Source organism: Cyprinodon tularosa, unplaced genomic scaffold (assembly GCF_016077235.1).
Source record: "Cyprinodon tularosa strain WSP-4 unplaced genomic scaffold, ASM1607723v1 ctg282, whole genome shotgun sequence".
Taxonomy (NCBI): Eukaryota; Metazoa; Chordata; class Actinopteri; order Cyprinodontiformes; family Cyprinodontidae; genus Cyprinodon; species Cyprinodon tularosa.
The window spans coordinates 10,137-154,315 of NW_024038988.1; the positions used below are offsets into that span (position 1 = coordinate 10,137).

The 144,179-nt window shown below is 40.0% G+C and overlaps 3 protein-coding genes across 5 annotated transcripts; 2 read left to right on the forward strand and 1 right to left on the reverse strand.

Annotated features, from left to right (window-relative positions):
• The first annotated feature begins 13,967 nt into the window (after positions 1-13,967).
• pik3cb (phosphatidylinositol-4,5-bisphosphate 3-kinase, catalytic subunit beta) lies at positions 13,968-74,137 on the forward strand. 3 transcript variants are annotated; one of them, XM_038290496.1, is made up of 23 exons: positions 13,968-13,988; positions 18,225-18,420; positions 23,575-23,803; positions 24,520-24,749; positions 31,087-31,269; positions 35,221-35,388; positions 42,989-43,078; positions 45,319-45,573; positions 45,659-45,755; positions 45,834-45,964; positions 48,714-48,764; positions 50,177-50,365; positions 50,782-50,903; positions 53,033-53,176; positions 53,262-53,361; positions 53,806-54,002; positions 54,087-54,196; positions 57,416-57,494; positions 57,998-58,165; positions 58,247-58,370; positions 61,352-61,497; positions 65,899-66,031; positions 72,689-72,826. In XM_038290496.1, the coding sequence occupies exons 2-23, from the start codon at positions 18,250-18,252 to the stop codon at positions 72,824-72,826; spliced, it is 3,255 nt and encodes a 1,084-aa protein (XP_038146424.1). In that variant the 5' UTR covers positions 13,968-13,988; positions 18,225-18,249. The 3 variants fall into 3 exon arrangements, with proteins under 3 accessions (XP_038146424.1, XP_038146425.1, XP_038146426.1); XM_038290497.1 differs by lacking the exon at positions 13,968-13,988 and adding an exon at positions 14,416-14,559 and having other exon boundaries at positions 72,689-74,137; XM_038290498.1 differs by lacking the exon at positions 13,968-13,988 and adding an exon at positions 14,417-14,559 and having other exon boundaries at positions 42,992-43,078; positions 72,689-74,137.
• Positions 74,138-90,427: 16,290 nt separating this feature from the next.
• LOC119786917 (period circadian protein homolog 2-like) lies at positions 90,428-116,283 on the forward strand. The gene is made up of 22 exons (XM_038290495.1): positions 90,428-90,549; positions 96,633-97,176; positions 99,649-99,741; positions 99,901-100,055; positions 100,151-100,272; positions 102,458-102,659; positions 102,982-103,033; positions 103,286-103,428; positions 104,299-104,377; positions 104,467-104,573; positions 106,992-107,145; positions 107,228-107,336; positions 107,418-107,685; positions 110,741-110,888; positions 110,981-111,117; positions 111,196-111,402; positions 111,517-111,762; positions 113,386-114,464; positions 114,559-114,769; positions 115,134-115,365; positions 115,447-115,597; positions 115,679-116,283. Exons 2-22 carry the CDS (start codon positions 96,740-96,742, stop codon positions 115,838-115,840), a joined length of 4,494 nt encoding a protein of 1,497 aa, XP_038146423.1. The 5' UTR covers positions 90,428-90,549; positions 96,633-96,739; the 3' UTR covers positions 115,841-116,283.
• A 16,825-nt stretch (positions 116,284-133,108) lies between these two features.
• LOC119786922 (transcription cofactor HES-6-like) lies at positions 133,109-138,838 on the reverse strand. The gene is made up of 4 exons (XM_038290511.1): positions 138,531-138,838; positions 138,311-138,397; positions 138,162-138,243; positions 133,109-134,362 (listed from the first exon to the last, which is right to left on the reverse strand). Exons 1-4 carry the CDS (start codon positions 138,615-138,617, stop codon positions 133,953-133,955), a joined length of 666 nt encoding a protein of 221 aa, XP_038146439.1. The 5' UTR covers positions 138,618-138,838; the 3' UTR covers positions 133,109-133,952.
• Between the last annotated feature and the right edge of the window lie 5,341 nt (positions 138,839-144,179).

Below are 144,179 nucleotides of genomic sequence, written 5' to 3' on the forward strand. Positions count from 1 at the left end.
AGACCATTTAAAGGCTTTTGCAGGTGGTTTGAGTTAATTAGCTGATTAGAGTGTGGCACCAGGGGCCATCAATTTTGAACCTTTTCACAATATTCTAATTTTCTGATATGATGAATTTGAGATTTTCATTTGTTGTCATTTGTAATCATCAAAATTAAACAAAATAAACATCTGAAATATATGAGTTTGTATGTAATGTATGAATATAATATACAAGTTTCACTTTTTAAATGGTATTACTGAAATCAATCAACTTTTTCATGATATTCTAATTTTATGACCAGCACCTGTATATCTGGTTGTGCAGATAAGCTGATGGTACGGATCGTGCTTCTGGGATGAATCGGGTGGCAACAAACAGCACTGTCTCAAGAGGCAGGACTTTCTGAGAAGTAGCCAATCACAGGCAGTTTACTTCTATTGGGGTATGGTATTGAATCTGCATTATAAAACATTAAAATGCGCTGGAAAGAAGTTTACATGTATGAGTATTAATTAATTGATTGATTGTAGTATTTATGAGAATTATAAGAATTATAATATTTTTTAATAGCGTTTCATGTAGCTCTGCTATAAACTGCTTGGGTGCTGCCTTAGCTCTCTACACTCCTTTACCCATTGTGTTTTCTTTTGATTCCTTTTTTTTCCAAATAAATTGAGCGTACACACCAAAGCCACTGTTAGACGTAGACTCGACTTTAGATTAGGGCTGCAACAACGAATCGATAAAATCGATAAAAATCGACTTTTAAAAGCGTTGGCAACAAATTTCATCATCGATTAGTTGTGTCGCGCGATTAATGCGTCATCCGCCGCCGTCGTCATTGCCGTGGGGCGCCTCCCCCATCCCAACCCCGCTCCCGCAGGAGTCCCTCTCAGCGCGGCAGTCAGAGGATGTTTAGCCTCAGCGTCCAGACTGCAAATGAAGCGCGCATGCGCCGGGATTGACGGCGCAAATTGATCACAATAATTAAAATAGCCTGCGCTTTGTAAAGCGAAAAAAGTCGTAACATGCAACTTTTGTAAAAACAAATGAACATGGCACGGAAGCACCGCTGTTATGATGCAGCACCTGAAAAGGAAACACGCTGGAACCTTCGATGGCAGGGAAGAGAGCTGATCAGCAGGGTGAGCGGCCATGTTTGTTTGGTTTTAAAGTGGGGAAACGTAACGTTAGTTTCTCAGGTAGCTCATCTGATGCTTTCCTTACCTTGTTAGTAGGTTACAGACAGTGATAAGGTTGGCTACTTATTTTACTTTTAATTTCATTTGAATTAGCTTAAGCAGCGTTTATATTTAATTTATAAAGAAATTAACTTGCAAATTATGAGGGCAAGGCTTTTAAAGTTTAAATCTTCTGGCAAAGATAAAGTAAAGAAGATCCTGCAATTTATGGAAGTAAAGCAGAATAAAATCCAGCAAGATCAGTAATATGTCAATTAATTATCTGCCACATTCCCATGTAAATATCTAAAAATATGTCTTTGGAGGATGTGTTTTTTAGCACCCCTAGTTCTCTCATTTTTATTCCAAATACAATTTATAATTTGAATCACAGGGCTATTTTTATCTCTATGGTTCAGTATTTTCTCAAGTAGCAACTTTAACTGCTTTACTTTCCTGTCTTAAAAGGCAGAACTCTTCTAGTCTAAAAAAAAACTCATTTGTTGAAATGGGGGGGCCTATTGTTTGAACCCCTTAGGGGCTTTTAAAAACAAAAATGTCTTTATGAAACAAAGTAGCCTATATTTTGTGGATGTACAGCTACATTTCTCAAGTAAGTTTGTGTAGTTTTAACACAAACATTTATTTTTCATATTGCACCAGTACAGTTAATGAGCAACCTGTACATGTGTGCTTGTTTGTTCTGTCTAAAATGTTTATTTTGGAATAAAGAGGTTAATATAAAAAATATTTTTTGTCCGATTCATCGATTAATCGAAAAAATAATCGGCCGATTCATCGATTTTTAAAATAATCGTTAGTTGCAGCCCTACTTGAGATTACTCCTTCAGGGAAATTCAGATTCCAGTAGCTTATGTACAGTACAAGAGTTAAAGCAAGATGCCGTTAAATATAAAAATAAGACAGACGATATAAAAAGAGTGTATATAGTACAAAAAAAAGCATGAAAAAAAAGTTGTAATTTCCTGAAACATGTTTTGCTTAGATATAAAAATACTGCACAGTAGAGAGGTAAGGGAAGGCTACATAGCAATTGACTTGGATTATTGCAATTGTACTGCAGAGATGTACTGAGCTTATAAATAAATAAAAAATTACACAGGCTGCTCGGTAGTTGGTATGAGTTATTGCACAGTGAGAGAGAAGAATATTGCACGAGTGACTAGGGATGTAAATCACATCCATCATGGCGATTCAATTCAGTGTCGATTTCCTGACCCAACGATTCGATTATTTTCAATACGCAAGAATACACCACGATTCGATTAATTGGTTCTTCTTTTTTTTTTTACACCTTACAGGCTAGACAATGTTTCAAATTTGAAATAAATCAATGAAAGCTGCAATATCTTGCATTTTTTTGAGAAACAACAGCAAATAACAGAAGTAGAAAAGTTGCATCAAAAAATACTGCACTAAATCAGTGCAATAAGTGCAATGCAATACCTCGGCTCCAGACGTCCCGCCCCCTCCACAGACGCTCCGCTGCTCCTCTCCCAAATTGTAGCTGACGGCAGACAGGAGGCCGGCTTGTTTTGTTTTTATGACTGGAATTGTGGAAAACAACTCGTGAAGTTTGACCCGCTAGAAGAGCGAGGTGCGCGAGAACGCTGGGACCTTTTTTCCACCTGGATCTCCGCTCTTTTTGGCCCTCATGTCCCTCCGTCTTTGGACTAAACTCGCCCCCACTTCCTCGCCGCCTCGGCTGTATCTAGACCCACACATATTGAGCATAAATCAAAAATGTCTGTGTCAAGCTCACTGCAACACACTGCTGTAAGAGTATAACCAGAAGGCAAGGTAGGAGGGCAAAATGGGTTTAGCGCCACCGCAGCACGGGAGGGAGAATTACGTCCGGGAGCAAATCGATAAAAATAGACTGGAGGAAAAAAAAAAATTTTTATCTATACAATTGCGGACGTATCAATGCATCAGATCGTCGGCTGTTGAATCGATGCATCGATACAAACCGATTATTATTTACACCCCTATGAGTGACAATAGGTAATGTTTTGCATAAGATTGTCCCTCTTTCTATCACCTCCTCCTTCCCCCAAGTGAGGAGTTGTACAGCTTAATGGATTTAGGAACAAAGGAGTTCAGCAAACTGTTGGTCGATGGGGTTTGAACTTCTCTGCACGTCCGTTTCACCCACTGAACTATCGTTACTAATCTATGACCCCTTCAAGGCACGCATAGCAGTGGTGTTAAAAGTTCACACATTTGTTACTTAAGGAGAAGTATAGATACTGCAGTTTAAAAGCACTCTGGTAAAAGTTGAAGTACCTCTTTACTCAAGTAAAAGTGAAAAAGTATGTTCTCCAAAAACTACTTAAAGAATAAAAGTATAAAGTAACCTTTAAAAAAGCAGCCAGATGCCACTATATAAATTAAAAGCTCAATTTTTTCAACTATTTCAAAAAGTTCTCTGAGATAGGGCCAAGGATGAGGGAGGTGTTGTTGGTCTCTGTCGCCCGATACGCTCTCGCCTGTCTCCGACCTTTCAGACATTTCAACATCTTTTTCTGAATCCCACATTGTAGCATGGCATAGACAATTCACGTTAGCAGTTTGAAGAACACCTGCTTGCTTCTGATGATTTCCTTTAGCTAACCAATGAGTGTTTGCTTTCTATGACTCATCCAATCACACTAGTTTTCTCTAGATGTGGGTGGAGCCAATGATCTGCATTGGATGGAGCACATGACGGGAAATAAATATTTAGAAACATTAAACCGAAGCCAAGAGTAACGAGTAACATTTGTATTAAAAATGAATGATGTATTTATTGTGATGATTGGAGGTAAGATGGAATAAATGATTAGAGGGGAAAGGAAAACGGAAAAGAAAAGCCTTTGATTTTTAGCAAGTTTTTTTATTTATGAATGACCAGTTAGGAAATATTCCCTGGTGACTATTTGTCACTCACTTCCTGATGTGGTGTCACCGTCTGCTGCGTGGGAGTTTTTCACTGCGCCACTGTAAATGATTTAGCTCAGCGCTAACAGAAACGCAGGCAGATCCCTCCACTCTTTGACTACATTCATGTTTCTCAGACTCAACCTGTGAAATGCTGGACTTGGTTTCTGTGTAGTTCTTCTTTTTTGCGTCTGTGACGCATCATTTCTCAGAAGTGCGGTGGAAGTTTGCTCTTAAAATAAACAGCTTGTATTTTTGTTTTTTTGTTTTTAAGGAAGGCTGCATTTAGATGAATAAATGGTTTCATAATGAGAAAAAATAAGCAGTAACTTGACTGTAACAGCAAATAAATGAAAGGTTTGGATTTCACACATGAACGCTTGTGACATGTCAAGGACTCCGGACTAGTCGCTGGTCATAAAATGACCGTTGAGACGGTATGTTTACCTATTGCTGCGACCTGAATACAGTGAGCAATCGCCCTCCATGACAGGTGACTCACATTCACACACTCCAGCCTCAGCTTTTTCATTCGCCACATCAAAACACGCAGGTTTTAACAGATTACTGTGCTTTCAGACTCTTATGTGCACACTGGCTTCATGTAGGTATGTACGCTGCTTTTTGTTTTATTGGTTGTTTTTATTAGATCATTTATTTGACTGGATGTCATTTTGTTTTCCTTCATAGATAAAAAAACAATTTATGGAATGTTTTTGAAGTTAGGCATTATCTGGAGGGAGAGGGTTTCCTTCATACCGCAGTGGTCGGTGGCTGAATGTGAAACCAGATTGTTGGTGGTGGGACGGGGGGCACAAACATGCCAAAAGCCTGAAATTACAATTGTAGGTTTTTATTATTTTTTTTTTTTGTCTATTTGTTTTTTGTTATTTTTATTTTTCGAATTATTCCTTCAGAATCAAACAGGTATTTACCTTATTATTCGGTAGGGATGGACGATATTGGGATTTTGGCCGATATCCGATATGCCGATATTTTAAAACTCATGTAGCCGATAACCGATATCGATACCGATGTTAAAGCTGGACAAAAATAAGTAGTCATTGAAAATAGAAGTTTTGTTATCCATTTCTGACACTTTGAAAAATAATATACTCAAATATATTTTCATGCTGATATCAAATTGATTTTTAAAAATGCGGTATCGATCTATTTTACTTTCAAAATCTCGTGAAATTTCATCGTTCTGTTACAAACTCTCGTGATATTTTGCAAATTCTTGTGAGATTTTGTTAGTAAAATAGATCGATACCGCGTCAATATATCAACATATAAAAATATGGCAAAATTTCGTGAATTTTCGGGGGATTTCGTAGCATAACGATGACATATAGCAATATTTCATTAGTAAAAGAGATTGATATGGTGTTTTTAAATGGCAATATATCAGCATATGAAGATATTGTAATATTTTAATGTATCAATATTTTTCCCTCGTCTTTAGAAGTTTTTAAGTCTGTAAAAAAGAAGTTTTTGAGGAGGAAGAAGTAGAATTTTTTTTTTTTTTAGACTTTAGAAACTCAGAAGCTGATCAAATATCGGGTTAAATATCGGTGGGGTGGCCGATGTCCGATATTCAGTTTTAAGGCCGATACAGATAGGGGGCCGATTATATTGTGCATCCCTATTATTCGGACTATATGTCGCTCCGTATTTAAAGTCGCATCGGCCAAAAAATTCATTATGAAGACAAAAAATATATATATATACGTTACACCAGACTAAAACTTGCACCTTTTATATATTTACATATATATTCAGGGGTTGACGTTAAGGATTTTTATCCTTGTGAAAGGGTAAAATCACGCGAGAATGTGTACAAAACAACAAAAATGGCGCAGGCAACGCTTGTGGGTCGTTTTCAACGAATGTCTGTAAATTTAAAGTAATTTTGAGTGATAAATATTTTTTTTTTTTTTATATATACAGCAGCCCAACAAAGCCTTGTTTTTATTTAGAAAACATGCAAATAGAAACGGACGAACGGGTCCACCCCTTTTGAATGGGAGTCGTTTGGCTTCTTTGTTAGCCTGCAATGCCTCATACCCGTCTATGTCTCTGAAAGGGAGGTCGTTAGAGGGAATAGTTGGTCTGGCTGAATATACAAGGTGTTCTGTTCCCTTGTAAGGGGCTGGTGGTTGCGATGATAGCGGAAAGGGATCAACTCAATTGCTGCATTGTAGGTTTTTGAAAGCTGAAACCTGAGTCCATCCCCTCTGTTTAAGGTAGATTTTTCTTTCTTAACATAGGTTTCCTTCACACCTCTCTCAAACCACCTGTCTTCTCTGTCCAAAATGTGAACTTTCTGTTCCTCAAAAGAATGTCCTTTGTCCAGAAGATGTAGATCTATCTTCGATGTACACCTCATGGACAAAGGACATTATTTTGAGGACCATAATGTTCACATTTTGGACAAAGAAGATCGGTGGTAACGCTCATTCTGATATTTCGAATTGAAAAAGCTTCCTGGAAGCGCAGCGTCTTCAAACTTCGTCTTCAAACACAATTCCAGTGAACTGTTTTTTTTTTACTTTTTTGGCATGACTCTGACTGAGAAGCTTCACCAGCATTTTAATGAACTGGTTTTAGCTCTGACCTTTAACTTAAAGTTGGTCAAAGATTCTTAAAAGTTCAAATTAGTAATCCTTGACTTTTACTTTTTTACCTCTCAGACTTCAGTATGAAATAACTTGAAGCTCTTATTTCGTGTATCCACTGATAACTGTTCTGAATGAGGAAACATTTTTATCTCATCGTTAAAAAAATACAAAGAAGATGGAAAAAGAAGGGAAACGAGAAAACTTCAACTCCTGCTGTTTATAATCTGCCGCATAGGGCTGAACCTCAATCTGATGCCACATAGAACTTTTGCTGTCCTACCTTCACAAACGTAAAAGTCGGATCTTTACTTGATTATTTCAAGACTTTAAAGGAAAAGTACACCCAAAACATGATTAGCCTCCATTTTCTACTCACCCCCATGCTGAACAACACTCTGGAGTACTTTTTTGATATCTCAAATGCATCTGGAGATCTGGGAGGCTTCTTGCTGTCTGCTGACATTCAAATAATGGAGGTCTATGGCGCCCGAGGCAGAAAGGTCCATAAAAGTCCACAAAAAACGTGTCAATATTCCTCCATACTGCTCGTCCAATGTATTCCAAGTGTCCTGAGTGGGTAGCATCCAGAATTTACTCGAAACGAAGTCATTTAGAATGTTTTTAGAGCATAAACAGTAGTGTATAGAATTTCCTAAAAGCGCGCACCTGCGCGTTCACGACGCTACGGAAACCGGCAGACCAAACCAGATGAAAGTGCGCATTCAGCTCGGCAAAGAACTCATGCTCTTCCTCAACACTGAAGTCCTCAGACATTTTTCTTTCGTTGTTTCTTTCTTTGCACAGGTAAACAGCACATTTCTTCTTCTACGCTTGAATTATCGGCAGAGCAGACGCTGAATGCGCACTTTCATCTGGTTTGGTCTACCGGCTTCCGCAGCGTCGTGAACGCGCAGGTGCGCGCTTTTAGGAAATTCTATACACTACTGTTTATGCTCTAAAAACATTCTAAATGACTTCGTTTCGAGTAAATTCTGGACGCTACCCACTCAGGACACTTGGAATACATTGGACGAGCAGTATGGAGGAATATTGACACGTTTTTTGTGGACTTTTATGGACCTTTCTGCCTCGGGCGCCATAGACCTCCATTATTTGAATGTCAGCAGACAGCAAGAAGCCTCCCAGATCTCCAGATGCATTTGAGATATCAAAAAAGTACTCCAGAGTGTTGTTCAGCATGGGGGTGAGTAGAAAATTAAGGCTAATCATATATTATCATAGTATTCCTTTAATGGAACTTGTTTGCAAAAGCCCTGTAATTCTCACCCCCTGAATGTAACTGTTTAAATCTTTGGAAATACACACTCCTCCTCACTGAACACATTCACACCCACACCCCCCAATGTTTCCTAGAAGTGGAAACGCTGACTCAGGTGTTGTTTTTCTATACAGTCACTTACAGGCGTACAGTGGCTGTAACAGAGAGGTGAAGAGGTCTCAGATCCTCTTTGTCTGCCTTATTTTTAGCTGGAAATGTCATAGGACCCTTAATCAGCAACCGCAACCCTTTACACACACCATTTGTTTAATCCCCCCCTCCTTCCTTCCTTGTCTCTTTCTTTTTCAGTCACTCACACATGAAGGACACACTCACTCCATTGTGAACGTCACAGGACTTTTACTGTGGCGCACAGAGAGAGCTTTGGGGAGAGAGAGTGCTGTGTAACGCCACTGTTTACTGTTAAATGCATCTGTGCATGAAAGCCATCAAAACATGCCTCCTAGTTCATAGGAAGCAAAGAGTGGCTCTGTCTCTCTGGGCTGTGTTATCGCTGAAGCATGGACTGCATGCGTGTCATTATATGGGTTGGAAACCTCCGTTTATTAAACGCACTTAACCCTTTATAGGGCAAGTTAACATCTTTAATCACTTGCATACGCCTTACAAATGGAGTCCACCCCCTTTTGTTCCAACCATCCATCCATTTTCTTACTCGGTTATCCCAAGTGGGGTAGCGATAACCTGACTCCGCCAGATGGATTTGCTCCACATATCCATCTGGAAACCTTCTGTTGAGGTAATTTTGGGAAGGGGCGAAAATACTGGTTAGCTGATTGGCCTATGTTGGTGATAGACGGGCCAAATAAACCAATCAGATCAACGAAGCATATGACTTACTAACAGAGCGACAACGAAGAGGAGCCAATTGATAGATCAAACTCTTGCCGAAACCAGTCGGGAGAAGAGCAACAACATCTTTTCCTCTGAGAAAAGCCTCCAGAGCAGTGTTTTGCTCTTCTTTCAGTGAAGAAATACTCTGTAATTCCGATAAAACTTGCTCGATAGCCACGCTAATGCTAGTTTCATCGGCTGAAGCCGCCATGTTCTTTAGACTGAACTGTCACGCTTCTCGTTGCGTCACTCCTCAACCCGCCTCAAAGTCAACGCTGATTGGCTCCAAATATTCTTTAAGGGAAAGTAACCAGACTGATCTGCGAGTGAAACCTTGAAAGCACGTGAGATCAGGATGGTCTCACGAGGCTAAGGTAGCGAGGAGTACTGGTGTCTATCTCCAGCTGTCTACGTGCGAGAGGCGGGGTACACCCAGCGCAACACAGAGATAAACAAGACAAACAACCATTCACACACACTATCACACCTAAGGGGACTTTAGAGAAGCCAATTAACCTAACAGTCATGTTTTTGGACTGTGGGAGGAAGCCGGAGTACCCAGAGAGAACCCACACATGCTCAGGGAGAATATGCAAACTCCATGCAGAATAGAGAAGTGGATTTTCACTCCTGTCCCGTCCCACTCCCACAGAAAAAAATTGTGTCCCGTCCCGATCCCGGGCCAGAGTAGAAATCTAAATCCTGTCCCGTCCCACTCCTGGTGAAATTACTCCCACTCCCATTCAGAATGACTCCCGCTCCTGCACCACTCCCATTCTTGTTGTCTTCAATAAGATTTCTGCCAATATATTGAATCTGAATTTCTATGAAGGGTCAGTTAAGTTTCTAACTGTAGTAACTGTTGGTCCCTCCATTGTTGTTGTTTTTGAGCGCGGGTGAAAAACTCAGAGCGGAAGCACTGTTGGTTTTTGTGTCGTGTAGTTTTTTTGACTCGCATTATAGTGTAGGCTTCAAGGAAAAAAAACTGCAAAATGGCGGCACCAGTACTGGATTTTTTTTCTTTCCATTTTATTTTATTTTTTGGCATCGATCCTAGTTTTTTTTTAGTTCCCGTCTTTTCCCGTTAATGTTTAATCCTGTACCGTCCCAATCACGTGATCGTTACTAATACTGACTCCCATCCCACGGGAATGCCGCGGGAATCCCGTGACCCGTGGGATTCCCGAAAAAATGTCAGTCTCTAATGCAGAAAGAATGGGAATCGAACCCAGAACCTTCTTGCTGCAAGGCAGCAGTGCTACCCACTGCTCCACTGAGCATTTCCCCCTTTTGTTTTTTTTCTTAATAAATTCGGACAAGTTGGCGTTTCTTATGATGTTGACAGTGATTTTTTCCATCAAAATATCAGTATTTTTTAACATTACAAGGGTAATAAGGTCTTGTCCTGGATTCCAATAACACTATTGGCTTGAAATTTTGATTTTCAAAGTATTTCGCTGAGTGCCCTAAAAAGGGTTAAAGCCGTCCTCTTGTTTATTTGTTGTCTGGCTTCTCTATTTACCAGACGACAAATCAGAGATAAACTTTTTCCTTCATCTGTGCAAAAGAAACTTTTATGTTTGTCTCAGGTTTTATACTTAGAGCAGAAATGTCATCTGTCCTTTGAATTAGAGTCGACTTGAAGTTGTTTACTCATCTCCTATTCCTTGGATGTTTGCACAGAGGAAGCGCACAAGTGGAATCATATTTCTGGATCCTTAACCTCGGACTGGAGGAGCCTGTATGTTCTGACTCAGGGTCGGCTGACTGCATCCCTTCTCTCTTCTGTTTGTTACCATATGAAACACTCTCTCCTTCCTGATCCGCCAACAAAGACTTGTTCTTTTCTAATCCTCCCCGCTGAAACCCGACCTAGACAGTAGACCTCTGGCCGTCTGCCATCGCACCCTCGGTAACCCTGCTCACCTGTGCACATTCAGGCAGACAGAGGGAAGCTGCATGAGCCGCAGTAGAGGAACTCTCTCTTTATCTCTCACAGTTGGCCAAACTTTTTCCCAAAGCAAACATGATTTCTTCAGGGTTTTAAAGTAAAGTGAGGCAAACTTGTGCCTTAAAGCCAGAACACAGAATGAGATTTTGCATCCAATGCAACAGAAAATCGTATCGAACGAGGTTGTGGCGTTTAGTGCTCATTGAAAGTCAATGAGGATGATCACGCCTGACATGATTTTACGTAAGGGGGCTGCGTAGATCCAACTGAGATAGAGCCCAGGTCTATTTTAGTTGGACTACGCGTTCCAAAAAAGTTAATAAACAAATCACTGGACTTTGTTTCCAAGTTTGATGCTGTTTGCTTCCCATCCAGGGAGATTTTTCAATTCAAAATGTCAGAAATAGCGTCAAAGGCTTGTTTTGGCTCAGAAAACATGCAAATTGAAACGGACGAACGGGTCCCCCCCTTTGGAACGGGGTTCGTTTGGCTAATTTTGTTAGCCTGCAATTCCCCATACTGGTCTATGTCTCTGAGAGGGCTGACTACGCAGCAATTCAGCAGCAATTTCAGGGTCTGACAGGAAGAGAGACGCGTTTACAAAGTGAAACGCATCCGCTTTGGGGGAAAATACAAAATAAAATCTGTTAATCGCACAGAGAGTCAGTTTGGAGTCAAATGTATATACTGAGTGAGACAAACTCCTGCAAAAACAATAAATGAAAAAAATTCGCCTACAATAGGAGTTCAGGAGAACAGAAAGCGGATAAAATGGTGATCCTCTTTAAGCCACAAAAAAAAAACAAGGGACAGAAATCGCAGTTTATCAAGCATAAAAAGCTTCAAGAGGAGAAAAAACGGTTTAAAAAAATAGTGATCCTTTGAGGCTCACAAAAATCTAAATAACGAGCGGCAGACAGAGCAGGTAAGCGCAGCGGATGTGGAAAAAAAAGAAAAATTTGGATAAACTTCTCAGATCTCTCTCTTTGAATCCCCTCTCTTCGTCAGTCAGCATAGAAACCGTTTATTGCAGAGTTTTTCTGTACTTTAGACGTAGATCTCATTATTTTTTTATATATGAACTAGAGGTGGAACGCTTCACAAAGTCCACGGTTCGGTTCACGGTTTCGTGCTCACGGTTTTCGGTTCAGTTCGGTATATGTTGATTGTTAGCCTGACATGTTGGTCGTGTTGCTGTTAGCATAAACAACACGTGTTGCACAATGTTTGCACACTTTTGCATTTTTATCCAACACTTTCTTTCCACCGTCAGCGTAGGTCACTCTAAATGCAAAGTGGTCCCATACAGCAGACCTATAAAGTGCTGCTGGCGCGTCTTCCAACTCCTGTTCTTTCCCACTCGCCATACCCACACAATTCTCCGAAGCACCTGATTTTTTTCTGCTACACCCGGCTAAGCTGCTTCGCTTCTTCTTCTTCTTGTTTACTACTGGTGGTTGGCTTTGGTCGCAGTACCGCCACCTTCTGCTCTGGAGTGTAATCGCTTCCCCTATGAGAAAATGGAGCAGTGCATGAACCGAACGTGACACACGCGAACCGAACCGAGGCATTTTTCATAAACCGTTCCATCCCTAATATGAACATTGTATGTGTCCTGGTTTGAGATGTTGCACAAACTCGTTAAATGGAGCTTTGCTTTATAGCTGCGCCTGTGTTTTTTTTTATTATCTTATTTTATTTTTTTAATAACTTTTCGTGATCTACCCAAGTCAAATGTGGGAAATTGATTTAATTTTGCATAGCACAATGACTGAAGTTAAAAAAAAGCCTCTATACGCAGTCAGTGTGACATGGATTAAAAAGTCGTAAGCAGCCGATGTGTTCTACGGAAGAGGATTAGGGCCAGTGGAAAAAAAAAAAAAAGGTTAACTGATTTTTATATTTTTTTTCAGTTTTGTATGGGAAAAAAGTCAGAATTCTGAGATTGAAGTCTCAGAATTCTGACTTTTTTTCTGATTTTTTTCTTTAATCTCAGAATTCTGACTTTAATCTCAGAATTCTGACTTTAATCTCAGAATTCTGACTTTAATCTCAGAATTCTGACTTTTTTCTCAGAATTCTGACTTTAATCTCAGAATTCTGACTTTTTTATTGTAAGAATTCAGTCAGATTTCTGAGATTAAAGTCAGAATTCTGAGAAAAAAGTCAGAATTCTGACTTTTTTCCCATGTTAAACTGAAATAAAATTTAAAAATCAGTTAACTTTTTTTATTTATTTTTTTTCAGTGGCCCTAATCCTCTTCCGTAGTGTTCAGGCCTTAAGCAGTTTGACCTGTCTTTGGTTTAATTAATCATTTATATTTAAATAAAGTCCCTTTCCACTGCTTTGCAGTTATTTTCTAGTTTGTGCTGATCTATGTTATTAAATTCCAGTAAAACCCAGAGTAAGATGAGACTGTAAGGTGACTAAATATGATGCAGCTGAAGGATATGGCTGCTTCTGCAGGGCGTTTGGTCGGCTGTCATTTTTGAGAAGAGCTCACCTGTGCAGACATGTCGGCGCATGTTTCGGCTCATCCTTCCCTGACAAACACACGGCTGTCAAAGTCTCACACAGACCTGTAGTCAAGTTACCTCTCCGGTTTGTAACAGGGCACCTTTGTGTTCAAAGTTTGGCTGCAGATTTGAATGGCTGATTGTGTTGTGTACGTCCAGTTGAATCTGTATAAGACTTGTAGCTGCAGAAGCATGAAGCTCCTCTGTTGAAAGTATTATTTTTCTTTTCTTTTAAAGGTTACGTCTGTGTCCTCTCATATTACATGCTTAAATTGCAAAGCCCCTTTTAAGTGGGATGTTCTGACAACAATCCGCTGTTTGAACAGCACACAGACTCACTCGCAGCGTTGTTTCCATTTGCATGTTTGATGACGGTAAGTGCCCCAGATAGCCGCTGCAAATGCACCACAGACGTGGCAGCATTCTGCAGCTCATCGGCCGCTTGCTTGTGCACTTAGCTCGCTGGGAGAAAGACCCATTAGAGGCAATCAGGGCTATCGTTTCCTAGCGTGCAGATGGAAGGCAGCCTGAGAATACTGCAGGTGGAAGTGGTGTGGTGGTGTACATGTTGTCTGGACTCAGTTTGAAACCAGCTGCAAGGAAAGTTGCTTGCTGTGTCATCTCCTCCACCCCCCCCCCGCCTCCCTCCATGCTCTCACAGGTGAGCATTGTTGTCTTGAATTGCTAATTTTTTGCTGTTATTTTGTTCAAATTGTGGCACTAAGAAAGGATAATTTATGACGCTTTGTCACTGGATGACAGATTTTGGTCGTCTGTTTTCACTTTGAAGCTCTGCGTTCACGTACTCACCTCTTCCCCTGATAATTACCTCAGCAGCAGCCCATATGGAGGCGTGTGTTGTAAGAAACAGACCGCCCTTGTTACGTGTGCCGTGCCCTTCTAATAACTTGGACTCTTTCCACCGTGTAGGTTTTCTGTGGGGAGGGTGCTGAAGTGTTAGTTCTGTTTGCTTAGTGGGCATTCCACGGAGCGCTGGACCCGATCCAGGTGAAATCCGACCGCTTCCCGCCGCCCTCGGTGCTGCTGTGTCCCTGTGAGGGCAGCATTGCTCCGTGTGTTCCTTCAGCTTCTTGTTTAATGAAGGTGTGACGTCCGAAGCGTCAGACTTTTTTTTCCCTGTGGATTTATCACTCAGTGTAGCGCCGTGCTCAGAGGGACGGGATGGACGACGTCCGCAGCCAGGTTTCCATTAACCATCAAATTGTAAATAGGTGAAAACACATTTGCTTCATAGAAATGCTAAAATTTGGATAAAACTCACTTTTTTACGATCAGTCGGCCCAAGACAGAAGCGAACTAAGCGTCTGCTTGTCTGTTCTTTTCTTTTTGAATCTATAATGATTTCTTTATCCTTGTTGTAACAAACACACAGGTAACGTTTTATTTCCATATTTTAATGTTAACATTGTTTAATATCTGCTTTTCAACATTTTGATTTATTATTTTACCTTAAAAAGCCATTATTTTGTTTTATCAAGAGTTATTTCTGCACATTGATTTTGCTGTTGCAACACTTTAACCTTAAATAAACAGCATTAATGTTAATGTTTCCTTTAATAACATTAGATGATGCAAATTATTTGGTTCTTACTAACATAAAAAACATATTTAGAAGTGTTAATAATTGATCCTGTTTGAAGATTTCAAATTTTAAGTAAAAAGTAAAAAATAAAATGTAAAAGAGAAATAATGAAGAAATCTTGTCAAGTAAAATGATTTTGCTATATGAACAGATTATTTCAATTGGTTTGTTTATCAGTTATTTTATTTATTTTTTTTTTTTGTATTTTACGCTCTTCAAGAATAGGAGACTGTTGACAGAGCTGCAATGAGTTTATGGTGGATTTCAGCTATACAGGTGCTGGTCATAAAATTAGAATATCATGAAAAAGTAGATTGATTTCAGTAATTCCATTTAAAAAGTGAAACTTGTATATTATATTCATACATTACATACAAACTCATATATTTCAGATGTTTATTTTGTTTAATTTTGATGATTACAAATGACAACAAATGAAAATCTCAAATTCATCATATCAGAAAATTAGAATATTACTGAAGACCAATAAAAACAAAGGATTTATAGAAATGTTGGCCAACTGAAAAGTATGAACATGAAAAGTATGAGCATGTACAGCACTCAGTATTTAGTTGGGCCTCCTTTGGCCTGTATTACTGCAGCAATGCGGCGTGGCATGGAGTCGATCAGTCTGTGGCACTGCTCAGGTGTTATGATAGCCCAGGTTGCTCTAATAGTGGCTTTTAGCTCTTCTGAATTGTTAGGTCTGGTGTATTGCATCTTCTTCTTCACAATACCCCATAGATTTTCTATGGGGTTAAGGTCAGGAGAGTTTGCTGGCCAATTAAGAACAGGGATACCATGGTCCTTCAACCAGGTACTGGTAGCTTTGGCACTGTGTGCAGGTGCCAAGTCCTGTTAGAAAATGAAATCTGCATCTCCAAAAAGTTGGTCAGCTGCAGGAAGCATGAAGTGCTCTAAAACTTCCTGGTATGTGGCTGCGTTGACCCTGGACCTCAGAAAACACAATGGACCAACACCAGCAGATGACATGGCACCCCAAACCATCACTGACTGTGGAAACTTTACACTGGACTTCAAGCAACGTGGATGAAGTGCCTCTCTTCTTTTCCTCCAGACTCTGGGACCTTGATTTCCAAAGGAAATGCAAAATTTACTTTCATCAGAGAACATGACTTTGGACCACTCACCAGCAGTCCAGTCCTGTTTCTCTTTAGCCCAGGCAAGACGCTTCTGACGCTGTCTGTGGTTCAAGAGTGGCTTGACACAAGGAATGCGACAGCAGAAACCCATGTCTTTCATACGTCTGTGTGTGGTGGTTCTTGAAGCACTCACTCCAGCTGCAGTCCACTCTTTGTGAATCTCCCCCACATTTTTGAATGGGTTTTGTTTCACAATCCTCTCCAGGGTGCGCTTATCTCTCTTGCTTGTACACTTTTTTCGACCACATCTTTTCCTTCCCTTCGCCTCTCTATTAATGTGCTTGGACACTGAGCTCTGTGAACAGCCAGCCTCTTTAGCGATGACCTTTTGTGTCTTGCCCTCCTTGTGCAAGGTGTCGATGGTCGTCTTTTGGACAACTGTCAAGTCAGCAGTCTTCCCCATGATTGTGTAGCCTATAGAACTAGACTGAAAGACCATTTAAAGGCTTTTGCAGGTGGTTTGAGTTAATTAGCTGATTAGAGTGTGGCACCAGGGGCCATCAATTTTGAATCTTTTCACAATATTCTAATTTTCTGATATGATGAATTTGAAATTTTCATTTGTTGTAATTTGTAATCATCAAAATTAAACAAAATAAACATCTGAAATATATGAGTTTGTATGTAATGTATGAATATAATATACAAGTTTCACTTTTTAAATGGAATTACTGAAATCAATCTACTTTTTCATGATATTCTAATTTTATGACCAGCACCTGTAATTGGCATAAATAGAAGGGCCCAAAAATACATTTTACTTGGGGGCCCCATGGAGGCTTGGACCGGTCCTGCTTCGAATGAAAGCTTTTAGTGCTAAGCTATAGGACCGCACTGATTGGTCGGCTTTTTGAAGATTGTGATCAGACTGAAACTGATCTTATCTTCTGCTCGGCAGACGGCCGCTCACACTGAGCCTGGTTCTGCTGGAGGTTTCTTCCTGTTAAAAGGGAGTTTTTCCTCTCCACTGTTGCTACAAGCATGCTTAGTGTGAGGGATTGCCTTCGAGTCAATGAGTCGATGCAATCCGCTGGTTTTTCTTAGATAGAAAACTTTGAATCAATCTGACTGGATGATCTGGTTGAACTGTAAAGTGCCTTAAGGTGACGTGTTGTGAACTGAATTGAATTTTCCAATTTCCCTGCTCTAAACTTTGGTTTCAAATAAAAGGCCAGCACCTAATGGGGAGTTTAAACTTTTTTGATTATTTCGCCGGTATTAGTCAGTGCTTTTCAGTAAGATAATACTGGGGGGAAAAAACAGAATCAGCAGTAAGGATTTTTAAAGATCAGCCAGAGTTCTGCAATCAGTGTACAGCCACTAGGATGAGGACGTTTTTTTCAGCTGTATTCAAATCTGTGTTAATTATTTAAAAAAAAGATTAAATCAGGAAGTATTGGGAGGATAAAGAAGCAGCATGTTTTTAACGAGTTTTCTTATAAACAACCTTTATTCCCCGGTGATCAATATTGCATTTGTTCCAAACAAAGTTAAAAAAAGATGTTTCGCTTCCCAACCAGGAAGCTTTTTTTTTAATTCAAAATTTTGAATTTGAATTTCAAAATTTGGATTCAAAATCTGAAATGTTTAATCCAGGAAGCGAAACTTTTTCAAACTTGTTTTAACCATTTTTTTTTTTTTTTTGGAATGATTATTACCTGGATGACTGAGAATCTTCACCAGCATATTGCATTTGTTCTTTAATGCTGATTACTGACAAAGTTTGGCGCATGTTTAGAAGGGAAACACAGCTTGTGTTTTAAGCCTGGACTTTGACTAGGCCACTTTTTACCTCCGAAAGTTTTAATCTGAACCGTTTTAAAGGTTCAGCCTATTTAGGCTCTTTGTCCTCCTGGAAGGTGAACGGCTCCTTCAGCTTCCTGATCTTCTATAAACTTAAAGATGGAGGTGTTCTCTCTTCACTAATAGTAGACGTTTAAAAGTCATTTTCCGTAGTGCTTTATGTCAACATATCAGAGTAAATTTGGATTATTTCATTCTTTTTTTAGATTTGCAGGATTGTTTTTTTTTTATCCAGAAATATTAATTTAATTACAATCGCCTTAAATCTTAAAACAAATGATTTATTTCTCAGTCAGCTAATAAGAAACATGACTGTTTGTTCTTCCAGGTCCTTATGGTGGAGGTGGTGTTAGATGCCCCTTGCCATGCCTCCTGCCATGACAGACCTCCTGGACATATGGGCGGCCCACTCGCCCCTGGCCGGACACGCTCCGGACCAGATCACCGTGGACTTTCTGCTGCCCACCGGCATCTACATCCAGATGGATGTTCCCCGCGAGGCCACCATCCAACACATCAAACTGGTGAGTGGAGCTGGGAGGTTCTGACGCCGTGTTTCTGTTAAAGCTAAAACTATCAACTTGGTTAAGCTCTGCTGTCGCGTCCAAAGCCCGTCTGCGTCACAGAAGTCCCACAACGCTGAGACCAGACGGTTAGCCGTCAGTCAGACATGATCCAACACCTGTTTGCTTCCCTGTGATCATCTCTGTGGTTCGATTGCTGTTTCTCCTGTCAGCATTTTAACCCTGAGCCTGAGCTTTAAGGAGCCTTAAGGCCACTTATGTCTCATAGGAATGTTTTCCCACCTCAGACAGGACTAAGTGACATTAATACATCTGATCTAAAGGATCAGCGTGAGATTCTGCTTTACTTCGCTTTAAAATCAGAAGTTGTGCTCTTTACACCAACATGTGTGACATAATTCGTGCCTCTCTGAGTGATCGACCTGCAGCTACATTCATAAAGAGAGTTTAGTGATGGTGTTCTGTCAGATCAGCATACCCAGTGTCAATACCCGTTTATCCCTTTAGTTTTGGACAAAAAAACACTTAGTTTTTGGTGTTTTTTTTTTTTTAAGCGTATGATGATCTGACCTTAAATTGTTTATTTTGTACATGACTAAAGGGATATACGCCTGCTGAGGTAGTTTAAAGTCTATTTTTCTACAAAACTAAAGGGATAAACTAGGGATGCACCGATCCACTTTTTTCACCTCCGACACGATACCGATATTTGAAGTTTAATGTCAACCGATACCGATCTGATACCGATACCAAAAACAGCACTGAATTATTACCCAAAAAATTGTTTTATTGTGTGAAAAAAACAAATAAAACTGGGATCATTCTTCTGTGGATATGATTTGATTTCCCTTTTCTTTAATAAAATAGGAAACAACCCAAATATAAATGCTATGAATCATTTATTTAACAACTTTGCACAAAATCTTATGCTACTTATGCAGCTGAAGCAGCGCGTCGGGAGCGTTTAAGCATCTGACGCGCGTGAAGCGCCGCAAATGTGCCGCAAACACGCTGCAAACGCGCTGCTGCTCGAGATGGAAAAACTTAACTTTTGCTGCTCGACGCGCCGCGTCAACCAATCAGAGAAGCTGATCTGGGAGCTGGCAGGGAGACAGACACATCACTGATGACACAGAGCGCTGTGATCACTCCTCGGAAACAGTTTATTGACGCATAAATTAACTAAAAATGCTGAAATCTGCCGGCAGAATATGTTTGCTTTTATTATCCTGCTGCCTGCAGTTTGGATTATTTAGATGAAAAACACCTACAAGCTGCCGCGGTGAACCGCGAGGAGGCGACCCGGCCAGAGGCTGCTGTTGAATGGGATTCCTACTGACAGCGCACCGCTGGTATGTGGGGGTCTGAGCGGCTCCGACAGAAATAATATTGGGAGGCAGGATGGTAATCTGGATGAACTGACTGCACTGATTAAGTTTTCAGGTGTATTTTCTCACTTAAAAACATATTAAAACTACTTTATTCCCACTGATCACAGCAAATATAGCTGCAAGGCAGAGAAAGGATAGAGTAGCTCCGCCCAACGCGCGTCAGACCCACTTTTGCACCGTGCAGCCAGAGCAGCAAAGCTACTTCAGCCGCGCGTCAGAACTAACTGGTACAAGCAGCAAAAATGAAGCAGCAGACGCGATTTTGCTGCTCCTGCTGCTTCCGGTGTGAACGTAGCATTAAACCAGAAGTTCTCTGTCTTAGGCAACATTCATATCATCTCTGTGCTTTTTTGGCCCGTATACTGTTACATGGAAAAATTTCACTTCTTTCCTTTGCTTCCATTAAAGTGAGCTGCTTGCCGCTGCTTCCTTTCTGTTTGCCGAGTCCAATAATCTCACCATGTTCCTTGTTATGAAACTTCTGGAGGTGTTTCATTAAGTTGGTGGCGTCCAGAGGTGGAAAGTAACGGATTACTTTTACTCACGTTACTGTAATTGAGTACTTTTTATGAGTAATTTGTAATTTTCTGAGTAGTTTTTGAAATATGTATTTTTTACTTTTACTCGAGTAAATTTTAACCTAAGTAGTTTTACTTCGCTACATTTAAAACCCCCTCACGTTACTCAGTAAAAAAAAATAAAAAATACTCATGGTGAAAAAAAGAAATGTGGCCGGAAATTTAAACCCCTGTGTCACCGATCGCCATTAAAAAATAGAAGAAGACTTTTGACTTTTAACAGCACTTTATTTACACAATTCAAACATATAAGCAATTGATGTAAAAACAATTGTCAGTTAAAATCACTATTAAAGTAAAACAAGTGTCAGTTAAAATCATTAAATGAGGAGCTTGTTAATAACAGTGGCATCCTGTTGCGTTTTAGTTTGATTTCTGGTATCTTTTGGGCATTTAATTTTGTGTGCATTTTGAAAACTTTAAATGTCCTATCATGGTGGTGTCTGTTGGACAGTAGGATTGAAAATAGTTTGGACTTTATGGTTTAGGTTGTGACTGTCCTGCTGTGAGGAAGTACTGTATGTTCTTTAGCCCAGCTGATCTTTTCCAGTGTGGATGTCACTGAAATACGCCTCGAAATCGATTAAAACACCTTGTGCTCAATTCGATTCATGACTCATCATTTTTTGCATTAAATAACTCTAAGTAACTAAGTAACTTTTACTCAAATTACATTTTAAATGAAGTAATTTTGTACTTTTACTTGAGTAAATTTTGAGATGGGTAATTTTACTTTTACTCTGAGTAAAATTTAGGCAAAGTAAAGATACTTTTACTCAATTACAATTTTTTTGTACTTGTTATAGTTTAAAGATTTAACGCCGCCCCTCGGAGCATTTCTCCCTGCACATCAGTGGGCTAGTAGGCTGAGAGAGGGAGAAAAACCTCCACACCACAGACCCTTTCACTCGCTCCATCATAAAAATATGTCCTTGTTGTGTTGTTGTGCTGCCGCATGATGGCAGAGCATATCATAGAGTTAGAATGAATCAAATTGATTGTCACCGATACCGATCTAATTTTCTTTCTTTATATCTGGACCGATACCGATAAAAATATTGGATCGGTGCATCCCTAGGATAAACGCAAATCTGACGTCTTGCGCATGCATATAGACTATGGTTACCCACGTTAGAGATCATCTTACTCTGACATGAATATGAGCTCAGGCATCACAAAGGTTTTCTCTTTTAATATGCTGAGGAGATCATTGATAAAACCATCAAAGTAATTCTGCCTGCGGAGCTCAAACAGCTAATAGGAGCAGGATTCTGCTCGGCTTATACAGTGGGCCGAAGCCGTTTTACCCACGTTGGCTCCTGATTGAGGAACAGAAGAAGGTTCATGTGCTTCTCTGTATCTCCAGATGAAAGATGAGATCAGAAACAGTTTCTGCTGAAGCTCCCTGTCAGTCAGAGCTGATGTTAAACTGATTCCCGTTTTATGCAACGTTGGACCATTGGATTTATGTCCATATGGAGGGAACTTTGTTCCATTATTCTTGGTAGCAGATAACAGGTTTTGAAAATGGAAAAAAAAAAAAAGGTGATCTACAAAAAAAACTTTGAAAATTTTTTATCAATATAAGGTTTTGAAAGTAAATTTGGTCAGTTTCAAACAAATTTTTGAAGTTTAAAGTTAAGTTTAAAGTTTTTTTGTTTTTTCTTAATTTGTTGAACATTTTTTCTTTAATGTTTTTCAGATGGACTTTTACAATTTTCATTCATGCTTTTCACTTCTGGGGATAGGCTTTCCTCTAGTGACGACTCCATTCTAATTTTATGTAAAAAAAAAAATAAAATTTGAAGAAAAATTATTTATAAAAATCTGAAAAACAGAAAATTTTCATAAAAAATTTAAACACAGAATCTGCTTAAAACGTTTAATTATAAAAAGGTAAAAATTGAAAATATAAAAAGTGAAAAAAGAAAAATAATTAGGAAAAAAAATAAATGTCTATAAAACCAAGTTAATGCTGCCGTAGACATTTCTGAAATCAGTGACGGTTCACTAATAAAAAGTACAACCTGAATACGAACTGGACCAAATGAAAAACATTAAATTGCCTTTTGGTCAGGCCAAATAGGCGGACACCTTTAAGGAGGAAGAAAACTCAAAAAATAAGTTAAACTCCTGCTTCAATTCCTGCCTTTTAAAAATAATCTAAGTAGCTTTATTTTCTAATATTAAACAGATAGTGAATGAGTTTAAAAGCCTCAAATGGACTATATCCTCCTTCCATTTAACTAAAACCAATTATACTTTATGTAACAGAACCTGTTCCTCTTTAACTTGGGCTGTTTTTCAGTTTAAAAGAACACGAGCACGGACTCGTGTCCTCGCCAAGTATGTTTTTGAGAAGAACACAGGAAAATGTGAAATCCGGGAGAACTGGAGCACACAGCATAAATATGGGTCAATATGGAAGCATACTGATGACATCACCACAGGCTCTGCTCATCTGGAGCTGCATTTAGCCTCCTGTTATTAATAGTCTCTAGATAACAATAAATTCTGACTTCATTCATTAAGTGGGGGAAAATAATGAACACAGTTGTATAAACACAAATAAAACAAAAAAAGCAGTTTTCACACATGGCTATGGAGATAGAGGGCTGCTGCAGACGGGCTAACGTTAGCCCTGGCTGCCGTTAGCCTCGGAGGTCCGCTGGTTGTCGCAGTCCTCTCAACATCTGAACTATTTTTTGAATTACTTACTAAATCAGTAAATGGGTCATATAGTGATGCTTAGAGTATAATCTCGCCTCAAATGATCTTAAAACATACTTTTATTGAACAACGGCAACAGAAACGAGAACTTTTAACTTAATACTCTGAGCTCTGTGAGCGCTAACTCTGTGAGCGCTAACCTGGAAGCTGCTGCTGCAGTGCATGCTGGGATAGCTGTCAATCTCAAGAACAGACAAGTCTGCTCTGATGCATGCTGGGTAAAAAAGGAGGGGCGTGAACAACATCCGGGGACTTTGTCCGTTCTCTGCGTTCTTGTTCCAGTGAATCGGAACAGTACTAGTGCTGAGGCTGATGACGTTTCACGAGCGTATGAGAACGCACGAGTACACATATTGAGAAATGGCTGAGTGCAGTAAAGGGTTTGCTGTGTTGAAAAGCTCATGGAGAACCTTTGTAAAAGTCTTTCTCCTCCTCCTTCTCCTCCTCCTCCTCAGCTCTTATGGAAGCAGGCTCAGAACTTCCCTCTGTTCCCGTCTCTTGGCGAAATGGAGAGCCACATGTTCGAATGCGTCAACCAGGCAGCTGTGCACGAAGAGCTGGAGGATGAAACCCGCCGGCTGTGCGACGTCCGGCCCTTTCTGCCCGTCCTGAAGCTGGTGACGCGCAACTGCGGACGAGCCGAGCGCCTGCTGGACTCCAAGATAGGAGTTCTCATTGGGAAAGGTAAGGCAGCGCTCCTGAGTCTCTGCACGACGTTTTCTAAGAAAACCCCACAGATAAATCCCACAGGTTAACTATTAGAGGACAAGATGGTTTACAGGATAAAAGTCCTGCAAAAGGTCGAAGGCTTGAATCAAATGTGACATAAGAGAGAAAAGATAAGAGTCCAGCAATAAGTTAGACTCTTTTTAGCCTTTCTAATCATTGCTCACATCCTGAAGATATAGCTGTAGAACCGGGATGATCCTAACTAACCTCTATGCGAGGAAATATGATGAGAAAGAGGAGCTGTGGGTCTAAAAGATGGAGACCTGAGAGGATATTGATGGTTCTGCCTTCCTGGCTCCGCTGTGGTCTGACTTGATCTTTTAAAGCCTTTTGTTGAAGTAAAGTGGAACACCACAGGCATGCATGGATGGCCGTTTATCCTGCACTGCACACCAGCACACACTCACTGTGCCACCCCCCCACCCCCATCATTGCAGTCACACAACCGGCCTACACTTTAAAAGCTAATAATGACCAGAGATCTTGTCTGAATGCTGAGGGTCATAAAATGCTGAGAGGCTGTAAATCACAGCGTGTTTTTATCAAGGGGCCTTTTGTGCTGCAACCTTTTTCTCCAGAAAAGCTGGGAAAGAAACGGAGGGAATGAAACGATCAGCTGGTCCGACGGTTTCCCAGTCGTCTTCAAAATATTATTCTTTGTCTTCTGCTAGGACTCCATGAGCTGGAGAACATCAACGACCAGGAAGTGAAGGACTTCCGCAGTAAGATGTTCCGTTTGAGCGAGGAGAAGATGCAGCGGGTGCAGATGATGACGTGCACCGAGTGGCTGCAGGCCTGCTTCTCCCCGCAGCTGGAGCCGGCACCTTTGACCACTCTCACAGACGGCCTCAATGACCGGCCAGCCGACCTTAAAGTCATCATCCACTTTGACCAGTCTCAGGTGAGAATCTGCAGCCTCATGCGACACAGAGGAGACATTGCCTCCCTAAAAGTCTCCTTAAAATTTTCCTTTTCTTTGTTGTTCTACAAACACAAAAATTAATCCATTTAACTCAATTATTGTGTTAAATATGGAGGATAAAAAGTGCCAAAATTAAATAAATAAATACAGCATTAAATAAATAATTAAATGTGTCAATAATTAATTCAATGTGGAATTAAATAAATAAATGTGTCATTCATTAATTAAAACCACGTCACTAATATAAAGTGCCACAATTAAATAAATAAATACAGCGATAAACAATTAATTAAATGTGTAATTCATTAAATAAATAAGGAATTAAATATATAAATGTGTCATTAATTTAATAAAATATGTCTTCATTTTATAAAAAAAAATATATATAATTATTTCAGTGTGCATTTAATTATTTCATGGTCCTGTGTCGCAGTGCATCGAAACCATTAAAAGAATCTGTCAAACTCACCCATCAAAGTTAGGGGGCGGTTCTCTAACACCTGATTGGTCACCCTGCACATTAAGGCAAAGCAAATCGATTACAGAGGCTCGATTCGCGTTAACCCCGCCCCCTAACTTTGATGGGTGAGTTTGACAGATTCTTTTAATGGTTTCGATGCACTGCGACACAGGACCATGAAATAATTAAATGCACACTGAAATAATTATATATATTTTCTTAATAAAATGAAGACGCATTTTATTAAATTAATGACACATTTATATATTTAATTCCTTATTTATTTAATGAATTACACATTTAATTATTTGTTTATCGCTGTATTTATTTAATTGTGGCACCTTATATTAGTGACGTGGTTTTAATTAATGAATGACACATTTATTTATTTAATTGCACATTTAATTTATTATTGACACATTTAATTATTTATTTAATGCTGTATTTATTTATTTAATTTTGGCACTTTTTATCCCCCATAGTTAAAAAGGCAAAAAGCTGTAAATATTAGTGAAGTGCTGCTTTTATATGGAGTGATTTTTGTTTCATTATTGTTGCAAGTACAATTGAGAAATAAAACTGGAAAAAAAAAGTCTTTTTAAGTGTAAATTTACAGTTTTCTTGGAATTTATTATTTTTAATCATATAATTGTTTTCCGCATTTAACCGTTTGTTTTGGGCTTGAGCTGAATAGAATGGGATCTGTATAACACTGTTTGAAAACAATGAAATTAGTAAACTTTTTCTGAATATAAATTAAAAAAGAAAATCTGAGAAAACAGCAAAGTTTTTCCTAAAACCTTTTTGTTTTTGTTTTTTTCTTAAGACATTTTTTTTTTTTTAAGTTGTATTTCTGGATTGCGTTTTATTCACATTTCCATTTACAAAAATGTTTTCTTTGCTCGCAACAGTAATTGAACACAATTCACTCCATAGTTTTTAAAGCAAAACTCTGTAACTTTTCAGTGCAGGTAATTTAGTTTTGAATCTATTAAGAGATTTAGTTTAACATCCAGCACTTGGCCGTACAGAAAATTTCTATAAAAAAAAAATCCTGACTTTTGGGACAATATAGTCTGATATAGAGTACTTTTATATACTTAAGCCAGAAGAATTTGACATTTAAATATAATTTCCCTACGACTTTAAGAATGAATATAATTACTATACATTGTATGTATAAATAAATAAGATTTGCCTTATTTACATTTTATATAAGCAAAACAATGAAAGGATCCATGACTTTAAACAATAACATTGTCTTCTAATGTACATTGAAAGGACAAAAACAAAATGTTTCATGTCTCTTTAAAAAAAAAAAAAGGATATTAAAGGTAAACAGATTAGTAAGTTTTTGAAAAAGATCAAATTTAATAAAATAGAATATGAAAACAAACATGATAAAAAGTGATTAATTAAAATGTTTGTAACAATAATGGAACAAAAATCACTTAAACTCTACTCTGTTGCAAGGGTTGCATACAATAAATATCTGGAGTACTTTGATTGATGAATTCATTCTCTTGCTGAAACCGGTTCTCCCCTAAATTGTGCATTTAGGACACTAAGATGCTCTGCACCCCTGATGTACGACCAGTTCAACCAAAGCGGTGTAATAATAGATCCTTAAGCCGAACCCCTGGCGGGCCCCATATTGATTTGTTCCTCTTCAGTCTGCAGAAAGGACCTGGAATAGCAATGTGACTTTCTGCTGATCTGATACATAAGACAAAACCACCTTGTGTGAACAGAAAGGGTACCATGTGACCCCTGCAGCGCACGCTTGTGTTACTGTAGCTCCAGCCTTGTTTTCTGCTCACAGTTGGCAGCTTCACACACGTCACGTGACCGAGCCCAACGATCAAGACATGTGACGGCACTAAGTGGGTCAAAACCATCAGTGAAATTATGCCAGTCTCTGTGACTCTCTCTTATATTAGCCTTTCAGCTCCTGGGAACAGATCGCTGATTAAAACCAACCCCTCTGCACCTCCCAACGCTCGTCTGTGTCCTCGCAGTCTTCTCATCGCTCATACAGAAGCGATGCTATCTTCAAATAAAAACAGATGGTCCTGTTCCTGCACAGTCTGTGTAACAACTTTGATTAACATCACAGAAAGAGAGGCCATCTGTGCCAGTGCATTCAGGTGGACGTAGGCAGGAAGTCTTATTTTGGAGGTCGGACACAATAAGCTGCTGTACGGAGAGGAAATTTGTTTTACTGTCTGTGATCCAACTGTAACAAACTATTGTTTCACCATCAGGATTGCTTCACAGTTTCCTTGTTGTTTTTCAGAGCAGTTTTTAATTCTCAGCTGTTTTCAGCGGGAAGCTAAAACCCATCATCTGACCATATTCTGTTAATTATTGATGGATGACATTTCTATTTAACCTCCAGGAAATTATAATTCCTTCTTTGGTATCAGGTCAGTGCTGGGCTATAAATAGAGATGAGCTTCAGCGCGTCCTGTATTAGTGGATGATTTAATAGATCTCATTTTAGAAAAGCATTCAAGTTTTTTACTCAAATTTATTAGGTTTATATCGAAAACGGAATAAAGATTATTTTAAAAGTGTCTTAATGTAGAAACATGGATTATCTCAAACAGGCATTTTTTTGTTCTAAGTTCAAACCAGAAAAGTCCAATAACTGCGTTTATACTCCTCTTTCTTGAATAACATCAATCCTGGAAGGAAGGATGCTAACATTAGCCTGCCTTGCTAGAAAGGAAGTATGCTAACATTAGCCTGCCTTGCTAGGAAGGAAGGACGTTAACATTAGCCTGCCTTGCTAGGAAGGAAGGATGTTAACATTAGCCTGCCTTGCTAGGAAGGAAAGATGCTAACATTAGCCTGCCTTGCTAGGAAGGAAGGACGCTAACATTAGCCTGCCTTGCTAGGAAGGAAGGACGCTAACATTAGCCTGCCTTGCTAGGAAGGAAGGACGCTAAAATTAGCCTGCCTTGCTATGAAGAAAGAACGTTAACATTAGCCTGCCTTGCTAAGAAGGAAGGATGCTAACATTAGCCTGCCTTGCTAGAAAGGAAGTATGCTAACATTAGCCTGCCTTGCTAGAAAGGAAGTATGCTAACATTAGCCTGCCTTGCTAGAAAGGAAGTATGCTAACATTAGCCTGCCTTGCTATGAAGAAAGAACGTTAACATTAGCCTGCCTTGCTAAGAAGGAAGGATGCTAACATTAGCCTGCCTTGCTAGAAAGGAAGTATGCTAACATTAGCCTGCCTTGCTAGAAAGGAAGTATGCTAACATTAGCCTGCCTTGCTAGAAAGGAAGTATGCTAACATTAGCCTGCCTTGCTAGGAAGGAAGGACGTTAACATTAGCCTGCCTTGCTAGGAAGGAAGGATGTTAACATTAGCCTGCCTTGCTAGGAAGGAAGGATGCTAACATTAGCCTGCCTTGCTAGGAAGGAAGGACGCTAACATTAGCCTGCCTTGCTAGGAAGGAAGGACGCTAACATTAGCCTGCCTTGCTAGGAAGGAAGGACGCTAACATTAGCCTGCCTTGCTAGGAAGGCAGGATGCCAACATCAGCCTGCCTTGCTAGGAAGGCAGGATGCCAACATCAGCCTGCCTTGCTAGGAAGGCAGGATGCCAACTTCAGCCTGCCTTGTTAGGAAGGAAGGATGCCAACATCAGCCTGCCTTGCTAGGAAGGAAGGATGCCAACATCAGCCTGCCTTGCTAGGAAGGAAGGATGCCAACATCAGCCTGCCTTGCTAGGAAGGAAGGATGCCAACATCAGCCTGCCTTGCTAAGAAGGAAGGACGCTAATATTAGCCTGCCTTGCTAGGAAGGAAGTACGCTAGCATTAGCCTGCCTTGTTATAAATTAAATGTATAGAGAAAAAAAAGGCTTTGGGCTCAGAGGAAACCAGGAAGTAGTTTTATGAGTTTGGGCGGACCAGGAAGTAGTTGGGTGTTTTTATTCAGACATGTCCAAAAATGTGGCAGTATGCAAATCGGCAGTATATTAGTTAAGGAGCCATCATTCCCTTCTCTATGGACAACTGCAGTTTCAAGTTGTGCGTCCGGGACGTGCTTTTATGTGAGAACCGGTGCGTCGTCATTTCAACATTGTGACACATCAGGTTGCACCAACCCAGCTGATATTTTGGCATCTGTTCGACTGCTTTTGCAGCATTTTTGTGACTAAGTCTGCAAACCTTTCTGAGCTTCACAGCTGGGGGAGTGTTGGCCTTCTGGTTAGAGCAGTGCGCTTGTGCTCTGAGAAGGTTGCAAGTACCCGATTTAATCCCCCACAGCCTGCACTCTGGGTCCCTGAGCAAGACCCTTAACCCCACACTGCTCCCCAATGGGTCAAATGCAAGAGTGGATTTAACATTAGGCAATAGTAGGCAGTTGCCTAGGCCCCCAATTTTTCTGGGGGCCCCATAAAACTCTGTTTACATGTTTGGTTAATACAACTATTCCTTACTTCTGCATGTTAATTATGTTTTTGATAAAAACCTTCACTAAAATGCCATCAGAACGCTGATAATATTAAGTGTGTCTCAGCCCCCCCTTCAGTGTCCACCATATTGGATCAGTCCATTTGCTGCACATGTTCAGAAAGGTCCAAACAGACAGCAGCAAACCATTTGAAAAAAACAATGCGAAGAGCAGTGTTGCCAACTTAGCGCTTTAGTCGCTATATTTAGCCACTTTTCAGACCCCTCTAGCACTTTGATTTCTAAATCTAGAGACTTGTTTCTGCTACTGGAGACTTTGGCGACAACATCTAAAAGCAGCGAACTCTGCTCTCCAGAGCGAGTAGATTGGTAACCCCGCCTCCTGCTCTCCTCTATCTTGTCTGCTGTCATGATTCATGCAGCTATTATTTCATCCAAATGAAAAATGGAGAACAGATAAGCAGATCATGGCTTGTCTACAGTGAAAAGAAGGACTGGGTTATTTACTTTGGCCTTTTTGGAAACACAGGAAGGAGCAATCAGCTAAGTGAGCTTAGTGCTTGGAAAAAATCTTTCATTCCTTTAGAGACAGCATGAAAAGTCAGCTGAGTACAAAACATAGAGAGGAAAACTAGAAGAGAGGGACAAAGTGTAGAACACATAATGGATGTTTATTCTATTCAAAATTCTCTATCTGTATAATGTGTCTGTTTTACGTGTTGTCTTCTGTATTCAGAGGGCCCCCTGCCTGTCTTTGCCCAGGGCCCAAATTTTCCTAAATCCACCCCTGATCAAATGCAGAGGTGAATTTCTCCAGTGTGAGATTAATAAAGTTGAATTATTATTACAGATTGTTCTCTACTGGAACTCTAGCTTGGATACTTTACTGTATTGATTGATTTATTTCTAAGAACTTCCTGTGGTTCTTAAACATATCATAGATGGGCAACTCTCCTATAGTTTCTAGAACCTCACCAACCTCAAAAATGCACTAAAAGCTCAGTTTGTATTTCCTGTAGATGTGATAACCGGTATAGCAGCTTTCTTTGGCAGAGCTAAGCGTCTCTTGAATCCATACAGATGGAGAAAACTTCCGCTGGCTTCTCAATAGAAAGACTTTAAGCTTTTAAGAGTGCAGTGAAGCGCAGTCTCTGTTTACTGCAGCTTTGTGTTGAAAGAGCTGCTGAAGATGTTTTCTCTGGAGCTAATCTGCCTTTTAAACTGTTAAAACAAAATTGATCAAATACTTCTTTGCTTCAACCTACAACAAATTTATTTTAATTATCTTAAGAAATAAAGCATGCTTTTTTGCTATTTTAGGCTGTTTTTTATGGGTAATTGTTGTTTTAAAGGGTTTTTTCTGGATTGTATGAACTTTGCTTTGCTCCTCAATTTCATCGCCTCCTCTTGGCGTCTGCTGCTTCACAGGATTCGACCAGTCTGAAGGTGTCGTTGTCGTCTTGCACGCCCTCTGAGCTGATGGAGATGGCAGTGAAGAAGTGGCTCATCACCCACGCGCCCGAGGAGGAGGCCTGGAGGGGCCAGTATGTGCTCCGAGTCAGCCATTGCCTGGAGTTCCTCTGTGGAGACCATCCTCTGATTCAATACAAGGTCAATGGAGATTCACCTTTATTTACGTAACTATAGCTGCAGGCCAACTAACCTCTCAGGTCTGAATAACAGAGCAGGGACTGATTAGATGTGACTTATGTGATATATAGACAGTTCTATTTCTGTATCATCCATAGTTGTATTATATGAGTATTTAATGCTTTATTGTCAGGACTCATGTCCAGTCTTAAAATGTTTTAGCTTTTGTTGATTATTATAACAAACCTGTCAGTCAGGGTGTTGCTTGGTGGTTTTGAAGTTGTGAAAGCGGGGATGGAAGATGAAATAATCTTTAAACTGCTCATCTTTTAAGAGAGTAAAAAAAAACAATAATAATTTTGTTTTTTGGTTTAAATTATGTATTTTTGAAGCTAGAAAATATCGGAAGAAAGTCAAAGCAGCAGGAAAAACAGTTTATCTGTGTTTAAAGCAATACTGTAAGTTTAAAACCAGGCTTCTTTTGAGATTTATTAAATGATTTTTCTCGTTGATATGATGCTCCATTCAGGCTGTCCTAGCTACAGTACAGTGTCTCTAGCGCCCCTGGTGGCTAAGAGTGACAGTGTTGCTTCAATTCTGTCAAATGAGATTACAGCAAAAAAAAATAGGTTGGTTAAATTCAGGATTTTTAGTTTTTTCAGTCCTATTGGAATCAAGCATATGTGGCTGTTGCTTCCCGATCCGTGTCGTAAGCACGATTCGTTCTGCCCGTGCGTCAACAGATATATATCCAGGTTTCCATAAATCATGTAATAATGGTAGTAAAATTGCTTATTTCTATCCTTAACTCACTAAAGAATGCTAGTATGCGTCTTCAAAAAAAGCTTTCTGACTTCTCTTTCTGATTTGTCTGCATTTTAATTCAATTCAATTCAGTTTATTTATATAGCGCCAAATTCACACAACACATGTCATCTCAAGGCACTTTACAGTTCAACCAGATCATACAGTCAAATTGATACAAAGTTTTCTATCTAAGGAAAACCAGTTGATTGCATTGACTCATTGATTCAAATACAATCCCCCACACTAAGCATGCTTGTAGCGACAGTGGAGAGGAAAAACTCCCTTTTAACAGGAAGAAACCTCCAGCAGAACCAGGCTCAGTGTGAGCGGCCATCTGCTGAGGCCGACTGGGGTTCAAGGAGACAGAAGCAGAGATACAAAAAGCAGCTGTAAAAGGCGGCCCCGTCCAGGAAACACACAGCCAGGCAGACGAGCTCCAAGGCAGCTCCCATGCCAGAGGACGAAGAGAGCACATCCACTCAGTCACGGTCAGAGAAACAGGACCACACTGGAAAACCGGCCGATCTCCAACATCTATAAATAAGGGTGTTGATAGAAGCAGCACAGCTGATGTTTCTTTCCAGGATGACGTCACAGCCAAACAGGAACAGACGAGGCAAAGCTACTCTGAGGAAAAGCAGAGAGAGCAGAAGGTTAGAGATTGAACTAACAGATTCTGCAGAATAGGAGAACAGAGAGAGAATGAAGCAGAATGATGAAATGGGGGTCCCTATGTCCTCCAGCAGTCTAAGCCTATAGCAGCATAACTATAGAGATAGCTCAGGATAACCTGAGCCACCCTAACTATAAGCTTTATCAAAAAGGAAAGTTTTAAGCCTAGCCTTAAAAGTAGACAGGGTGTCTGCCTCACGGACTAAAACTGGTAGTTGGTTCCACAGGAGAGGAGCCTGAGAACTAAAAGATCTGCCTCCCATTCTACTTTTAGAAATTCTAGGAACCACTAGTAAACCTGCAGATTGAGAGCGAAGTGCTCTGTTAGGAACATAAGGAACAATCAGATCTCTGATATCAGATGGAGCTTGGCCGTTTAAGGCTTTATATGTGAGAAGGAGGATTTTAAATTCTATTCTTGATTTAACAGGAAGCCAATGAAGAGAAGCCAGGATAGGAGAGATATGATCTCTCTTTTTAATTTTCATTAGAACTCTGGCTGCAGCATTTTGGATCAGCTGAAGGCTTTTAACTACAGTTTGTGGACTTCCTGATAGTAAAGAATTACAATAGTCCAGCCTTGAAGTAACAAATGCATGGACTAGTTTCTCAGCATCACCCCTGGACAGGATATTTCTAATTTTTGTAATGTTCCTCAGATGAAAGAAGGAAATTCTAGAAACCTCTTTGATGTGGGATTTAAATGACAGGTCCTGATCAAAAATAACACCAAGATTTTTTACTTTATTATCTGAAATCAGTTTAATCCCATCCAAATGAAGTGACTGGCTAATCAGTTTCTTTTTCAGAGACTCTGGTCCAAAGACTATAACTTCTGTTTTGTCTGCATTCAGAAGCAGAAAGTTAAGAGTCATCCAGGTTTTTATGTCTTCAAGACATGCCTGTAATCTATGTAATGGGTTAGCTTCATCTGGATTTATAGACAGATATAGCTGGGTATCATCAGCATAACAGTGGAAATTAATCCCATGCTGTCTAATAATTCTACCAATTGGGAGCATGTATAAAGTAAAGAGAATTGGTCCTAGCACTGATCCCTGTGGTACTCCACAGGTAACCTTTGAGCGTGTTGAAGATCTATCATTAACATGAACAAACTGAATTCGATCAGATAGATAAGATTTAAACCAGTCTAGTGCTGTTCCTTTAATTCCAGCAAAATATTCAAGTCTTTCTAAAAGAATATTATGGTCAACTGTATCAAATGCAGCACTAAGATCCAACAGGACGAGCACAGATACAAGTCCATTATCTGAGGCCATGAGAATATCATTAGTGACTTTCACCAGAGCTGTTTCAGTGCTATGATGAGCTCTAAAGCCAGACTGAAACTCTTTTAGTTGTTTCTTTCTTTAGATTACGCACCATATACCATAATGTTAACGCGAAAGGAAAACCTAAAACTCAAAAAGACTAGATTTATGTTTAAATCTAAATCCGAAAAAGTTAGCTCCCAGACGTAGCGCAGGAACCCATTTCCAGTGCAGATCGGGCACAGACTGATAAAATAGAAAGGATTTTAAGGCATTTATTTTCTCAGGAAATACATTAATAACCTTTAACACATATTTTACAGGGTTTCCGGGGGTCTTTAAAAATCATTACAAGTCATTACATTTTTTTATTTATTTTTTTATTAATGCCTTAATTGGCATTAAAAGTCATTAAATATGATTATCGCTTTTATTTTTTATTATAAAAAGAGAAATACATTTATAAGAACAATTTCACCAGATATATTAAATATAACAGGTTCTTTGTGTTAGCGCGGAATTGCTTCAAGGTTGATCGTAAAGCCGTGTGTTCCGAAAAGAAGCTTGAGGCAGAGAAACCTCTAGAGAAATGGGAAAATGCAAATTTCAAAAAACAAAAGTGGCTGGAAAAGAAGGAATTCAGGACGATAAAATAACAAAGGATTATGCCGTGTTTTATGAGCGTTATAAGTACTTGTTGATGGCATTAAAATAATTTCTAAGAGCATTAAAAAGCATTAAATTAGCATTACTCATTCCTGTATGAAGCTTGTTTTAGTAGTTTACCATTTTTGGTGAGGAAAAAATGTAGTTTAGGTATTTTTAACAAAATAAAATCGAGTGTGACTCGGATGTATATCTGGATGCGCAAATGAGCCGATATAGCATCCGCAGAACGGATCGTTTTTACGGGACAAATCCGGTAGTAACAGTGGCAGCAACTAGCTGAGAGGTGAAAGGTTAGCATTAGCAGACTTAGCAAACAGTATGGAGTAGATGATGGCACCACTTAGTGGCCAGGAGGAGTTAAACTTGTAGCTATGATCAAATCCTCTCCTGTAAAAACGCTTCTTCTTTTTTTATTTCAAGTCGTTTTATTGTTGTTTTTATTTAATATTTTATTGACTGATTATTTATTGGTTCAGTTTATTTATTCTCTTTAGTTGAGGTTTAAATAGCTGATTTTAAAAAGGCTTTTTCCTTGCTGTCTTCCTTACAGTACATCCGCACATGCCTTCAAGCCAAAGAAACTCCTCACCTAACCCTGGTCCACTCCAGCACCATCAAGGCCATGTTTGACAAGGAAATGTCTGCCATCGGAGCTGTGGTTAGCCGCAAGTCCTCCAACCCACCGTTACCGCTACCTCCCAAAAGAAGGAACCCCACGGTTAGTCCCCCTGAAGCCTGTCTGTGTGTGGAACCATGTTTCCCATTTCACTTTATTCACGTATATTTAGTGAGGTTATTTTTCTGGTCCTCACTTCCTTTGTAAGGTTAGTTAGGTTACAGTTTAGGTGTGAAATGAGTTGAGGTTTAGGTTATGGTTGGGTGCAGGAATAGGGTTGCTGTCGGGGTTAAGGCGTAGCTAATGCTATTTGTAGAATACAGATCAGTAGCTTGTTTTGTTGGCTCAAATTTTTTATATTTCATTATATTCTTTTATTTCAAAGCTTGAATCAGTTTCAAGTTAAATTTCTGCTTTAATTTCGATGTTTTTTTGCAAAAATGAACCCAGAGTTATAGCGTATTCACAGCAAATCAGTCTGGAAAGGAGCTGGAGGTCTTTTTATTGATTCAGTAATTTATTTTTAAAGAAAAACACTTATAGCAGCCAGCTGTTGAAATGTTAAAGACATTTTCAGCTCACATAATAATTCAAATATTTAAACATCTCTTCTTGAGGCCACCGTCTTCACCGGTGTTGGGAATGTTACTTAAAAGTAGTAATTAGTTACAGTTACTAGATTCTTCTCAAAAAGATACTGAGTTAGTAATTCAGTCACTGTAAACTCAAAGTAACTACATTTATAGTTTTATGATCTAAAATCACAAATTTGGAAACTTTGCTGCTGTCAGAACTTTAAATTCAACTAGAAGTCCAGTTATGAAATATACAAAGTTTTAAATTAATAGTTGAATTAAACAATTAATCAAAAAGGACTAACCATCTGAAAACATTTACTGATCTCGAACATAGTGATGACAGTGAGGTGCAGTCTATTTATACGCATATTTACAAGTTAATTAAATTATGTTTTAGTCATAAAGGGTCTAATAAAATTTTTTATTTTAGATCATTTTCAGTAACAACTTAAATAATGTCAGTTTAACATCATGTGTGGCGCAATAATTGCTCCTCCTTCCATGTGGTTTTCATCATTATTGTTTGATTTCCAATTAAATTTTAGTTTTCTTTGAATCAATGCTTTATATTCATAGAAATGACACAATAAGAAAAACTGGCAGCAAAGATTAGTTCAAAATAATATCCATATCATCCTTTAAAAAAGGCTGTGTTGGTCCATCGCTACTCTCAATGCTAATCTTTACAGTTATGACAAAAACCTGCTGATGCATTATGGGTAATTCTGCCAATGATGAGCACTCCGATCATCGCGCTGTGATTGATCAGTCTGACCCTCACCACACCGATTTAGTCTGGCTTAGAAATGGCGAGGCTCTGCCGCCGCTGTACGCTGCTTGCTGTCAATGAACGTTCTTCACTAAATATGCTCAGTATTTTTAGTGAACGTTGAACTGAAATTTAGGTTTAGTGAACTGAAGTAGTGAACGTGAACCAGAGCGACGCTCACTCTGAGAATGATTGACACACAAAGCTCGGGTTGGCATTCGATTGATAACGACACTATTTAATTAAAAGACGCCAAGTTTTACGGCACTTATTACGGTAAACAGCCTGACAGAGCAGCCCATCTACTGCTAGTACTAGTCTGCTCCATTCAGACTCATCTGCTGGTATTTCTGATGCCAGCTTAGCAGAGCAAAGACTGGGACAGAAGAAAAACTCGTTTTAGTGCGAACTGTTCCCACCATGACTTAACAAACAAGTCCGTACGTCAGTCACATTTAAAGCCACACATGGAGTTAAAGCATCTGAGCTATCTTGGGAAATATCTGCTACTCAATGAGGAACAGAAGAAATAGTTTTGGATCCAGATCGATCTATAGTTAGGTTAGGTTAGGCAGGTTAGGTTTGACAACTTGGTTCATTTTTTGAAAAACTGAACTATGAACGTGAGCTAGTTCATTTTCGTCCGCGTGAACTAGGGTGTAAATAATAATCGTTTTGTATCGATGCATCGATCCAACAGCCGACGATCCGATGATACGTCCGCAAAAGTATCGATTCATGTTCTGTTTTTTTTCCTCCGGTCTATTTTTATCCATTTGCTCCTGGGCGTAATTCTCCCTCCTGTGCTGCGGTGGCGCTAAACCTATTTTGCCCTCCTACCTCGCTTCCTGGTTATACTCTTACAGCAGTGTGTTGCAGTGAGCTTGACACAGACATTTTTTGAATTATGCTCAATATTGAAGCGTGGTCTGGGCTACACGCTGTGGGTCTAGATACGGCCGAGGCGGCGAGGAAGTGGGGGCGAGTTTAGTCTGACGACGGAGGGACATGAGGGCCAAAAAGAGCGGAGATCCAGGTGGAAAAAGGGTCCCAGCGTTCTCGTGCACCTCGCTCTTCTAGCGGGTCAAACTTCACGAGTTGTTTTCCGCAATTTCAGTCATAAAAACAAAACAAGCCGGCCTCCTGTCTGCGGCACTGTCTGCGGTCAGCTACAATCTGGGAGAGGAGCAGCGGAGCGTCTGTGGAGGGGGCGGGACGTCTGGAGCCGAGGTATTGCATTGCACTCATTGCACTGATTTAGTGCAGTATTTTTTGATGCAAAGCCTTGCAGAATCTATAACGCAGGGGTATTATTATTTTTCAGTGAATGCGGTTTTAATAGGAATAGGTGGAGTGCAACTTTTCTACTTCTGTTATTTGCTATTGGTTCTAAAAAAAAAAATATGCATAGCAATATTACAGCTTTTATTGATTATTTCAAATTTGAAACATTGTCTAGCACAGGGTTCTGCAACCCAAACTGCTCAAAGAGCCATATTGGACCAAAAAAAAAAAATATCTGTCTGGAGCCGCAAAAATGTAAAAGCCTTATATAAGCCTCGTATAGCAACACGGGCTCTAAGTGTATTATCCCGCTATAGAAAAGGACTATATGGGCTTAAATATATAATAAGCATTTACGATTAAATGTTTATCCCGAAGCAAATGTCACATAGTAGCCTGCGCTGACGGAGGAACAGTGAACGCTCCAATCCCGCTTCACAACCTTCACTGCACGGTTTAAGTTTTCTTGCAATGATGAAATTATACAAAACAATAAAGGAATCTTTCTATGGTGGACGTGTTTCTGTTAGGAGGAGTTGATTGACTCATGAGGAACCAAGCAGGAAGTGACATCAGAGCAGAGCTCTCTAACCCCGAAATCCCACATCCTCCGTCACCATCGTTCCTTGGTCTGATTAATATTTTTAGGATTTGGGGAAAAAATGGAAGAAAGTTCAGATACCTGCATCAAAGCGCTGCCTGTTTGATCTGTGGATGGTTTTCCATCCTTGCAACAAAACTAGCAGCAGGAGTGGAGTTTGGAAATGCAATTCACTTCTTAAATCTATCTTTGCGCTTCTCTAATTTATCCTGCAATCGCACTTTATCTCTCCCTCCCAGCTCGGTGGTCGGCTGCAGATTTAGCCTTCCCTGGAAATGCCTTTCCAAATTTTTCTTTTTTTATTACACCCTCTCATTACAAAGCGAAAATGCAGGCAATCGTTCAGCATTGATAATGAAAGCAGATGAGTCGGCCTATCTTCCTTATTTTCTCTTTGGCATTCATATTCCGAGACACACCTGCAGCTTTGTTTGCCTGGCACCGCTCCATGCTGGTAGTTATGATCACTGATCTCTATGGCTTTGACGCAAATTATTTTTTAAATTTATAATACAAATGTTTAAAGCATTGGAAAATATTAATTTTTGTTTGCCAGCTGCACACCACATTAAAAAAAGAAAAAATTGCTTTTCATAAATTTTTGAAAAAGCTCCAGGGAGCCACAAGGGGGAGCTAAAGAGCCGCATGCGGCTCCAGAGCCGCAGGTTGCCGACCCCTGGTCTAGCCTGTAAGGTGAAGAAAAAAACAAAAAAAGAACCAATTAATCGAATCAAATCGTTGGGTCAGGAAATCGATACTGAATCAAATGATGGATGTGATTTACACCCCTAGTGTGAACTGAACTTTAAAGGAATAGTACACCCAAAACATGATTAGCCTTCATTTTCTACTCACCCCCATGCTGAACAACACTCTGGAGTACTTTTTTGATATCTCAAATGCATCTGGAGATCTGGGAGGCTTTCTTTGCACAGGTAAACAGCACATTTCTTCTTCTACGCTTGCATTATCGGCAGAGCAGACCCTGAATGCGCACTTTCATCTGGTTTGGTCTGCCGCGGTTTCCGTAGACTCGTGAACGCGCTTTTAGGAAATCCTATACACTACTGTTTATGCTCTAAAAACATTCTAAATGACTTCGTTTCGAGTAAATTCTGGATGCTACCCACTCAGGACACTTGGAATACATTGGACGAGCAGTATGGAGGAATATTGACACGTTTTTTGTGGACTTTTATGGACCTTTCTGTCTCGGGCGCCATAGACCTCCATTATTTGAATGTCAGCAGACAGCAAGAAGCCTCCCAGATCTCCAGATGCATTTGAGATATCAAAAAAGTACTCCAGAGTGTTGTTCAGCATGGGGGTGAGTAGAAAATGAAGGCTAATCATGTTTTGGGTGTACTATTCCTTTAAGCTCATTCATCTTAACTATGAACTGGAACAACATTGGCTTTTTTACAGAAAGGGTTGAAAACCGGCTCCTCCTTACATTTAGTGAGCTGAGAATGTTTGTCTGCTATCTGTTCAGCCTTTGTTAATCCAACAGAAACGGATGTAAAGTATTCTCTTTAATTTCTGCCACTTCATATAACCATGATCTTTCATTTTATATCTTTACGGCCGTGAACAGCTTTGTTTTTGCCACTATGGGAACATATTCTGTGTACCTTAGATAACGGTTTTAATATCCTGCAGCGTTTACTCTGGTCTTCTTGATGCACCAAAAATAGCCGAAGCCCCACAGAGTGATTGATTCTCCAGCGCAGGATGTCACAGGTGTGGAGGTTTACAAAGTAAACACTCTTGGCAGCTGCCATCTGCCTCTTTATGAGGCAGCGTTTAAAGTATGTCAGAGTCGGAGCAGCAGCCTGGCGGCGGTTTGCGGGTCGTCAGAGGAGAGCAGCGATTCCTCGTTGCTTTTCAAATGTCAGGCTGGTTTTTTAAATTGGCCTTCATTAGAGAGACTCCTGCTGAGATCCTGATGCTGGCCGGGCTATAGATCTACCTGGGATGTTCGGCTTAAAGAGTGGATAAATATCGGGCTTTAATCAGGCTGTCACCTGAAGTGCTTTTCCATTTATCACAGGGTTTGCTGACATTTATTCATACCTTGTGTTTACAGTGAGAGTCTGATGAATGTGACGCTGCTTTAGCCTCTGTGACACCTTGCTGATTTAGCCAGCGTACGCCTGACGTCCCAGAATCTCCTAAAACAAAAGCTGAACTTTCTATGCATTTTAAAAATTTTGGGTTTATACATAGCGTATTCATAACGAGTCCATAACTTGTGTCCAACGAGCCAGCCTAACTTATGCATAACGCACGGCAGCGTAATGCTGATTACGAAGCATCAGTTAAAGCTGCTCCAATCAGGCGCACAGTACTCGAGTCGAGGGGGGATGAGGGGGGAAGGCATCCCCCTTCTTCTTAGAAAAATCTTAAAAATCATCCCTCTTCTTAAATGACCAGTAAAGGTAATAATATTGCCCTTTCAATGTTTGGGAGGCTGTGTGCTTACAAGTAGCCTGACCAAATTACGGTGGCCCAGACGGGTGCGACCAGCGGAGCAGGTGACGGTGTTCCGAACAACATCACGCCCAAGCGGCAAAGACGACGCGATTAGTAATGATGGTTCAATGAGGCATCTTGAATCATTTCGACACATTGCAAAATGTATTGATACTGCGTTAAAACTGTCTCACAGAATACTGACACCTGCTGGACATTTAAAGAACTACAGACAGCTTATTGGAATAAACTGAATTGATTTGATGACTTAGTATACTGATATAATTGAAGTTATTGTAGATTTTATTGTATTTTTTTCATATCTAAGTTTAAATTGAAAATATCTTTGATATTTTTTGATGCAGCCAATAAATAATGTAAACATATTATGTGAAAATGTAGGGGAACATATGAATGATGATTGAACTTTACCAACTGTACTACATTTTGTAATAGAATATACAGATTTGCGGATGCAGCTTTTTCATTTCCAATATCATCCAGATATTGACCAGAAACTTAGAAACCTATTTTTATTACTAATTTTGTAGTTTGGAATATTATAAAAGGCTTAATCGGGTGATATTACTTAAACGTAGAGTAGTGCAAGAACAACTGTTTCTGGTTTTATTTATCAATGTCTTCCAGAACCTTTAAATACAAGTTTAGATCAGCTTCCTGATATCTGAGGTTTTAGATGTTGGCTAATTTATTCCCATATTCAAATTTTGATATCTTGATATCAGACCAGAGTCAAAACCAGAAGGAAAAATAGTATAATAGTTGATTTTTTTTTTTATTTAGTTTTGGCCTATTCAAGGGTTGATGAATAGATAAATTTACACCTCCATATGTATGGAGTAAATTTTGTTCCATTTTTTTTTTTCAAAGAACATGTTTTGTAAATGGAAATTAAAAAATATATATTAAATTGAAATTTGCTAAAAAAAAAAAAAAAAAAAGCAATCCAGAAATGCAACTTTATAAAAACCTCTTAACCAAAAACAAACTTAGAGAATTTTTTTGTTTATAATTTATTTTTACAATTCTTGTATACCTATATATATGTATATATATATATATATATATATATATATATATAGAGAGAGAGAGAGATATATATATATATAATTTTTTATTGATTTTTCCAAATTTTTACAGCTTTTATACTTTAATACATACTTTGAAAATACAATACGTCAAATACATTTAAAAAAATGGAAAAAGCTAAGTTTTGAAAAAATAAAATATGTGAAATAAAGGTAAAAAAAAAAAAAAAAAAAGATCTGAGAAAACGGCAAAGTTGGTTTTCCTGTTTTCCAGGACAAGGAGGAGATGAATTCATGTCGATTAGATGAATTCATTAATTTAACAACATTCCATTTTGAGTCAGATGAAAATGAGGCAAAAGCATTATGACAGTTAAAGGTTTAATACAACAAAAAGTAGATTTTTGCATTAAAAATGGTTATAATTCAGGTAATAAGTTAAAATAATATTTTTGCAAGCCCTAATAAAATGGATTTATTGATGTAAAATAGTTATTATTATTATTATTCATGGTTCTGAGGTAATCCTGGCAAAAACAGAGCTGCCTTTACTGCTTCTTTATACAAACTAGATTAAATCTAAAGATGTTGAATGGATTAAGGGATGGGAATGTGAGGGATAATGGGTAAAACATGTTCAGTTGTTGTGGACTTGGAGCTGTACTGTGCCTCGTTTCTGATAAGCGACTGTAAATACTCCTTATTGTCACGCTCACATGAGTTTTAGCCACACAGATGGCAGGAAGTGGGCCACTTAGTCACGTCTGTAGTTTTTTTAGGCATCATGTGAGGCTGTTTGCTCTGTTGCCTGCTGACCCTCGCAAATCCACTCGCCCTGACATCACTGCGACCTGCCTGACCTCGGCCTGTGCTATGAAGCGCCGCGGCTCTCCGCATACTTTTACACTCACGACGGCTCTCCCTTTCTGCTCTCGCTCTTCCCCCTCAGCAGGTCCAGACGTGTGTGTGGGACGTGTCGAGCCCGTTCAGGATAGTCCTCGTCAAAGGCAGCAAGGTGAACGCCGAAGAGAGTGCCAAGGTAAACTCTACGTGAAACGCTCTTAATGTTTAATAGATGACTGCTATGTCACAGCAGTGTCACATCCCCTTCAAGCTCACTAATATTACATCTTTCCACATCCAGGTTGTTTAAACCACAAATATTAATGTGTTTTTGTTGCTTAAATCAAAACCAAATAGCCAGAAGTGGAAGAAAAACGTAAATGCTTTTGCTCAAAAGGTGTATTTAGGCAGGATTATTATTCAGGAGGAAACAAATTAAACTTTTTTATTTGTAATTGATGATTTTTAAACAGTTACCCTCCTGGTTTATACAGACCAGAGTGTATGGACCTTTTCATTTAATCATTAATCAGCCTCTCTGACATCGTTTTCTGTCAAGAAAACAATTTAACCAGTCAAATTCTGCCACCATCATTAAAGTCGTAGGGATTTTTATTTATTTAAATGTCAAATCATTCTGGCTTAAACGTGTATATAAATGTACTTTTTATCAGACGATATTGTCCAAAAATTTAGAAAATTTCTATTTAAAAAAAAAAAATCCCGTCTTAAAACCTGTGGGGGGGTTTCTTCATTTTCTTATGCAGGCCAGTTCTACGTCAGCCTGAACACCTAAATTCGGCCAATTATAGATCAACTGTCATCTGTCAATCAAATATTTTCGGTCATAGCATCTTGATTCATATGTCGCAGCTAATATACGCAACGGTTGAAATAAGCAATCAGAATCCTTTCCTTTCCCATTGAGTTCCGTCCCAGTGTTCACGGGGATGGACGTCTGTGTCTTCGGCAGGCGTAGAGCTAACAGAACTGGCAGCGTTGCGAGGCAAGGGCTCAAACATGGACGGCTGGAAGCCTTCTACACCAAACCAAGCTTCTGCCGCCCTGGCGTCCTCTAACCTGACTCCGCCAGATGGATTTGCTCTGCATATCCATCTGAAAACCTTCTGTTGAAGTTATTTTGGGAAGGGGCGAAAATACTGGTTAGCTGATTGGCCTATGTTGGTGATAGACGGGCCAAATAAACCAATCAGATCAATGAAGCATATGACGTACTAACAGCCAGGCTACTCTTGCCGAAACCAGTCGGGAGAAGAGCAAAAACATCTTTTCCTCTGAGAAAAGCCTCCAGAGCAGTGTTTTGCTCTTCTTTCAGTGAAGAAATACTCTGTAATTCCGATAAAACTTGCTCGATAGCCACGCTAACGCTAGTTTCATCGGCTGAAGCCGCCATGTTCTTTAGACTGAACTGTCGCGCTTCTCGTTGCATCACGCCTTAACCTGCCTCAAAGCCAACGCTGATTGGACGTTCGTTTGGTGAACGGCTCCAAATTTTCTTCAACGGAGAGTCTCCAGAATGATTAGCGAGTGAAACCTTGAAAGCTCGCGAGATCAGGATGCTCTCACGAGGCTAGGCGTCCTCCACCACAACATCTTCGTCCCCGCTTTCCTCCTCTAAATAAAAAATGGATGACGGAGGAGACTCATCCACGACCTCCGACACTAAACTCTCCTCCTCCTATGTTTCCTCTGTCCATAGCGTTCCTTGACAGCGTCGTTTCTAAGTCACCAATTTAGTGCTACTTGGTCCCAGCGGAATTTCCCATTGGGAACCTACTAGCACTAAGACGCTAATTGGTTAGCATCGGCCACAATCAAACCTGCTTGCAAACCTTCCGCCACAACAGTCCCGCCCCCTTGATAAACGACCAATCACATTCACTTTATTCACTCATGTAAAGTTATTCACTCAGGAGAATTTAGAAAAGCAACGGTTGAAACAGCCGCTTCCCTACGACTCAAACTCAACGCTATTTCTTACATTTTTTTTTGAAAGACCTTCTTGGATGGGAAGGGAAACGTCTTCGGACATGGAAATAAAGTCCAGCGGCTTGTTTTTTTTACTTTTTTTGAAATGATTATGAGCTGGATGACTGAGAATCTTCAAAAGAGATAATTTTCATAAAAAAAGAGTAATATATGAAGAAAACCTGTTACCAAAAACAAAAGTGGTAAAATCCATATAAACAGAATTTTCCAGAATTTTAAACAAAAAGACTTCTGACATCAACTTATGTTGTCCTATGTGGTTACATTTTGCACAACCACATTTTGTGGAAAATTGATGTCACCAAAAACAAGAAGGCCTTCACTTTAAATGCTTCCATTCTAAAATGCAATTACCCTTTTTTTGGGTCGATCAAACTTTTGTGAATAAGGCGGGTGATGAGAAGTTAATCTTGCACATGTACCCAGGTCCAGGTGAGGGCGGGCCTCTTCCACGGCACAGAGCTGCTGTGCAAGCCGGCGGTGAGCAGCGAGAGCAGCGGCCGCTCGGAGCACACCTGGAAGGACAACGCTCTGGAGTTTGAGATCTCCATCTCCGATCTGCCGCGCATGACCCGCCTCTGCTTCGCCATCTACGGCGTCATGGATAAGGTCAAAAAGCAGAAGTCTACCAAAAATCCTCACATAAATAAATACCAGACCATCCGAAAGGCAGGGAAAGTGGTGAGTAGCTCTGAAAGAGGATCCCAAAATAACCTGTGACGCCTGTGTGATGTAACACTGACTGGTGGATAACCGTTTGATGCAGCACTACCCCATAGCTTGGGTCAACACCATGGTGTTTGACTACAAAGGGCAACTGAAGACTGGAGACATCATCCTGCACTGCTGGTCTTCTTTTCCAGGTAGACCGCAGACATTTCTGCTTTGGTTTTCATTCGATTTTCTGCAGGCTTATTGGGTTTTTTGTTTTTGTTTTCCAGATGAACTTGAAGAGATGCTGAACCCAATAGGAACCATTCAGACTAACCCGTACACTGAGAACGCCACGGCGCTGCACATCCACTTTCCAGAGTACTCCCCCCATCCCATCGTCTTTCCCGCCTTCGACAAGGTGGGTCCAAACGTGGAGCCGTTCAGAATGGAGGGACACAATAAGCCGGAGGCTAATTCTGATTTATTTATTGGTGCCTGCCATTGTAAGGGAATGCAGTGGCAGGCACCAATAATCACAATGGCATTCTATGCTCAATAGGCACCTATTATTATTTTTGTCAAAAAACTGACTCTTTATTTATTTATTTATATATTTATTCTTCTTCTGTCAACATTAATGCGGCCAAACTGCACCCACCCAATATAGTTATCAAAATGTCCGGCTCGGTCTCGAGATGGGTGCTATTATTTTTATAAGCGATTTGAGATGCCATGGCGATGTAATTCTCAAAAAAAAATCTCATAGGAATGAAACAGAGATGGGAGAAAGAAGACATAACAATCCATGAATTTTTACATACGTTCACCTAGAAACACAATTTAAAGCTCTGTTTGTAGATTAATCCTTTATCTTTCTAAAACTGAAAGATGTTGAAAACTGCTACGGTTTTTTTCTAAAATCAGCCTTAAAGCACCAAAAAGTTTGAGCAAAATCGAGCAATTCTTAGTGAGTCAACTGATTTTTCAAAGTGAGAGAGACGTTTTTTTTTTAAAAGAGCATCTAACATTTGGAAGTCTCTTTCATGGCCACATATTTGGCACTAGAATCACCATTTTTGGTCAGTTTGTAGATTGAAGCCTGTTCCTAAAGGAAATCCAAAATTTCCTTGGAGAATTTTCTATTTTTTTATATTATCATTATATATATTTATGTTATATATGTATCTATATATGTATGTATCTATATAAGTATCTATATATGCATGTATCTATATATGTATCTATATATGCATGTATCTATATATGTATCTATCTTAGTATCTATATATGCATGTATCTATATATGTATCTATAAATGCATGTATCTATATAAGTATCTATATATGCATGTATCTATATAAGTATCTATATATGCATGTATCTATATAAGTATCTATATATGCATGTATCTATATAAGTATCTATATATGCATGTATCTATATATGCATGTATCTATATATGCATGTATCTATATAAGTATCTATATATGCATGTATCTATATATGCATGTATCTATATATGCATGTATCTATATATGTATCTGTATATGCATGTATCTATATATGCATGTATCTATATGTGCATGTATCTATATATGCATGTATCTATATATGTATCTATATATGCATGTATCTATATATGTATCTATATATGCATGTATCTATATATGTATCTATATATGCTTGTGTCTATATATGTATCTATATATGCATGTATCTATATATGCATGTATCTATATATGCATGTATCTATATATGCATGTATCTATATATGCATGTATCTATATATGTATCTATATATGCATGTATCTATATATGCTTGTGTCTATATATGTATCTATATTTGTATCTATATATGCATGTGTCTATATATGCATGTATCTATATAAGTATCTATATATGCATGTATCTATATAAGTATCTATATATGCATGTATCTATATAAGTATCTATATATGCATGTATCTATATATGTATCTATATATGCATGTATCTATATATGCATGTATCTATATAAGTATCTATATATGCATGTATCTATATATGTATCTATATATGCATGTATCTATATATGCATGTATCTATATATGTATCTATATATGCATGTATCTATATATGTATCTATATATGCATGTATCTATATATGTATCTATATATGCTTGTGTCTATATATGTATCTATATATGTATCTATATATGCATGTATCTATATATGCATGTATCTATATATGCATGTATCTATATATGCATGTATCTATATATGTATCTATATATGCATGTATCTATATATGTATCTATATATGCATGTATCTATATATGTATCTATATATGCTTGTGTCTATATATGTATCTATATTTGTATCTATATATGCATGTGTCTATATATGCATGTATCTATATAAGTATCTATATATGCATGTATCTATATATGCATGTGTCTATATATGCATGTATCTATATTTGTATCTATATATGCATCTATATATGTATCTATATATGCATGTATCTATATTTGTATCTATATATGCATCTATATATGTATCTATATATGCATGTATCTATATATGCTTGTGTCTATATACGTATCTATATTTGTATCCATATATGCATGTATCTATATATATATCTATATTTGTATCCATATATGCATGTATCTATATATATATCTATATTTGTATCCATATATGCATGTATCTATATATGTATCTATATTTGTATCCATATATGCATGTATCTATATATATATCTATATATGCTTGTATCTATATATGTGTATATGTGTAACTAGGGAGTACCAATATGGCGGCCAGTGGCTTCACCTCAACCCCGTCCTACCAACGGGCAATTAGTAATCCAGTAAATGAGTAGAGATCAGTGATGTATGCCTGTATAAACCAATGCCGATGCAAGGAATTGGCCTGGCATATCAGCCGGCTGATGTATCGGTGCATCTCTTATCAAAACGTAATTATTTCCACAAGCCTTCTTCAGAGACGCTACTCCTGCAATCACGGTGGTGCTTTATGGAAGGGTAGCTGCTGTTTCTGGTGAATCTGTGGCAATTAGCGTGAGGCGATCAGGATGTGCTCCACTTGTCTAATGCAGGCTTTCTGGAAGTGCTCTCTCAGTGCACGGCTCGCTCATTCAGCTCTCTCGTTTTCCTTTCAGATCCTGGAAAAGGCCGCACAGATTGCCAGAGCCAGCGACTGCATATCCATAGTGAGTATCGGCCTAATGAGAGCGTGCCTTCATTAATTCACAACACATCCCACTTTGAATTAAAGTTAAATTACATGCTGAGAAATTTCTCACAGCCTCTTCCTACACACAGACACAGCTCTGAGCAAACATGTCAAACAGGCACCCATACTCTGGTTTCCTTGGAAATCTATTGTAATCACTTGATAGGGCCTTTTAGTAAAAAAACTATTCACGCCCCTTAAAACAACCCACCCAACTTTATAAAAGAAAAAAAAAAAACTAGAACAACTAATCAAATTACTTGTCTGTCTTCCTGTTTCGACGCCCCTCAGCCAGGAACCTACTGCTGGGTGTGTTTCAGCAGGTTACGTAATCAGTGCCTCACAGAGGGCATGTCTGCACAAAGACTCTCAGTCTAACGTGTGAGAAACTGGCTACAGTTTGAAGCCGTTTCAGGACAAATATTTAGATTTATACACCTTTTAGATTAAATCCATAAGGTTTAGTCTTATTTATTCATGGGGTTAGTCCTCCTTTTAAGGGCTCTTTTTTTAGTAAGACTTTAACAGAAGTTTTGGTACTCTGCTGCCATCTTGTGGTTCTTCACTGTAACTGTTCCTCTCATGCTCTTTTTTAATTTTTATTTTTTTATTATCAATAAAGGCAGTAAATCTGAGGCATCTGGATTCAAATTTATTTTTTTGCTAATTACTGCAAGCAAAGGACTTGTTTTGTAAATGGAAATTACCAAAAAAAATCTGATCCAGAAATGAAAATTCTATAAAACTTTTTAATAAAAAAAAAGGTTTTGAGAATAAAATTGTTTACTCAGATTTATTTTTGTTTCTAAATCTTTTTTTTTTTTTTTTGTAATAAAGTTTTATGAATATATTTATTCTTAAATTGCATTTTTCAAATCGCATTCTCTTTCCTCTGGAGTGACGAGCAAAGATGCATTTCTATTGGTCTGCCTGAATGTTAGTGACAATATTATTAATTATTAAAATTTAATATTATTAATAAAACTATATCTAAAAAAAGGTCTAACAGTACAATCTGTTAAAAAGATATATATACAGATATGATATTTTTTATAATTTAGGAAAGAAAAAAAACAAATTTAGAAAATTTATTTTCAAAACCTTTTTCGTCCAGGTTTTTCAAAACTTCATTTCCGGTTTGCATTTTTCTTTTCAAATTTTTAATTTTCATAACATCTTCTTTGCTTACAAAAATAATGGGACAAAGTTCCCCCCATAAGTGTCTATTTGGTCGTAAAATAAAACAGAGTGCTTTAAAGAAATGATCTAAATATGTATTTCTTCATTCTAGCTCTGTATATCTGGAAACAACTGATGTTTATCTCTTAATTTCCTCTAAATTGAAACGTTCTCCATCTTTGCTGACTTCTGCTCCCATGACGCTCTCAGGGACGCGGCGGTAAGAAGTTCCACATCGAACTGAAGGAGATCATGGAGCGGGACCCGCTTTCTCAGCTGTGTGAAAACGAGAAGGATTTGATTTGGACACTACGCCATGACTGCTATGAGAACTTCCCCCAGTCTCTACCAAAGCTGCTGCTCTCTGTTAAGTGGAGCAAACACGAGGACATGGCTCAGGTTAGCCAATTAAATGAACCATTCATTCTAATTGGATTCTTGTGAACTGAATTGGGGAGCAACAAGAAAAGTTTAGGAGCAAATGGTTTAAGCTATTTGAAATATACTTTATTATATTTTTTTATTTTTATTTTTTTGCTTGTGTTCTTTTATTTTGATGATGTTTCCCCACTAAGCGTGAACGTCTTCTATGGGGACGCTAATTTAATGACTCCCCTTTCTGTACTTAAGGCTGTAAAAAGTTTCCTTAATGTTATTTTCATGATTATGAACTTTATAAAAGCCATCTTACTGTAAACTGAAATAAGATTGTTTTATATCACCCCCTCTGACTGTTTCACTGAGCGTTTAATCCTCAGCCAGCCAAGGACCAGAACATCTCTAGTTTTTAACATCTGGGTTTGTGTGTGTCTCAGCTCCAGGCATTGCTTCAAATTTGGCCCAGATTGAGTCCCAGAGATGCTCTGGAGCTTCTGGACTTTAACTATCCTGATCAGTACGTCAGAGAGTACGCCGTGCGCTGCCTGCAGGATATGAGGTAAATCACTGCCTGTCTAAAATACTCCTGCCGCTTCAAGTTCTCCGGTTTCATGTTAAAAATTTACCGTATTTTGTCACAAATACTGACATTGGGGGAAATATTTCTTTAGATCTATTTTCCTAGATCTATGTCATTCAGGGGATCTTTCCCAAAATGGAGTTCAATATACAGGTGAAGATGCCCAGTCATCCAGGTCATAGTCATTCCAAAAAGGTTAAAAAACAATCCACTGGACTTTGTTTCCAAGTTTGAAGACGTTTCGCTTCCCATCCAGGAAGCTTTTTCAATTCAAATGTTAGAAATAGCACTGAGTTTGAGGTTTTATACAGTAGCCCAACAAAGCCTCAATTGTTGCATTGTAATTTTTTTTGTTTTAAAACCTACAATGCAGCAATTTAGTTGATCCCTTCCTGCTATCATTGTAACCCCGACCCCTTTAAAGGGGAACAGAAGACCTCGCCTATTCAGCCAGGCCAACAATTCCCTTTAACGACCCCCCTTTTAGAGACATAGACAGGTATGGGGCATCGCAGGCTAACAAACCCCCATTCCAAAGGGGTGGACCCGTTTATCCGTTTCAATTTGCGTGTTGTCTAGGCAAAACAAGTCTTTGTTGGGCTACTGTATAGAGAAACTCAACGCTAATTCTGACATTTTGAATTTAAAAAGCTTCCTGGATTGGAAGCGAAACGTCTTCCAACAAAAAAAATGTAAGAATGAAAGGTGATCAAAGCAAAAGGTGAATTTAACTCAAATAGATGCACCATGGATTCTGACTTACGCAGTCAAAAGATCATAAAAGGGTCAAAATCCAGTTCTTTGTTTTATTCTCCGTTCAGACAAAACAGGTTACAGGCTTCACAGGATTCTGCTACTGCTCTTAAGGACTGGTTATCGTCCCGCAGCTGTGTTGTCGCAGTGAACTGGTCGCAGGTATTTCGATTCATGCCCAATATTGAAGCGTGGTCTGCGCTATGTTATTCCATGCCACAACGCAAGGAGGACAATCAGGAACTAGCTGTGGGTCTAGATTAGGGATGGAATGGTTTATGAAAACCGTCCGAACTGTTCGGTCCGACTGTCTCGGTTCGGTTCGCGTGTGTTGCGTTCGGTTCATGCGCTGCTCCTTTTTCTCATAGGCGAAGCGTTTACACTCCAGAGCAGAAGGTGGCGGTACTGCGACCAAAGCCAACCACCAGTGGTAAACAAGAAGAAGACAAACATGTCAGGCTAACAATCAACATGTACCGAACCGAAAACCGTGACCACGAAACAGTGAACCGAACCGAACCTTGGATTTTGTGAACCGTTCCACCCCTAATCTAGATAAGGCTGAGGCGGTGAGGAAGTGGTGGCAAGTTTGTGCGACAACGGAGGGACATGAGGGCGAAAAGAACGAGGATCCAGGTGGAAAAAGGGTCCCAGCGTTCTTGCGCACCTCCCTCTTCTAGCTGGTCCATCTTCACGAGTCGTTTTCCACAACGGCGGTCATATAAACAAAACAAGCCGGTAAGGAACCAAACAGGAAATATGCATAGTATTGAGAGGATGTAGATTTTACCAATCAGATGCCTCCTGTCTGCGAAACCGTCTGCGGTCACCTATAATTTTGTAAAAGGTGCAGCAGAGTGTCTGCGAAAGGGGCGGGGCATATCTGCGTTAACTGCAACACACATGCAGACGACCTGGTTGCTCAGTATAAATCAGCCTTTACTCTTATTCCTGCACCTGTTCTTTGATTTACTGACTGGCAGACTAACGACTGATGACAAAACTGGCGGACTGGGACAGGTAATATAACCATATGTCCACCCATGTCCATAATGAGCTACCTAAAACCTACCTATTTATACTGCGAAACACCCACATCCCAAGCTAAAATTAATTAAGTGAATCACTAACTAAAAACCTATTCTACATAACAAATCAAACTAAATTATCTACATTTTATGATTTAACTGAAAAATAGCTCCTATAGATTGTTTTTCTTTTTTTTACATTTTTGCAAAGTCATACTAGACTCCACCGCTTTGACTTCTTAGAGGGAAAACCGCTCTGGGTAATTGTGACAGCCACTAACTACTTTGCCTGTTGTTGTTGTTCTGTTTTATCTCTCCTGCCACCAGCGATGAGGAACTGTCCCAGTACCTGCTGCAGTTGGTGCAGGTGCTGCGCTATGAGCCGTATTACGACTGTGCCCTCACCCACTTCTTGCTGGATCGTGCGCAAAGCAACCGTAAAATTGGCCACTTCCTCTTCTGGCATCTGAGGTGAGTGAATTAAGGTCTGCAGCTTTGATCGGTCATTAGAAAACTTTCTGAATCGTTCCTGCTGCATGTCTGCTGCCCCCTAAAGGTCAGAGATCCACATGCCAGCCGTGTCGGTCCAGTTCTCCCTCATCCTGGAGGCGTATTGTAGAGGAAGCATCCCTCATATTGAGGTTTTAAAGAAACAGGCAAGATTAATTCTTTCTTGTTTATCCAACTTTTAATCTACAATTTGGAGATTAATAAATAAAAAAAGTTTGGGTTTCTTTTCAAATGATTAATGTCTGTCAGAATAGTAGATATTTTTGCTCTTGCTCTGTTTTTTTTAACCTTGTCAGTGGAAAATTTCTGGCCTTTATTATCTGTACCGGTCACAGTCATTATTCAAAAAGTTAAACAATCCACTGGACTTTGTTTCCAACTTTGAAGACGTTTCGCTTCCCATCTAGAAAAAGCTTCCTGGATGGGAAGCGAAACGTCTTCAAACTCGGAAACAAAGTCCAGTGGATTGTTTTTTTTTTTTTAAACTTTTTTAGTAATTTATTATCCGTCCCTCCTTATGGAAAAGTCGGGCAGCTGCTAGTAGTAGAACGGCTTCATCGGCCTGATGTTGTTTATTCCTGTGTTGCCAGGTTGAAGCCCTCAGTAAACTGAAATCTGTTAATGAGCTCATCAAACTGGGCACCATCAAGAACGCCCGCAGCAAAACGAAGGAGGCGATGCTGACCAAGGAGGCCATGATGACCTGTTTGAGACAGAGCGGCTATTCAGAGGCTCTGTCGGACCTGAACTCCCCTCTCGACCCCAGTGTGCTGCTGTCTGACATCAAGTAAGTTAAACGCAGCCCCTCTTCCCCCGAACTGGGAGCAAACTGGTCCAAGCTTCAGGTAACTCTCTTTCTTTTCTCCGTTAGTGTGGAGAAGTGCCGCTATATGGACTCCAAAATGAAGCCTCTGTGGATCGTTTACAACAACAAGCTGCTTAACGGGGATACTTTGGGGATCATCTTTAAAAATGGAGACGGTAGGAATCACACGGTCGTCCTTCATCCTTTTATTCCAAGGAGATTCTTCCAAAGACATTTTAATTCACAGACTGACAAACATTGGTGGTTTAAAGAATCTATGTAAAGAATGCATTAGTCTTCTTCCTCATTACTTTAACGACACCAAATAAATTCCAGCTGCCTACAGAGAGAAGAAGCCAAGAGGTTATAATAATATTAATAATAATTTAACTTTATTGATCTCACATTGGAGAAATTTACCTCTGCATTTAACCCATCCCCATGGGGAGCAGTGGGAAGCCATCGTGCGGCGCCCGGGGAGCAGTGTGGGGTTACGGGTCTTGCTCAGGGATCTCAGAACCACTATAGCCTCGTGAGACCATCCTGATCTCGCGAGCTGTCAAGGTTTCACTCGCTAATCAGTCTGGAGACTCTCCGTTAAAGAAAATTTGGAGCCGTTTACCAAACGAACGTCCAATCAGCGTTGGCTTTGAGGCGGGTTGAAGTAGTGACGCAACGAGAAGCGCGACAGTTCAGTCTAAAGAACATGGCGGCTTCAGCCGATGAAACTAGCATTAGCGTCGCTATCGAGCAAGTTTTATCGGAATTACAGAGTATTTCTTCACTGAAAGAAGAGCAAAACACTGCTCTGGAGGCTTTTCTCAGAGGAAAAGATGTTTTTGCTCTTCTCCCGACTGGTTTCGGCAAGAGTTTGATCTATCAATTGGCTCCTCTTTATCGTCGCTCTGTTACGTCATATGCTTCGTTGATCTGATTGGTTTATTTGGCCCGTCTATCACCAACATAGGCCAATCAGCTAACCAGTATTTTCGCCCCTTCCCAAAATTACTTCAACGGAAGGTTTCCAGATGGATATGCGGAGCAAATCCGTCTGGCGGAGTCAGGTTATAACCACTAGGCCACCACTTCTGAGGAGCTAAAGAAATAAGCAGCTGGAAGAATCTGTTGTAGCGCTGCTAAAACTGATTCAAAAGAAATAAATACTTGTGAAATTTGAGCATGTTAATAAGATGATCTGTCAATGGTAAGAGCATTTCTCCCTTAAACTAAAGCCCCATTTCCACTACCCTCTGAAAACCGATCCATACTGAGCTTCGTTCCTTACGACTATTTACAAACAGCGCTAGCACAGTTAATCGCCTCCTTGTGACGATCTACGGTACTTCTGCTCTCTAGAGTGAAACAAGCAAACCAACATGGCAGCGCCCATAACATTTAGGAAGTTTGCAGAGAGTCAGGCGAAGAAGCTTTGGTTGAATTTACTTGACAGAATCAGCTTTTGGGAAGTGGAAACGACAAACAATAGTCTAATCAGGGCTTACAGACACAGGAAACAACGACAGGAGTTGAGGTAAATCACTGCTGAGCAGAATCATCACCGGAAATCATGCGGCACGGTAGGGAAGCTAGTATTTTTATGAAACTCTTAAGTTTGATGATTACGGAGGCTGACTGTAAGGAGATGACGAAATCTGCTGATACGCTCTTTTCTATCTAAGAACCGAGCCAGAACTGAACTGCGCCGAGCCCTCTTGATGAACCAGCACCATGTTAGCGTGGTTCGGTTGCATCTGGTGCGGTCCGGTTCAGTTGTGCGTGCCGTTTATACTCAACAGCTATCTCTGTTTCCGTGTTTGGACCGATCTCAGCACAGTTTCTAAAGGGTAGTGGAAATGGGGCTTAAGATAATAGGATATTATTCACCTGAAATAAGTTGCTCTTTCAGTCCTAAAGGTTAAAATTGTGACACTTGTTTAAAGATGTGTCCTAATTGCAGTTTACCTGAGCAGAATGTAGACTTTTTTAGCTTAACCCACAGAGAAGCATGGTGGTGGCTACATCATGCAGTAGGGGATATCTTTCTTCCACAAAGCTGGACAGGGAGGATGAGAGCATCTAGACTAGAGTTATCTGATACCGATAACCGGGCTGAGCGTATCGGCTGAAAGCCGATGCTACAATACGGGATCATGGCTGAAACCTTTAACCTCACGTGTAACTGAAGGCCTCAGGCTTCCTTTAAAACAAGGCAATTTACACAGTTAAAAATGTGTTTAATATAATTTATTTTAAAAATAGCCGGATAGCAGAAGGCTCCTCAGAGAAGAAATTATACAGTTTATGTCAGGTCTAACACCCAAAACACAGTAAAACAAGGAAAGAAAGGCACAGAGTCAGAATTCTATTTACTTGCGAGGAGAGTAGGAAGAGACCATGCAGGTACATCTCCACCCCACCGGTCTTCAGCTTTCTCCTCGTTATTTATTAAAGTCAGAGGGGGTGTCCCTAGTTACACAAGCTGAGGTTGCGCTAAAGGAATAGGAAACAAGAAATACAATTCAATTTGCAGCCTCAGTAAACGGGTCAATTTGCATTTAAATGTCTTGTGGTCAAATGGTCCGAGAACCTCCTGGTTTCATTAAGCTTGAGCAATACTTCCTGATAGTTGACCTATACTGCTAGTGCAACACCCTTCTGGAACAGTAATATGTCACACATTATACATCATAAGAACAAACATTAAGTATCTTATACATAATTATTCCAACAGTTTAAATTAGGTAAAGCTGATAAAAGTGATAAAAGTTATCGTCAGACCGAACAGATAACACCAAATTCTTTTTTCTGTCTTCTAACGCTTTTGTCCGACTTCTTAGAAATAGACAAACTTTATTTTCATTTTGTATACGCAGAGTGTATGTAACATTTCGTTACATACAGCTTTTCGACAATGAATGAGCAGCAGCTTAGCAGTGAAGATTAACATATTTATAAAGTGCAGCAACGATCCAAATGTAAACATGGTGCAAAAGGCATTGGTGGGGACGGTTCAGAGCAGTGCAAAAAAAAATTAAATATATATGGGGTAAAATGCAGTTGAAAAACACTGAGTTGACATGAAAAGCAACTGAGTTGAACACTGAGTTTTCAACAGTCTGATTGTAGCGGGGGAAAAGCTGTTGCAGAATCTGCTTCAAAGCCTCTTTCCAGAGGGCGGCAGGGAGAACGGTCCATGGTGGGGGGGGGGGGTGGGGGGGGGGTCATTGACATTACGGGGTCGGGACACGCAGCGCTGGGATGAAATGTCTTTAATGGAGGGAAGAGGAGCCCCCATGATCCTCTCTGCTGTTCTCACCTTCTTCCAGTCTGAGGCGCTGCAGCCTCCACACCACACCATGAAACAGCTAATTTCCATTTTCATTTTCCTTTCTCAGACTTGAGGCAGGACATGTTGACCCTCCAAATTCTGAGGCTGATGGATCTTCTGTGGAAGGAGGCCAGTCTGGACCTCAGGTGAGGCTTTCTCTCTCTAAAAAGTCTCTGCCTGTGAAGTGGAAGCTCTGCTGCCATGAAGAGTGTAAAAAATTTATTTTTGAAAAAAATATATATATATATATATTTTGAAAAAACAAATCTGAAAAGAAAGCAAAATTAATTTCAAAACTAGTTTTTAAAGTTTCATTTCTGATTGCTTTTTTTTTTTCAAATTCAGATTTACAGAATATGTTCTTTGCAACAATATCATAAATATTTCAAACATTTTAAACTAAGTTTTACTATTTTTGGAGAAAAAAAAAACTGAATCTGATAATTGATGTATTTAATTTTAACGTTTATGTACATATATACATAAATATGTATCCAAAGTTACCCTTAGATCTTAACAAAATATTTTCTTTGTTTTTAAACCCAAGAAGCATCAGAATGTGTCTAACAGAGAACTGCTTCTCTTAGAATAGACCAGTAGATTTACAAATAACACAAAGGTTAAATCTTTTCTCTGTTTTGTTCTACAGGATTGTGCCTTATGGTTGCCTAGCAACAGGTGACAGAGCAGGCCTGATTGAAGTGGTCTCCTCAGCAGACACCATCGCAAACATCCAGTTGACCAGCAGCAACGTGGCAGCAGCTGCGGCGTTCAACAAGGACGCTCTGCTGAACTGGCTCAAAGAGAGGAACACTGGGTAAGAAGGTGGGGGGGGGTCAGCCTGCTGGGAGCTTCCGGAACAAACGTTTTAACGTCAGTTTGTGCCCTTCGCTCACAGCGACGCTCTCGATCGAGCCATCGAGGAGTTCACCCTGTCGTGCGCCGGATACTGTGTAGCCACCTACGTCCTGGGGATCGGAGACCGCCACAGCGACAACATCATGGTCCGCAGCACAGGACAGGTCAGACAAACCAGACATGCGTCCGGTCTTCTGTCAGATGAGCAGCATGCCCGTGATCAATACCTGTTTATCCCTTTGTTTTTGTATGAAAAATAGACTTTAAACTACCTCAATAGGCATGTATCCCTTTCATGTACAAAAAACTTTTTTTTTTCCCATATATATTTTTTATTGGGTTAGCAGGGTACAATACATTAATTAACATGAGAATACATTTCACTTATCCTCCACTTTCCTACTTTCCTAGGAATACAGTGAGAGATGTTAACAATAAGCAAACGTGAGGAGAACAGTTACCAACAAGCAAATTACAAAAAAAAAAGAAAAAAAAAAGTGAAAAAAATGTTAATAAACAAACAGAATTTAGAGGAGGGATCTAACATGCTTAGAAAACCGAATCAAAAATATAACTATATCGTCTATTGCATGTTGTGCTTAAGGTTCGACCACCAAATCCCTAACCCAACCACTGGCCTCTCTTAAAATCCTGGCTGTTGTTCCAACAGTTCAAACCACTGGAAAATTAGGAGTGATTTGATTAGAGAGGGGTTATGTTCATCTAGGTGGGGCGACAGTGGCGTTGGATGTAGGAGTTTGCCCTGAAATCGAAGGGTTGACGGTTCAAGCCCCGACTCCAACTTTCATTGTCGTTGTGTCCTTGGGCAAGACACTTCACCTGCATTGTCTACTGATGGTGGTCAGAGGGCCCGGTGGCGCCAGTGTACGGCAGCCCCGCTTCTGTCAGTGCGCCCCAGGGCAGCTGTGGCTACAATGTAGCTTGCCACCATCAGTGTGTGCGTGAATGGGTGAATGAATGTAGTGTAAAGCGCTCTGGTCAAGTCTCCTAACTTGAATAAAGGCGCTATATAAGTACATCTATCTTGATTAAAGCCATACTTTTTAATCGTCTAAGGAGGAATTTGATAACCTGACAACAGCCAGATGCATGTCTCGCTCCGCCTAGCTCCTCTCACATACATCTGGGACACCGCTCATTGAAAGTGATTTCCCCAACCGAATTTATGGTCTGGCCAATCAGGACGCAGGGCGGGTGTGTCCTGCATGTGACGTAGTGGAGAAGCGAGTTCTGTAAGTCGTTCGTCTATACTTTTTTGGTTGGCTTCTTTTTTTAAAATAAGTCTGCTGTGCACAATGTTGCTTTTTATCCGCACATTTTCATGGCACAAACAACATTGATCATTTACCGACATTGCGCTGATTCCACTGTTGCTATATCCAAGATGTCGGCTGTTCTGTTTTGTTTTTTTTCCTGCGTAGCTCTCAGCGTCACGGGTTAGCTTCGGTGTTAGTGGTTGAAATAGCACGTCGATAAAGATGACAGACAAGTGGCTTATCCAATCATATGCAAGGAGTTTTGATAAGGCCCAGCCTTCAGTAAAGGCAATTCCTATGGCGGGTTCCCAGATGTATGTGAGTGGAGCTAGGCGGAGCGAGACATGCATCTGGCTGTTGTCAGGTTAGGAATTTGAGTCAACCAAGGAAAGAATAGGACTCCAAGTTTTATCAAATTTGTCGACACATCCCCTAATGCTGTACCTAATTTTTTCTAAGTGTAGGAGTGACATTAGATCCTACAGCCAAGAGTCAGGATAGGGAGGATTCTTATCCTTCCATTGAAGTAATACGTGTCTTTGGGCTACCAGAGATGCGAAAGCAATAGCGTTACTTTCCCTGTTCGTGAAGTGTGTGAAATCCTCAAGCACACCAAAGATGGAGGTCAGAGGACTCTGAAGCACTGGTTTGTTTTGAGCTTTTGTGAAAGTATTGTAGAAATAGGACCAGAATGAGCTTAAAGGAATAGTACACCCAAAACATGATTAGCCTTCATTTTCTACTCACCCCCATGCTGAACAACACTCTGGAGTACTTTTTTGATATCTCAAATGCATCTGGAGATCTGGGAGGCTTCTTGCTGTCTGCTGACATTCAAATAATGGAGGTCTATGGTGCCCGAGGCAGAAAGGTCCATAAAAGTCCACAAAAAACGTGTCAATATTCCTCCATACTGCTCGTCCAATGTATTCCAAGTGTCCTGAGTGGGTAGCGTCCATAATTTACTCGAAACGAAGTCATTTAGAATGTTTTTAGAGCATAAACAGTAGTGTATAGGATTTCCTGAAAGCGCGTTCACAACGCTTGGATTATCGGCAGAGCAGACGCTGAATGCGGACTTTCATCTGGTTTGGTCTGCCGCGGTTTCCGTAGAGTCGTGAACTCGCAGGCGCGCGCTTTCAGGAAGTCCTATACACTACTGTTTATGCTCTAAAAACATTCTAAATGATTTTGTTTCGAGTAAATACTGGACGCTACCCACTCAGGACACTTGGAATACATTGGACGAGCAGTATGGAGGAATATTGACACGTTTTTTGTGGACTTTTATGGACCTTTCTGCCTCGGGCGCCATAGACCTCCATTATTTGAATGTCAGCAGACAGCAAGAAGCCTCCCAGATCTCCAGATGCATTTGAGATATCAAAAAAGTACTCCAGAGTGTTGTTCAGCATGGGGGTGAGTAGAAAATGAAGGCTAATCATGTTTTGGGTGTACTATTCCTTTAATCTGGGACAGGAAAAGAACGTGTGTATGATTGTCTGGTGACGGAGAGCATCTATCACAACTATCACTTGTATTGAAAAGTTAAGCTTTGGAGTAGTGTATCCTGTGTAACCTTAAACTGAATTAAGGTCAGACTGGCAGTACAAAAAACTATTTAATTATAATTTTTGTTTTTAATGCGTGTAGCGATCTGACTTTAAATAGTTTTTTTTGTACATGACTAAAGGGATACATGTCCGTTTAGGTAGTTTAAAGTCTATTTTTCGTGCAAAACTAAGGGAATAAACGTAAATCTGAATATTTGCACATGCATATCGACTATAGGTATGCTGGTCTGACGGAACATCAGCATCCAGCCTCTATTTAAGCTCCGCCTCACTGTTCCCCCTGCTTTCCATCAGCTCTTCCATATAGACTTCGGTCACATCCTCGGCAACTTCAAGTCCAAGTTCGGCATCAAAAGGGAACGCGTTCCCTTCATCCTCACGCACGACTTCATCCACGTCATTCAGCAGGGCAAGACGGGGAACACGGAGAAATTTGGCAGGTTTGTTTCTTCTTCTACTTCTAGATGAAACTGAAGCAACATCGCAGGATCATTTAAAGCGCTGTTAGCTGTAGCTTCCATTAGTGTTACGGATTTAGACCCCTGATGCAGCTAACGGACATAATAAAAATGGATTCACGCCGTAAGGAAGCTTAGAACCAGTTCTTTGTCCAGTTAGACCAGTCTGAACACTGGCACAGAACTACTGACATAAGTATTCATCCAAATGCGACTTTTCCACATTCCAGCCACAGAGAGGCTTGTATAAACAACATCTGCTGTAATATTAGAGATAAATCTACAAAAAGAAGGACCGGTTAAACAAATCAAGCGGCTTTGCAAGGCACCCAATTCTATCTGGTGGTTAAATTTAGATGCTTGTCACACTTTTGATTTGTGAGACTTTCAGGAAGCAGTTAAACTTGTTTTTTTTTGTGGCTGCAGCAGAGTGATATTATTGTTTAGCTAAAGGTTTGCTGCATGCGCTGCAGATGCCGTCAATTTAGAACATAGAAAAACAATATTTCTGAAAAATATTTCATGTTTTTAAGGCCATTCAATTTGCAATAACTAAAGGTTAAATTAATCTAAGGAAACCTTTTTCTTTACTTTAAAGGATCCTATTTAAACACTGAACTATGCTGTGAATTTAGTGAAATTTATATTATGCCTGTTCTGTTTTCCCTTTTTTTTTTTTTTTTTTTTTTTTTAGTATAGTTAAACTAAACTAAACTATAACAAAAACTGCAAAGACTCCAATATCAGCGAAGAAGAAATTTGGAAACAAAGTCCAGTGGATTGTTTTTTAACTTCTTTGGAATGACTATGACCTACGTCGTGCGAAGTACTTGTCTGTCATGTTAAACAATGATATCTGTTCACAGGGTTCCCGCGGATCTTTAAAAAGTCTTAAAAGGCATTGAATTATTCAAAATAGAACTAAGGTCTTAATTGGTATTAAAATGTCTTAAATCAGTCTTTCGTAGGTCTTAATTTTTAAAACATCATAAATAGGATTATTTTTAATACGATTTATTTTTGTAATCTAAATAAAACATTAAAATTGACAATTTTTTATTTTTATTTTTTTAAATAACGGCTCGCCATTATTGGCTCCGTCCCGATAGCGGAACCAACAAAAGCGTTGTTGCTGCCGGGACATTTGGGGGATGCGCCATTAACTTTTTGTTTGGAAAATATGAGCAAGTGTAAATGTAACAAAAATTGTCTCCAGCCAAGAGTTTTCTCCACGGCTAAAACCAGGGAACATACATGAGGCTCAGTGGATTTAGTGCAAGAAGCGATTCAAGCTCGGAATGATGGGAATTAAGGCAGTGGAGTCGCAAATGCGAAGCACGAAATACAAGACGTCAAAATGGAGTTACGGAGAAACAGCCGGTATTTCTCAGTTTTGTTCCACCCTTGTCTCTGCAACGCCTCCACTTATCACCAAATCAAACATACTAAGAAAACCATACAAAGAAAAATAGCTACAAAAAAGACTTAGCACTGGTTATGTTGTGGCTTAAAAACTGATTTGTTTTGTTCCCTGCTAAAACAAAGTTTGTGAATTCAGTTAAATAATTGTTCAAATATATCTGTCATTTGTGTGTTTTTAGCTTTCTTCCTGTATGGGAAGCTTTTCAAAATTTGAAACATTAGTGCAGTGGTTTATGTTAAAATAAACCTTTGGGTTAAGTTGTCGCAAGCGGGTTTTTCTTGTGTTTCTTGTGAATTTGGTCTTAAATTTTTATTTCAGGTGGCCTTAAAAAGTCTTGAATTTAACTTTCCTTATGCTGTAGGAACCCTGGTTCAACATCCACCGTTACTCCTCCGCAGGTTACCGTCCACGTTCACCCGCAAAATACGGAGCCGACCTATTTTTTTGCTCCCTCTCCGGTCCGGCCAGGTCAAGATCCGCAATTGCAATTGCACCAAACAGAAAAAAGAACGTTGAGAAAATCCAGTTTGTCAAATTAAAACAAAGTAACGACAGATCGGTAACTACAAATTAGAGCATAATTCTTATACATCCCCCAAAAACTAAGCCCGTTTATTTAAATTATTGGATGCAAACTATTGGTACTTCAACAGACCAGGAAGCAGATTACTCATCTCCATCCAAATATTTATTTTATACCGAGAGGCTTAAAAGTTTAATCAAATCCAGTCAAAAGAAACTTCTTATCGCAGGCATGGAGGAAGAGATGCTGAGTTTGGAAGTAGAGATCAAACATAAAAGCCCATTTTGTTTGATCCCATCAACAGCGTTTTAAAAGAGCTTGGTTTGTTGTTGCAGTGCTGCCTTCCACCAGCAGGTGGCTGTAAAGATTCTCAACTCAAACTTAAAAATGGGCAATTTTGGAGGAACAACCTGCTCAGATTTTTATGTTCTGACAAAGGGAACCTGACTGGACTGTAGCACAGGTTGGTGACTAAAACAAGCAGCCAATGCCTGAAGATAAAGACTACAAAAGCCTGAACTTTTTCTGCAGTGAGTTTAAGAAAGTTTGTAAAAATCTAATTATTGCTGGTACAAAGATTTCAGATTGTAGAAGAGCTTTAAATTAGTGCTGTGAGGACAGCAGGAAAACCTCAGCACTGTTTATCTCTGTTGTTGACGCACTTAGGTTTACATTTATGCAGCGTGCAGTTTGTGCATAAAGCAACGCTGCCAAGCAGGCACGTACAGAGTGGCAAGTTTAAAGCGGTTATGGGTCAAGTCAGAGGCGGGAATTACCCCACAGCTCAATTATCCTTGTTGCTGTGGCCCAGATCCACACCTGCAGTCATAGCTGTGCTACTGCAGGGGCTGATAGAAAACACAGAGGACCGATGACCTCGAAGCCAGATCATCCCATTGGTTTTTAGCGGGGCTGCCGTCTCTGAAACTGTTTTTCTAAAACTGCTAAATACAGTGTGGGAGGTTACCGTGGCATCTGTGGTTTTCTGTGGGTACAAGTAGTTGAACAATATGTACGATGGAAGTTCATACGTGATCAAGAGGCAATGATCAGCAGCAAAGATTCGGTTTGTTTTTGTTTGAAGGATGTTTTCAATTACACTGCAAAAAAAATAAGTATATTCAAGTCCATTTTGTTTGAAATTATTGCATTTCCCCTTAATTTGGGAAGTTAAGCAAAAAAGTTTGCCTGAGGAAGATTGTTTAGATCAAAAATAAGAAAAAAAAACACAAACTCTATTATTTTGATTTCATTGTATAATATCTGTTTATCTTATTTAGAAGCAGAAATAGTCTTTCCATTGGGAGATCATCTTATTTTCCCGCTCATATTAAGGTCAAATCTGCTCATTTTAAGACATTTTTGCTTCTTTTTAGATCAGTTTTTGCAGTGCAGGGCCGTAGCTTTCTGGGTCTTAGACAAAACATAACGGTAGGAACAGTTTGTGGTCTTGTGCATTTAGTTCAGTTATGTTTCCACAGATAGCAAAAGTCAAAGCAAAACTTCCAGGAAGATCACAGAGCCACCAAACCATCTACTTTAGGTCAAACCAATAAGAGCCTTTTTTAGGGAGTTTTTTTTCTAAAAGAAATGTATTTTATAGATTTCAGTTATTCTATTATAAACATTCAGTTCAATTCAGTTTATTTCTATGGCACTAATTCACAACATGTCCTCTCACGGCACTTTACAGTTCAACCAGATAATCCAGGCAGATTGATTCAAAGTTTTCTATCTAAGGAAAACACTAAGCATGCTTGTAGCGACAGTGGAGAGGAAAAACTCCCTTTGAACAGGAAGAAACCTCCAGCAGAAGCAGGTCAGTGTGAGCGGCCATCTGCCGAGGCCGACTGGGGTTCAAGGAGACAGAAGCAGAGATAAAAAAAAAGGTGACTGTTAAAGGCGGCCAGCCAGGAAACACACAGCCAGATAGATGAGCTCCGAGCCAGCTGTCAGAGAATAAAGAGAGCACATCCAACCAATCCCAGTGAGAGAAACAGGGCTACACTGAAAAACAGGCTGATTTCCAACATCTAGAAACAAAGGTGTTGATGGCAGCAGCACAGCTGATATTTCTCTCCAGGATGGAGTCACAGCCAAACAGGAACAGACTAGATGAAGCTACTATGAGAAAAAGCAGAGAGAGCAGAACGTTAGAGATTGAACTAACAGATTCTGCAGAGTGGGAGAATAGAGATAGAATGAAGCAGAATGATGAAAAAGGGGTCCCTATGTCCTCCAGCAGTCTAAGCCTATAGCAGTAGAACTATAGAGATAGCTCAGGATGACCTGAGCCACTCTACTATAAGCTGTATTTTTCATTCAGTTCACAAAACATCAAAAGTCTTATTTCTGTCGGTTTGCATTTAATCATTTCCTTTTTGCATAAGGTCAAGATTACATGAAAAGCAACTGAGCTGATATTTTCCCCTTCTAGTTTCCGTCAGTACTGCGAGGATGCTTATCTTGTCTTGAGGAAGAACGGCAACCTCTTCATCACCCTGTTTGCCCTCATGCTGACTGCTGGACTACCGGAGTTGACTTCTGTCAAAGACATCCAATACTTAAAGGTATGAAGGCCGAGATGCACTATATGTTGATATTTGAACATTGCAATAAAAACCCAGTTATCATGTGGTTCACATACCAGACATGCTTCAGATCTAAACCGTGTGAAGAAGTGGCGAGGCAACGGAAAATTTTGGGGGTTGGAAATTTCCTCCCTGTCTGGTTGGATTTCACTTTTTCCAATCATATGATTATGTTACAGAGTGCTGTATCTATGAGTGTGTGGAAAGTTGAGTGGAAGAATAAACTTTTGGAAGTGTGTGTGTTTGAACAAGCAGCGGGGATTGACACAGGCCTGGCGAAAATACCAATTTTCCCTCCGGTTTTTCATTTTTTCTTTTTTCTTAACTCTGTTGGTCTCACAAAAATCCAATGATTTCTATTTGTACATCAGGGCTGTGAAGCACCTCATAAAAGTAGCAACATTCCACCTGGTTTATTATTTGAACTTCAAGCTACTTCCAGAAGTCAGAAAAGTTTCATTCAGCCCCGTTTTACCCTGATATCAATAAATAGAGTTAGTTTCAACTGCCTGCCACCTAATCAGTATTTGTTTTTTATCTGCTCTCTGTATAAACACAGCTGCTCTGTGAAGGCCAATGAACACCGCAGACATGTCTGGGGAAAAAAAGCTTTAGTACTGTTTGAATCAATTAACCTCTTGTTAATTAGCCCTTTAAAACCCACTAAAGGAAGTAAAAATCATATCACCCTGCTACTGAATGTTGAAAGGTGCACAGTCACACTATATGCCAACTAACCTAACTCCACCAGATGGATTTGCTCCGCATTTCCATCTGGAAACCTTCCGTTGAAGTAATTTTGGGAAGGGGCGAAAATACTGGTTAGCTGATTGGCCTATGTTGGTGATAGACGGGCCAAATAAACCAATCAGATCAACGAAGCATATGACGTACTAACAGAGCGACGACAAAGAGGAGCCAATTGATAGATCAAACTCTTGCCAAAACCAGTCAGGAGAAGAGCAAAAACATCTTTTCCTCTGAGAAAAGCCTCCAGAGCAGTGTTTTACTCTTCTTTCAGTGAAGAAATACTCTGTAATTCCGATAAAACTTGCTCGATAGCCACGCTAATGCTAGTTTCATCGGCTGAAGCCGCCATGTTCTTTAGACTGAACTGTCGCGCTTCTCGTTGCGTCAAACCTCAACCCAGCTGTTAAATAAGACCCAACCATGATGTAATGCCCTGTAAGGTCTAAGGATAGGGCTTAAAAACATTGCTAACACCAATAGCAATATTAGCATTGACGTCACAATGCTTCCTGGACTTTAGTAGATTCCAATTATTCATCCAATTTCAGTGTAATCCCCAGACTAAAAATGTGCTGATTAAAATGAATCCCCCGCACGTGTAGATTATCACCTAAATGCGTGTTGATCTCTTTCTGTGGCTAATGTCAACTTTTGTCATAGTAAAGGTGAAACCAATCTGAAAAAGTAAACAACCTGTGATTGTCTACTTTTCCAGAAAACTCTTAGACAAAACTGTTTTCTTCCTACTAGGGTTAGCAAAGTATCTTTAGGCTAGTAGCTAATTTCTTTAAGAGTTGAATTCTGACCTTTCATCTAACAGTCATCAATAAATTATTTATAAACACAATGCTGAAATCAAAAATGGCTAACAGTAGGTGCAAACTGTAAATGTAAATGTCTGTTTTCAGCTATAAACCAGAGATCATTCAAGTCACACTTTCCTCAATATGGACATGAAGCTAACGTTAGCTTAGCTCACATGAAATTCCAAATTTAACACTAATAATTTCAGAGCACCAAAAAACATTTATGACTGAGTTAAAGTTTTTATTGTTATTTAAACATTAAAATATATTTTAACTCTTGAAGAAAACGGCTAGTAGTTTAAAAGATGCTATGCTAACATTATTAGCCACATTCAGAAAGAAAACGGTACTGAATGGTTCCGGAAAAATGTTCCAAGCGAGTCCTTGGGCACATAAAGAGCAAGAGAAGGAGCATGAACTCCTGGTTGTCACATACAGAAGCCTTATGGTATTAAATCTGCATGATAGTACGTTTAAAATATGCATGGAGAGTAGTTTATATACGTGTGTTTTAAATAAAACTGCTTGTATGATGGTTTATTTTTGATAAAATTCTGATTTTGTGCATTTGCCTGATGGCCTTTATTCAGAAAAAGGTCTGAAAACTGTTTATTATTTTACTCCCACTAAGGTGTTGGTGTTGTCGCTTTAAATACCATCAAGATAGCTTTAAAAACTACCACATGTAGTGAAGTCAATCGGCCTTGTTTTTTCCTGTGACCCATTAAGAACTTCCTCATGATGATGCATTTTGAATTACATAACAGCCCAGGCTGGTTGTAACCGCAGCTCATCGCTCAGCGGAGGCTGCAACGACTCAAGTCTGAACAACCTCTGCAGGAAAACCCAGAGGAGTTCATTTAGCGCATCTGTCCGTTAGAGCGGCTGGCGAACATTGGAGCGCCGGGCTGATGGCGTGCGATGGCGGTCTGCGCAGGGCAGAGAGGGGCTCGTGTTTATTTAGAGACCAGCAGCAGTTGTGTGCACATGTAGTTTCAGTTTTGCTGAACTTGTTGATGCTGCGGTCTGTTGATGACGCATGTGTTGTTCAAGCATCACAGGTTGCCCTGGTAACGGTTGTAAACAGAGGTAGATCTGTAGCCAGGCTCTGAGGCCATGGAGGCACGCAGCTCAGACGGAGCATCTGCAGCTGTGGACAGTTAATTAAGAAGGAAGGACAGACACTGCAGAGCTCATTGAATCATTTCTTTTAACTCATAGTTTACATAATCAGCCTGAGATGGAATATCCACATCATGTGTAGGAATGCTAAAGAGCTGCTTAGTGGCTGCATAATATGTCCTGTTAGACAGAAACACTTCTTCTTCTTCTCTGATCACCAGGCATGTTTAAACTTCCTCTTTTATTTCCTGTAAGCAAACATTGATCTCAGCAGTTAGCGACCACAGTGTAGCTGCTTTAATCCAACCTTTGTATTCATGTAGACATAATGTGGAGGAGTGTCTCCATCAGTTAGCACTGAGTTTAGCGTGGCGCAGCTCTGCAGCCACAACCTTCCACACTCCTATTTAATAATTTTGTTTAAAAAAAATAAAGAACCATCTGATGTGTCTGAATATAGACATAATAAATAAATACAGGTTTTTGCATTTTTCTTTCTGTTTTTATTTTTTACCTATGTGGACTGTTTTGCAATTCAATTTAGATTTTTTTTATATATATATATAATTCAGTTAGAAATTATGTATGAACATAATACAGCATAAGAAAATGTGTCCATCCTGTATTTGATTTTTTTATTTTATAACCATAAAAAAAATTATCGTTGGTAGAAATAATTTCCATGAAATAGGAAATCCAGTTAAAATTACAATGAAAATGTTTGTTGAGGTGATAACTCAATAACCTGACAACGCCAGATGGATTTGCTCCGCATATCCATCTGGAAACCTTCCGTTGAAGTAATTTTGGGAAGGGCCAAAAATATTGGTTAGCTGATTGGCCTATGTTGGTGATAGACGGGCCAAATAAACCAATCAGATCAACGAAGCATATGACGTACTAATAGCCAGGCTACTCTTGCCGAAACCTTCTTTCAGTGAAGAAATACTCTGTAATTCTGATAAAACTTGCTCGATAGCCACGCTAACGCTAGTTTCATCGGCTGAAGCCGCCATGTTCTTTAGACTGAACTGTCGCGCTTCTCGTTGCGTCACACCTCAACCCGCCTCAAAGCCAACGCTGATTGGACGTTCGTTTGGTGAACGGCTCCAAATTTTCTTCAACGGAGAGTCTCCAGACTGATCTGCGAGTGAAACCTTGAAAGCTCGCGAGATCATGGATGGTCTCATTAGGGCCAATAACTCAATACATGGCAGATGTAAACACATTATATATCCATATTTCAGCCACGGCTCTAGAGGGCGCCACCTTCTCTATGCTGTTTTTCACGAGGCAGTAAGATTCATGCAATGCACGAAAAAGCGTTTTTATTGCAGTGTGTCAAAATGTAAGAATTTCATAACTACTTAAAGTCCACTCCATCAAAGCGTAAAAACCTTCTATAGAAAACGTTTTTCTTTCCAAAATTGCGGTGTTTCTATGTTTCAAATTTATTTTCTTATTTGCAAAATTTGATTGTTAATAGAAAGTCTGTACTGAAGCACAGATTAGATCAGGAAAATTGTGTTGATTTTACTGTGTGGATGGTAGAAGGCCGTTACTCTCAAGCCATTTCTCAATTCACAAAAAAACTAGTACAGACTCACCAAGTATGTTCTTGAAAAGAACACAGGAAAGTCTGGACTCGGGGAGAACGTGACCACGCAGCATAAATCTGGGTCAATATGGAACAGAAGCATGCTGATGACATCACCACACGCTCGGCTCGTCTGGAGCTGCATTTCACCCCCTGTTATTAATAGTCTCTAGATAATAATAAATTCTTACTTTTTCATTTAGTGGGGGAATAATAATGAGCACAGTCAGATAAACACGAATCAAGTGAACATTTTACCAAATAAAACAAAAAAACTCTCCATCAGAGCCAGCTGTACTTCACTCAAGGCTATGCAGAGAGAGGGCTACTGCAGACGGGCTAACGTTAGCCCTGGCTGCTGTTAGCCTGGGTGCTCTCAACATCAGAACTTTTTTTAAATTACGCACTAAATCGGTAAATGGGCCATATAGTGACACTTAAAACTATAATGTTCTCGCCTTAAATGATCTAAAAACATACTTTTATTGAACAACAGCAACAGATAAGAGAACCTTTAACTTCATGCTCTGAGCTCTGTGAGTGCTAACCTGGAAGCTGCTGCTGCCGCAGTGCATGCTGGGACAGCGGTCAGTCTCAAGAACAGACACGTCTGCTCAGATGCATCCTGGGTAATGAGGGACGGGCAGAGATGGCAAAAGTACTCACTTTCCGTACTTGAGTAAAAGTACAGATACTTGTGTTAAAAAATACTCTGGTAAAAGTGGAAGTACTGATTAAACTTCTTTACTCAAGTAAAAGTAACAAAGTACAGGCTTGTAAATTTACTTAAAGTATAAAAGTAAAAGTAGAAACCACTTTTTCATGCCGTTGCCTACATTTTAAATGGATGTCTGCCAATAGGACTAGATCTCCGTTGTGTTCATTTTCAATCATCTCGTCGTCCATGCTACTATGCTAACGCCACCGCCACCAAGCTGCAATGATTTGCCGCCAATGAATACCGCCGAATCTGTCGATTCATCTTGTAGTGGTGCGTCAAATGCAACGTAGATTCCCATCCAATTAGATTGAATTTGGTATTGATGACGTGAAAAATAATAACGGTAACTCCATTGAAATGATTCAAAACTAAAGTAACGAGCCAATTTTTGAAAATGTAAGGAGTAGAAAGTACAGATATTTGTGTAAAAATGTAAGAAGTAGAAGTAAAAAGTCGCCATAAAAATAAGTAGTAAAGTAAAGTGAAAATATCAGAAAAATCTACTTGAGTACAGTAACGAAGTATTTGTACTTCGTTACTTCCCATCTCTGGGGACGGGCGAGAACAACATCCGGGGACTTTGTCCGTTCTCGGTCTTGCTGCGAATTGGGACAGTACTAGGGCTGAAGCTGATGACGTTTTTTTGAGTAAACAAGCATGAGAACGCACAAGTACACATATAGAGAAACTGCCTAAAGCCTGGTTTATGCCCAGAAACCAGGTCGTCTGCGCGTGTGCAGTCAACACAGATATGCCCCCCTCCCCCCTGCCGCAGACACTCTGCTGCACCTCTCCAAAATTATAGGTGACCGCAGACAGGAGGCCTCTGATTAGGGGTGTAAATCACATCCATCATGGCAATTCGATTCAGTATCGATTTCCTGACCCAACGATTCGATTATTTTCGATACTCAAGAATACACCACGATTCAATTTTATTAATCGATTAATCGGTTATTTTTTTTTTTTTTTTTTTTTTTTTTTTAACACCTTACAGGCTAAACAAAGTTTCAAGTTTGAAATAAATCAATGAAAGCTGTAATATTGTTATGCGTTTTTTTTTTTTTTAGAAACAACAGCAAATAACAGAAGTAGAAAAGTTGTATCAAAAAATACTGCACATAATCAGTGCAATGAGTGCAATGCAATACCTCGGCTCCAGACGTCCCGTCCCCTCCACAGACGCTCCGCTGCTCCTCTCCCACATTGTAGCTGACCGCAAACAGTGCAGCAGACAGGAGGCCGGCTTGTTTTGTTTTTATGACCGAAATTGCGAAATTTGATGGGATTTGATGTGAAGTTTGACCCGCTAGAAGAGCGAGGTGCGCGAGAACGCTGGGACCCTTTTTCCACCTGGATCTCCGCTCTTTTTGGCCCTCATGTCCCTCCGTCGTCAGACTAAACTCGCCCCCACTTCCTCGCCGCCTCGGCCGTATCTAGACCCACAGCTAGTTCCTGATTGTCCCTCTTGCGTTGTGGCGTGGAATAACATAACGCAGACCACGCTTCAATATTGGGCATAAATCAAAAATATCTGCATCATACCTGCTACACACTGCTATAGGAGGATAACCAGCCTTTAAGTCATCATCATTGTCTTCCTGCAGTCTTCACTAACCCTTCCTCTCTTCTCTTATCAGGACTCTCTGGCTTTGGGGAAGACGGACGATGAGGCCCTGAAACAGTTTCGCCAAAAGTTTGACGAGGCACTAAGAGAAAGCTGGACGACCAAGGTGAACTGGATGGCCCACAACGTGGCCAAAGACAACCGCTCCTAGAGCCGCTGGAACCCTGGGGGTCAGGAAGTCTGTGATGGGAGGTGTAGACGGAGCCAAAGAGACGGCGTAGGGGGGGCATGAATATTTATATATAAAACCCTGGTTTAAAGAAGGGAAGTAGCTCAAAACAAACACTGTAAATAAAAAAAGATTATCTACTACAGGGTAGTTCAGGTACCCTGCAACCTCCTCCTCGCCCTCTGAAACCATGGCATGGTGCCCCCACGGACTTCAAAACGATGGTCTGGAATCATTTCTGTGGAATTGCCATTAATGCTAGATTTGCACGGACTGGACGGCTGGTGGAGGAGGCGGCTAGAAGAGGGGGGCGAAGACCTCCCTGTAGAGAAGCTGCAGCATCATGAACTACAACAGCGTTTCAGGGAGGCTGCTGGGAAACGTTTATCTCAACCACAGCCCTCAACCAGCTGGGCTGCGATAAAGAAACTTCCAACAGAGAAGTCCTCCATGTCTTAAAACGGCGAGCGCCGCGACCTCGAACCCATCGTCTGAAGGGCCGCCGCCAAACTGCAGGAAGATTGTATTTCTTTTGTTTTTACTGTGTAAGAAACATTTACGTGCCAGACTACTTTACTAGTCCACAGGGTGAAGTGGAGGGGAAGGAGAGCTTCGTGGTCCGCGGTCCGACTTGGACCTCTCTGCACTCGAATGTTTTTAGAGCCCTTTGAGTAAAAGACTTTTAATAAACTAAACACTTTATTCTGTTTGTATTTTTATTGTTTTTAAACCTACAGATTCTGAAGCATTACCATGACTGTCCTGTTTGACTTTTAAAATTTTTTTTATTTTTTTTTTAAAGGGCCAACAAGCAGCGATGTCAAATGCTGATTATTTTAACGTGTTACAACCAAAAATCTTTTTTATCCTCTGGTTTTAATAATCTGTTTCCGAGCTGAATGTGCAAACCTGTTTCCCACTCTGTCAAGTGCATTGGTTCTTATACCAGTGGACGTGGGCGGAGCCAGCTTACCGGTAGGCGGGATTTGTCATAAAAAAGCTAAATGTTAGACTGTGACGTAGAGGTACGTCTTGTTCCGTCATACGGTTCCAGAATCTGCTTCTGTATTCATCGTTTGTGCAATATCCCAGTTAATGTCCCATCAAATCTGATCTTAATCTCGGGCTCTACGAGTTCGTCTTGCGTCGTGCTTCGCGGGAGAAGCGGCTGTAAATCGCACCATTAGCCTTCAGAAGTCTCAAACACTGGATGTTGTAAAATGTACAGGCTTTAACTGTGTTGCCTTTTTTTGTTTTCATAGGAGTTTTATTAAAGTGATTTTCCACAGTTCATCATTTCTGGCTGGGTGAGTTTTTTTTTTATTCTGCTCTGGTTTTGGTTTCATAGTTTTACTCCTACTCAGGTCAACATGGTGGATTTATATATAATATATGATTGTAGCATTTTATTGATTTCAGAGCAGAAATATACTTCTGCATTGCTGAAGCAGTTTGAAGGGATTTTTAAAGGAGTCATATCCTGGTGTTTAAAACATAGAATACGGAGGGTTAAAGGAGGCAAAATTATAATGAAAAATGGAATTAGATATACACTGTTCAAAAAAATTAAAGGAACACTTTGTAATCAGAGTAAAGCATCAAGTTAATTAAACTTCTGGGATATTGATTTGGTCAGGTAAGTAGCAGAGGGATTTGTTGATCAGTTTCACTGCAGAATCTTGAAACAAGTACAAATTTCTTAAATTTACCCTTAATTAAAGTAGGTAAATTAGATAGTTTGCCAATGGAATGAGTATTTTTACTCTTAAAATAAGATAATTAGATAATATGCACTTAAAATAAGACAATGCAATTGTGTTTTAGAACAAATGCACTTATTTTAAGAAATAATGACTTATCTAGATTTAGATTTTTTTCCAGTGAGCTGCTTTGGTGTTAATGAAATGAACAACAGGTGAACTAGAGGGGCAACAACGAGACGACCATCAAAACAGGAATGGTTTTACAGGTGGAGGACACCGACATTTTTTCCTCTCCTCATCTTTTCTGACTCTTTTTCACCAGTTTTGCATTTGGCTAGGGTCACTGTCACTACTGTTAGCATGAGGCGCTACCTGGACTTTACAGAGGTTGCACAGGCAGTCCAACTCCTCCACGATGGCCAGAAGGTTTGCTGTGTCTTCCAGCACAATCTCAAGAGCATGGAGGAGATTCCATGAGACAGGCAGTTACTCCAGGAGAGCTGGACAGGGCCGTAGAAATAACAGAAATAACGTCTCTGAAAGGGGGGTGGATAGAGGGAAGGCCAACAACTCCCTCTAACTACCCCCTCAAATTCAAAGCTATTTCTACGGAAGAGGATTAGGGCCACTGAAAAAAAAAAAAAGTTAACTGATTTTTTTTTTTTTTTTTCAGTATAGTATGGGGAAAAAGGTCAAAATTCCGACTTTAATCTCAGAATTCTGAGATTAAAGTCGGAATTCTGAGAAAAAAGTCGGAATTCTGAGTAAAAAAGTCGGAATTCTGAGATTAAAGTCGGAATTCTGAGAAAAAAGTCGGAATTCTGAGATAAAAGTCGGAATTCTGAGAAAAAAGTCGGAATCCTGAGATTAAAGTCGGAATCCTGAGATTAAAGTCGGAATCCTGAGATTAAAGTCGGAATTCTGAGATTAAAGTCGGAATTCTGAGATTAAAGTCGGAATTCTGAGATTAAAGTCGGAATTCTGAGATTAAAGTCAGAATTCTGAGAAAAAAGTCAGAATTTTGACTTTTTTCCCATGTTATACTGAAATAAAATTTAAAAATCAGTAAACTTTTTTTTCCCCAGTGGCCTTAATCCTCTTCCGTAGAAATAAGATTTAAAAAAAAATCAATTAACTTTTTTTTTTTTTTTTTTTCAGTGGCCCTAATCCTCTTCCATATATTTCTGACATTTTGAATTGAAAAAAATTCTTGGATGGGAATAGAAACGTTGGGGGTGGGGGGGGGGTGTTTGTAGTGCAATCAGAAGTTTGGATCAACAATCTCACTGTTGCTATTATGTGGATCAGAAATCAAAGATTTTGTGAACCTTTGTGTTGGAGAACAAAGAGCATCCTGGAGAACGAGGAACATGGCAGACAGGTCGGGGGCGGAGGCAGCTTAGAGCAGGATCAGATATCCCAAGGTTTGAACATCTATCTATAAAAAGTCTGCTTCTGTCTCCTTGAACCCCAGTCGGCCTCAGTAGATGGCCGCTCACACTGAGCCTGGTTCTGCTGGAGGTTTCTTCCTGTTCAAAGGGAGTTTTTCCTCTCCACTGTCGCTACAAGCATGCTTAGCGTGAGAGATTGCATTTGAGTCGATAAGTTGATGCAATCAACTGGTTTTTCTTTAACTTTAATCAATTTGACTGGATGATCTGGTTGAATTGTAAAGTGCCTTGAGATGACGTGGTGTGAATTGGAGCTATATGATCAAAACTGGATTGAATTTAAAAGGAAGAGTACGAAAAGAATCTGCATATCTGTGAAAAATATGCTGTTTTCTGAAACTGTACGGAAAAATGCTAACATGAGAATTTTAGAGCTGAGAGAAAAGCCTTTGCTGCTCTGTAGCTGCAGAAACCACAGAGCTCTAATATTAATAAGCCACTAACAATCCCCTCACACACAAACACACTGAGCACATAACCTTGAGAGGACAGCAGTTCTAACAAAAGCAGATAAATAGTTGGTGCAGCTGTGGCATTTTTAGCTGGAAAACTTATTTTTTCTGAGCACTTTGATAATATTATTGTCCACTTCTGAAGATGCTTTAAACACAAATTGATTGTTTAATATACTTACCATTGCTACTGCTGCTTTACACTTTAATGGACATGAATGAATCTTATCCTGAAATGAACCTTTGAAAAACTTCTTAATCAAAGACGGTTCTAAGAGGAACTTGGCTGTCTTCTCATATGTTATTAATTCAAGTAATATTTTTTGTTACAGATTTTTCACATTTGTGTTCTACAGATTGTTTTAGGAATTCTATTTTATTCAAATAGCATTTTACAGAACATATTCTTTTTCTTTTTAGATGCATTTCTATGGGTCTGCATAGATGTATGCAACAACATTTTAATTGGTCAAGAGCTGATGTTTTATTGGCCGTGAAGTGAAGATAATGACAATGCAATTTGTAGAACCCAATCAATGCATTGCAAGGAAGTTTTTCATATTAATGCACACATGCAGCATTATTTAAATTGGTTTGTTTTTCTCCTATGTTGTTACATTCTGCTGCACTTAATATTGGAAATGTTTATTTACTCCAACTGCAATATCATTACACTGTATTAAGCTGTACAAAATTTTGTATACTTTCTGTGCATACAAAATGACAATAAAAGGTCTGTCTAAGTCAATCAAAAGAGTTTCCAGTAATAAATTTCCAATAATGAAGAAACAAAATACCCCCCATACATTTGTAAAAGTCTCAGCTCTTTAGGAAACTGCTTTAGAAGCCATTTCCTTTCTGTTTTCCATAATCAGGCCAGTTTTCTCCAAATATTAGTGTGAAATGACAGCAGAGTCAATCATTTATTGATTCCTGTCACTTGAAGCTGATGCAGTTTCTCAGTGTGAACTCTCTGCTCATGGTGAGGTCATCATCGCTGTAATTATGTAAGGATGTAGATGCAATGAAAGATAACACATTTAAAGGCTAAAAATATTAGGCATCCTCAGTATAGGGATCTGTAAAAATGAATCAGTTTAGATAGGACATACACTGGAAAAAATGGAAATGTAGATAAGTAATCTTTTCTTTAAATAAGTGCATTTCTTCTTGAATTGAAGAGGTAAAAGAGACATTTTGCCAATGGAACAAGACAATTTACATAAAAAAACAAAAGCAAAATTGCATTATCTTATTTCAAGTGCATTTTATCTAATTATCTTATTTTAAGAGTAAAAATACTAATTTCATTGGCAAACTACCTCATTTACCTTCTTAAAATAAGGATACATACACTTAATGTAAGAAATATTTACTTATTTCTAGATCGTTTTTGCAGTGTAGGAACCCCTTTTTCATCATTCTGCTTCATTCTATCTCTATTCTCCCACTCTGCAGAATCTGTTAGTTCAATCTCTAACGTTCTGCTCTCTCTGCTTTTTCTCATAGTAGCTTCATCTGGTCTGTTCCTGTTTGGCTGTGACTCCATCCTGGAGAGAAATATCAGCTGTGCTGCTGCCATCAACACCTTTGTTTATAGATGTTGGAGCTTGGCCTGTTTTCCAGTGTAGTCCTGTTTCTCTCACTGTGACTGACTGGATGTGCTCTCTTCATCCTCTGGCATGGGAGCTGGCTTGGAGCTCGTCTGCGTGGCTGTGTGTTTCCTGGACAGGGCCGCCTTTTACAGTTGCTTTTTGTATCTCTGCTTCTGTTTCCTTGAAACCCAGTCGGCCTCAGCAGATGGCCGCTCACACTGAAACCGGGCATACACTGTATGATCTTTTCAGTTGTTGCACGCAGCTGCAGCATGCTCAGCCCTGGAGTGAGATGGCACTACATGGACTCGTCTATCTGGAAGCCAAAGGAGTAGAAGAGGAATATGAAGCTCACTAGAGTAAAACGCGCTGCATTGGCAATTTTCCTATTTAGTGCTGAAAGCCCTAAAAAAAAAAAGGGCGAAGTTTTTGGACAAAGACATGGCTGAGCAAACGGGCTACTACAGTCTGTCAATTTTACAGAAAGAACTCCAGTTCACTCCATTTCCCCCACCACGCTTTTGTGTTTTCATCTGAGAGAAAGAAGAAGAATCCTTGTTTGCGCGCTGAGCGATTTGCCCACGACGGTCGACTGAAAATCAAATATGTTCGATTTTCTCCCGACCTCACGATTTCTGAGCGGGAGGTGGTCGTTAGAGGCTGAACGCCCCTCGTTACCCCCTGTACACAAAACCACGCACGATCAGGCTGAAAGTGGGGCCGTTTGGAAAATTCTCGCACGACTGGAAAGTCGCAGCGAAAAGATGTAAGCTCGGCTTGAGCCTGGTTCTGCTGGAGGTTTCTTCCTGTTAAAAGGGAGTTTTTCCTCTCTACTGTCGCTACAAGCATGCTTAGTGTGAGGGATTGCCATGGAGTCAATGAGTCGATAAAATCAGCTGGTTTTCCTTAGATAGAAAACTTTGAATCAATCTGATTCACCAGAAAGTTCACCAGTACAGATGACGTGTGTTGTGAATTTGCACTTTAGAAATAAACTGAATTGAAACTGAGTTACAGGGTTTTAAAAATATTAAACACTGTTCTTCTGGTGGTGTTATTTTATTTAAGAAAGATTTGGTTTGGATTTTCTGACAGTCCGAAAAAAAACCTTTATACTGTGGAAACTTTAAGCTCTTGCTGTTCCGCATGGCTTTGGTCAAGTCTGGCTAAGTGTGACGGAAGTGCTAAATCAAACTGCAGATTCAGCTTCATGTTTGCTTTGAACTGTTTGATTCAGGTCTGTGAACTCCTTTAAATGTAGGACATGTAGCAACAATGAAGTCAAGTTCCTACCAGAATACAAACTGGTGTTAAAATATTGAGTTATTAGTTGTTATCCACAAGAATTCTGCAACTTTTTAGAGTTTGAATCTTTTTTTTGGGTTGAAAGTCTGATAAACCAGAAGCCAAACTGTTATTTTTTAACTAATGGTTTTTGGGAGTTGCATTATTTCCCCCACTAAGGATTCAACTTTGTGCTTTTTAAAAGTTTAATATTCTGTTTCTTCAGCCAAGTAAAAAGGCATTCCTAAAAAGTGTCTCAGAGGTGACAGTCTGCAGCTTGTTGCCCAATGCGAATGTTAAAACGTGATCGATGCTTTCTGAAGCAGCATTTCGTAAATTCAGGCTGGTTTGAGAAATGTTATTTTGCAACAGCTGCTAAAGTTTCAAATTTCACCCGTTTTGTCTGGAGTTGCCTCTCTGGGTTCAACAGTTTGCAGACATGTATAATGGGTTCGTTCACATCTCTAAAGCGCCCTTAAGTGTGGTTTTTGATGCGTATGCTGGTTTGCCTCTGTTGGTTCACTGATTTTCATCATTTGAAGGAAATTGTCCAACTAACCAAGTCTTGCTTCAAGCTAAAAAGTCTGTTTCATCTTAGTTTGAGATTCATAAACTAATCAAGAAAATCATTCTGTTAGATTATTAATATTCTTTTGGAAATATTCTGCTCAAAATAAAAGCCTGAACTCACCGGTTGATATCGACTTTTTAATCTCTGACCTGATTTTTCTCCATGTCACAATGACTGCATATAGAGAGGCTCCGACTAGGCAGGATGAGCAGATCTGCGCAGATTTTTTTTCACTTCTGTCTCTGTACCATACGGGGGCCCTGAAGTGCAAACTGCAACTACAAATCTAAAAGCGCAACTACATTAAGGAAATCGCAACTACATTAAGAAAAACACAACTACATTAACCTACCAGAAAAGGTAGGTACAGTACCAGTGGGAAACATGAGACATCGCTGATTGGACGACGGCGCTGTTTGACCCTTGAACCGGAAGTCATTCTGCCTGCTGCGGCTTTTGAAAACATGGATATTGTCGACGCCCCAAACATAGCTGCCGTTATCCAGGAATATTTTGAATCAGGACATACGTACGAGGTGATACTGGATATGCTCAAGACTAATCATGAAATTTCAGTTAGTTTGCGTACACTGAAGACACACTTAAAAGAAGCTGGACTGTTCAGACGACGCAACTTCCAGTTCAAGGGTCAAACGGCGCCGTCGTCCAATCGGCGATGTCTCATGTTTCCCACTGGTACCTACCTTTTCCGGTAGGTTAATGTAATTGTGTTTTCCTTAATGTAGTTGCGCTTTTAGATTTGTAGTTGCAGTTTGCACTTCAGGGCCACCGTAGTACCACGCAAAGGAAAATTATTTCCCACATTTGACTTGGACAGTTTATGCAAAGTTATTAAAAAAATTAAAAACCAACGGCGCATTCTGTAAAGCAAAGCCCCATTTAACGAGTCTGTGCAGCATCTCAAAGCAGGTCAGATAGAGAACGTTCATATCTTTAAAACATGAGATCTACGTCCAAAGAAAATAAAAACTCAGCAATAAACGCAGTAGAACAGTTTCTATGCTGACTGGTTTTCAGATCTGAGAAGTTTATCCAAGTTTTTCTTTCTTTTTTCGTAAAGAGACGAGTATTTTACTATATTCCTATATCGTTTTTTTTCTCCTCCTGAAGTTATTTTTGCGTTTTCTGTCCCTGGTTGTTTTTGCCAGACTCAGAGGATCAATATTTTATCCATTTTCTGTCCTACTATATTCCTATCATGGGTGAAACGTTTCATCCATTGTTTTTGCACCAGTCTGTCCCGAAACTGACTATTTCCCCGTGTGATTAACAGATTTCATTTTGTATTCTCCCCCACTTTGTAACTGCGTCCCTTTTCTTGTTGGACCCTGAATTTGCTCCTGAATTGACTTTTAATGAGCGCTAAATGATCTCATCTGATATGATTTTCTGTCAGTTCGGACGCAAAATCACATTCGTTGTGTTAGGAAATCCTATACACTACTGTTTATGCTCTAAAAACATTCTAAATGACTTCGTTTCGAGTAAATTATGGATGCTACCCACTCAGGACACTTGGAATACATTGGACGAGCAGTATGGAGGAATATTGACACGTTTTTTGTGGACTTTTATGGACCTTTCTGCCTCGGGCGCCATAGACCTCCATTATTTGAATGTCAGCAGACAGCAAGAAGCCTCCCAGATCTCCAGATGCATTTGAGATATCAAAAAAGTACTCCAGAGTGTTGTTCAGCATGGGGGTGAGTAGAAAATGAAGGCTAATCATGTTTTGGGTGTACTATTCCTTTAAGAGCAACATTCTGCCATCTTGTTTTGAAAATATACATAATGATTTCAAGTCTCACCAAGTGCAATTTTCTTACTGCAATAGATGATGCATGAATTTATAGAATTTGATCTGGATCAGTTTCTCAATTTCCAAACAAATATGTTTGTCTAGATATAGGATAATAAGACTGTGCTAGATGGACAATGTTTGCAGTGAAGGACAGTGGAACAAGAAGAAAGCTGCCATAACTTCCTGCCCACCTGGAATTGGAAAAGCAGCCCAGAGGGCCGTGGTAACTCTGGAGGAGCTGCAGAGATTCTCAGCTCAGATTTAGATACTGATTTTCTCATTAAGACAACTAACATCTGTTTCTTTGTTTTTTGTTTTTTCATATTTGGTCTATGGAAGAAAAAAGAAGAAGACATTATTGGGGAAAAAGTAACAAAAATTATAGTTTCCAGCTTTCTATCCAGGTAATTGAAACGACTAGAGAAGCAGCTGCTGATTATTTTAAATAATTAATAATGTGTTAAAGTAATATAAAAATAATCATTTTACTCAAAAATTCTTTCTAAATTTGATCTGAAATTTGGAAAAAAAAAATGTATTGTTAATTTTTAATGAATTGTAAGTGGTCAAAACGTGTTTAAAATATACAATAAACTTAAAATAAAACTTAAATATTTTTTATATATTTATAATGAAAATGTTTTACAAAATGTTTACTTTTTTGTAGTTTTTTCCTAAATGCTGTTAGTAGATTATTTTGTTTTAGAGTCTTGTATCATCACTCTGGGTGGAGATGCAGTTACCAAATTAGTTGACGATTATTTAGATTTTCGATTAATCTGATAAATGAGTTCAGCTTTACACATTTTTCTATATTTTGGGGTCATCCAGAGGACATAAAAGTATCAACGAATGAGTTTCAGTCAAATCAGACAAAACAATGAATTTCTGGTCAGGAGCGATGACTGGTCTTTTTTTGGTCTAAATGTAACTCCATACATCCCGAGGCAAACCATTGCTGTTTATCACCCTGAGCACATAAAAGAGGAAGAACTAGAGGCTACAGAATGACCACAGGAAAAGGGCAGCTGGTCTGAGTGAGCAGAAGAAAAAAGGCTGAAGTTGAAGGAGGAGGCCAGACATCCCAGCTTGAATGAAATGGTTTACATCAGTGCTCATGTGTTTAGATAACTCCATGAAAGTCCACACCTATAATAAATCCTGTTATGAATCTGAAGCAAGACTTAAACTGATATTTAAAAATTCTATTCAGTTTATTTCTATAGCGCCAATGCACATCACGTCATCTCAAGGCACTTTCCAGTTTACCAGATCATCCAGTCAGATTGATTTAAAGTTTTCTATCGACTCGTTGACTCTTCAGCAATCCCTCACACTAAGCATGCTTGTAGCGACAGTGGAGAGGAAAAAACTCCCTTTTAACAGAAACCTCCAGCAGAACCAGGCTCAGTGTGAGCGGCCATCTGCTGAGGCCGACTGGGGTTCAAGGAGACAGAAGCAGACATACAAAAAGCAACTCTAAAAGGCGGCCCCGTCCGGGAAACACACAGCCAGGCAGAGGATGAAGAGAGCACATCCAGTTAGTCACAGTCAGAGAAACAGGACTACACTGAAAAACAGCAGAAGAGCTTCGAGCCAGCTCCCAATTTTTTTGTTTACTGTCTCAAGATGGGCAAGATTTGAGACATAATCCCCAAAAAAGACAATACATAGTATTAGTTTGTCCAAAACAGAAAAGGAAACCGGAATTAACTTTTAAATTCTAACTTTTTAAAAAAAAGGAAAGCGATTTTTCTTTATATTTCTAATGCCTGCTTCTAAGAGGAAAATCAAATGACCCAGAATGGGTTAAAATGAAACACCCAACCCTCTTTTTGTGTGTGTGTGTGTGTGTGTGTGTGTGATTGTATTTATTGAGGCAAAAGGTTTGCAGGGCCATTCAGTCATTACTTTATGATTTTTCTTTTTTTTATTATTATTATTATTATGTAGAGCAGGATAAATACAGTTTTATTGTGTCAGCAAATATATGCTAACAGAATGTAGGCTAGAGGATTTCTGGTGATGTAATCATTATTAATAAAAAGCCGCCCACACCATGACTAAGTCTTGTTTAGGGAGCTGCACCTCCCTGCTAGGTTGCCCATGCCAGCCGCTGAAGTGTGTGATTTTTTAGGAAAAAGGGAAACGGTGAAGCGAGGCTGTGATTCATGAATCATTCCCATTTTACTGTTGTTTCATTTTAATTAGTTTTTATCTTTTTTTTTTTATTCCACCCACACTAATAAGCACAAGTGAATGGACGTGTTGGTTGGAAGAGGGGGGGGGGGGGGGGGGTTTAATGGGGGAGGCTTCCTGTCTGTATGCCCAACAAGGACAGACCAATTTTAGCAGCCAATCAAAGCTCAGCATCATAATACTGTATTGTTGTTGAAGCTGAGAGCAGAGGGTGGGCGTGATGGACTCGTTTCCGATCAAAGGATCATAGGGTAAGTAGCTGCGTCTGTTGTGAATAAATGTCTACCTCATAGAACGGGCTCTTTTAACACCCTAAAAACACCAAACCATTGAACAGTGACTCTCCACAGAGGCCCTTGGCTGGATGAGGATGCAGTCTGTTGTTATGACTGCCATGTTTGCAAAAGTGCAATGTGTGCTCCAGAGCCTCAGTCACCCAAAACAAACCACGATGACTAAAGTCTGACACAAAGCCGAGTCCAACTCATCATAATAACATGTGCAAAGAAACATTTTCCCTTCATTTCTATGTTAAAGATGCTACATCTCATGTCTGCCTCACTTCTAAGAAAGTCCTACAATCTGTTATTTTACCTTACAAAAATGAAAAGCAGTTTCCAGCTTCTCACAACATTTATTCACATTTTTATGCCTTCATTTCGTACCCATTTATTAAAACTTTTCCCATATATAAATGTATACTAATGTCCTTTTTTCTGTATTTGTTTATCTATAGATGACACAAATCTAGGGATGCACGATATAATCGGCCCCCTATCGGTATCGGCCGGTATCCGATACCGATAGGGGGCGAAATTTCATCGTTCTGTTACAAACTCTCGTGATATTTTGCAAATTTTTGTGAGATTTTGTTAGTAAAATAGATCGATACCGCGTCAATATATAAACATATAAAAATATGGCAAAATTTCGTGAATTTTCGGGAGATTTCGTAGCATAACGATGACATATAGCAATATTTCATTAGTAAAAGAGATTGATATGTTGTTTTTAAATGGCAATATATCGATGTTTAACCCGATATTTGATCAGCTTCTGAGTTTCTAAAGTCTAAAAAAAAAAAAATCCAAATTTAGGCCCCGTCCACACGAAGTCAAAACGAACACGAAACGCTAATATTTTCCAGAACGTTTGTCGTAAAGACGGAGACGTAAAATAAATGTGATCGACCACACGAATGCATGAAAACGCTGCAAATTGTATGCCAGGCCTGTAAGTGGCGCTGTGGTGCCAGAGCAAAAATAGTCGAAAACAGGCAACGAAATGTTGGGCATGCGCACTAATATTTATACATGGTTGCCCTGTGGGTCCATTTTCGTGGTTCAGTCAAATTCAGGTGCTGAACTATGTGGTCGATATTGCTCTGTTCTTCCTGGAGATATTCCAGAAGAAGAAGATTCTGTTGTAAGCCCGACAGCAGGGTGAGTAGCATGAGCAGCAACCATTCAACACAGTACGGCGCCATTGTTGTTGTGATACTGTGTCGCGCATGCGTGTTTAGAGGCGATGCTATGACGCATGCGTGTAAAAAAAAAAATGCGGTTAGAGCTTAAAGATGGAAACGCGAAAACGGCGTTTCAAAATCTTCCCACTCTGAAGGCTTAATAAAAAAAAAGATTGTTTACAGACCCCCGAAACGCCGGCTTCGTGTGGATGAGAGGCTGGTTTGGTGAAAAATTTGTGCGTTTAGGCCAGGGTTTGACTTCGTGTGGACGGGGCCATAGATAAGTAATTTTTTCTTAAAATATGTGCATTTGTTGTTGGATTTAGGAGATAAAAGAGACATCTTGCCAATGGAACAAGACAATTTACATTTAAAATAAGAAAACACAATTGCATTGTCTTATTTCAAGTGCATTTTTCTAATTATCTAATTTTAAGATTAAAAATACTCATTCTATTGGCAAACTATCTCACTTACTTGCTTAAATTAAGGGTAAATACACTTAATTTAAGATTTTTTTTTTACTTATTTCTAGATCGTTTTTCCAGTGTGGGGGCTCCTCTTCCCTCCATTAAAGACATTTCATCCCAGCGCTGCGTGTCCCGAGCCCGTGACATCATCAGTGGCCCGTGACATCATCAGTGACCCCTCACACATCAAATCAAGTCACAAATCAAGACTCTGCATCACACTGATAACATCATATTTGCACTACATGGAATCTCTCAAATAGAATTCAACTCAGTGTTTCTACTGCATTTTACCCCATATTAGGGATGCACGATATAATCGGCCCCCTATCGGTATCGGCCTTAAAACTGAATATCGGACATCGGCCACCCCACCGATATTTAACCCGATATTTGATCAGCTTCTGAGTCTCTAAAGTAAAAAAAAAATAAAAAATAAAATACTACTTCTTCTTCTTCCTCAAAAACTTCTTTTTTACAGACTTAAAAACTTCTAAAGACGAGGGAAAAAATATTGATCCATTAAAATATCACAATATCTTCATATGCTGATATATTGCCATTTAAAAACACCATATCAATCTCTTTTACTAATGAAATATTGCTATATGTCATCGTTATGCTACGAAATCCCCCGAAAATTCACGAAATGTTGCCATATTTTTATATGTTGATATATTGACGCGGTATCGATCTATTTTACTAACAAAATCTCACAAGAATTTGCAAAATATCACGAGAGTTTGTAACAGAACGATGAAATTTCACGAGATTTTGAAAGTAAAATAGATCGATACCGCGTTTTTAAAAATGTATTTGATATCAGCATATGAAAATATATTTGAGTATATTATTTTTCAAAGTGTCAGAAATGGATAACAAAACTGCTATTTTCAATGACTACTTATTTTTGTCCAGCTTTAACATCAGTATCGATATCGGTTATCGGCTACATGAGTTTTAAAATATCGACATATCGGATATCGGCCAAAATCCCAATATCGTGCATCCCTACACAAATTCATTTACATTGTTTACATCTTTCATAACTTTGAAAAACATGTAAAATATAATAAAAAACGACAAAAAGAGCAGGAAAAAGGGAGCGGTAAAAATGTTAGGTATGTTTTTAACCCTATAATGCCAAATGTATCATATTTGATACATACGGTTTCTGAAATGTTTTGCGTCTGACACCGTTTGCATAATTTAATGGTAAAAACTTTGCTCAAAATCCTATTGTACACAATCAGATATACCTGATAACAGCCTACACAAAAATAATCTTGACTTATCGCATAGTAATAAATTATTAATATCAAAAATGTATTTCTGCTTTTCTTTTCACATATTTTGTTAAAAGGGCAAATAAGGAATTCAAACCAAAATAAAGTAATTTTCTGTTTTATTTTATTCTTGGATCGGGCTTTGAAAGGTTAACTCTGCAACATGGTGGTTAATTTTATTATTAGACAGATTAGAAAGGTAAAAATTTTAGTAAGTTGTGAGTAAACATTGCTAAGCTACCCTTCACTGTAAAATGAAACCCCCAAAAATGTTGTGAGAGCACATAATAAATTAACTTTATTGATCTCACAATGGAGAAATTAACCCCCTGCATTTAACCCCTCCCCCTGGGGAGCAGTGGGCTGCCATTGTGCGACTCCCGGGGAGCAGTATGGGGTTAAGGGTCTTGCTCAGGGACCCAGAGGGCAGGTTGCAGGGATCGAATCTGCTACATGCAACCTTCTCAGAGCACAAGCGCACTGCTTTAACCCACTAGGCCAACACTCCCCTTATATATGGGGTTAGATGTGTTCCACTATTGTTGGAGCGCTTCAATCCCAGTACAAACATTCACCCTTCATGCACAATACAAATGTCCAATGTTGTTGCTAACATCCATGCAGACCAACAGAAATGCGTCTTTGTTTCTCGCTCCACAGGAAAATCCTTCTCTAGAAGTCAAGATATTGTGATTTTTGAAACACAATTGGAAAAGAATGCAATTCTTAAAAATTAATCTGCAAAAAAAAATTTTTTTTAAATAAAGTTTGAAAAATAAAATCTGAGAAAGTCCCTCTGATTTTTTTTTTTTTTATTGAAGAATTTTTGCTAAAATTTCCTTAATGGATTGATTTTTTTTTTATATATATATAATTACAAAACCTTTTTTTTTAACCATAGTAAAATAGAGCATCTAGCGAGAAGGGAACAGAAGGCCAAAATCTAATTTTCAATGAGGTCACTGAAACTCCAACAATGGCAATTAGCAGGTCGCTTTGGCTGTGGCTTCTAAAACAGCTGCAGGTGCAGAAAAGACAAAAGTCCAGAATTTGATCCAACGTGGCCAGAAGCCAAACAAATGGTTTAAGCTGCAAGGCAAGGACTGACGTCTGATACACTGATCTGTTTCCTCAAAGCATGTAAAACAGATTTTCTTCAGAAATTGTTGGGGAATAATGGAGCTATTGGGTCATAAATGCTTGAATTGAGATCAAACCCAGCAGCTGTGTGATACAATATACCCCCGTCAATCATGCTGCTAATCAGCTGACCTTAATAAGGTATGATGATTGATTATTACCACACATCAAAATGAAAATGGCCTAATATCAGTGGTGGTTCTAGATTAAATTTACCAGGGGGGCAGAATGCTCTCTATGGTGCTTCTGGAGAAGGTGGGGAGGATGGGTGGGGTTTCACCATTACAAACTGATTTAGTTACACTGCAGAACAGATCTAAAAAAGCAATCTTTTTAAAATAATTGCATTTGCTAATTACATCAATTTTGTTGTGTTTGTTTTCAGTACAGGGGCCATAAAATGGCTCCATGTGGCTCCAACAATTTCAGAAAATATGCCGCATAAAACTATACAAACTAGACATCAAACCCGCTTCTATGATCGCCAATGCCTGCTGGAGCTACGGTCACAAAATGTTTTAAATACTGACATTTTGTGACTGTTTATAAAGCTGCGGATCGCTACGGACGGATGTCAACAAAACAACAGCGGAAAATAACGGACGGAGGAAGAGACGCGCCAGACGGAGAACACGAGGCTGCAGAGGGGGGCTAACTACACAGACTGCCGCTTCCGTCAATCCTGCTCTCCAACATCCGCCCCTTGGAAAACAAAATGGATCATTTCCGACTCGAACTCTCTTCAAAAAAGATAGATATGTAACTGCTGCACCATCATTCTGACAGAGTCTTGGCTGCGTCCAGGAGTACCGGACGGTGCTGTTGGCCTGGGGAGGGCTAATGCTGATAAAAACAAAGAGCTCTGCGTGAATGGAGGCTCCTCTGAGACTGTTCCCCGGCAATCTTCGGCATCTAGAGGGGAAGCAAAGCCCTCTGCAGGTGAAAATGCACTCTAGATGCTTCCCTGCCAAATGCTGAAACATCCCCAGCCGGCTCCTCCCGGCCCCTTCCGGCTTCCACACCTTCTCCAGCGTCATCTGTCGCTGCTAAACCTGCCGATGGCACCACTGCTGCTTTAACCACGTCAGCCTCTTCAACCCAGGAGGCTTCCACCCTCACAGCATCGTCATCATCGTCCTCTTCCTCCCCTGAGCCAGGAGAAGCGAGTGCTTCAGGAGCTTGAGGCAGTACTAGCAGCTCAACAACTGCTGCTGCTGACCTTATCAAGGCTGCACTTTAAAAAATGAAATTGTCTAGAGAGCTGTTCTAAACTAAATTTCTTTTTGTTTACAATTGTGTAAACAGAATGACATAAATAAATCTGTCTAAGTCTGTCTAAAAGAAGCTGGGGCTAGTTCTACAGGGGTACAGGCCCCTGATGGCCCCTACTAGGACTGTCTCTACCTATTGTTGAATGAAATGGCATTTCCATGTGGAGGTAACTGGATCTTGCATCCTCTTCCAGTTCATATCTGAGGATAATAAGATACAGCATTTGCTTATTAAAGAGTAAAAGTTATTTTTTAAAACCTTACTTCAGTGCAACACCAAAATGACCTGACCCCCCCATGTGGGAGAAGTCCCTGCCCCCTCAGAGGACCACAGTCAAATGTGACGCAGCTAATGATTTTAAAGCTGTAATCTGGACAATGAGCGCCAGCGATCAACCCAGTGACGTTTCCCACGTGTAAAAAAATCATTATGCGAGCAGGTTACGCGTTGGACTCATTCTGGCTGCGGTCTGTTTCTTGCACTATTTGCAAAATATGTCAATAATTATTTTTGTTTTTCCTTCCAGCTGCCATATTTAGCATTTATGTAAGGGCAACATCTGATATGATGATTGAACCCAGCAATTCCCTGCAGTCGTAACTGCCCCCGCTACAAAGCGCTGTGACACACACAACATGAGATTCCACGTGCGAAAACCGCCTTGTTTATATAAAACGACGGACAGCGGTTTGGACCAATCAGCTGCCGCTATCGCTGTTCCGTAACGCTCACTATGGAAACCTCGAAACGACAACCAATCGGTTGAGCCCGAGGGAGGAGTCTTGAATTGAGGTCGCGAGGCCTGCTCTCTGATTGGCCAGCGGGACGTTGTCGAAGAACTGGGGGGTGGGGGGAGGCGAGCGCCGCCGAGTCAGTCAGTCAGAAGCCGCTTTCCCATTGAGGAATAGCTTAAACCTATGATTCTCATCGGTCTGCTCGGCTTGTTTTGGTCCCTTTTCTCAGACGGAGAGGCGGTTTGCACATCATCGTCACAGGTTGGTCCTCCATCTTGTCTTCCTTTGAGTTTTACCCTGATTTAAAGCTTGTGCTCAAAAATAAGTTGCATAACAAAAAAAAAAAACGAAGTGCGCATGCGCGGAATCCGACTGCTCTACTTTTTTTTACTTTAACACGTTAAAACTTGCTTTTTCTCATGACTCTGTGGTCAACAAAACAATACGCCGGCTAGTTGTAGCCGTTAAAACGAGCTGCCGTTCAAATATGGCACATATGTGGCTGTTTTTTAATCATATCCCTACTTTTACATAACTGTGTCAGTGTACCGTGCGCTGGATTGCAGGTCAACGTGTGTGGATATGAACAGCAGGTCAGCAGCAACTAAATAAAACTATAGAAACACAATTATTCATATTTTCACCATTAAAACTGTTATAGGAACGTATTGATGATGTAATATATGATGTCATTGGTAAAACCTATTTTATTCATATCAGATTAACCTGCTATAACAATGGAAGTGCCACATTTAGCTAAACTATAGACTATTAAAAGTACAGGTGTAGGAATTATAATCTGATCTTTAGTTTCTGTTTATTTGGAAAATATAATCAAATGCTTCAACTTATTTTACAGACAATTTTATTTAAATTGTATTTCTATTATAATCCCAGATGCCTACTGATCAAACAAAATAACCTCTTTCTTTAAAAATAAAACTTTAAATTTTCTACTGAACATTAAATCCAACTGATTCTATTAATCAAATATATTTGTTAATAATTCAGTTTCAATCCTAAAGAACAAACATTATGGCTTCAGCTGAATTACTATAATGAGATTAATAATTTGGATTATCACAGAGATTTATTATTTTTGCATCAACAACAAACAAACATCAACACAGATGTTTGTTTTTTTTTTTGTTGGGGGGGGGGGGGTAAATTAATGATAATATTGGGGTACAAAAAGAAAAAAAAGTTAACCTGTTATTCCAGATTTGTATCACTATTATGAATTATTATTTTTCTAATCAAGAAAATGTGAAATTAGGGATTTTGCTTCTATTTCCAGTTTCATCTGACAAGGTAAATAAAACCCCTCCCAAAATCTGAGTTGTACACATTTTTAAGATTTATAACATTTCTGTAAAAGAATGCACTCCTGGACATGGAGTTCCTAGAAGAAGAAAGCAGCGTGTGGTTTTATGAAACAGGGCTTCCAGCTTTGTGTTGAGCTATAGCTGAATCCATGTGACTGGAGCCAAGTTGTATAATGCTGAGATCTGTGCTAGTGTGCTGCTGGATCAGGGCTCACTCTGGATCTGGACTCCCATGGAAGTAGAGCTGCTTCTTTCACGGCATCACGCATTTCTTTCTCTTCCTACCTGGAGAATTATATCTTTATTTCCATGAATTGCATCTCATCTTTAAACAGAGCTTTCAGTTTAATTTCCCCTGGTGAGAATCTTTTTTTTTTGGAAGACCATCTTTCTGGTGAGTTTAGACCTTTGCTGTTAGTAGAAGGCTTTTTAAAATTAATTTAAGGAATGAAAATGTACAATAATCTTATTTGCTCCTGTTGTTTAAGTTCTTTTGTTTTATGGATTCCCCGTTTTTTGGGGGGAAAATGTGAGTTTGTTGCCTCAAAGATTTAATTGTATACTTTATGCACAATGATCGAGATGCATAATTTTACTGAACAAACTAATAATACCTAAAAAAAAAAGAATGATAGAATATCTACTATTAATACAGTAAAATTGCGTTTTTATTAGGTTAACCTACTTTTGGAAATTTTCCTTCATTCATTCCCCTCAGACTGAGCCTCTACAGTAAATCATCTAAATGACATGAATGTTTTTATACCCATAATCCAAATCCTGGGAATCATATTCCAGATTATTTTAATAACAACACAAAAAGGAATTGTTTATGTCCTAATTTGCTGGTGTCATTAACCTGTTTCGGCTCGTTTTTCTCTGATTGGCTGCAGGCAGCAGCCAATCAGAGAAAATCCTGCCGAACAGCTTGGCTGTTTTTCACTCTCTAAACTTATTATTGGTTAATCTCTGAGGAGTGAGTGTGTAGGAGAGGCAGGAAACCTGCCGGGGTTTAAATGCATCCTAAATGTGAAAGAAAAAATCTATATTTCTAAGAAAGAAATTCGGCTTATATAAAGTGCCAATAATAGACGAGCTGCTGAATGTTGCGCTTACATAAATAACTGTAACCTGATACCGACCAGCAGGAGAACAGGGAAATAGTTTTTGTTTTGGCTTCACTGCCTCCTGCCAGGATTTTCCCAATCAGTCCCAAACAGACCCAAATAGCTCAAAGTTTCATCCTTGCAGGAGACACAAAGGGGCTGCAGTGATCCTGAAATATTAACCTGTGCTGTTTTTCTATCGTCTCTACTTAATCAAACAGATATTTGACTGAAATGTGTTCATGAACAACCTAATTATTAGAAAAAATCTAAATCAAATCCTCTCCAGGTCGGTCCAGAGGAATAAAATATCTGTTTTTGTTGTCTTTTACATGGACCTGCAATATATCAAATAAATATATCACTATAGTTTAGGAAGAAAACAATTAAATTTATTTCTCATAATTAATTGATTGTTCAAATAACCCTCAACTAATTTAGAAAATGGATTTTCAACTGGTGGACAGATGCTCTAAAACCTGATAGAGCAACCCAGTTAGAGCAGTAATTATCCCAGAATTATAAATAATACAAATAGAAACTCCATGTTTGTCATCAAAATGCTCTATCCAGAACCACTGCAGTGGAATAGTTTTATTCTTACCTGCTTCTGGATTCAATTCTACATAAAATCTTCTTGAAGGAACCTTTTGCTGTTTAATTATCAAACAAAAATCCACAGATTAATGAATTAATTAACAAAATAATCATTATTTAAATCTTTACTATAGTTATAATCTGTAAACTGTATCAATTTGTTCTTTTAACTTTGATATAAAAACAAAAAAAAAAGTTGATAAACTCTAAAAAATCCCATTTAAACAGTTAGTTTATCTTTACAGGAGCCATTTTAAAGGTGAAAGCAACAGGTTTAAGGCGTACCAGCTGCTCATTCTATACTGGAAAGGCTGATTTATACTCAGAAACCAGGTCGTCTGCATGTGTGTGTCGCCGTGAACGCAAATGATCCCCGCTCTTTTTCGCCCTCATGTCCCTCCGTTGTCGCACAAACTTGCCCCCACTTCCTCACCGCCTCGGCCGTATCTAGGCCCACAGGTAGTTCCTGATTGGCCCTCTAGCGTTGATGCATGGAATAACATAGCGCAGACTATGCATCAATATTTGGCAGGTTCGTTAGTGCTAATGCTAACAGGTGGTTAATGCTAATCTTTAGCTAAATGGTATAGGCATTTAACCTTTGGTTACTCTACAATTAATGCCAACTTTGTGTAAGGCTAACCTTTGGTTAGCATTAACCAACATTTACCTGTTTAGAAGAAAAGCAGTAATCTCTGCTTTCCTTTCCAAAAAGTTAAAAACAAACCACTGGACTTTGTTTTCCAGGTCTGAAAAAGTTTCTCTTCCAATCCAGGAACCTTTTTAAATTCAAAATGCAAGAATTAGCATTGAGTAGTAGATTAGCCCAACAATGCCTTGTTATGGCTTAAAAAACATGCAAATTGAACCGAAAGAGGCTCAGCCTATTGTCCGCCCCTTAGTAATGGGGATTCGTTGAGGTCATTGTTGGCCCGGCGGACCAGGCGGGATGATTTGGTCCATGCGTGGAGATGGGGGGTTGAGATGATAGGGGGAAGGAATCAACTTTATCGCTGAATTATAGGTTTTTGAAAGCTGGAACCTGAGTCCATCACCTCTGTTTAAGGTTGTTTTTTTTCTCTCTGAACATAAATGGCCTTCTTCACACCCCTTTCAAACCACCTGTCTTCCTTGTCCAAAAAGTCAACATTCTGCTCCTCAGATGAACGTCCTTTGTCCTTAAAGGAATAGTACACCCAAAACATGATTAGCCTTCATTTTCTACTCACCCCCATGCTGAACAACACTCTGGAGTACTTTTTTGATATCTCAAATGCATCTGGAGATCTGGGAGGCTTCTTGCTGTCTGCTGACATTCAAATAATGGAGGTCTATGGCGCCCGAGGCAGAAAGGTCCATAAAAGTCCACAAAAACGTGTCAATATTCCTCCATACTGCTCGTCCAATGTATTCCAAGTGTCCTGAGTGGGTAGCGTCCATAATTTACTGGAAACGATGTCATTTAGAATGTTTTTAGAGCATAAACAGTAGTGTACAGGATTTCCTAAAAGCGCGTTCACGAGTCTACGGAAACCGCGGCAGACCAAACCAGACGAAAGTGCGCATTCAGCTCAGCAAAGAACTCATGCTCTTCCTCAACACTGAACTCCTCAGACATTTTTCTTTCGTTGTTTCTTTGTTTGCACATGTAAATAGCACATTTCTTCTTCAACGCTTGCATTATTGGCAGAGCAGACGCTGAATGCGCACTTTCATCTGGTTTGGTCTGCCGGCTTCCGTAGCGTCCTAAATGCGCTGGCGTGCGCTTTCAGGAAATACTATACACTACTGTTTATGCTCTAAAAACATTCTAAATGACTTCGTTTCGAGTAAATTCTGGATGCTACCCACTCAGGACACTTGGAATACATTGGACGAGCAGTATGGAGGAATATTGACACGTTTTTGTGGACTTTTATGGACCTTTCTGTCTCGGGCACCATAGACCTCCATTATTTGAATGTCAGCAGACAGCAAGAAGCCTCCCAGATCTCCAGATGCATTTGAGATATCAAAAAAGTACTCCAGAGTGTTGTTCAGCATGGGGGTGAGTAGAAAATGAAGGCTAATCATGTTTTGGGTATACTATTCCTTTAAAGTGTAGATGGTCAGCCAAGTCTTGTCTGGAGGACGTAGCCCATCTGTGTTGAGCTCAACAAAGACGGAATGAGGAGCTCAACACTAATCTGACATTTTGAATTGAAAAAGCTTCCAGGATGGGAAGCGAAATGTCTTCAGACTTGGAAAACAAAGTCTAGTGTTTTTTATTTTTAACTTTTTTGGAATGACTATGACGTGGATGACTGAGAATCTTCACCAGCCCTCTGCTTCCCTTCCATAAGTACTAACCGATGCTCGATAGCTTGACCAATGTTTTTATTTTCTATTTATTTTAATTACATCATGGATCTACTAGCATCTGGCCGCGCCTAAGCTCCGTCTTGTGTGTCTTTAACCTACTGTTCCTATTGGTGCAGAGTCCCGTCTTGTTTATGCTGGCATCTCTAACCAGAAGTTAATGTATATATATTTCGGACCCACCAATATGGATTACTGTCTACATTTTATTCAGAATATTAATAATTTTATTCGCCACTACTCTAGATGGACTGGTGAAGTGTTATTACTGAAAAATAAAATGTTTTTATAGAAAAGTTGAGGCTAGAAGTGGAATAAATGACATTTTTAGCCTGAGCTATTTTGCTAAATTAGCATCAGTGTTGCTTATTGTCTCTGTGTTTCATCTTTTTTTAAAGTTACATAATCACAGCCAGCTAATATTATCAAGTTAATCCTGCTTGGGTCGATGCTATTATTACTAGCTTTGACCGTTTCTCCTTTAATAATAGCTTAGCGGCTTACTATCCAGCAAAATGACCAGCTGTGTGAAGCAACAGGTAGGGGAGGGGTCCTGCTGAGTCTCTTTTGCCCTCATTTTCCTCGCTGTATGCAAACCTTTGTTGTTTAGAGGTCTTTGGAGTGTATCACAGTGTCGAGGGGCTTCAATCCTCTCAGAAAGGTTAGATGTCAGGCTGCTTTCAAACGGCGGCGGCGACGGCGGCGGCCTTTCTGTGAAATGAAGTGAACTTCACACTGTTGTCCTTTCATTTGGTGTTTGCTCTTTCAGCGACGCTGCAACCGCAGCCCGTCTGCTCATATCAAAGGGAGCCAGCTGTAGATTTGCTGGATGGTTTGAGATGATCCTTATTGATTGTTTCCCTTTTTAGCTGTTTCTTTATTTTAGATTAATGGAAGTGCGGCTCATTGTAGAGGGTTTGTATCGCCTAATTTAATCTTTTTCTTTTGTCCTCCCTAGGATTGAACCTCAGCAGCTGAGACGTCGACTCTCTTTTCAACGCACTGCTACAGGTTTCAGGCATGGCCATGTGGAAAGTGACATAACCTCACATTCTCTGCCGGTTCATGTCTGAGGACAGCGACTCAAAGCTCTATCATTTCTCCGCTCTGGACGGCCACGAACGGGTCGGTTACCGGGCTGAGGAAGAGCAAGGCCACCCGCGTGGCTCCATGAGCCAACTACACCGTATGGCCAGCAGTTACGGCGAGGGCTGCGGCGTGCAGGACGGGGGGGAGCTAGAACCCGAGTTAGGACTGGCGTCCGAGGGGAGCGACAGCGGACACGAGCACCCGGCCTCTCTGCGCTCCCCGCACGATGACAGGAAGCGCCAGCGGACGCCCCTCCACGAGGACGTGGAGATGGGCGGCTCGAGCGGGAGCGGGACGGAATCCCATGGCAACGAATCTCACGGAAACGAGTCCCACGGCAACGAATCCGTGGGTAGTGTGAACGGCAACGGGAAGGATTCTGCTATCATAGAGTCATCAGGAAGCAATAAGAGGTGAGTGCTCATCACGCACTGAATCACCCCGAATCCTGCCTGTTCCTCCCCCCCCCCAGACCAATTAGGTCGCGGAAGTGAGGTCGGTTGGAGTTTCAGATACTGCTGCGTCTTTCCTCCTCATTGAATCCGGGTCCCTGGCAAGTGAGAAATCCCATAAACCTTTCAGATCGACTGAGTTTGTTTAAACAAAGATAAAGAATCCCCTCGGAAAGCTCAGTGAGGTCATCAGATAAATCGGGTTCAAACTGGTTCTTCTGCAGGAAGTTGGAAGTAACCAGCCCCCCTCCCCACCCCCCACATGACTTTCATAATTATCTCTTGTTACAAGAGGACCCTACCTGGCTGGCCGTTACGTAACCAGCTATACTTTCTCCTTCGTGTCGCTGACATGAAAACAACAGGAAACACGTTTCACATGCTGCAGTCTGCTCAATCTGAGACCCCCCCCTCAAAAAAAACAAAAACATTTCATAATAGATTATTACAATTATTAACTTGGAAGTGGGATTCATATCAAAGAAAGCGTTTAAATCTGCTTTAATATCTTCCCAAAGTTCATTCTAATTTAGTAGTTTTTGTCCAAGAAAGTTTTATCTAGATTAGACCTGAAACAGTTAATCAGATTAATCGAGATTAATGGATTATTGAAATAATTATTAAGTAATTTAGTTATCGATTAATCATTAACTGGAGTATAGAGACTCTAAAATGTGCCTTTAGTTGACATAGCGAACGAGTTAGAGAAGTAAATATATTAAAATAGTAAAAAAAAATAATAATGATAATTTTTGTATTTAGAGCTACAGTGTGTAACTTTTAGCGACATCTAGCGGTCAGACTGCAGACTGCAGCAACATGAACATCTCCCCCCCACCGCTTCTCCCCCCCAACAGTACGGCGAGCGTTACGGGACAAAATGTCTTCCACGACGTCCGCATCACCTACCTTCTCAAGTGATGAGGTTTGTTTACATAGATAATTTTACAGATAGTATTTCATTAGTCTGTGTAGGGTATAGATTTCATGTAGACTTAAGATAATAAATATACCCGTTATTTCTTCTACATCGTTGTGACGTTTTGGCGATCTCGCAATCGCTAGTTTGTTGGCTCTGCGCTGCCGTAGCGCAAAGATGTCTGCCTCCATGGCTGCGAGACCCGCTCCTATGTAATTATAAATAACGAATTCTAAGGCAACGCAAATATTAAGGTTAAGAGGCTGAGCTCGTAGATGATGATAAATAACATAGTTATGTATAATATATTACATTTCTGACTGTATATCCCTGTAATTATTACACACTGTAGCTTTAAAATAAAAAATAAAAAGTATTCTTATGTCAATCTGCTCTATCTGGAACTCCTCAAGTGGAAACGTTTTAGTTTTACTTGGTTTAATTCTGCAAAAAAAAATAATCTTAAAGAGACCTCAGGCTATTTGATTATTAATCGATTAATTAACAAAATAATCAACAATTTTCAAAATAATCGTTATTTTTCAGCCCTAATCTGGATTTAACCTTCAGCAGAAGTCAACAGGCCTTTTGGCTCCGTCAACTAAAACGCATTCTGCACCTTTTATGAGTTTATCAGGTTCCCAAACATTTTACATTTGACTCCAAACATAAACTTCTGTATCATTTGTTTCATTCAAACAAAGGAAGAAAATGCACAAAAGGCAGCAAGAATCGGCGGCACATATCAGGGATTAGTTAGGTGGATGTCTAAATTATCGGCCCTAATCAAGAACCCGTATCGTTTGATCTTTATGCTACGTTCAGACCGCACCCAGCAGAAGCAGCAAAGTTGCACATGCTGCTTCTTTTTTAATGCTTTTACAAGTTTAGTTCTGACAAGTGGCTGAAGCATCTTTGCTGTGAAAGTGATTCTGATGCGCGTTGGGCGGAGCTACCCTTTCTTTGCCTATATTTGCTGTGATCAGTGGGTGAAAAGTAGTTTTAATATGTTTTTAAGTGAGAAAGTCCTACAAACTGAAGGCACCTGGATAATAAAAGACAAAAAATGTTTTGCTTGCAAGTTTCTTCATTTAGGCGTTAATAAACGGTTTCAGAGGATTGATCATAGCGCTCTGCATCAGCAGTGCTGCGTCCGTCTCCCTGCCAGCTCCCAGATCAGCTTCTCTGATTGGTTGATGTGGCTCGTTAAGCAGTTAAAGTTGAATTTTTCCAAATTCAGCAGCTGCTTCTGAAGAGGGTCAGATGCTCAGAGGTTCATGAGGAGCTGCTCATGCTGCTCAAAACGCGCCGCGGGACCTTTTGCTGTGCCTTGATGCGCGTCAACCATTGACTTTGCACGTAAACTATCTGCTTCTGCTGATTCTGCTGCTTGGGACTGAACGTAGCATTAGAGCTGACCCATGAATGCAAATCAGTGTGCAGAAAAGTTTGTTCTAATTGCAGAAATTTCTTTGTTTGCCTAAAATAACATGACCTGTTGCCATTTGTTACAGCTCCAACTCCCACAGCCCGTCTCCGCCGAGCAGCTCCAACGCCTTCAGCCTGGTGAGCTCCGAGCAGGACAATCCGTCAACCAGCGGCTGCAGGTAAGTCCTGGATTTCTATCATTCTCTCTACAGTTCTAGAAATCTCGGCATGTGGAGGATCCACGTGTTTCCAGTCACACTATAAATGTAGAGTGCGACATCTTTGGTGAGACCTCGTCATTGTGACACCTGTGCATCTCTCTCTGTGGCGTCATGCAGCAGCGAACAGTCGGCCAAAGCCAAGACTCAGAAGGAGCTCTTCAAGACTCTCAAGGAGCTCAAGATGCACCTGCCTCTAGAAAAGAGGAGCAAGGGCAAATCCAACACCGTCAACACGCTCAAATATGCGCTGCGGTGTATCAAGCAGGTTAAAGGTAAAACACGCTCACCCCAGCTTTTCTAAAAAAACATTAAGAAAACCAATGTTTGTGATCAATTAGGATCTGATTGATGTGTTTGGATTCCACAGCTAATGAGGAATACTACCAGATGCTGATGATCAATGACAGTCATCCCCCTGGCTTTGACGTGTCGTCGTACACCATAGAAGAAATCAACACCATCACCTCCGAATACACGCTGAAAAACACCGTAAGTCCGACGGTAGACTTCAGTTTGAGATTTAGGAACAAAATGCAGCTCAAAATAGATCACCGTAAAATGCAAAAATGGATTAACTTAAAATAAGTCTATTTTTCCTTTAGAAAAAAATCTTATTTCCTGTGAATCATGTGTAATAATTCTGTTGACAGAGCACCTTATTTATTTGCTTAATCAAAGGAAAATGTACTTTTAAGACATATTTATTTAATTTAAATTAGGTTTTTTACATTATCAACAGCTCTGTGCATATCATTCAGGGCTCGAGGTTAACCATCGCCCGATCGCAAGTTGATCGCATGTTAACCATCGCCCGATCGCAAGTTGATCGCATGTTAACCGTCGCCCGATCGCAAGTTGATCGCATGTTAACCATCGCCCGATCGCAAGTTGATCACATGTTAACCATCGCTTGATCGCAAGTTGATCGCATGTTAACCATCGCTTGATCGCAAGTTGATCGCATGTTAACCATCGCTTGATTGCAAGTTGATCGCATGTTAACCATCGCCCGATCGCAAGTTGATCACATGTTAACCATTGCCCGATCGCAAGTTGATTGCATGTTAACCATCGCTCGATCGCAAGTTGATCGCATGTTAACCATCGCCCGATCACAAGTTGATCGCATGTTAACCATCGCCCGATCGTAAGTTGATCGCATGTTAACCATCGCCCTATCGCAAGTAGTTTTTATTGTCGGGAGAGTACAAATTTCATTGCAATTGCCCGCCGGGCAATGATCGCAACAAAAAAAAATATTTATCACTCAAAATTACGTTAAAATCACCGACATTCGCTGAAAACGACCCACAAACGTTGCCGGCGCCATCTTTGTTGTTTTGTACACATTCTCGTGTGATTTTCCGCTAGATGGCGTGATTCAGCTCTTGGGGAGAGAATTCTGCAGAGCAGCAGCTGGATGATGAATTTAATCTATACTATAAAACACGCTAGATTAAAAATGATCAGTCAGGGATTAGGAAAATAATAATAATAACTGTATGCGCACAGTGTAAATATTTCTATCTTATGGCAGTCTTTGTGCAGTGGTCATACATTAAAAAATGTTCATTAAATTTTTTTCTCTTAGACATTGAAGTGGTGCAACAGTTTAAAGCAAAGTTTAGTTTGGAAAGAATGTGCAGGAAGGATTGAAAAGCATGTTAACACTGTAATGTAGGCTTGAGTTCATTATCTGACGCATGAAGATACACACCAGGAAGCTGGACACTTAAAAAATACTGAATTACAAAAAAAAACATTTAAAAAACAAACATGTTTCATTGATATATATACAAAAATGAATATTAGGAACTATATTTATTAGGGATGGAACGGTTTATGAAAACCGTCCGAACCGTTCGTTGGAGATCGTGGAGGGAAATGCGCCAGATGATTAAATTCAAAGCGGCAAAACATGCGGAAATGATCCAGGGTTTCCGCCGATCATTAAAAATAATTACAATTCATGAATTTTTTTTGGATTTTTTCATTAATTTCAGTCATTTTTATGAGATTTCGGTGTAACAATCAACATAAACCGAACCGAACCGTGGATTTTTGAACCGAAATATTTATCAAACATTATACTGGGCAAGTAAAAAAAAATAGGGCTGGTTTCATGAATAAATTAATTAATAATCACAGTTATGGAGCAAGCTAATTTCGTTGAGAAACACGTTGAGAAACAATGTGGCGTCTTGTTTTTTTTTTTTTTTTTTTTTTTTTTTAAAGGGTTTTATTGAAGTCTTATTTAGAGGCAATAAACTCAAAAACAAACTCCTGTAGAAATACGGGAATCATTCTTTTTGGAAGTGTAGGGGCGGGCTGAAAAGATGGTGGTTGTTTATTTGCGTGAGGAGGAGAAATAACCAGATATGCACAGAAAATGCAAAAATCTGAAAGCTAAAAATGTCTTTTACCTCATTTTATTCTCCAGCAGCTTTTAAACTTTAACAACAATGAAATGAAATTGATTTTTAGCATTTTTAAAGCCATAACCTTTTAAAAACCAGCAGCATCTCGAAGGAAATGGTCTCTTTCTCCTCTCATTTAGGAGTGAGCGGGTTCTAATAAGCCTTGAGCTGAAGCTGTCTGACCATTTAATAAAGAACAAGGCGCCATCAGGAAACTTTCTGGTTAGCGAATAAATGCTCATATTTCTGCCCCTTAGGACATATTTGCTGTAGCGGTGTCCCTCATCACGGGGAAGATTGTTTACATCTCGGACCAGGCTGCCTCCACCCTGAACTGTAAGCGGGAAGTTTTCAACAATGCTAAGTTTGTGGAGTTCCTGACGCCGCAGGATGTCAGCGTGTTCTACAGCTTCACCACGCCGTACCGCCTCCCCTCGTGGAGCATGTGCACCGGAGCAGGTATGTGGAGAATGGAGGAGCTTTCCCTGCTTCTTGCACCGTGTACTTAGATCATACATTCCTAATGCCAAGAGAAAGCACGTTGCAGATCCACATGAAACACAACCCAGCGAGCACCAAACGCCCACATGCTAATGAACACATTGCATGTAATTAATTAGCCGGATCATTTACATATTTTCCAGCACATCCACCTGTCCCATCTAAACTGCTAACGCACTCTTAACCGTAGATGGGGATAAAATGTGAATATTGATGCTGAGCAGACTGGAAGCGGTGCAGATGATCATTTGTTGACACTTTCTGTCCGTCCGTTCCTCAGAGTCGTCTCCCACGGAGTGCATGCAGGAGAAATCCTTCTTCTGCCGCATCAGGTGAGCCACAGAGACCGCCGCTGCTCTGATCCATAGTTTCCTGCTCAGAACAAACTCTTAGTCAGAGCAGAGGAACACTGGAGGAGGAGGGGGACTCAAGATCTGCTCCCCTCCCCCGCAGTGACCTCGGCTTGGTATAATTTCTGATTTTTATGTAGTAAATAATGAGGGTATAAAAATTGGATCTATACGGACGTATTAAATGAGCTGTGATTGAGTGGAACTAGTTAGAACCGTGTGTCTATGTTGCAGTGGGGGGAAGGAACGGGAGGGGGACCTCCAGTACTATCCTTTCCGGATGACGCCCTACCTGATGAAAGTCCAAGACGCGGAGCTTTTGGAAGAGCAGTTCTGCTGCCTCCTGTTGGCTGAGAGGGTGCACTCTGGTTACGAAGGTAAGAACTTAGCTCTACAGGCTATTTTTTATCAATACGTTTAAGTATTTTCTATATATTTAATTTTGTACATAGATAGTTCTGTTTGCTAACTAGCTCTGTTTTGACCAGCAAACTTCCCCAATTGTTTAGCCTGTCATCCGATAATTCTTGTCAAATTTAAGGCAACTTTTGGCAAATATATAAAGGAAATTATGCTTTCTTCAAAGCTAAAGAAAAACACTCGGCTTCAAAGCGAAGCCTCTTCTTTTATGACGCCGCCGTATCAAACGGTTTCTGACGGCTGAGTAAAGTCACATCCATTTTGTTGCCAAACAACTGATTTTCCGAATTTGGACGTTAGCATAAAAATGAGAGGTTGTTGCCCTGTGCAGATTAGCTGCTAAAAAAGCCGCTTGGGCTCAACTTTTAGCTAAAATCATTGCGCCGTGCTTCTGATTGGAGGAAGTGGACGTCTGTTTACAGTGCAGGCGCAGCGTGGTTAGGGTAGCCGCTTCCTGGAAAGGCCGGATCATAAGTATCATAAGGCTGCAGAACTCATGAGGATTACTCAGAGATGTAAGAATGAAGCTAAATAACTCTTGATTTAAGGTTTTAATGAAGAAATAAATGGCATTACAACGGTTAAAACTTTTTGCAAGATATAGACTCTTTAAGTGTAACAGTAGCTCATGTGAAAGTCCAAATATTCTCTGTTCCTCCTTTTATTCCATGTCCTATTAGCCCCTATACATATATATCCGATGCTCGCTGCTGTTTTATGTTTGATCAGATTAAACAGATGGGGAAGCCTCATGCTTTGAAAACATGTATATTAGCATTTAAGTGACTTTTAAACCTTAAATTTATGGTCGTTTTCTCTCTGCTCAGCTCCCAGGATTCCTCCAGACAAGCGCATCTTTACCACCACACACACCCCTAACTGCGTGTTCCAGGACGTGGATGAGAGGTGGGTAGACTGGAGCCGGTCTATGAACGGCCGTGTTGCTGTTGTTGTGCGGCTCCGCAGTAAAGCAGCTGTTTGTGTTCGTCCATCAGGGCCGTGCCTCTGCTGGGTTACCTTCCTCAGGACCTGATTGGGACTCCCATTCTGCTCAATCTGCACCCAAGCGACCGGCCATTAATGCTGGCTGTGCATCGCAAAAGTAAGCAAAGCTACATTTTCCTTTCTGAAACTAGGATGATGCTTTTTATGTCCTCATTTTTAAATCTAAACAGGTTACATTTTCTTTAAAGAAGTGTATTTTCCCTTGGTTGAACAGATAAATAAAACTATTTGCCAATGGAATAATTACATTTTAAAAAAGGAGAAAAACAACTTCACAATGTTATTTCAAGTGCAAAATATCTAATCTAGTGTTGATTTAAGGGCAAAAATACTGTTTCCATCTGTGGATGTTCTTATTTACCTCCTCAATTCAAGGACAAATATACTTTTTAAGAACTTATTGCTTATTTTTAGATCTGTTTTTGCTGTAGGAAGGAGTTTTACTGGAGACTTTGTCAATTCTCACAGCAGAGTCAACAGTTTTCCTTCCACTTAAAGCAGTTTGTGGTTGACGTGACTCTGATGACTGAGAATTTATAGGATTTTTTTCCTTTATTTTCCCTTAACTCCAGCAGATAAGAAAATATGCCAGTGGAATAAAATGATTTACTGTATAGGATCTTTATTTATCGCCATCTAGAGTAAAACATCTAGTTTAATTATTTTAAAGACAGAAATACTCATTCCATTGGCAGCTCATCCTATTAAACTGGCAAATACTCTTATTTGACATTTTTTCCTCATTTTTAAATCCGTGGTAGCAGCGTATGAACAAGGGCAAGATAGTACTGTGAAGATGACACATGGTTCTCAAATATTTGACAAACAGATAATGAATCATGAGGGGCGCAATAAGGCTGGGGGGGTAGAGCAGGTGCTCCATGTGCAAAGGCTACGCTCCTCGCCGCAGTTATCTCCGTTGTCCTCCTCGTCTCTCCCTGCCCTTCCTTCTGTGCAGCTACTTGTTGACGAAATGCCAGAAAAAAGCTTTGATAAGCTGCATTAGAAACAAATCCCTCTGAATTCACCTAGATCCAGACTCATAATCTAAACCTGTTTTCCACACTTTTCTTATGGTTGTTTCTGGGTTTTTGTACCAATCAGTTACAATGTGACAAATTTTATCAAAGTATTCCAAAAAAAGTTAAAAACTGGACTTTGTTTCCAAGTTTGAAGACGTTTGACTTATGATCCAGGAAGCTTTTTCAATTCACAATGTCAGAAATAGTGGTCAGTTGCTTTATACAGTAGCCTGGTTTTGGCTTAGAAAACATGCAAATTGAACCGGATGAACGGGTCCACCCCCTCTGATTAAGGTTGTTTTAAGCAGCGTAAAGGAAGCCCTCTGTGTTAAGAAAGAAAAACCAACCTTAAAGGCATACTATGCAACATTTTTCAGTTAATTAATGTGTTCCATAACGTTTTGGATGATTAAATGAGTCATTTCAGGTTGAACAAAGGTATTCTCAGCCGCCCTGGTGGTCTGTAGGGGAAATACCATACTTATTGCAGGAGCCCTCGGCCCGCACCTACAGGCTCAGAAGTCTCGTGCATCGCGAGAGTCGGTCTTGCTTTACGGCGAGAACTTGGCTAGCTACAATCTTTGTTATTTATACACATGCATAACAAATAATGTATGAAAACATGCTAAATTTTCAAACTCGAAAATTGGAACAAAATAGTCACTTACCGCAGTAGACATGGTGATTCGTTGCGTTCGCCTGTCTGCTAAGCTCAAAACAACCGCGCCTGGCTTGACGGAGAAACCAGGAGAACAGCTGAGCATATTTACGACAGTGCACTTTTACTTTCGCCCTCTGGGGGGAGCCTCGCTGGAAAATCAACACCGCTTGCATAATATACATTTAAACGAAGGGGGTGGACTCAGATTTCAGCTTTCAAAAACCTAAAATGCAGCGATTGAGTTAATTACTTCCCGCTATCATCGCAGCCCCAAACCCTTTACAGGGGAACAGAAAACCTCCCCTATTCAGCCAGGTTAACAATTCCCTTTAACGAACCCCCCTTTCAGAGACATAGACAGGTATGGGGCATTGCAGGCTAACAAAAGAAGCAAAAAGACCCCCGTTCCAAAGGGGTGGACCCTTCATCTGTTTCAGTTTGCATGTTTCTAAACAAAAACAAAGCTTTGTTGGGCTACTTTATAAAACCTCGAAACTCAACACTATTCCTGAGATTTTGAATTGAAAAAGCTTCCTGGATGGGAAGAGAAACATCTTTAAACTTGGAAACAAACTTTTTTTTGGAATGACTATGACCTGGATGACTGAGAATCCTCACCAGCATTAATAAAGTATATTCATGGTAGAATGGCCTAGTCAAAGTCCAGAGCTGAATAAATGGTGTTATTAAGTATAGATGAGAAATTGAGTCACGTTTTATGTTGTTAAAACCTTTTTACCTTTGCGCTGTGCTTTAGATTATTGAAAAACATGCAAAAGTTTGTCCGTTATAGTTTTGCATTCAATGGTTGGGTTGCTGTCTCCTGTTGCAGTTCTGCAGTGTGCCGGTCAGCCGTTTGACCATTCCTCGATCCGGTTTTGTGCAAGAAACGGTGAATACATCACCATCGACACCAGCTGGTCCAGCTTTGTGAATCCCTGGAGCCGGAAGGTGTCCTTCGTCATCGGGCGGCACAAAGTTCGCATGTGAGTACCTCCATCGTGTTTAAAATGTAGCTCTTTCCTTCGTGAAATCTGTGGATAATCCTGACGTCTCTGTGGATCGCAGGGGTCCTGTCAACGAAGATGTCTTTGCAGCGCCGGCTTTCCACGGAGGGAAGATGATGGATTCAGACATCCAGGAAATCAGTGAGCAGATCCACAGGCTGCTGCTGCAGGTACGTAAACACAACCACGCGCCGCGTCAGCTTTTTACCTTTCAAACCGGTCGCTTCCATTAACCATCTGCCTCCTCACAGCCGGTTCACAACATGGGCTCCAGTGGCTACGGCAGCTACGGCAGCAACGGGTCCCACGAGCAGCAGGTGAGCATCAGCTCCTCCAGCGAAAGCAACGGGAACGTCCCAGCAGGGAGCACGGCGGAGGAGACGGGCAAAACCAAACCCTCCAGGACCTTTCAGGAAATCTGTAAAGGAGTCCACATGCTGAAGAACCAGGACCCTCACGTCTGCATGCGCACCTCGTCAGTGTGGCAGTCCAAACCGGAGCAAAGAAAGGCCACAGACAGTAAGTTTAGTGTTGTTTATTCTCATAAACCTGCAGCTGAGAGGTTACTTCACTGTCCTGATGAGAGTTCACGTAAAGCTTGAATGCTGGGTTCACACTGAACGCATTTTGACGATCAGAGAGGCGTCCTGGTCTCGTCTCAATATAGTCAAACAGGCATCAAGACACTTTTTTACGTCATGGAGTAAATCATTTTTCTATTTCTAATTTTTTTATTGTGAAAAACATTTCATAATATTACACATTCAGAGTTTTTTTAAAGTTGGAAATAACACAAACAATAACCCACACACAACAACAATAACAGGCCACCCCCACCCTCACACAAACACATAACCAACCCAAGGACTTACTGATCCATTACACTGCTGAGGCAATAAGATATTATGGATACAAAACAACATCTTTACATAATCAACCAATGTCCAGGAGAAGCGGATACCGAATCTCCTCAGTGTTCAGCCAAGATGTGGGAGTTTGGAGGAGAGCTGCTGTCAGCTGGATAGATTCTAAGAATAGATTGGTTGGAAAAACAACCAATCTAGTTGGTTAAAACTAATTTGGTCCGAATAAACAATGTAATGATCAAAACCTGAGCAAGCCACCGGAAAAAGTCATTTTCCTCCTTACTGTGATGATCTATATAGGTGGCATCTGTAAGAGACAGGCTCTCACTCCAGAGGTTGATGGTTCAAGACCTGTCTTTGACTTTGAAAGTTGCCTGACTGAAAGTTGCGATTAATCTTAATTATTTTGGCAGGTAATTTGCATTGCTTTGCCCGAGTAAAAATATAGATTGGCTAAATTAGGTCGGTTTAGCTAAAAGATTGGTTGAACACAACTTCCAACCGGATTAAAACCAAAAAACGTAGAAAAACTATCATGTTTGAATAAAAATGACCAAATCCTTTCATTTTGCTCATCATTGCCTAATTTGCACAAACACCTTCACTAGCTACGTTTACATGGACACAAATAATCGGATTGAAGGCCTGATCAGATCAAAAATGTTTCATGTAAACATGTCAGACTGAAGATTCTAATCCGATTCGGTTCGATCGGATCTAAATTTAATTCCGAATGAGAGAGGTGGTTTTTGCCGATCGCCATTCCGATTGGCGTCCATGTAAACACCCATTCGGATCTTAAGAGTAAAATAATCTTCACTGCGCATGTGTGCGACGTCAGCGTGACGTTTTTCCGCCTTGTCAACGACAGGAAACCACCGGTCGCTCTCGCTCTCGCTGTGAACAACATGGCGGGAGGAGTCTAGGAACGCCGACTTATACACTCAAGTTCATTTAAAGCTGCAGGAAGCAGGAATTTATTCACCTCTTTTCTCTCTCCACAGCCCACTCGCTCTCCCACGCCGGTTCAATCGCTCATTCTCTACATTTTCTCTCGTACATTTCGCTGCCAAGCGCTTTTTTCCTCCTCTCTCCGTTTTTCTTTCCGCTCGCTCCGAGCGCATCGTTTGTCAGGCCTCCCAAAAACCAGACGCAGACAGAACTGCCAAGTTTGGCAGGAAGTTCTGCGCATGCTTAAAAGATGTAATCTGATCCAACGCTTGGTACATGTATACACACGTCATGATCGGATCATTTCATTTAGTGTCCATGTAAACGGAGATTTTGAATTTCCGATCAACCAAGGTTTGGATCGGATCGGGGAAATTTTGCGCATGTAAACGTAGCTACTGTCTACTTGAGTTTTATGATTGTTCTAAGAAATTTTACACTTAAAAAAATTACAAAAGATTTTATTATACACACCAACCATTAACAATTTCAAAGGAACCTAAAAGGGGGGTAAAGAAACTGTTGCAAAAAAAAAAAGCGCAGATTTTATTACAAACTGTAGTTCTGCTTTCCACCAGTAGGTGGTGACATGTTCACATGAAGCCTCATGAACTGTGGGGATAGTTGAAGCAATTTGGCCAAATGGTTCAATGCCTCATGAGGCTTTATCTCACCATCACTAGTTATAGAGCGCATACCGTATCATTTCTAGGTGCAAAAATCAGATAATTTAATCCAGCCACATTTTAACAGTAGGAGTCTCACTTTTTTTCCCAAAATTGTAAGAGTAGTGTCAGAGGTTTGGTTGAGGTGCAAATGCAAAACATACCAGAACCATGGAGATACTGCACAAGGAGAGTATTTATGGAAGACTGAAGACGGGACTAATGAGCCGATTGGGAGCAGGTGTGAACAGAGGATTCTAGAAGGAGAGCAACACAAGAGGGCAGCAGAGGGCAAGCAAATAAAAACCTAAGAACTCAAATATATCCAGAAAAACACCAATAAAGCTAGAAAACAAAGAAAAACATGGATCAACGTGAAACTGAAAACTCACAGAAAACTTAACAGAACCAAGACCGTGACAAGTAGTTTCTTAGCTGTAATTACCATGTATGATAGCAATTTTTGTCGGGGTACTGGGAGTGAATTAAACTTACCATCAAAATTGGATCTGGTTGGAGTGAAGTCTCAAGCATGTCTGATATTGATTTTCAATACCTGGACCCTAATGGTAGAATCTTAGGGCAAAGATAGTAACAGAAGTAGAGAGGCTTCATCTGCCATAACATTTGAGGAAAGTGTTTTTCAAGCCTTCTGACTCGTGTTCTTGGTCTCTATGTAGGCAGATGCGGTAAAGACAGTAGCTTTTGCTTTATTTGCTGTAATAAGTGGAGAATAAAGGTGGTTTTAAGATGTTTAAAGCAAGAAAGTACGCCTTAAAACAGGCATGGTTTCAGAGGTTTCTCTGCTAAAGCACAGCTGATTCTGATGATTGCAGTTCAGTAAACGATGTAATCAATGTAAATCAGCCGTGCTGGAGCAGGGAAACCTCTTAAACCTGCAGGACAGCGGCCCTCCAGGACCGATTTTGGGGATGCCTGCCTGAACATAATGAACATAATCCAGTTAATCAAGATAATGATCCTGCCATTAATCATTCTGTAGCTGTAGAACCCCGCGTACTAGCAGGGAGCCATCACTGAGAATCTGCAGGTTCTCGTTCCTGACTCTCCATCTCTTTCTTCTCTCTGCAGCTCAGAGGAGCTCAGGGGTCCGCGTGAGAGACTCCGCCCCTCAATCACACTACAGAGACAACGCCGGAGCCAGCATGGACGACTTCACCTACAAAGACCAGTCTGTGTGCTCCTACCAGCAGATCAGCTGCCTCGACAGCGTCATTAGGTGTGTGACCGACATTCATGGTCAATCTGAACCCCCGAGTCTCAAACCTCTGGACTCTCTCTTTATTTAGCCATCTTTTATTCTCGCTTCAGGTATCTGGAGAGTTGCAACGTCCCCATCACAGTGAAAAGGAAGTACCAGTTCTCATCAAACACCACGTCTTCAAACTCAGATGACGACAAGAGGGGCTCAGAAGATGGAATGCAGGCGCCTCAGGGCACGCACACAGGTACGGCGACTTCTGGTGCACGCATCAGTTAAACCTTTTTATCAGTCGCTCATCAAAACACGTTCTGATGTCCTGCAGATCCTTTGATGCTGGACGCCCAGCCTGGCCTGTCAAACATGAAAGCGCAGAAGAAGCCCCCGTCCGGGGCCGCCGCTGTGGTGGGGGGCACCCTGGCTTCCCTCGCTCTGCACAGCAAGGCTGAAAGCGTTGTGTCCATCACCTCGCAGTGCAGCTACAGCAGCACCATCGTCCATGTAGGAGACAAGAAGCCTCAACCGGAATCTGGTTAGTTTCTGTTTGTTTTTTTATCCATTTGAAAAGTGTCACCGAGCAAATAAGATAAAAAAAAATCCAGAATGTATCAGTTGTTGTGTTTGACATCATTTTTCGATGTTTCAGAGATCATCGAAGACGTTGCAGAGAGCCCAGCGCCCCCTGCTGTGCCGGTCAGTATGGTGTCTCCACCCAGCCAGGAGAAGGAGGCCTACAAGAGGCTGGGACTGACCAAGGAGGTGCTGGCGGCGCACACCCAGAAGGAGGAGCAGGCCTTCCTGAACCGCTGCCGAGAGCTCCGCACGGCCAGGAGCTTCCAGAAGGAATGCTCCTCCTGTCTGCTCAACCAGCGAGGCGCAGCCAACGCCGAAGGTACTCCACGTTCATCCTGTTGTAAAAATGGATTCCTCTCTGGTTTTATTGATTTGAACACAGATTGAATGCTTTTGATTTTCTAATCCCTGGAGGCAAGTTAATAATCAATGAATTGATCTAAAGTCATAAAGGATCTTTCCATATTTTTCCCAAGGCTGGGAGATGAAAAAATTAACGCATTTTAATCGCACACCATTACATAGATATGTCAGGGGTTGACGTTAAGGATTTTTACCGCTTGCCCTTTGGGCAAGTGACTTTCACATTTCATTTGCCCGGAAACAATTTTTACTTGCCCAGTTTAATGTTTGATAAATATAGTTCCTAATATTCATTTTTGTATATATATCAATGAAACATGTTTGTTTTTTAAATGTTTTTTGGAATTCAGTATTTTTTAAGTTTCCAAGTTCCTGGTGTGTATCTGCATGCGTCAGATAATGAACTCAAGCCTACATTACCGTGTTAACATGCTTTTCAATCCTTCCTGCACATTCTTTTCAAACTAAACTTTGCTTTAAACTGTCGTGTCCTTGGAAAAATATACATTTTAATGTTAAAAATCTAAAAAAAAAACTTGACAGGTTAAAAACTTAAGATAAATAACAAGACAGAATTCAATGTCCCAATGAATAACTTTTATTTTAGAGTCACGGTATGTTTATACAAGATAATACTATTAATATAATGTGACTTTTCTAGAGAATCATTATTTTATTCAGGGTTTCCACAGTCTGACATCATTTCAGAATTCCCTGACTTTTAACTGACTCAGGATCAGTTTTCCCTGACAAAATAAATGCGTCAACAAGACAATAATAATAACATAACAGGTCACCAATCTAACATGTTTAGCTCTATAACATTTAAATGCACCTCTCCAATGTCTAAGAGAAAAACATTTAATCAACGTTTTTTAATGTATGACCTGCATCACTGTACAGAAGACTGCCATATGATAGAAATATTTACACTGTGCGCATGGCATACAATTATGCCAATTTTCCTAATCCCTGACAAATAATTTTTTAATTATATATATTAATCCAGGGTTATCTGGGTGGTGGGTAAAATAGGTGTTGGTTGTGTTACTGTACTTAGATATTTTTGCCTCGTTTTTTAGCCTGCCAAGTCGAAAAAAATGTGTCTGATTCGCGCCAATTCCCGGACAAAAATCACGCCATCAGGCGGAAAATCTCGCGGCTTTTTCAAATCACGCGGGAATGTGTACAAAACAAAAAAAATGGCGCCGGCAACGCTTGTGGGTCCTTTTTTAAGCGAATGTCTGTGATTTAAAAGTAATTTTGAGTGATAGATACATTTTTTTTTGCGATCATTGCACTTGCCCGGCGGGCAAATGCAATAACTCATGACAAAAAACTTTTCTCAAATTTTATTTTATTTTTAAATTTTTAGTTTTTCTGTTTTAGGTTTTAAAAATGTATATAAATGTATTCCATAGAAAACTGCTTTGACTGATTTAATTATTATTTTGTTGACCCCTGCTGGTCACATGGAACCCTCTAAAATACATGAAGGTTTTTGCTTCTTTGTAAAGTAAAGAATCTAAACTCAATGTTTGTTTAAACCCATTTTCTCTTTTTGCGTTTGTTCCTCTAGACTCGCCTGGTCAACAGGGAGCTGCCAAACCAGGTCTGACCAGGCCAGAGACGACGGCGAGGAGGGGCAACCGCAACAGAAAGTCCAAGAAGCCGCGATTGAAGCATCCCGACTCGTCGGACAGCGCCGTGTCCAATCGCAAACCCCTGCCCCCACTTCAAGGCCTCAATCAGACATCTTGGTCCCCGTCTGAAGCTTCCCAGTCAGCTTTTAACGTGTCCTACCCCACCATGGTGCCTGCGTATCCGCTGTACCCCCCGATGCCTGCCGCGCCGGCCCAGGGCTCCCGCCCCGACGCATCTCTGCCCTCCGCCTTCAGAGAGGGGCAGAACGCTCAAGCTCCCCCGCCTAGCACTCCGTTCCCGACTCCGATCGTTACGCCTGTGATGGCTCTGGTTCTGCCCAATTACCTGTTCCCCCAGTTAGGACAGTTGAATCAGATGGGCCAGCTGGGCGCGGCGCCGAGGCCGGCGTTTTTCGCCGAACAGACTCAGCCACAGCCGGCGTATTCTACCCAGCAGGCCTTTCAGACGCCTCAGGCGGCGTACCAAATGCAGACGCAGCCTTCCTTCGCCCCCCAGCAGCCGTTCCCGGTGCAGTCCGCCTTTTCTCCGCAGCAGCCTTTCCAAGGAGCCCAGGCCCCCTTCATTACCCAGCAGCCTTTCCCAGCCCTTCAGACCGCCTACGCTACGCAGCAGCCCTTCGCTGCCCAGTCGTCTTTCCCAGTTCAGACTTCTTTTGTGGCTCAAGCCCCTTACGCAGCGCAGCCTTTCCCCTACGCCATAGCCCCAGAGCACCCCAAACCCCCCACAGCTGAGCCCAGAGAGGGGGCCCCTTCACGCTCCTCCCTCCCCGCCTCGGGGGCCAGGGAGCCCACCACGTCCCCTCCGCTGTTTGAATCTCGCTGCAGCTCGCCCCTGCAGCTCAACCTGCTTAGCATGGAGGAGGGACAGCGTTCGGTTGAAAGGCAGGACAGCACAGCGGGCCCGTCCGGAGGTCAGGGCGGCGCTGCAGCGGCGCTACCGGGGGCAGCAGGGGACAAGAGCGCGGGTTCAGCTAAGACTGACAATCACCAACAGGTGAGAGAAGAAAACCCAGAAATCCACCAAAAAAAGTTTAAATAACTCATCCTGAGACTAACGGGTACCTGAACACCTCGGTTTGTCTGAGCAGGAACCCAGAGGAGACGGAGCTCACAGCGATGGAAACTCCTCATCCTGCAATCTGCTGGACATCCTGTTGCAGGAGCAGGAGGACGCTCACTCTGGTACCGGATCGGCCACCTCCGGCTCCATGGGCTCCGGTTTGGGTTCCGGATCTGCATCCGGCTCTGGCTCCAATGACTGTCGGACCTCAGTTAGCGGAGCGTCTGGCAGCCGAACAGGTCAGTTGTTGACATATAGAGGCTTTTTAAAGCAACATGCTGAAATTTTAGCTTCATTTAACATAGAACAGATGATTTTTCAGGTATTCAGCACCCCATGAGGGCTGGAGCAAACCTCTCAAAAACTCATAACTTGACAGTGTCAGATCGCTCAGGTAAAGAGTCATGTGACCCAGAGCGCCCTCTAGCAGGAGAGCTGGCTGAGCTAAAGGTTGTTATTAGCCAACAAAACACATCCGACCCTTACCTGATCAGACATATCAGAGAGCTTTGTGCAGCAACTCATTTAATGTGCTGTTTCCAGTTAAAGGTTATTTGTTTTCAACTTTTCCCCTCCCTCTTTTCCGTTTTTCTCCTCTTGTAGGGAGCAGCAACACCAGCAAGTACTTCGGCAGCATCGACTCTCTGGAGCATGACCCCAAGAGGAAAGGCAAATTAAGAAGCGAAGGAGGCTCAGAAAGCAGCAAGTCCCAGAACAAAGCCTCGGTTCAGGGCGAAGGGGAGCATTTCATCAAATACGTCCCGCAGAAGCCGCTATGGCTGCTCATGGCCAACGCCGACGATGAGGTCATGATGACGTATCAGATGCCACCCAGGTGGGTTACTGACACGTCTTCTTTGTGTTTTTTGCATAGTTAGATTTTTTTTAACCCTTTCATTAAACCGCTTGCACACAGGGACATCCAGCGGGTGCTGAGGGAAGATAAGGAGAGGCTGAGGCAGATGCAGAAGAGCCAGCCTCACTTCACCTCAGAGCAGCGGAGAGAGCTGGTGGAGGAACATCCCTGGATGAGGAGAGGAGGCCTCCCTGCAGCTATCAATGTGAAGGTTAGGATCACACACGGCTCCGCCCCCAATCTACCCACTGAACGAGATGCAGCGGTAACAGGCTGTGCGTCTCTTCCTCAGGAGTGCATCTACTGTGAGGACGCCGCAGCGGCAGCTGGACCCATTGAGGAGGATCTACCCGACATGGATCTGGGCGAGCTGGGCGACGACCTGAGCAGAGAGGGCCAGAGAGGCCAGAGCCAATCAGAGGAGCCTAAAGCTCAGCAGGATCATGGCTCCTGAACGAGGGGGAGCGATTCCAACATGGACCCTTTTAGGCTCGCATTGACATTCTGGCTGTGCGGCTGAGAATCCGGACGGAAAGGCACACCATGAGAAGAGCGCTGTGTTGCCATAGTGATCCAGGAGGAGGTGTGCCAGTGGCGTGTTTGTTTGTCTGTGTGTTCTGCCCACGCGCAGTTCCTGATATCCCCCACCGGGGGGTGGTAGAGCGTTATAAGAGCTTTGTAGCCTGAACCTACCTTTAGTATTTCTCCCATTTCACAAACAAAAGGGTCTCTGAAATCTCTTGGCGCCTTTTTATGGAGCTGTTTTCCCTCTAATCAGATACAGGGCATTTATTCTCATACAGGTGAAGCTGAAGCTCTCTAAACTTTGTATTATATCTTAGTAATATATAAAAATTTTTCTAGATATTATTTTTATAAAAAAAAGTGTTAAAAAAACTCTGTGAAGCGTTTCCAGTTTCCTGTTACACGTCCTGCTGGTGTTTGATTCCCTGCTGAAGCCTTTAAATCCCATCAACCCCCCCCCATCAGGAATCATGTAAATTAAATTAGTCGACGGTTGTTGGATGTTTCATTAATAGATAATTTTTTTTACTATCCTTGGACCTCAGTGTGTGAAGTATATGATAGAGTATACGGGTCACACTGATACAAATATTTATAAAAGTTTATTATTTTTTTTTATCAGTTATGAAAAATGCTCCTAATATTACAAGAACTAAGTCATAATATTGGGTCTTTAATATTAAATAATCAAATTATAAAAAGGATAAACATGAATTTTAGACTACAGGGATAAAATTGTAACATAAAGAGATTAAAGACGCACTTTGAGTACCGTAAATTCCGGACTATAGAGCGCACCTGATTACAAGCCGCACGCTCTAATTTTAGAGAGAAAATCAATTTTGTGCTTTTATAAGCCGCACCGGATTTTAAGCCGCAGGTTTCCCACGTTGTACGAGATATTTACAAATAAAGATGAGCATTTTTTTAACGTTTGATTTAATCCGTATGATAAAACAAACAAATACGGTACATATTATGAATCCTTTTTTTTTCAAACTACCTGTAACACATTTAAATATACGTATGTGTCGCTACCCGTACTTTTAATTGAACGACGCACAGAACATTGCAGCCGACCAGGAAAAGTCATTAATCACTTTCTTCTTCCTCCTGCGAACTAAAACCCTCAAAGTCCTCTTCCTCGGTGTCTGAATGGAACAGCTTCAGGATGCCGTCACTGACTTCAGTCGCTCTCACTTGGGCGCTTGCGGTCCTCTTCATCCCGCAGCAGCCCAAAAAACATGTATTAGCTGCACTGTATTATAGGCCGCAGTGGGAAAAAAGCAACGGCTTATAGTCCAGAATTTACGGTAAATTAAACACCAATTATTAGGAGATCAAAGCGGTAAAAAATAGACGTATCCCAAAAAAACCAAACAAATGTGTACCAAGTTATCAGAGGTGTATTTACATGAATGCCAACAACAAAATACAACATTATAACATTTTCTAAAAGTACTTTAAATCAGTTATATCTTTCTTCATCCATGCTGGCTCAGATCCTGACGTTTGAAAAAAGAGGCAGGGAAAGCAGGATAAAGCCTTAGCCTCGCTGCATGCTGTTAGCCTAGCCTTGTTGCTAACTAATTCTATAAACCTGTCAATCAGCTGCACTTTATGACAGACGTCAGCGCTGTGGTGGGAGGTGGAGTGAAAATAAAGCTGCTTTCAGCTCTTCAGGAAAGCTGCTCCCCGGGACAAACATTTAACCGGAATCTATGCGCGAAGATTTTTGCGCCCACGGCGGAAACGCGTCACCAATCCGACGACGAACAAAACATTTTTACTCATCATTAAAGATTAAATACTGATCTTGCAGATCTAAAAAATATATTAATATATTGTGCAATATTTAAGTTTTATAATTGAAGTTTGTTTATGTCTTTATCTAGGTCATTGTGTGGGTCAGGCGGCGCCCTAGCGCCCTCTATTGGCCAGCCGCTACTGAATGTTATAATAATGCAAAAATAAAGACGTAGCCTGCTTTAAAAAACTCAAACACTGATCTCAGGCTGCAGTCTGGTCGAGTTTGGCTGAATCAGAGTATTATTCTGATCAAAACCACTTTTTGTCTGAAAAAATAAAACCTTAACCCTGATATTAGTAAAACTTTATTTTCAAAGTATTCCTAGTAATATATTATGACTTCATTCTTGTAATATTACGACTTAATTCTTGTCTCAGTTTGGCCTTAATGCTGCGTCACAAAGGTCTGAGTAAATATTGCAGTATTAGCAAGACAATGTGGGAATTCACCTCAGTGGTGACAAAATCTATTTATTCAATCTATGTTTTTGTTATTTTCAGGTAGAAATCCAAAATAGACGTTTACGCTAAGGCCAAATGAGTTCTAGTTTAGGATAATAAACGAACACTTTGACTGTAAGCACTACAGAATGTTTAGCGTCACTTTGACACCGAGGTTCTCATCAAAGCCAGAGAAGCTGCCAAAAAATATATTAGCAGTAAAAAACAATAATATATATTTAAAAATTATGTTTTTAAATAAAAGTTTTATCAAAAGAGGCTCAGTTTACAAATTTTTTGTAAAGATTGAGGTTATAAATGTGCAAAATCTCAGCCTAGGGGAAATATTCCTAATGTTTTTATGGTGTTGAACAGCATTGTGTGAACAAACGGGTGGGAGCATCATGCACAGCCACAGGGTGACTGACAGCGCCGACTTTTAGCTTTATTTTCCCCCCTAATACAGAAACCTAAAAACGTAGCACTAGCTGAGTCGCTTTATTTTTGAATAAAGTTGGAATGAAAAGGCGCCAAGTCTTCGGCGTGCGTGCGTGTTTGTGTACGAATGTGTGCAGCGATGTAGCTGAGTACTGTGAAAAGCTGCGGCTCATTGTGGCGTTCGACGCCCATGATGGCGTCTTCAGCGCGGTGGGGAAGACATGAACAAGTGTAGCACCTTTTCTTTCCCCTCATCAGTCATAGGAAACTGTACCGCGCAGCTGAGGCTGTTTAGGACCCCCGGGAACGACTGGTGCTGCCATTCAGAACAGCTGGGGTCTGTGAATGTAACACAGGCTGGACCAAGAGCATCTTTCTCGCTTTGTTTGTGTGCTTTCCTGTTTTTTTTTACTCTATTTTTCTATTTCCCCTCATTAGTGTTTTATTTTGTTTTTGACGAAAGTGAAAGCTTTTACAGCACCGTCAGGGGACGCACCCTACCTCTAAATAAATGCCGGGTTACTGTATGTGTACTGTATGATCATAGGATACGTGTGAACGAGGGAACAAAGCACTGAGTGATTCCTGAGACTGATGGCGTTTGGTCTGCTGCCTTCTTTCTGCCTGAAAGGCACAACGGACAGAAAGTACATCTTTCCATTAATTTATTTCTGTTTAGCTCACTTCATAGGGGCCTCCAACACTAAGCTATTTGTGAAAGATGCAGGAACGTCAGAGACGTTATTAGAAGCTGATGTTTTATAGTCATGTCAACGTTTTGTCTCATTTCCACTGTACATGTTTGCCATTTCTGGAACTAGCACACTTCTGTGCATTTTTATAGCTGAAAAAATGTTTGAAACTTGTAATAAAATGAAAGTAATATAACTACTGTGTTTTCCTTTTGGCTTCATAATGTTCCTCATTCCTAAACCATGTAGAGAAAAACTTATTTCATTTACTTTTTTAAATCATCAGCATTATAAAAGAAACACTTTAACCTTTGACCCCAGTGTTAGCTTAATTTTAGATCTATGGAACGATTTCTCAGGTAAATATTCAGCTTTGGGTCCGTATAATTTTTTCATGCAACCATTTTAAGAGCAAATTCAAACTAATAGTTTAATTGGAATCCAGGAAAAAACCTTTATTATAGGGATGCACGATATAATCGGCCCCCTATCGGTATCGGCCTTAAAACTGAATATCGGACATCGGCCACCCCACCGATATTTAACCCGATATTTGATCAGCTTCTGAGTTTCTAAAGTCTAAAAAATAAAATACTACTTCTTCTTCTTCCTCAAAAACTTCTTTTTTAAAGACTTAAAAACTTCTAAAGAGGAGGGAAAAATATTGATCCATTAAAATATCCCAATATCTTCATATGCTGATATATTGCCATTTAAAAACACCATATCAATCTCTTCTACTAATGAAATATTGCTATATTTCATCGTTATGCTACGAAATACCCCGAAAATTCACGAAATTTTGCCATATTTTTATATGTTGATATATTGACGCGGTATCGATCTATTTTACTAACAAAATCTCACAAGAATTTGCTAAATATCACGAGAGTTTGTAACAGAACGATGAAATTTCACGAGATTTTGAAAGTAAAATAGATCGATACCGCGTTTTTAAAAATCAATTTGATATCAGCATATGAAAATAAATTTGAGTATATTATTTTTCAAAGTGTCAGAATGGATAACAAAACTGCTATTTTCAATGACTACTTATTTTTGTCCAGCTTTAACATCGGTATCAGTTATCGGCTACATGAGTTTTACAATATCGGATATCGGCCAAAATCCCAATATCGTGCATCCCTACTTTATTACCTTAAAAAATATGGATATTTTGATGGATAAAATGAATGTCAATGTAATATAATAACAGGAAACGCCAACTTGCCCAAATATATTCATTATATTAATTTCATTATAATTATATATTATAAAAATAACAAAAGTGCTTCTAGAAGAAGAGGAAAAGACACATTTTTGTTTGGTCCAACATAACCTTAGAGGCATTAATGTTGATACTTTCACATTTTGTTAGTTTATAAACCTAAATATAATCGTTAACTAGTCTTATTAACATTTTAACTTTACTTGTTAGCTTTTCAATTAGCTGTTTACCTTTTTTTTTGCTTGTTAACTTTTTTTCGACTTAATTTCTAGTAGGTAATATATCAAATGTGTCAAATGCCAAAATAACATGTACAGCCATGTAGCTGCATCTTTGCTGAATGGCTGGATATAGATCTAGTGCTTCTAGAACTCACTGAGGGAGGGGGGGGTCCATTTTGTAAGGGGTATGCAAGTGATCATAAATGCTAACTTGCCCTTTAAAGGGTTAAAAACTCTCCTATGTAACTTCATAGAGGGTGGTCGACAAAGTAATCAATAGTAGTACTTGGGTGTTAGGTTTATTCTTTTATACATCATGTGCATTGTTATTTTATTAGCCAGATTAGACAGAGTAGAAGGCCTTCCTTCACATTGTGGATGTCACTGTGTGTACGGAGGTCACCTCATCGAGACAGCCTTCGTGTCTTTTAAAGATACACAGGATATGGGCAGATCTTGGAGCCGTTCTGATAGAGGAGAGCTATCTGTAACCCTGAAGCATAGAGGCAAGCTGCATGAAGTTCAAGACATGGATGGCGCGTCAGTTTCTGATACGGACAGCTAAACATCAACATGATGCAACACATAGACTCATGAGCTATAAGAAGCAGGAGATGACGTTGTTCGGGGCTCAATCTTTGCCGGACGCTCGCGGACGTGATTTTTGAGCCCACAGCTGTGCAGCTCCAAGGATTTTCTCTGTCCTGTAACGACCTGATCTGGAATAAACTCTGTTACTTTTTTACTCCTGATTTATAGTCATTTTTATATGGTTTTACCCAGTTTGAGTTAAGAGTAGGAAATAACTTGCTCCCAGGAAAAGGACCGTGAGGAAGCCCCCCGAGGCGCAACAGCTTTTTAAGGGGACATAACTTCCTCATTTTAACATGAGTAAGAGTATTGATACTCATTGTCAAATCATACTCAACTACAAGTAAAAGTTCCTGTGTCAAACATCTACTCAAGTTAAAACTACTCACTTTTGAAAGTACTTAAGTATTCAAAAGTACAAATTAAGTTTTCTAATATCAGTGCATTTCTGTATAATTTTCTGAGTAATTTCAAAGAAAATTGTAACTTTCAGAAAGCACCTGATGTATTAATAAGTGAAAACTCTATACTACAAATTCTACACCACCTTGAACTTCAGCATAAAATGCCACACAAAATAAGGACAGCTGTTTTGAATATAATTTCTTAATTTAAAACAAACCAAAAAGAAAACAAGAGTCTTGATTCTCCTCAGACTTTTACTGTGGAATAGAGGTTTAATCTATTTATTATATTATATAATCTATTACTACAAAGAAACTATAACTACTTGGAAAGCTCATCCTACTGAACAACTTGGCCACACGGCAACAACTAACGCCTTAATAATGGATAAACTGCAAACAATATCTGCCCTGAGTTTCTCACATTTGTCGAATGTCATTAAATCTCTAAAACTTTAAGCTTTAAATGATCAGAGATATTTCCGGTTCTCTGATGTAGAATTTAAATTCAGAAATGTTAATGTGTGACTGTGTCTTTATGAGGCTCTGCATGACTTCTAAACACAGAGGGATTCAGGCTCAATTTGAGATCATGCAGTGATTCCAATGGGCTTCAGGCAGGGATGGAGCTAGGGGGGGGGCATGGGGGCACCCGACCCCCCTGAAATGTAATTAGACCTCCTCAGATATGGTGGACGATGCAAAGCCACAAAACCTCTTCTTTTTTTAACTTTGTAAATTGGATATAGAGAAATGGTAGCCTAGTGAGACCATCCTGGTCTCACTAGCTTTCAAGGTTTCACTCGCTAATCAGTCTGGAGACTCTCCGTTAAAGAAAATTTGGAGCCGTTCACCAAACGAACGTCCAATCAGCGTTGGCTTTGAGGCGGGTTGAGGTGGGACGCAACGAGAAGCGCGACAGTTCAGTCTAAAGAACATGGCGGCTTCAGCCGATGAAACTAGCGTTAGCGTGGCTATCGAGCAAGTTTTATCGGAATTACAGAGTATTTCTTCACTGAAAGAAGAGCAAAACACTGCTCTGGAGGCTTTTCTCAGAGGAAAAGATGTTTTTGCTCTTGTCTCGACTGGTTTCGGCAAGAGTTTGATCTATCAATTGGCTCCTCTTCGTCGTCGCTCTGTTAGTACGTCATATGCTTCGTTGATCTGATTGGTTTATTTGGCCCGTCTATCACCAACATAGGCCAATCAGCTAACCAGTATTTTAGCCCCTTCCAAAAATTACTTCAACGGAAGGTTTCCAGATGGATATGCGGAGCAAATCCATCTGGCGAAGTCAGGTTAGAGAAATGGAGCCTAGGCGGAATTTCGACTGAATCAATTCGATAATTTCCCTTCATGCAATCAGAGGCTCATCTGTTTAGCATTCAACCACTTCTCCTCGTAATCCAGTCAGCATCAGTTAAATACTTAAATCAACAGCTCAACCTGCCACCGACAAGCACCTGAGTTGGATCCCATGTTAGAATTAGATTCTGATGACACAGATCCAACCCTCCTCCATCCCCTTCTTCACCATCCTCACAAGATCCATCTGGCACATTCTCTATGCCAAAGGTCTTCAACAGGGGGTCCGCGACCCCTAGGGGCTCCACGGAGGTACTCCATGGGGGTCGACAAAATTTTGTTGTTTTTTTTTTTACTTTTTTTTTATATATATATTCCCCCCAGCAATTTTTTCCAGTAATTAAATACACATTAACATGAATTCAACATGAATTCATCATCATTTCATTCCCACCTGTCCCATCAACGAGGAATACAAATCAGAAATACTTTAGTAATCCCAGGGCGAAATTACTTTGGTTACATTACTCCATCTGTAATAGAGTGACTATAGGACCAGTTTGATATAACACAATTTTAAACAATATATATAATTAGGGGGTCCCCGCTTCATCTTGCCATCAGTTTGGGGGTCCTTAGCCTGGAAAACGTTGAAGACACCTGCTCTATGCTGCTGTTTGCTCTTTCTGAAGTAATTCCTAGGAATCCAGGACTTATACTTATTTTTATACTTATACTTATAACCAGGTATTACCTGGTTAAATAAAGGATAGATAAATAAATAAATAAATACTTCTTTCATAAGGCATCCTCAGCCAGTCCAGCAGAAGACGGCCATGTTGAGCCGGGTTTTGCCAGAGATTTTTTCTCTCCACTGTTGCTCTATGCTTGCTCATCATTTTGGTTCATAGGAACCTGCATCTTGTTCCAGCTGGCATCTATCTCCGTTCCACCACTAGCTTCCGGCCTGGGGGGCTTTATTCCTGTTTTCATTTAGCAGCTTATGCATATAATTAAAGTAAAATTCATTATGATTGTACTCCACCGAGGCCTAAGCGGCACATGCTTAAAATATTCAAATATTCCTTCTTTGTTGTTTAGTTTTTTCCATTGGAACTAAGGGTTCAATGTTCAGATAAAATGTAGCTTTGACCTGGCTTAAAACTAATCATTAAAACTTACTGAAAGATTGTTGCAGCTCCTCCTTGCTCAGATTTTCAGGGCAAAATTGACGTAGCTGGAGAAAGTTGCCTTATTTCTGCTTGCTCAATCCATTTAGCATAAGCAGTGGCGGTTCTAGACCAAATGTACCAGGGGGCCAGGAGGGGGCCAGCGTGTTTTCATGGGGGCCCAGAAAAGCATGAAATAAAAAACAGGGCAAGGGGTTTAAATACATGAAGTGAAATTTCTATTCAGTTATGTTTAATTAAAATTATATTTCTTAGGGAATTTTACACATTTTGGGCTTTATTTAAGTAAAAAAAAAACGTCTATAGAATCAGAATAAGAAATCAAGAAAAAACTATAAATTAAGCTGTAAAATTTTTTTAAATTTGTTTTGAAAACAACATTTAGCAGATGGAAACTTGGATCCTATCTCAATACCACTGAAGCTATCTCCTTATTGTTTTTAAACAATTAGTAAAACATAATTTTAAAGAAAAGAAAAAAAGAAATGAAATAGATCCAAAGGACCAATCAGTAACCATGTCTGTTCCAATGCATCATTAGAATTTCTTTGAGTATTATGTCTTCAATACAGGGGCCATAACAGGAGCCAGGACATGATCTACAGGGGCACTGGCCCCCATTGGCCCCTGTCTAGAACCGCCCATGTATATAAGCTTATGTAAAATAAATTACTTATAATTGTGAACTTTCTCCTCAATTGACGTTGTTTTCATTTCAATTAGATTTTTATGATTTACTTCTTTAGGAGTTTTTTTTTTCTAATCAAAGAAGTTACAGGTCTGTGAAATCCAGACATCTTGCTTGATACATATTTTTCACCACAATTTCCAAATTTTAAAACCCTAAAATGTGATTTCCTGGACGATTTTTCGTTGTTTCTCATAGTTTAAATGTTGCTTTGATAAAAAACAAAACAAAAACAACAATCTTTAAATCTCTCATCTTTCTACATAGGAAAACTTGCACAATCTGTGGCTGACTAAATAATTTCTTTATCCTGAGCTATCTCTATAGTTATGCTGCTATAGGCTTAGACTTTTGGAGGACATAGGGACCCCCATTTCATCATTCTGCTTCATTCTCTCTCCATTCTCCTATTCTGCAGAATCTGTTAGTTCAATCTCTAACCTTCTGCTCTCTCTGCTTTTCCTCAGAGTAGCTTTGCCTCGTCTGTTCCTGTTTGGCTGTGACGTCATCCTGGAAAGAAACATCAGCTGTGCTGCTTCTATCAACACCCTTGTTTATAGATGTTGGAGATCGGCCGGTTTTCCAGTGTGGTCCTGTTTCTCTGACCGTGACTGAGTGGATGTGCTCTCTTCGTCCTCTGGCATGGGAGCTGCCTTGGAGCTCGTCTGTCTGGCTGCGTGTTTCCTGGACGGGGCCGCCTTTTACAGCTGCTTTTTGTATCTCTGCTTCTGTCTCCTTGAACCCCAGTCGGCCTCGGCAGATGGCCGCTCACACTGAGCCTGGTTCTGCTGGAGGTTTCTTCCTGTTAAAAGGGAGTTTTTCCTCTCCACTGTCGCTACAAGCATGCTTAGTGTGGGGGATTGTATTTGAGTCAATGAGTCAATGCAATCAACTGGTTTTCCTTAGATAGAAAACTTTGTATCAATTTGACTGTATGATCTGGTTGAACTGTAAAGTGCCTTGAGATGACATGTGTTGTAAATTTGGCGCTATATAAATAAACTGAATTGAATTTAATTGAATTGTAAGCACATGTGGTGCATAGAAAATATGTTTTATGACTGAATAAAGGATGCACAGCAAAGAAAACACTTTTTTCTGTTTTTAAACCATCAGTGAGCTGGATGCACAGTCTACAGCTGCTGGAAGTGATTGTTCTTTCACAGTCAAAGGCAGTTAGGAAGCAACCAAGGATGGCCTGATGCCCCCAGGGATGTGTTTCAGCACCATATGCTCGCCTCTGCCGTTGAATCACCCCCCCATCAACTGTTGCACTGCGCTGACCTTCAACCTCACATTTCAGATGCTCGCTCAGAAACAGCCAGCTGATGGTTTGAATTCACAGTTTCTTCCCATCGCTCCGATTAACCCGGATTTATCAGCAGACTGTAGTCATGCGCCGCACTTTTTTTCCCACAGCCTTTGACCCTCGGTCTCCTTTCATTATTTTTATTAGTTGTATATCTTCTAACACACACTGTGACAAAAATGCATTTTGCCAACACTATCCTTCAGTTTTGTAACCTATAAAAAGAAAGCAGAGCATGTGCTTAAAAATAATACTCACTGAAAAAAATAATGCAACCGCTTTTGGCATTTACTTTATCATATTTAGTTATTTTAACACAGTTGTTTTTATGTTAGCAGGGTAGAACATAAAACAATTGTGTTAAAGTAACTAAATATGATTAAGTAAATGCCAAAAGCGGCTGCATTATCTTTTTCAGACAATCCGATAAAAATATAGATGACAAATTGGGACAAAAAGATCTAAATAAAAAAATATGGCACCTAAATTATCTTTATCTTCTCTTAGTCCCCACTTCTATTCACATAAGTTGGATGTATTTAGGAATCAAAATTCTAATAACATTGAAGTCAAAGTTTGTCAACTTTAAGGGATAAACTTAAAAGTAACTCAAAAGTATGTTTTTCAAAATTCTGGTGCAAAACCATTAAGGATTTCTGGATTGATTCATTTATTAATGTAATATAGGTCGTTCATATAAAATTGTGTTAAACTTTTGTTGTACTAAAGCTTTCTAAACACTACGGAAGAGGATTAGGGCCACTGAAAAAAAAACAAAAGTTTAAATGATTTTTTTTATTTTATTTCAGTATAGTAATGGGGAAATGGTCAAAATTCTGACTTTAATCTCAGAATTCTGACTTTTTTCCCTTGTTAAACCGAAATAAAATTAAAAAATCAGGTAACTTTTTTTTTCCAGTGGCCCTAATCCTCTTCTGTAAAACACTGTACACTGCAAAAACTGATCTAAAAAGGATAAAAAATGTCTTCAAATAAATGTATTAGTCCTTAATCAGAGGATGTAAATGAGAAATTCTGCCAGTTTTGCCATTAAAGTAAGATAAGTTAAAATTATTCACATTAAATAAAATAATGCAGTTGCTTTTTCTTCTTTAAAGGATAAATCTTCTTATTTCAAATTCATACTTAACTGCTAAAACAAGGGAAAATACAGTCATTAACAGAAAAAAAATATTTTTATTTTTGCAGTGTTTGTACGATTTGATATTAAAACAAGACATTTGTGAACGTTAATTGTTTTTAAACACTGTATTTCTAATCTGCTGGTTTAAAGGGTCTCCAGCTGTGAGATGGTGCTGACCTACATCCATTCCTGCTGTGAGACTCAAACACTCGTATATTAAAGTAAAAAGCTTTGATTTAACCAAAGATGTGCTTAATTCTGGAAACTTTGATCTGCTGGTGGGTTGCTTTAGAACACTGGATAAAGCCAGAATCCATTAAAATTAAAAAAACAACTTCATTTTTTTCATTTTACAAAGATTTTCACAGAAAAGCGAATCGTAAACAGTTTTAGTGAGGACTAAAACCTTCTGAGAGGTGGAGAATAACCTCTGCTTTCACTCTTTTACTTCACCATCCTCTTATGTTTGTGTTATCTTATTGTATATAGGATAAAGGTCACAGGGAAGATGTGTTTAAGGATGAGAAGGAAAGGAAGAGAACTTGAAACCTCTGAAGAGGAACTGTAATGTTTTATTGTCCTTCACTTACTTTGAAGCTATTCTGCCACATTTAACTCACTGACTTTGATCCCAATCAGTGTTTCCTTCCATTTTCACACCCAAACACCCCCCCAACTCTGTCAGTGTTTGTTAATCATCCTGTTTCTTTTAAAAGTCCATCAGAAAAATGATTGAGATCCATTTTCCGTTGGATAATGATCATTTTACGAATAAAAAAGGTACATAATTTGTTTTTAAGATGTAAAACCTGTTTATTTACTGGACTGTACCTGATCCCATGTAAGGAGTGAGGGGGGGGGAAACTGTTGTGAGGTCCTCGGCTGCTCCAGACAGGATTTAACAGGAATTTGTTAACATTCATTGTACGAGAGGTGAGACTAAAAGAACTTGTGAGGAGGTGTGATTCTCTCAGCATGCATCACACCGGGAGGCGCACTTTGAATCAACATCTAAAGGTTACTGATGTGTTAAAAAGATAAAAAAAAAAAAAGATAAATAAATAAATCCTAAGTTGTTTTATTTTAAACTACCTATTTTGATTGGGTTTTATGTAACAAAACAACAAAATATAGGAAAACACCTTCTTGATTTTAAAACCTTTCAAATAACAATCTGAAAAGTGTGATGCGCTTGTGCAAACATCCTGTTCACTGTGATAATGCTGAATAAAACCCAGTGCAACCAACTGGCTTTAGAACTCACCAGTACTTTTTTTTTCCAGTATAAAAGTAGCTGTTCTCTGAAGGCCTCAGAGGTTTGTTGGAGAACATAAGTGAACAAACAGCATCGCAAAGATCAAGGATCACAGAACGCGAAGAGGAGTTTAAAGCCCACCCAAAATGGAAATTAGTGTATTTTACTTTGATTTAAACAGAGAAATAATACAACTTGCCAGTAGAATAAGATGATTTATGTTTAAACTAAAAGCTAAACAAAGATTTTAACATCCCACAGGTCAGGGTTCAGTCCAACATCTGAAAGGTCAAAGGCACACCAAGAATCCAGCCAAGAGGTCAGAGTTAAGATGAGGTGCTGATCTGGAGGCAGAATCTGCCGACGGGAAAAACTGTTCTTTACCTCTCTGCAATGTTCTCTTTAGGTAAAAAAAAAAATAAAAATGAATAAATACAAATTAAAACTGCCTGAAATACTTTCTGAGACAGTAAACTGAAGGTTGTTACATTCTGCATCAACAACATCCTATTTTTTTATTTTTTTGCAGATCTGCCTTGGTGATTCTCACCGTTTTTTTCTCAACACATCATCTCCACCGAGCTTTATTTCATGCAGCCTGATGTTTGACTGGTCAGGATTGGATGGGTAGGAAAGGGGGAGGTGAGCTACCCTTTTTGTTTTTAAGTGTTAGATGTTGGAGATCTGCCTGTTTTTCAGTGTAGTCCTGTTTCTCTGACTGTGACTAACTGGATGTGCTCTCTTCATCCTCTGACATGGAAGCTCATCTGCCTGGCTGTGTGTTTCCTGGACGGGGTTTACAGTTGCCTTTTGTATCTCTGCTTCTTTTTCGATGCCTGCTTCTGTCTCCTTGAACCCCAGTCGGCCTCAGCAGTCTGTTTCTGCTGGAGGTTTCTTCCTGTTCAAAGGGAGTTTTTCCTCTCCACTGTCGCTACAAGCATGCTTAGTGTGAGAGATTGCTTTCAAGTGAATGAGTCGATGCAATCAACTGGTTTTCCTTAGATAGAAAACTTTGAATCAATTGAATTGTATGATCTGGTGAACTGTAAAGTGCCTTTAGATGACGTGTGTTGTGAATTGGCGCTATAGAAATAAACTGAATAGAATTGCAGAAATCTGTAGAGTAAAACAAGGTAAAGAGACAGAAGGGATTGTTTGGAGGATGTGAAAACTGTCTAACATCGTGTTGTTTGTCATGGGTGTGACGTAAACCTACATCGATTGGATGATCTAGGAATCAGCTGAGTGTTTTATTAACGATCAAGAGTTAAGCACAGAAAAACTTTTTGGTTCTTTTGGAATACATAGCTCGCCACTTTACACTACACTGCAAAAAAACGAAATCTAGATGAGTAATTTTTTTCTTAAAATAAGTGAATTTTTCTTGTATTGAGGAGGTAAAAGAGACATTTTGCCAATGGAACAAGACACTTTACACTTAAAATAAAAAACACACAACTGCATTGTCTTATTTCAAGTGCATATTATCTACTTATCTTATTTTAAGAGTAAAAATACTCATTCCATTGGCAAATCATCTCATTTACCTCCTTAAATTAAGGGTAATTACACTTAATTTAAGACATTTTTACTTATTTCTAGATCGTTTTTGCAGTGTACACAACAGCTTTAACCCCTTGATAACCGCTTGTATTACACTGCACACAATGTGAATCTAAGTAAGTACATTTTTCTTAAAATAAGAACATTTTTTCTTGAACTAAGCAGGTAAGTGAGACACTTTGCCATTGGAACAAGACAATTACATTTAAAATACGATAAGAAAAAGAAATAACTGAAGTCTCTTATTTCAAGTGCACAATATCTAATTATCTTATATTAAGAGTAAAAATTCTGATTCCATTGGCACATCTTATTTACTTGCTCAAATAAAGGGGAAATCACTTACTTTAAGAAATGTTGACTTATTTTACCCATATTAAGGGTAATTACACTTATTTTAAGACCTTATCACCAGAGCATTTTTACAGTGTAGGCAAACAGCACCATAGCATTTTTGCATCGTCCCATTGCTAGTCACAGCGTGAGTTATTATGTAGTTTGAACTGCTGTTAAAAATATATTTTACCTTCATTTCTATTTATTTAGTAACGTCAACTACTTTAATTTGGCATCTCATTTAAGGGGAAAGACACGCACAAAATGTATTTTTCTATATATCTGTATATCACTTCAGGCTTCAAGGGGTTAATAGTGAACTTTGATTGTACATACTAAAAACACCATGACTCAAAGAAAGTTAAAGGAAGGTTCAGGAACATAGGAATTTGTGAGATAATGTTCTGGTCGGAGGAAAAAAAAACGTTTTAAATGATGGGAAATTAACAGCATATTGAGGCTAACTAATCTTCCTTCTGGTAAAACAAGATATAGGCAGCATCATGTTGTGGGGAAGCTTTGGTTTAACAGGAACAAGAAAACTGATTAGATGGATGGATCTTAAAGCAGAAAAAAAATCCATGATAAAAACCATTTAAAAATCCACAAAACATAATAGTCATTGATATTTACAGCTGCCCACCATCCAGCGTCGAGGAGGTAAAGCAGCATTGAGCATAACTCAGTTTCTACATATGCAAAGCTATTCACTGCAATAAATTTCTAAAATTTTTATCTGTAAGCTTTTTAAAAAAATATTTCCTGATCCCTTTATTGTCGACTACGGAAGAGGATTAGGGCCACTGAAAAAAAATTAAAAAGTTAAATGATTTTTTAATTTTATTTCAGTTTAATATGGGAAAAAAGTCAGAATTCTGACTTTTTCTCAGAATTCTGACTTTATTCTCAGAATTCTGACTTTTTTCTCAGAATTCTGGCAGATAGCAAACATGTTAGCATCAAGCCATATCCATGTCTGTTTTAGAGACTAGCTCTCTTGTTTTAATGACCTTCTGCTCCTCCATTAATGAGGGGACCCCTCGGACACGTAAAAAGTTGCCTAATTCCATCATTTTCCACCAATGTGTTACTGGCCCTCAAACTACTCATATCTTTGTCAGTGAAGCTGAGTGCTCCCACATCTCTCCATCATGGTGCCCATCTACATTAAGATCCAAAATTTTGAGATCAAAGTCAGAATTCTGAGAAAAACGTCAGAATTCTGAGATTAAAGTCAGAATTCTGAGATTAAAGTCAGAATTCTGAGATCAAAGTCAGAATTCTGAGATCAAAGTCAGAATTCCAAGAAAAAAGTCAGAATTCTGAGATCAAAGTCAGAATTCTGAGATTAAAGTCAGAATTCTGAGATTAAAGTCAGAATTCTGAGAAAAAAGTCAGAATTCTGAGATTAAAGTCAGAATTCTGAGAAAAAAGTCAGAATTCTGAGATTAAAGTCAGAATTCTGAGAAAAAAAAGTCAGAATTCTGAGATTAAAGTCAGAATTCTGAGATCAAAGTCAGAATTCTGAGATTAAAGTCAGAATTTAAAGTCAGAATTCTGAGATTAAAGTCAGAATTCTGAGAAAAAAAAGTCAGAATTCTGAGATTAAAGTCAGAATTCTGAGAAAAAAAAGTCAGAATTCTGAGATTAAAGTCAGAATTCTGAGAAAAAAGTCAGAATTCTGAGATTAAAGTCAGAATTCTAAGAAAAAAAAGTCAGAATTCTGAGATTAAAGTCAGAATTCTGAGAAAAAAGTCAGAATTCTGAGATTAAAGTCAGAATTCTGAGATCAAAGTCAGAATTCTGAGATTAAAGTCAGAATTCTAAGAAAAAAAAGTCAGAATTCTGAGATTAAAGTCAGAATTCTGAGAAAAAAGTCAGAATTCTGGGGAAAAAGTCAGAATTCTGAGATCAAAGTCAGAATTCTGAGAAAAAAGTCAGAATTCTGAGATTAAAGTCAGAATTCTAAGAAAAAAAAGTCAGAATTCTGAGATCAAAGTCAGAATTCTGAGATTAAAGTCAGAATTCTAAGAAAAAAAAGTCAGAATTCTGAGATTAAAGTCAGAATTCTGAGATTAAAGTCAGAATTCTAAGAAAAAAAAGTCAGAATTCTGAGATTAAAGTCAGAATTCTGAGATTAAAGTCAGAATTCTGAGAAAAAAGTCAGAATTCTGAGATTAAAGTCAGAATTCTGAGAAAAAAGTCAGAATTCTGAGAAAAAAGTCAGAATTCTGAGATTAAAGTCAGAATTCTAAGAAAAAAAGTCAGAATTCTGAGAAAAAAGTCAGAATTCTGGGAAAAAAAGTCAGAATTCTGAGATCAAAGTCAGAATTCTGAGAAAAAAGTCAGAGTTCTGACTTTTCCCCCCATATTAAACTGAAATAAAATTTAAAAATCAGTAAACTTTTTTTTTTTTCCAGTGGCCCTAATCCTCTTCCGTAGTTGACCCATCACTAAAATCCAAATAAAATGTATAGTCTTATAATCGGACAAAATCCTCTTAGGATACAGACGTGCAAGCTGCCATTTGAGGTGTGTACGTTTTAGATATCTGCTTTACTGAATCACATCAATCAAACATAATTTCAGCTACAGTATTTTATTCAACAAATTCAGACATTTAATAACACATCGTTACAACGTAAAGAAGCTATGTTTTCTAATAAACTACAGCAATACATGAAATAGCATATTTATATTAACCAGAGGCATTGCCAAACCTCTCAGGTGCTAAAAAGAGCTTTTCTCCTCATCCAAACTCCATTTAGACGGCAACACAGAGTAAGTGTGACCGCCTTCCACGGGTCCTTTTCTGTCCTTTGTCGGGTTCTAAGTGTTGAGAGGGGACTTTCTTTTATCCTCAAGGTGTGAAGAAAATCTTAAGACAGTACTCAAAGCCAGGGTGTCAGCACTGCAGAGGGAAAGGGGGGAGTCCTTTCAGGAGGTCCCAAGTTGCAGGGGCCCTGAGGAGTCGGGGCCCCGCTGATAAGAAAAAGGAAAAACTCCACCCATCAGTGCACGTATAAAGTTTTTGTGGTATCCAAAAGATCTCTGGGTGTGTTCATTGTTGCTCCATCTGCTGGAAATGTTAACTTGTTTAGTGAATTGGTTTTCTAGCAAGAATATAGAAGAAAAGATGTAGAGTTGCTGCACCACAGTAAGAGCGAATAGAAGATCCAGGTCCTCCACAGCTGGGTTTGGTCCCCTTAATAAAGATGGAAATCAGCACATGGCAAAGGTGAGTCCTTAAGACTTTCAGTGCGTGTCAGTTGGCAGTTCTTTGATTGGGTTAAATAAGTCCACAAGGGCTTCAGTGGTGTTGTAGGGTGGAGTTTTCTCTTTCTAAGGGTGGGGGTGGGTATTCCACATTAATGAAACCCCACAAATCCTGCTTCCAGGGAATCCAGGCTGCAGCTGCGGACCTCTCCTACCAAGGTCTCCACATACTCTGAGGGTACGTGACGGTGGGCATGCTTGGAGCCTCCCCGCCCTCCACTCCCTCCGTCGAGCTGTGGTTATGCTCGCTGTCCGTCTCGTCCAAATCCGAGGACGATTCGTCCGTTGAAGAGTTGGGGAGTTGGGTCAAGCAGAGTCCATCCACAGCTCCGATCCAAGTGCTGCCATCGGTGCCTGGAGTGTCCGTGATCAGGTCCATCAGCACGTCCTGGAGGTGGTCCTCATTTAGGGGCATGGACTCAAGCAGGTGGTTGAGGAGCTCGGCCGCCACCGTTGCATCTATGCCCGGGCAGTTGGACACAAACATGTGGACCTCATGCATGCACTGGATGTAGCCGGCTGCAAACCTCTCGCTGGCCTCTCGGCTGAGTGCTTCAGCCTCTGTGGGAGGAGAGTTGAAGAAAACGGTTAAGCTTAAAGCTCTGCATGCAGTGAATCAAGCTATTCCCCACCTCCTTTATACACTGGGAAAAAAATCTAAATCTAGACAAGTAATTTTTTCTTAAAATAAGTGCATTTGTTCTTGGATTAAGGAGGTAAAAGAGACACTTTGCCAGTGGAACAAGACAATTTCACTTAAAATAAGAAAACACAATTGCATTGTCTTATTTCAAGTGCATATTATCTAATTATCTTTTTTGATTCCATTGGCAAACTATCTGATTTACCTCCTCAAATTAAGGGTAAATACACTTAATCTAAGTGATTTTTACTTATTTTTAGATCATTTTTCCAGTGTATTCATTTATGTTGCCATGGTATAAAATACTCTTAATGAAACGCCAAAGAACAGACCAGATGGACTGGAGTTTTTCCATATAGTCAATGAATAAAGCATCAGTATCGCCCCCCCCCCCCCCCCCCCCCCACCTGTTACCATGCCCTGCTTGTCAGCTGACTGAAATAAGACGATTGTAGAAATATTCTGGAAAATCTTACCAATCAAAACTCTGACAATACATAAGCATTACTCATCACTGTTGTTGGGGTAGCTGTCCTTTTGGTTGCAAAAAACCCTAAAAAACTAATTATTTATCTGACAGCAGCGTCATTTTAGGACATCATCAGGTTTCCATAAAAATCTCTTAGTTTCAGGTCATAGTTCTCAGCAAACGACCGAGCTCTTTTCTTTTCTTATTTAGAGAGATCTTAACGGAGCAGATATTTAATTTTAACAAACCACGATGATGTACGACACCTTTGCGGTGTTAATTTTCTTCAAACCAAATGGAAAAGCCACAGATTTGCATTTCTTTGTTTTTTTAACCTTGCTAAAAATTTGGATTTCATTTAAATGGAAACACTTCTATTGTAGGTAAAAGGGGGCTGGTCAACAATGGTGGACAAATGTCTCAAAAATTCTGATTATAAATCTATAAATAACTGTTTCTTTAAACCAAAAAAAATCCTGGGACCTGATTTTTTTTCTTCTTATTTTTTATCTAAATGAGTCATTTTTTCTTAAAATAAGTGCATTTTTTCTTGAATTAAGGATTTAAGTGAGACACTTTGCCAATGGAACAAGACAATTTACACTTAAAATAAGAAAACACAATTGTATTGTCTTATTTCAAGTGAAAATTATCTAATTATCTTATTTTAAGACTAAAAATACTAATTCCATTGGCCAATTATCTTATTTACTTACTCAAATTAATGGTAAATACACTTAATTTAAGACATTTTTTTCTCATTTTTAGATGGTTTTTGCAGTGCATATATCTGAGACCTGAGGATGTCTAAGGCTACTTTCTACTTTACTTTTTTGCCCATATGCGACCTATATCTGAAGTTTTCACGGCAGTCTGAACAACACAGATCCGATTTTTTCCAATCCGACCCAGGCCACTTGGCTCTGTGGTCCTGAATCCGATACGAATCTGATCTTTTCAAATGCGACCTGCGTCTGAACGGCCAGGTCGAATTCATCCGACCTGAACGCCATTTATACCCGACAAAGGTCACTATTCTGAGTCTTGCTACGCAGAAGCGGTAAGAAAAACAACAACCATGGCAGACGATGATGTGTAGAGTAGTATTTATATTTAACCACGTGAAAAGATTGTGTTTTTAAGGTTGGAAAAGATCGCTAGATGCGCACCGGCATTACTATCCATGTTTACTTCCGTAAACACGAAGCACGCTGGCCTGTGACGTCATTGCGTCCTCTGCTGCGCATGCAGGATACTTGCGTTGTATGAATGCAGTTCACACAGTAGATCACAAACAAGTCGCATATATTTGGAAATATGAACGTAAACGCGAAAAAAAATCGGAATTGCGCATCAAGGCCTGCAGTGTGAACGTGGCCTTAAATGTACTCTGGGCTCTTTATAGTTGCCCTTTTTGACAAAGAGTAAAATTGTGACCAGGATAACAGGTCAGTTAGTAGATAAAACTAAATTTTTTTTTCTATTTTTTTTTTTTTTCCACGTCTCTTCAAATGAAACTGACAATGATTAACACTGATAGATCTGCACGGTCAGAACGGCCTCAAAAAATCGCATGACATCTTCAGTGACAGTTAACATCCAGTGTTCTGTCAGATGAGCGTACACCATCAGACCAGCATGCCTATAGTCTATGTGCATGCGCTATACATCAGATTTGTGTTTATCCTTTTAGTTTTGTACGAAAAATAGATTTAAAATTACCTCAACAGGTGTGTATCGCTTTCATCATATACAAAAAAAACACAATTTAAGGTCAGATCGTTATATGCTTCAAAAAATATCAAAAAGTAAGTAATTTAGTAGTTTTTTTTTACATGACTAAAGGGATACACAACCATGGAGGTAGTTAAAAGTTTATTTTTCATACAAAACTAAACAGATAAACAGGTATGGACTGTGAGTATGCTGATCTGACAGAACACCGGGTCACGCTCTCTTTGAACAGTTACTGTTAGGCTGAAACTACAGAGAATTAAAATCTAGAGATAAATCAGAATCAGAAATACTTTAATAATCCCAGAGGGAAATTACTTTTGTTACACGCTCCAGTTACAGTTTTATATAATATATACACACATCCAACTATACAATATAATAAAGATAAAAAATAAGAATAAAAAGAGATAAAGTATATACACATATAGCTCTTCTGTATATATATCTGTACGTATATCTATGCATATGTAAAAACTAAATCCAAATAAAGTGAAAATCCAAGTAAAGTGATACGTGGCGAACCAAAATCAGCATCTATCCAACAGCAACTGCCACTGTCATTAGTTCTGTTTAAACATACCCACTGTTCCCACCTCCGCAGATAAGACTTCTGCCAAAATAACAGGAGCAATAATGAGATCAGGGGTGGATTTAGGAAGTTTGGGGCCTTAGGCAAAGGCAAGCAGGGGGCCCCCTGAATTCAGGAGACAACACATAAAACAGACCCATTATATAGATCCATTATCTGTTCTAGGTTTTGTAACTCTCTTCTTGTTGTTTTCCTCTCTATGTTTTGTACTCAGCTGACTTTTCATGCTGTCTCTAAATGAATGAAAGATTTTTTCCAAGCACTAAGCTCACTTAGCTGATTGCTCCTTCCTGTGTTTCCAAAAAGGCCAAAGTAAATAACCCAGTCCTTCTTTTCACTGTAGACAAGCCATGATCTGCTTCTCTGTTCTCCATTTTTCATTTGGATGAAATAATAGCTGCATGAATCATGACAGCAGACAAGATAGAGGAGAGCAGGAGGCGGGGTTACCAATCTACTTGCTCTGGAGAGCAGAGTTCGCTGCTTTTAGATGTTGTCTCCAAAGTCTCCAGTAGCAGAAAAAAGTCTCTAGATTTGGCGCTAGGAGCTTTTTAGAAATCAAAGTGCTAGAGGGGTCTGAAAAGTGGCTAAATATAGCGACTAAAGCGCTAAGTTGGCAACACTGCTCTTTTTATCGTTTGTTTTCAAATGGTTTGCTGCTGTCTGGTTGGACCTTTCTGAACATGTGCAGCAAATGGACTGATCCAATATGGTGGACACTGAAGGGGGAAAAACATGATTAAGGTGCACAAATAAGGAAAAATAATTTTATGGGGCCCCCAGGAACTTTGGCCCCTAGGCAACTGCCCAGTATTGCCTAATGGTAAATCCCCCCTGAATGAGATGTATTGATAACAGGCTTCCAGTAACTCAGCATCCCTGAGTGGGTCTGACTCCACCAAGAGGTGAAGGTGGTTCTGACCTTGAGACCGGTTCTTCAGGACGTCCTCCACCTTTTTCACCGTCATCTCCAGAACCTCTGCGTTCTCCATCTTGGAGTGGAGCTGTGGGGAAGAGTGGGGTCAGCTCCACCGTGGAAACCCTCATCCAGCGTGTGCGCCGCGTACTCACCTCTGAATCCGCCAGCAGGGTCCGCAGCTCCTGCAGACTCTCATTGATGCGAGCTCGCCTCTTTTTCTCCACCAGAGGTTTTCTTATCTAGAATATAACAATAAACATGGATCATTTCTCTCTTTTCCATGTAAATTAAAGCCCAACTGGCTGTGATAGGAGATAAATCATGTGAGAGTCTTTGCAGACGCAGCGTGGCCGGTGCGCCACAGCAGCCCACCTTTCTGTCCGCTCTCTGAATCCCGCAGCTGGACTCTTCCTCCTCCGTGGAAGGTCCGGCGGTACCGGGCCGGGCAGCTGGGGCCATGTTGGTCGGAACGCCGCTTGTGTGGCTTCTCCCACCGCCGCTGCTCGCCGCCTGTGTCGTCAGCAAAGGGGGCAGCTGGCAAACGGAACCGGTTCCAGGCAGACGGAGGGCAAAAAGAGGCAGGCGATGCGCCCTGTGTTTATTGCGCCCACCCCTGCGTGTCGTGTCGCAGGCGCTGACTGGTTGTTGTTAGTATTTATAGGGGCTTATTAACATGTGAATGGTGACTGGAGCTGCAGGCGCTGGGGGCCAACAGAGCGCACACAGGCTGCAGCCAATCAGCGCACAGCTCCTTTGTCTGTGGTCAGCCCCGGTTTGCGCCCCTAGGTGCTGGACTGGCTGCAACCACACAATATGTTGTTTTAGGGGAACGGCCGCGCGGTTTTTCACCATCATGAGCAGCTGGCGTGAACTTGAAATCTACTGCACAAAAAACAAAACATGCAGAATGAGCAAAGACTCTGGTTTAAATTCATTTTGAACATTTAATCCTTCACTTCAAATCCTGGATATTGAAAAGTTTTTAATGAATCTTGTTAGACTAACAGTCCCTCATTAAAGTTAGACGTTACAATAAAAAACAGCAGATTTATTTCATCACTCGATGCAAAGTTGTGTGCTGATCTTCAGCATTTACCTGCAAAGATAAGTTCATCACACATCCATCCATCCATCATCCATCCATCATCCATCCATCCATCCATCATCCATCCATCATCCATCCATCCATCCATCCATCCATCCATCATCCATCCATCATCCATCCATCCATCCATCCATCCATCCATCATCCATCCATCCATCCATCATCCATCCATCCATCCATCCATCCATCCATCCATCCATCCATCCATCATCCATCCATCCATCCATCCATCCATCCATCCATCATCCATCCATCCATCCATCCATCCATCCATCCATCCATCATCCATCCATCCATCCATCCATCATCCATCCATCCATCCATCCATCCATCCATCATCCATCCATCCATCCATCCATCCATCCATCCATCATCCATCCATCCATCCATCCATCCATCCATCCATCCATCCATCCATCCATCATCCATCCATCCATCCATCCATCCATCCATCCATCCATCCATCATCCATCCATCCATCCATCCATCCATCCATCCATCATCCATCCATCCATCCATCCATCCATCCATCCATCCATCATCCATCCATCCATCCATCCATCATCCATCCATCCATCCATCCATCCATCATCCATCCATCCATCCATCCATCCATCCATCCATCCATCCATCCAAAATTCATCCATCCATCCATCCATCCATCCATCATCCATCCATCCATCCATCCATCCATCCATCCATCATCCATCCATCCATCCATCCATCATCCATCCATCCATCCATCATCCATCCATCCATCCATCCATCCATCCAAAATTCATCCATCCATCCATCATCCATCCATCCATCCATCCATTATCCATCCATCCATCCATCATGGATCCATCCATCCATCCAAAATTCATCCATCCATCCATCCATCATCCATCCATCCATCCATCCATCATCCATCCATCCATCATCCATCCATCCATCCATCCATCATCCATCCATCCATCCATCCATCCATCCATCCATCCATCATCCATCCATCATCCATCCATCCATCCATCCATCCATCCATCATGGATCCATCCATCCATCCAAAATTCATCCATCCATCCATCCATCCATCCATCCATCCATCCATCCATCCATCCATCCATCATCCATCCATCCATCATCCATCCATCCATCCATCCATCATCCATCCATCCATCCATCCATCCATCCATCCATCCATCATCCATCCATCCATCCATCCATCCATCCATCCATCCATCATCCATCCATCCATCCATCCATCCATCCATCCATCCATCCATCCATCCATCCATCCATCCATCATGGATCCATCCATCCATCCAAAATTCATCCATCCATCCATCCATCATCCATCCATCCATCCATCCATCCATCATCCATCCATCCATCATCCATCCATCCATCCATCCATCCATCATCCATCCATCCATCCATCCATCCATCCATCCATCCATCATCCATCCATCCATCCATCCATCCATCCATCCATCCATCCATCCATCCATCCATCCATCCATCCATCCATCATCCATCCATCCATCCATCCATCCATCCATCCATCCATCCATCCATCCATCCATCCATCCATCCATCCATCCATCCATCCATCCATCATCCATCCATCCATCCATCCATCCATCCATCCATCCATCCATCCATCCATCCATCCATCCATCCGGTGACCATGGACAGGTCACCAGTCCATTGCAGATGATGGTTTCCCTAACTTAATATTTTGTTGCCCAACCTTTAGAGGCAAACGCTGTAATCAAACAATTCTTGTAACTGTCAGTGAGACTTCTGCTCCACTCAGCAGGATTTATGATCCACTCCTCAAACTGCTCCGGATGTCTCTGATTTTGAGGATTCCTTTTCCAGAGGGCCTGTTTCCGTAGTTTGGCAAATTCCAGTGTGGCTTGTTTCCAACAACGCTGTCATCCTCGGTCATCTCCCATTGACTCCACTTTGGATCAAACAATGATGGAAGGTGTGACCTGACACTGATTGTCCTGAAGCTTGAAATTAACCTTTAATCTCTTGAGATGTTTTTACAAACCCCGCTAGCTCAGTTCCTCGCCTCCTGGTGACGATCTACAGTATTACTGCTGTCTAGAGGTAAACAAGCAAACCAACATGGCAGTGTCCGTAACATTCAGGAAGTTTGCAGAGATTCAGGCAAAGTGATAGCCTCGTGAGACCATCCTGATCTCGCGAGCTTTCAAGGTTTCACTCGCAGATCAGTCTGGAGACTCTCTGTTAAAGAAAATTTGTTTGGAGCCGTTCAACAAACGAACGTCCAATCAGCGTTGGCTTTGAGGCAGGTTGAGGTGTTACGCAACGAGAAGCGCGACAGTTCAGTCTAAAGAACATGGCGGCTTCAGCCGATGACACTAGCGTTAGCGTGGCTATCGAGCAAGTTTTATAGGAATTACAGAGCATTTCTTCACTGAAAGAAGAGCAAAACACTGCTCTGGAGGCTTTTCTCAGAGGAAAAGATGTTTTTGCTCTTCTCCCAACTGGTTTCGGCAAGAGTGGCTGTGGTTGTGTTTTCGTCGTCACTCTGTTAGTACGTCATATGCTTCGTTGATCTGATTGGTTTATTTGGCCCGTCTGTCACCAACATAGGCCAATCAGCTAACCAGTATTTTAGCCCCTTCCAAAAATTACTTCAACGGAAGGTTTCCAGATGGATATGCGGAGCAAATCCATCTGGCGGAGTCAGGTTAACAAAGTGAGGCAGCGTTTGGAAAATTTACTAGACAGAGTCGACTTTTGGAAAGTGCACACGACAAATGATAGTCTAATCAGGGCTTACGGACTCAGGAAACAACAAAAGACGTTAAGGTTCATCACACTGCTAAGCAGAATCATCGCTGGAAATCATATGGCACGGTAGAGAAGCTAGTATTTTTATGAATGTCTGAAATTTCAACAATACCGAGGCCGACTGTAGGGAGATGACGCGGTCTTCTTATGCGCTCTTTGTTATCTGAAAACTGAGAAAGAACTGAACCGCGCCAAGCCCGACTGATGAGCTAGTACCAGTTTGGCACAGTTTGGTTGTGACTGGTGTGGTCGGGTTTAGTTTTGTGACTCAACAGTTATCTCGGTTACAGTGCTCGGACCGATTGGCACGGTTTCCAAAGGGTAGTGTGAATGGAGCTAGTGTTGGTATCCTGGAACGTTTAAGCCTGGTTTATGCTCAAAAACCAGATCATCTGCGTGTGTCGCAGTTAACGCCGATATGCCGCATACTGTTTATGCTCTAAAAACATTCTAAATAACTTCGTTTCGAGTAAATTCTGGACGCTACCCACTCAGGACACTTGGAATACATTGGACGAGCAGTATGGAGGAATATTGACACGTTTTTTGTGGACTTTTATGGACCTTTCTGCCTCTGGCACCATAGACCTCCATTATTTGAATGTCAGCAGACAGCAAGAAGCCTCCCAGATCTCCAGATGCATTTGAGATATCAAAAAAGTACTCCAGAGTGTTGTTCAGCATGGGGGTGAGTAGAAAATGAAGGCTAATCATGTTTTGGGGGTACTATTCCTTTAAAAAGAGCTTTACAGTTTGGAATGTAGTTTCACAATTCAGCATTTCTGCCCTACTTTTCTTTTTTGATCCTTGTTTTTTTATTCTTTTTGTCTGATTCTATTCTATGATATTTGCATAACCAATGAGGAATTCAGAGTTCCGACTTACACTAAGATAAAAATCACATAAAAGTGATCTGTATTTACTCATTGGTGAACTTAAAGGCATCTGGTTGTGATGGGTTTAAAGCTCTGAGAAATACATGCCACTCTTGAAATTCTTCTTTTCTCTCATTATTATTATTATCATTATTATTATTATTATTAAAATGTATTTGAAATAATTATCAAATTCGTTTTGAAAATCTGTATTTGTGTGCATTTTTTCCTGCCCTACCGCCTCTGTTTCTGCAGGCGCTTGATGCCTGAGTCTCAGCAGATCCACCGAGCTGTTTGGCGGATGTAACGCGATGCCTTCAGTTGGCAGCTGCTGCCTGCGGCCCCTCGGCCTGAACTGAATCAGCCGGGGGAATTAAGGGCCCTTCTCCAAAAAAGAAAGCGACAGGTGTTGGACTGCGCCTCGCTTGTTCTCTCTGTTGTTTGGTGTCTTCTTATTTGTGCGCAGCGCCTTTCTCACGTAGTGACCCCCGCACCCCACCCCCCAACCTGTACGAGAAATATTTTTATTAAACCTGCTGCATTGACCACGACTCTGGTGTGTCTCCAAATATAAATGTGCATATATATAAAAATTAAACAGCATGTAAATTATTTGTAGCCAGCGGCTGTTTTAGTCTTTATGCGCAAGGTCCGCACAGTGTCTGTTTGTTCCTGTCTAATGAGGGCCCTCAGTCCTCTGCCCTCCTTATTATACATGTTCTGTACACACTATTATCATGCTAATCGTCTTCATAATGGAGCAGATCCGTCTGCTCGGGAAAAAAAGAGGAAACCATGCAACTGTGCAGCCATGCAGGTAAATGCGCGCATGCATTTTTCAGGTGCGTTTTTACGCGCACGGTATTTGCCCAGATTGCAACACAAACAACTCCAGGAAGCGTTACAGAAAGTTTAAATTGATTTTCTTTTCTTTTGGCACCTCGCCACCTTCACGTTACTGTTCCCGAGCTGTAATGGTGCGATCAGAGGGCAGAGAGAGCAGCTGTCTCACTTTGCTTTTGTTTGGGAGCTCTGCTGAGGGACCAGACGCCCCTTTCTCTGGCTTTCTCCCCCTTACTTTGAACCATCCGTCTCACTGCATGCGTTGGTAGTCCTGGAGGAGAGATTTTTCCTTATGCTTTTTCTAAAAAGAATGAAGCACAGAAAACAACAAGATTCATATTCTAATTCAGGGGTCACCAACTTTTTTAAGGCTGAGTGCTACTTTAT

Excerpts from the sequence above, each read along its gene's own strand:
- LOC119786922 (XM_038290511.1), bottom strand. The coding sequence starts at position 138,617 with ATGGCCCCAGCTGCCCGGCCCGGTACCGCCGGACCTTCCACGGAGGAG. Across the intron at positions 138,244-138,310 it reads CCCTGCTGGCGGATTCAGAG|CTCCACTCCAAGATGGAGAA; the intron begins GTGAGTACGCGG and ends TCTTCCCCACAG. Across the intron at positions 134,363-138,161 it reads CCTGAAGAACCGGTCTCAAG|AGGCTGAAGCACTCAGCCGA; the intron begins GTCAGAACCACC and ends CTCCTCCCACAG.
- pik3cb (XM_038290496.1), top strand. The coding sequence starts at position 18,250 with ATGCCCCTTGCCATGCCTCCTGCCATGACAGACCTCCTGGACATATGG. Across the intron at positions 48,765-50,176 it reads CCAGCGACTGCATATCCATA|GGACGCGGCGGTAAGAAGTT; the intron begins GTGAGTATCGGC and ends TGACGCTCTCAG. Across the intron at positions 61,498-65,898 it reads AACACGGAGAAATTTGGCAG|TTTCCGTCAGTACTGCGAGG; the intron begins GTTTGTTTCTTC and ends TTCCCCTTCTAG.
- LOC119786917 (XM_038290495.1), top strand. The coding sequence starts at position 96,740 with ATGTCTGAGGACAGCGACTCAAAGCTCTATCATTTCTCCGCTCTGGAC. Across the intron at positions 107,337-107,417 it reads TCCACAGGCTGCTGCTGCAG|CCGGTTCACAACATGGGCTC; the intron begins GTACGTAAACAC and ends GCCTCCTCACAG. Across the intron at positions 111,118-111,195 it reads GCCTCAGGGCACGCACACAG|ATCCTTTGATGCTGGACGCC; the intron begins GTACGGCGACTT and ends GATGTCCTGCAG.